A 127,889-nucleotide genomic window follows, 5' to 3' on the forward strand; every position below is an offset into this window, starting at 1 on the left:
TACGCGAAACGAATCTGAGGGACGATAAGACTTTTTTCCATCGACAATAGATGCTGAGTACAATTGTTTGCACTCGAGTATCTTAACTCCCTCAAGCATGGAGTTTTTAAAACGGCCAACTCCATTTTTAAGTAAATCATCTGCTGTCAGACTTGCTTCAGTCACAACACCGTCAATTTCTACCTCCTTCGATGGAATGTAAACTCGATATTCAATAGCAAATAATTTACAGGTTACAATATCGTTTGCCTGTTTCAAGTCGTTAACTACAACTCGAATTTTATCTCTATTAACCTTACAGATTTCTTTAACTTCAGAGAAATGTGATGTCAAATCCTTTGTAATTTGCATCAAGTTTAAAATCTTTTCTTTTTTTCGAAGATAGACTATCCATGGCCCAGTGGTACCCTGTGGATAATGTTTAGCCCTCGGAGTATTTAAACTTTTACTAGTATCCGGAATCGGATTCGGATGATCTTCCATGAGATCATCCATTACATTAAATTTTTTTTGTAAATTAATAATACCAAAATAAAAACTTATGTTTAGTAAAATTTCAGATATAAGAAATAAAAAATAAATTAAATTAAATCTACCTTGTAGCTGATGTCTCTGTTCCTTTATCGTGAAGAACGACGTGAAGCTCTTCCAACGATTTCCAATTGGCAGTCTTTTGCTGTTTCCAATTGGCAGTCTTCTGTCGTTTACTGCTATCTCAGTTGCTCTGCCGTCGTTGTGAACACCACTGCACTTGCTGTACCTGACCCCAGGTACAGTGCTTTTGCTCTTGGTGGCGATCAAATGCGATGCTTGCAGTGTAGCACCTCGCGATATATGCCGTCTCTTTTGATCCTACGCAGCGTACAAATTCTGGTACCTGGTAGATCAGCACTGGGCTGCTTTAGCACCTCTGTGCCTTTGCACCCCTTCGTCTTCGCACCTTTATGCGATGGCACCTCTGTGACTCGTCACTTCTATGCTCTCGCACCTCTGTGTCTCTACACCTCTGTGCGTATGAACGGGATGGCCTTCGTTGCTAGCTTTCCAGTCGGGAAACGCCCCGAATATTGCGTTTGCTATGGGCAGTTTAACTACCTGAAGCTTAGAATTGTCTCGGTAGCAGCCGTTAACTCACGAGCCAGTACAATCGAAACACAACCTCTTCGCTTGAATGGTTTTTACTGAATCTCGACAGGATGGTGCCACCTGTCAAACTGCTGCAGAAATAATGCTCTTATTATAAGAACATTTTAACGACAACATTATTTCGATAAATGAACCGGTGAATTGGACTTCCCAAACGTGTGATTTGACGCTACTCGATTTTTTTTGTGGGGATACGTGGACTCATTGGTTTATGTGGATAAACCCGAAGCTTTCGAAACTAATATTCAACGTGTCATTGCTGAAATAAGCCTTCAAATGCTTGTAAAAATGGTCGGAAATTAGACCTCCAGAATGACCTTTGTGAAAAATAGTCGTGGCGGTCATATGTCCGAAATCATATTCAAATATAAAATGACTAGAAATTATCTACCAAATAAAATTGGCCGTTTCATTATTTGGCATGTATTTCATTAAAATTCCAAATCAGAAAACTCTCAAAAAAAATACCCTTTGTACATAAAACACTGTGCATGTGTATGTAAATTTTTGTATTTCATCACTTAAAAATTTGTCAGAATCTATTAAATATGTGTCAGATGTACTGTAAGAAAGACTCATAACAAATCCCAATCAACTCGTGTGTGGTAGATGCACATAAAAGGAGCGTCACAAATCTCACAATCCATGAATATGATATGTGATATGTGAAACACAAAGATATACAGAAATATTGGTACTGAACACTGTTCTACTAATTCAAGAGCTACAAATTTCCCAGATAACACCGGAAGCTGATCTTGACTGTCGTACGACACCGAAGACGGAAAACAAACCAAAAGTAGCTTTACCCACCTCGAACAATTCTCTGAACATAATTTGAGACGACCACGTCCACAGAAGCTGTAATTGACGTTGATGGACATCGTCGAATGTTTACGGATATTTTAAGCTGAACTAGAAAGAAAAACCTCTCTCTCTCCATGTTCGTTCGTAAGCGCAATTTTTCTTCCCTGGTCCGGAGGAAATACTTACAACCAAACAACTATGTTTGACATCTCCGACACACTGTAAAACCATTCAAAACCCAACCGCGACACCCGACGACGAGGTGAGAACTGAAATGTGTCTTGCACCCACTATAAACCAACTGAACATCACAGGTGGTTGACAATTAGCGATTGTGGTTGGCAAAGTGATGTCATTATTTTATCATATTTAACCTGACGGTCGTCAAGACAACAAATTATGAACCCATCCATCATGGACCCGATGTGGTTTGAGCGAAACAGACGATACTGAGTCCGAATATTCAAACTGCACACACTAGACTTGTGTTATGTGCATACAAGCTTGACTTGCATATGCCGTAGGCGACGAAGATCGCTCTTTGGATTGTATTGTTATTCTATTTCTAGAAAATTGGGAACAAATGTTTATGCTATGTCATTTTGAAATGTTGAAATATAAATCATAGTAGGCATTGTTTCTCCCTAGATTATAAACTATCTCGGCATCAGCTATGAGTTTTTTTGTGCACTGCAAATCAACAGCTAATTATGACATTTGTTTTGTCAATACATCAACATCAAAGATGCCACGTAAGAGCGCCCAAAAATCTCATGTTTCTTTTAATAAAGACACATTTTCACGCACTCTCAAAATAAATTCATATTAACTGATCAGGATCCGCTGGCAGCTGCGAAGTTTTTTTTTCCGCATGCCAGTACGTCACCTTCGGATGGAAAAACATGGCACCATTCCAGATAATCCATTACTCATCGCTTTCCGCGTACCCTGCCGTACGCTTGTACGCTCAATCGCTATGGAAATAAAACAATTTAAATTGGCAAATCGCGAATTCCGACATAGATCGAATTAGTGCACCATATGCCATTTCATGAGCACGAGATCCAGAAGCTGTACTATCCATGATACACTCGTACTCGCTGTCCGAATGCACCCGTGGCAACAATCACCGCAAGAGACGTAAGCAACTGTGACAATTATAGGAATTTTCACGAGATTTTCATGTGTCGCGAATTTCCACATTGTCAACAGAGCGAAGAAACCACGCTGGGATAATGTTTGACATCAAACCCGCGTACGTTCAGAGATCACAGCTGGCGGTGAGATTCGGTGTGTGTGTGTCGACTTAAGCGCTTCTAACTGCTGTGAAGACATTGCTCCGGCCAAACTGATCTGAGACACGCGCGATCCAAACGCCTGCTTATGCGTGCAGGCGTAGAAAAAATACACCACCTGTTTTCGTATAATTTTTCGCCACATTGAAAATTACGCTCGTCCAACTCCCCCCTTAACCGTTCGCTCTGGCTAGAGTGACGTATGGATCATGATGATCGAGCGTGTTTGGTGAGATCCAAATGATCAGTAGTAAATAAACAACACAACACAGCAAGCTACCACATGACTTGCTCAGTTGATTAAAACATGTAGGACCAGCAGAACGGATGATGCAAGGATTCACGGGGTGTAGGTCAGCTCATCAACCAGTGAAATATACCAATTAATCAAATTAAACGGCCCCTGGTAGATGCTTGTGTGGGAGTGGCAGAACAGATTAGTGCATAGCAGGTGAGATAAAAATTTCGAACCACAGCTTAGTCGACTATTCCCGGCTGTATATCAAAACAATCGGTTAGGAACCGAGGTGCTATTTCCAGCAGAACAGCTACAAAACAGCCGTATCGAGTTGTCTGTCAGTGTGAAATTATATAATAATTTATATGTCAGCTAGGTTGACAGTCTTGAACAAATGATATTTCACTTTTTTTTTATCTCACACTGACCAATGGTAGACAACAGAAATGCTAGTTAAGTACATCTGAAAAACTGACATGTTATGACAACTTTTACAATAGCTCTGAAGTGTCGGATTTTGAGTTGTGTCATTGAATGAAGCACAACTGAGATTTGTGTTTCTGATTTTTCCCCGAAAAACGACAAATGAAATAAAAATTATATGAACATAAATTCTCTCATACCGAACAGTTCGGATCGGGTCACTCAGCAGGCGCAAACATTTTGGTTCAGTTGCTCAGCTCAAAGGCAACTGTTTCAGATGACTTGAAACACGAGTGAATCGATTCCCGTTGAATGTCGAATAGATCAACTAAAGTTCTTCTATTTTTTCGGATGTCCACTCAAGAAACGTGGAACAGCAGGCTGATGGGCCTGTGGAGCAGTAAATTACCGAACGCTCATTCATTCTCGAATCATAGTAAACATAGCGAACACTTTAGCAGGGCTACCACATTGATGCGTGTGCTGCAGGCTTAAAACCGTCGATTCAATCGAAATAGACCAAACTGTGAATGTGGCACCCCGGCACATAAGATAATTCTGTAACAAATGTGAAATTTATGGGTGTCAGAATGGCGCGGAGAATAGAAAGAATGGTTTATTTTAGTAGTTTTAAGTGGTGCACATCAAGGGTACATCAAACGAACGAGATCCAACGGGTTAAGGAAAGCATACCGCTAAAATTGACATTCGTTTCAAGAGTCGTTTAGTGTATAGTTATGTTGATTTTTAGTAATGAGATGTTCGATATCGATCCCGGGTTGGCGGTTCAATGCATAGGGCACTGGTCTAACAAACCAGTTGTCGTATGTTCGGGCCTCGACCTGGAAGGATTCGTAGCGACAGTAGGATCATAGCACCAGCCATGCAATGGTTCTGTACACTCTGAATCGGCTGGGAAGTCTGTTGAAACAGAAGGTTAAATTCCACTACAGGAATGTAATACCAAGGCTTTGCTTTATGTTCGATATCGATTACTGTTCTCATAGTTGTTTTTAGAAATTAAAAATATAGTTCAAATAAAATTATACCGTTCATATATCGAAATAACCTTATAATTTTACATTTTCAAGGAATAACCAAATTCAGAGGGAAAATTGACTTATGAATCAAAACCCAGCTAATATATCATATACCATTTGACTTTATTCGTCGAAATCGCAGGATGTCCGTATGTGTTTAAGAATAATTGGCAATGAATATTGTTGGAACGGATGTGAAGAGTAGGTGTAGGAAACTGATGTTTCAAAATCCAATATGACGACTTCTGGTTTATCGATATTTCTTGAAAAGCATTACAATATAATTGTTTTCGGATTTGATGAGTAGATAATATAAAACGGATTCGATAAGTAAATACTAGAAAATGACGTTTGAGATGCTTCTATAATCCAAGATGACGACTTTCGGTTTATTGATATGGCTTGCGATTTTTCGGAACAGATTTGAACAACATATGTCGAAAAACGATGTTTGAGGTTTTATGAGTAGATGCCGAAAAAAGATGTTTGAGGTGATCCGAAACCCCAGATGTCGACTTAGCCGCAAGTCGGTAATTTTACCCATTTTGATTTATTTTACGTTTCGTCTTTGACTCATCAGTGCGTAGCAGTTTATGTTGAACTGCTAGCGCGACCTGACGGCTGACTGTGTCCAAGATAAGGTTATTGTATAACATTTCTTTACATTTACTGTCATGTTAATTCGGCAGAATATGTCGAAGAACTTCTAAATATTTATATAGCACAGCAATCCACAAGACTTGTGATGATGCCATACATTCTGAAATTAGTTACATTCCTACTTTAAATGACGACAATTCACTGCACAGAGTAGCATCATGGACCCGATGTGGTTTGAGCGAAACAGACGATACTGAGTCCGAATATTCAAACTGCACACACTAGACTTGTGTTATGTGCATACAAGCTTGACTTGCATATGCCGTAGGCGACGAAGATCGCTCTTTGGATTGTATTGTTATTCTATTTCTAGAAAATTGGGAACAAATGTTTATGCTATGTCATTTTGAAATGTTGAAATATAAATCATAGTAGGCATTGTTTCTCCCTAGATTATAAACTATCTCGGCATCAGCTATGAGTTTTTTTGTGCACTGCAAATCAACAGCTAATTATGACATTTGTTTTGTCAATACATCAACATCAAAGATGCCACGTAAGAGCGCCCAAAAATCTCATGTTTCTTTTAATAAAGACACATTTTCACACACTCTCAAAATAAATTCATATTAACTGATCAGGATCCGCTGGCAGCTGCGAAGTTTTTTTTTCCGCATGCCAGTACGTCACCTTCGGATGGAAAAACATGGCACCATTCCAGATAATCCATTACTCATCGCTTTCCGCGTACCCTGCCGTACGCTTGTACGCTCAATCGCTATGGAAATAAAACAATTTAAATTGGCAAATCGCGAATTCCGACATAGATCGAATTAGTGCACCATATGCCATTTCATGAGCACGAGATCCAGAAGCTGTACTATCCATGATACACTCGTACTCGCTGTCCGAATGCACCCGTGGCAACAATCACCGCAAGAGACGTAAGCAACTGTGACAATTATAGGAATTTTCACGAGATTTTCATGTGTCGCGAATTTCCACATTGTCAACAGAGCGAAGAAACCACGCTGGGATAATGTTTGACATCAAACCCGCGTACGTTCAGAGATCACAGCTGGCGGTGAGATTCGGTGTGTGTGTGTCGACTTAAGCGCTTCTAACTGCTGTGAAGACATTGCTCCGGCCAAACTGATCTGAGACACGCGCGATCCAAACGCCTGCTTATGCGTGCAGGCGTAGAAAAAATACACCACCTGTTTTCGTATAATTTTTCGCCACATTGAAAATTACGCTCGTCCAACTCCCCCCTTAACCGTTCGCTCTGGCTAGAGTGACGTATGGATCATGATGATCGAGCGTGTTTGGTGAGATCCAAATGATCAGTAGTAAATAAACAACACAACACAGCAAGCTACCACATGACTTGCTCAGTTGATTAAAACATGTAGGACCAGCAGAACGGATGATGCAAGGATTCACGGGGTGTAGGTCAGCTCATCAACCAGTGAAATATACCAATTAATCAAATTAAACGGCCCCTGGTAGATGCTTGTGTGGGAGTGGCAGAACAGATTAGTGCATAGCAGGTGAGATAAAAATTTCGAACCACAGCTTAGTCGACTATTCCCGGCTGTATATCAAAACAATCGGTTAGGAACCGAGGTGCTATTTCCAGCAGAACAGCTACAAAACAGCCGTATCGAGTTGTCTGTCAGTGTGAAATTATATAATAATTTATATGTCAGCTAGGTTGACAGTCTTGAACAAATGATATTTCACTTTTTTTTTATCTCACACTGACCAATGGTAGACAACAGAAATGCTAGTTAAGTACATCTGAAAAACTGACATGTTATGACAACTTTTACAATAGCTCTGAAGTGTCGGATTTTGAGTTGTGTCATTGAATGAAGCACAACTGAGATTTGTGTTTCTGATTTTTCCCCGAAAAACGACAAATGAAATAAAAATTATATGAACATAAATTCTCTCATACCGAACAGTTCGGATCGGGTCACTCAGCAGGCGCAAACATTTTGGTTCAGTTGCTCAGCTCAAAGGCAACTGTTTCAGATGACTTGAAACACGAGTGAATCGATTCCCGTTGAATGTCGAATAGATCAACTAAAGTTCTTCTATTTTTTCGGATGTCCACTCAAGAAACGTGGAACAGCAGGCTGATGGGCCTGTGGAGCAGTAAATTACCGAACGCTCATTCATTCTCGAATCATAGTAAACATAGCGAACACTTTAGCAGGGCTACCACATTGATGCGTGTGCTGCAGGCTTAAAACCGTCGATTCAATCGAAATAGACCAAACTGTGAATGTGGCACCCCGGCGCATAAGATAATTCTGTAACAAATGTGAAATTTATGGGTGTCAGAATGGCGCGGAGAATAGAAAGAATGGTTTATTTTAGTAGTTTTAAGTGGTGCACATCAAGGGTACATCAAACGAACGAGATCCAACGGGTTAAGGAAAGCATACCGCTAAAATTGACATTCGTTTCAAGAGTCGTTTAGTGTATAGTTATGTTGATTTTTAGTAATGAGATGTTCGATATCGATCCCGGGTTGGCGGTTCAATGCATAGGGCACTGGTCTAACAAACCAGTTGTCGTATGTTCGGGCCTCGACCTGGAAGGATTCGTAGCGACAGTAGGATCATAGCACCAGCCATGCAATGGTTCTGTACACTCTGAATCGGCTGGGAAGTCTGTTGAAACAGAAGGTTAAATTCCACTACAGGAATGTAATACCAAGGCTTTGCTTTATGTTCGATATCGATTACTGTTCTCATAGTTGTTTTTAGAAATTAAAAATATAGTTCAAATAAAATTATACCGTTCATATATCGAAATAACCTTATAATTTTACATTTTCAAGGAATAACCAAATTCAGAGGGAAAATTGACTTATGAATCAAAACCCAGCTAATATATCATATACCATTTGACTTTATTCGTCGAAATCGCAGGATGTCCGTATGTGTTTAAGAATAATTGGCAATGAATATTGTTGGAACGGATGTGAAGAGTAGGTGTAGGAAACTGATGTTTCAAAATCCAATATGACGACTTCTGGTTTATCGATATTTCTTGAAAAGCATTACAATATAATTGTTTTCGGATTTGATGAGTAGATAATATAAAACGGATTCGATAAGTAAATACTAGAAAATGACGTTTGAGATGCTTCTATAATCCAAGATGACGACTTTCGGTTTATTGATATGGCTTGCGATTTTTCGGAACAGATTTGAACAACATATGTCGAAAAACGATGTTTGAGGTTTTATGAGTAGATGCCGAAAAAAGATGTTTGAGGTGATCCGAAACCCCAGATGTCGACTTAGCCGCAAGTCGGTAATTTTACCCATTTTGATTTATTTTACGTTTCGTCTTTGACTCATCAGTGCGTAGCAGTTTATGTTGAACTGCTAGCGCGACCTGACGGCTGACTGTGTCCAAGATAAGGTTATTGTATAACATTTCTTTACATTTACTGTCATGTTAATTCGGCAGAATATGTCGAAGAACTTCTAAATATTTATATAGCACAGCAATCCACAAGACTTGTGATGATGCCATACATTCTGAAATTAGTTACATTCCTACTTTAAATGACGACAATTCACTGCACAGAGTAGCACAGCCGATTCGTGGAGAACGGAAATCATCTTTTAAGTTTATAGGTCATATTAGTAGCTGCTCATACAAATTTATTTGGATATACTGGTTTCGGATTCAGGTTCCGGAAGTAGCGGTCTGAAATTCTGAAACGAAACTCACATAAATTCCTCAGAGATAAATTAAAGCTTGGGCACAGATAATAGTATGAGGAAGCAAAATCAGGTGAACGAGGGGGATTCAAAATTAATTGAAACCTAAACCGTTGATTTTATCTATGTAGCGATGCTCATATAGGTGAGTAAACGACTGGACAATGCGCAATTCAGGCCCCAATGTAATTTTTAGCTTCTTATCCAGTAACTCCTATCCCTACCTCCCCGCGGTACCGGCTGGAGTACGAGTAACCATAGGAAAGATCGGGTAACCAACCCCGGTGGGACCTTGGTCGTATGCTGACAGGGGAGGGGGGGCTTGCCTTCTCTTTACAGAGAGCGAGCCTACCCGAGCGTCTGTTCCCCATGTTGGGGCGGCTCGAAACAGCGTCTGTTCTCCATGTTAGGAGCGGCTGATTACCGTCCTCTAAACAGTGCTGACACGATGGCCCTCCGGCGAGACAGCAGGTTGGTGCAGGCCTAACAAGCCGCCCGGAAAACATATGTTACGTACGATCAAGAAGGAAATACGACTCGGAATAATCGGCAAAGACCTACGCAATGAACAAAGGACTACGATTGGGAGCTTGGCACATGGAACTGCAAATCGCTTGGCTTCCCAGGATACGACCGAATGCTGCATGATGAGCTTTAAATCCGCGGCTTCGATGTCGTAGCACAGAGAGAACTTTGTTGGACGGGACAGAAGGTGTGGAAAAGTGGGCATCGACCTTCTACCAGAGCTGCGGCACAACCAACGTTCTAGGAACGGGATTTGTAGTGTTGGGCAAGATGCGCCAGCGCGTGATTGGGTGGCAGCCAATCACTGATAGAATGTGCGTATTGAAGATCAAGGGCCGTTTCTTCAATTACAGCATCATCAACGCGCACTGCCCACAACGACAACGGTCAACTATGCGTAAACTTTGCAGCCTCCCAAGGAATGGTAGTTCGAAGCACCTTCTTCCCCCGCAAAGATATCCACAAAGCCACCTGGAGATCACCTGATCAACAAAAAAAAATCAAATCGACCACGTTCTCATCGACGGGCGATTCTTCTCCGACGTCATCAATGTCCGCACCTACCGCAGTGCCAATATTGATTCTGACCACTACCTTGTCGCGGTTTGTATGCGCTCAAAACTATCGACGGTGCACAATACTCGTCGCACAGGAACGCCGGGACTCAATCTCGAGCAGCTACGTAGCATTCGTACTGCAGAGGAATACGCGCAACAACTTGACGGAAGAGCAGCTTGGCGCGGCGACTCTTGAAGACGGCTGGAGCAATATAAGGTCCGCCGTGAGTAGCACTGCTGCAACCGTTCTAGGTACGAGGTTATCGAATCGAGAAAATGACTGGTTTGACGGCGAATGTCAGCAGTTGGTCGAAGAGAAGAATGCAGCAAGGGCGAGGATGCTGCAACACCGCACGAGGGCGAACGAAGAACGATACAGACAGGCACGGAACAGACAGAACACTGTTTTCCGGAGGAAAAAGCGCCACCAGGAAGACCAAGATCGCGAAGCGCTGTATCGCGCAAATAACACACGGAAGTTCTATGAAAAGGTGAACCGCTCACGTAAAGGCTACACGCCACAGGCCGAAATGTGCAGAGATACCAGTGGTAACCTTCTCACGAACGAACGTGAGGTGATCGACAGGTGGAAGCAGTACTATGACGAGCATCTGAATTGCGAAGCACAGGATACAGAGAACGGTACAGGAATCAATCTGGGTGCACGCTCAGCCGACGACAGATTCCCAGCCCCTGATCTGTCGGAGATAATAGAGGAGATCGGCAAGCTGAGGAACAACAAAGCCGCGGGCAATGACCAGTTGCCAGGCGAGCTGCTCAAACATGGAGGAGAGGCACTGGCTAGAGAGCTGCACTGGATGATTTCTAAGATTTGGGAGGAGGAGATTCTTCCGCAGGAATAGATGGATGGAGTGGTATGTCCCGTCTACAAAAAGGGCGATAAGCTAGACTGTTGCAATTACCGCGCAATCACATTGCAGAACGCCCCCTACAAGGTACTCTCCCAAATCCTTTGCCGTCGTCTATCACCAATAGCTAAGGAATTCGTAGGGCCGTACCAAGCGGGATTTACTGGAGCCCACGCCACTACAGATTACATATTCGCGATAAGACAAGTACTCCAGAAGTGTCGTGAATACAAAATACCCACGCATCACCTATTCATTGACTTCATAGCGGCATACGACAAAATCGATCGAGAACAGCTATGGAAGATAATGCACGAATACGATTTCCCGGATAAACTGACGCGATTGGTCAAAGCAACGATGGATAGAGTGATGTGCTACGTCCGAGTATCTGGGACGCTCTCGAGTCCCTTCGAATCTCGGAGATGGCTACGTCAAGGTGATGGACTTTCTTGTATCTTGTTCAATATTGCCCTGGAAGGTGTGATTCGAAGAGCGAGGATCGACACGAGTGGCACGATCTTCCGACAGTCCGTACAACTTTTTGGCTTCGCTGACGATATTGATATTGTGACACGTAACCTTGGGAAGATGACGGAAACCTACATCGGACTGAAAGCTGAAGCTAGGCGTATCGGACTGGCCATAAATGCGTTGAAAAAAAATTACATGAGAGGAAGAGGCTCTAGGGAAGAAACACTACGCCTCCCACCACGAATATTGATAGACGGTGACGATATCGAGGTGGTTGACGAGTTCGTGTATTTGGGCTCACTGGTGACCGCCGATAATGACACCAGCAGAGAAATTCATAGACGTATTTTGGCAGGGAACCCGAGTAAAGTGTGAGGTCAAAAAGAAAACTCAATTTGATGTTGTGCTGTTCGTATATATCGATTACCTAATTTGCTATCGTTTTGGTCATTTTAACGGTTAAAAGATCAAAATCGAAAGCAAAAAAAATGCTTTGTGACATCAAACTGAAAACTCTCAAAAAAAAGCTCTCAGTGAAAGCACAGTTAAAACTTAATATGATGTAGATTTTCTCGAAATGACACGTCACGAGCATAAGCTAAAAATAGAACAACCAAAACAGGTCCGGGATAGTATACATTTAGGCGATATTACTTGCAAGCAAGAAAAAATTGCATGCAATCTCCACATTAGTCGCAAGTGAGGAAAAAGATTTCATGCAATTTCCACACTACCGCGGAGAGAATCTGGTTTCGAACTTAGGTGATTGCGATTGCTATGGACTGTAAGTGCTTGCTATAAGGAGACGGAAAATGTTCGGTTATATGACAAGCAGTGTTGGTTCACAAAGTTGTATGCAGGTAGTTTCTATCAATGCACACTCGTTGCGTCGCTTCCATCCCGCATCCACCGTAAATAGCAGTGTGGCTATTTGAGCACAGTATAAAAATGTTCTCTTTGTCCTTCTCATATCCAAAGATGTAGCATTCAAACATTATAACATTAAATTGAGTTATATACTTGATCTCACACAACTCGCACATGTAATCACTTTGAAATGCGAATTTAAAGGCTCTGAAGACCGAATTAGTCGTGTGACTCAAAATTTTGAAGATTTAGTTAGACGATTTCTTTAGAAAAGTGTATCAAAGTTCCAAGATCTATTAGATGATTGATAAAATACTTCTTCGACACAGTTTGTGGACTACTTAGGAATATACAAATTAAACATATATTTTCTTGGTGGCTCCTCTAAGCCACTAAAGTATTATTAATAATTAGCTCTAGGCTCTGAATTCTGAGACATTCAATGTTCGATGTAAGAACCTCGTAAACAATGAATTTTTCCATACTGTTTGATATAAAGTTATGGGTATTTTCAGAACGGGTTTGGCGAGTAGATTATTTTCGCCATCCAGGTCCCCGATTTCTGGATGCACTGAAAATAATGGTTTAAAAACTTTGGAATGAACTTCGCGACGTCATATGATTACAAATATCGAAACATTTTTTCAAACTGAATGCAAAATTTGTTACAGGATCGGATACTTAACGTATCTAGAAGGAAATCGATGACGTCAAATATGTATATTTCTCATATAAAATTCTGAAATAAGCTCCTTCTACGGCAGATGATCAGCGAGATAGGAATGCCAAAGCCACTATTCAGATTGACCAGCTTCAAACAAACGTGGTACCGCTGATAGTCAATGTATCGAATGCCTCCCAGACGTGTGGTTCGACACTAATATTCTCGTGGTTAAAAAGAAGGAGCATTATTTGCGTAAAAGGTGAAAAATGGTTGAAAAAATCGTTTCTTCGCGGTTATGGTTGTTGTCAACTGCAGGATCTCGGCAGGATGTCAAAGCATTTCTGTAAAAGGCAACATAGGATTGAAGGAATAATTCTTCTATTGAAACTTAACTTTGTATTTTTGTGTTGCCATTTGAAATTTGCTCAATTTCAATTGATTCACTAAGTTGTTGATTTTAATATTTTCATTTTTTGAGTTTCCCAAAACTTTTGCCTTCAAACAGCAAAATGATAACATAATGTGATATAATTTGAAAATTTGATGAGTCGATATCATATTAGGATTTCAATCTGATGTTGCTATCATAATCAGATTTCAATTCGTTCTCATTTTGATGTTAAACTTTACTCGGAAATCGTGCGTACTTTGGAATCAAAACCCTTCGATCGAGAAAAGTACGCCAACGCACGAAATTGACCATCTACAAAACGCTCATTAGACCGGTTGTTCTTTCTGGCCACGAGACCAGGACTATGTTGGCAGAGGACCAACGCGCCCTCAGTGTTTTCGAAAGAAAGGTACTGAGGACCATCTATGGCGGAGTGCAGATGGAAGACGGAACGTGGAGACGGCGTATGAATCACGAATTGCAACAGCTGCTAGGAGAACCACCCATCGTACGGACAGCTAAAATCGGACGTCTACGATGGGCTGGGCATGTCATAAGGATGTCGGACGACAGCCCAGTGAAAATGGTTCTTGAATCTAATCCGACTGGTACAAGAGAAAGAGGAGCGCAGCAAGCAAGGTGGATCGATCAAGTGGAGGGTGATCTCAGTGCCTTGAGTGGCTGGCGACGAGCAGCCATGGACCGAGTTATGTGGAGACGTATGCTTGATACAGCGAAGGACACCCCAGGCCTATAGCTGTTAGGTAAGGTAAGATGCTCATATGCTTCATGTAAGGCCATTTCGCAGCGATTTCAGTCTTCAATCGTCTAATTAATTCATGCTAATACTGTTTTTTTCAGATTTGAGGTAGTCCTCCAAAAGTATCCAACCGATCCCAGAACACCGACACAGTGATCTTTCCATCCCATTGAGACGCCCTTCGGGGCACTCGTGCCGCTTCTAAACACTCGTGCTGAGTTCAGTCTATTGTCGGATAATCATTCTGTTCTCTGGCGTGTAATAATGGATTCAGTCAAACATGTACACGAAGTGCGCTTGCATTCGTCTTTCTAGCCTATGTATGTGCGGGATCCAGCGGCAGGATATTTTCTCATCTGCAGAATCTTGCTTAACTAGAGCATGCTCGCTCACTTTCTCTTTCCGGTCGTTCAGTTCCATGTTTTTGTATTATTATGATTGTCATTTGTTATACCCCGGTCTCGTCCACCATTTTATGTGGTTTTGATTCTGTTTTCCTTTTAGGACCTGCCGCTGCGTGCTTTATCCAGAAAAGAGCTAATAATTCCTTCATGGATAGAATAGAAAAAATTAAGAATCGTATGCAACGCTTTCTAGTTTCTTTCCCTTAACGTTACGCTTCCCGTCTCACGATAATATCGAGTGAAACGCTTCGTCAAATGGAACATTTTTCCATATTAGGGACGGATATAGCGTGATGGGTAAGTCGACGCCTTTCATGTAACCCGCCTGGGTTCGATTACCAATCCCGCACATAGGGTCAGAAAGTTTTTCTACCCCGAAGAGGCGAATAACCTCAAGGTTAAAACCTGAGGTTCGAAAAAATCCTGTGATTTTACATCTTATAAACATAAATGAAGCGTTGTATTTCACACGAATTTATATTCAAAAACATGTAAAATTGTGTGATGTGAAAATTATATGCAATGAAATCGAATGGAGTAAAAAATAAAAGATCGATAACGACAGCGCAACTTGAACCGAGGAAACATTAGATGACAAAGCACACTATTTAATCGACTAAGCCACAAAAGCACATATCTGCTTAATAAATAATTGATACATACACAGAAAGAAATAATGAAATTTACACGACATGTAAATCAACAGTAACATGTAATAGACATGGGTTGAATCGAGATTTTAATTGAAAACCTTCATTGATGCAAAACTAAATTGGATTGCATTGAATTTTCAATGAATATAACTGTATCTTTCAATTAACGCTTAGTTTGCAATTAAATTCTATTGAAACCTACAGAATTGAAAAGTAACTTTATGTTTAATTACCTGCTCTAAATATGTGCATGAAAATAGATGTAAATTCACAAAATATTTTTATCTGTGTATAAATCCAAACAGCGGCACTTGGTAGCCGAGTGCAGATTACACTCGGAGCCTGTAAAATTCTGTACGAATGGAATATTGCGTCATTTGACAAGTTAAGTAGTTATGAATTGTAGCGTTTATAGAATTATATCACCTGTAAAATTCATAATTTCTTTCTGTGTACCTTTACTCAAGCGTTGACTTAGATAGAAGTCAGTAAACTTCGTAACGTATATAGCTTCAAAATCTACACTACTATTTTATGTATTATTATTATTGTCATTTATTATATCCCGGCTTCATCCTTCAATTTATGTGGTTTTGACTTTGTTCTGCTTCGTAGGACCGGTCGCTGCGAGCTTTATCGCCAAAAGGAGTTTTGACCATCATGTAACTCCCAAAACCTCTATCTCACGGTGTAATTTACAGAATCAACAGCCCAATAATATTTCTCAACCTTTTTTGTCGTTTCTGTTTCTGATTCGGAACCGATTTCTTTTTGCATGACTTGCGACTTTGGGATAGATAAAATCCAATTAGTTATCCAATCAGGGAATCCATATCACCCTATTTTTTGCCGAATAGGATTCACCCCATCGATTTGTCGCCATTTTCAAGTTTGTCGATCAGTGTAGAAGCATAGATCATTAGGCTCGTGGTTGCTGGCCGCTTCCGGATCGCACCGTGCTGAGCAGTGGAGATAATATGTTCTATTGAAGAATAAAGAAGAATCAAAATCTTGTAATCGAATACTTTTGGTAAGCAACTTATAATTGCGATGCCTCTGTAATCATTGATGCCATGTACGTTACCGGTTTTATGAACTGGAACTATCAAACTATTTCTCATTGGAAAATAGTGCTCTGCAAGCGAATGGTTGAAAAGTTGAGATGCATCGTCTTGGCTTAGATTTTCATGCACCTAGCGTTCAGTGAAAGCACATACAATTCTGACAAAGGTGGTGAGTTATCACTTAACAGCTTCTGAAAGAATGACGAAAATAGGTTTACTGAATACGAAACTGTCGATGTTGAAGATTGGTCACGACAGTGGACACTAACAGGAACCAGAAACAGGGAATCGGGTTAGCCAAAGCTTTTAGTAAACAAAAATTGTAACTGTTTTTAGCACACTTTCAAAGAGTTCCTACGTTCTTTACAAGGCCACTTTAAATGTCGGTTGTTTGTGTTTTACAAATTACATTAACTCTCCGATTTAGGTTGAACGGTTAGGTGACATCACAGTTCCAGCATATACTGTTATGCACTGAAACGTACTGAGACGAAACGTGAAGAAAAAGAAAAATAGAAGACCCCCTAAATGACCATATAAATACGATTTATGTCAATTTGATCCATCTATTTGGAAAACGATTATATGTCTCTAAAATTAAAACTGTTGGAACTATTTTGCCCACTGTGCGATGCGACAACAAACACTATCGCCTGTCGTTAGGCAATTGAGTCGCACATCTCGCGTAATAAGCTACCATGGAAACCGTCAAAAAGTTTACGTGATAGACTGCTCAAGAGTAGATGAGATTATTACGCATTAAGAATGCTTTACAAAAAAAGTAGTAAATGTTGTCATAAATAGTAAATCGGATCGTGAAAATTATACTATGATTCAATCAATTTTATATAGAGTAAAGTGGGGAGAGATGCCGCACGTTTCTTCAAATTAAGACAAAATGAACAGGAAGTAACGAACCGTTACTGTGAATATTTAAAAAAAAATTATCATAATAAATTATTGGCACCAAAAAAAATTCTGTTTAGGAGAGATGCCGCTCTATCGGGAGAGATACCACTTGTGAATTAATTAGATATGGGTAAAACAAGAGGTAGGGCATGTTCTTTTGTTATTCGTTAACAATTTCCACGGATTGTAGGAAGAAGAAAAATTAGCCTTCCGTTTATATTTGGTAGGCATCCTGCATGATGTAAATAAGAAATGAAAAATTCATCGATCAAGAATTTTACGTCACGCGTTCCTACCGATTTGTAGGTATATAATATCTTTTTGATATATATTAGGCTTTGTAAAAACTAATAGTTTTTTAAACCCTTCCTCTGACAGATAAGTCCTACTTGGGGGGAGGGGTTTTTTTTAAAGTCTACGTAGTCTCAAATTTTTTTTTATTTTTAAAGCAATTTACTTAGTTTAATTAGCCAGCCGCGAGTTTCCTTCGATTGATCAAAAAGACAGTTGAAATTGACAGACTGACTAAAACCATCGTCGACTGTAATCTGTACTGTGAAAGTGATTATCAAATGAAATACTCTGTAGTTCTATGACCAACTGTTTTTGCTTTCGTTCTTCTATTCTCTATCGAAGTGAAAAAAATAGAAGAAAGTACTAACATAAACATAAATTGAAAAAGCTCATTATTTTTTGCAAAAAGTCATCGGACTTTAAGTGTATTGGAGTAAATGAATAAATTTCAATTTTTATGCCTTCCGATTATTATTTAGTTACATCGTAATCAAGTAGTGAAAGGAGAAATGAAGATAATGTCAATTGCTTCCGCAATCCATGAGCGTTCTGATGAGTGGAATGTCCAGAGAATTTTAGAAATCGGTAAAGGCCCGATGTTAGTAGTGTGATAAAATGATCAAAATCTATCACTCATCTATAGCTGATCACGAATAAGAAAAAGCAATTAATTATGAAAATACCAAATCGCGAAGAAGTCTAAAAAGTTATTCATATTTTTGTTCTGACGTGAAGTAGTTGTCAGTGTGGTTTCTTCCAACCAAAAACGGATTTGAAAAATCAAAATGATTGGAATTGCAATTGTTGATTTTAATTTGCAATAATTATGGTTTCGGCTTTACCGGTCTGTTAAATAAGAACTACTGTTTTATTTTTTTTTCGATTATAGAGGTTTTAACCTCAAGGTCATTCGCCTCTTCGGGCCAGAAAAATTTTCTGTCCCTATGTGGGGGGTGGGAATTGAACCCAGGCTGCCTGAAAGGGCATCGACTTACCCCAGTCCCCCTGTTATATAATTATATACGGTTTCGACCACTGGTTATGGTCTTTTTCAAGGGAAACTGTAATTGGTTATGAAAGAGCTGAGCTCAAGTAGATCGCCCGTAGTTGCACTTCGTGATTGACCGAATGAGGGGAAATGTACAATGAACCAAGAAAATGAGCTTGGGAGAAGCAAATCATTTTCACTGTACATACCCACTGACTCCTAACTTTTTATCAAATGATCAATAACGACGCTGGCTACGACCAAAGGCTTTGCTACTGAGGGAAAGGAAGGAATGTTAGTCCGATACTCGTTGTTTCTAGATACCGCGGGTACCACTGTATCTCCACGAGCATCACGGGATTGGAGATTTGTTAGTAGATAGGGAAAGAGATCCGGATATATTTTGGTAAACAATATGATCTCAACAAAACCTGATTTTCGATACTCAGGACAAATATAATAAGTAAGAAAAATATAAAATATCTCCCAGGATCGATCTCACCAGTATCCCTTTTCTCCTGCTCGCTCTGCTGTCAGCAACGCGAGATGAAACACGACCACTGAAAGAATAGAATAAAAACACTCGCGAATGGGTCCGCTGCAGACCAACCCCAGACCTTCAGTCTGAATGACACGATCGACACTTTCACACATTCCATAGAAAACCGACAACACCGGCAATGACATGCAGACGGCACTTCGATCCGTTAACAGGTTAACATCGTTTAATTTCGGGGCCGCAAATTCACAGTATCCGCCGCTTGAACATCTTTAGTTTCGCGAATCAATATTATTCAATAAATAGCACTCTCACTACTAAACACATACTTGTCACACCTGCACTATCACTCAAAATAACTATTTCAACCAAATTTTTGACTATACGTATCAAACAACACATTGAAATTATACTTTTTTGAGAGCAGCACCAGGATACCGCATCGCACTCCCAGTGATGCCAACTCTCCTCCTGTAAGTTTATTGGTTATGAAAGATATTACAAAAACATTAAAACTGTGTGATAGTTCCCTATCTTATCGTCTCTTGTCTAAAAATCGTATGCCCACGAACAGAGATGGCATTTCACCAGAGTGATACTCGCTAGAGTCAGATTTTTGCCACAACGAGGATGCAAAAAACGAAGCACAGCACAAAGAGGAAAGCGCACTTCTTCTCAGTGTCGAATAGACAGCATTTGAGTGTGTGCTTGTGGTTAAAGCAGCTGGCGCGAGTGAAACACATTCTCTTCGCATGAAACGCTCACACGCGCTCTCGTCTAAATACACCCAAGTGACCACTGGCGCGTGATGGTGAGCGAACACTTCTGTGAACTTCAATTAATAGAGAGTAGATCTGGCCTTGCCATGAAAAATTTGCAAGGAAAACCGAAAATTTTACGATAAATTGTTTTATTTTGCTGATTTTGCGTGTCCACGCTTCATCTACGAAAACCATACAGCAGAGTGCTCACCGGCGTGTACACCTCTGTGAAAGTATCTGCATCCACCTCAGAGAATTTATTAGCTAATGCTCTAGCACTTTGGTGCGATTCAGTGGAAGAGGTAAAAGGAAACAAACAAACGCACTCATGATGCGTGCACACTTTATACAACAGTGGTGCATAAATGTGAAAGAGAAGAGCTCTCGTTGCTTCTTGCCACTACTCGAAATCAACGGTGGAATGGTATACTACGAAAAATGTCACTTTCGTCCCAAAAGACATGAATCCACCGAATTGCCCACAACTTCGACCAATTGAGGAGTTTTGGGCATTAACGAAGGCACATCTTAGGAAACATGTCTCGGCAGCCGAAACCATCCAACAGTTCGAAAAAGATTGGAAAAAAGTATCAAAACTTTTCGCCAAGAAGTCTGTACGGAATTCAATGAGGAACGTTCGCAAGAAGGTGCACCAGTTAGTCTACAAAGGCTAAGTAGCAAATGTTGAGAATAATATTCTGTTGTTGTAGTCTAATATTATCAGTATATCAAATAAAATTTGAATATCTAACACTTGTGAATTATTTACGAAATCAAAGTGCGTCCATACTTTCTGGGACAGTCTTTATGTATATACTTGCATCAATGTTCATTTGTGTGGACCGTTTTCGAACAATTTTCAGAAATTTCAATAATAAAATTCACAAAGTGGCATATATTTCAGTAAAATGTTTTAGTCAAGTTTATGCTTTCGAAACCAAAATGTTTCAATAGCAGAAATTGAGCGAATTCTGGAAAATACGAATTTCATATATGTGATATTGACGAAAATTTCAGATAAATCAAGTGATGATCATTTTTTACACTTCCCAAGAGGATTCGTGTATTTTAAGGATATCATTAAAATTTAAGTAACACCCCCATCTCTGTTTTTTCACGAGGAATAAATGCCGTGACCATTTAAACCCTTAAAAAAATTCGTGTAGTTACGGAAAACAATTACGCGGTTTCTGAAAATAGTACAAGCTTTTCAACAGTTATATATACATACATATAAATAAATGAAAACAAATTTGAAGCGAAATTGGTTTCTGCACAATAGACGCAATACATTCACTTAGCCTTTGTTGTACTGAATGTCTAATACCGTTCTCGTTTTTGAACATAGACGCGGGCTGCTTTGACTCCGAGTAAAACGAACACGTGGTACGCGCCCTAAACAACAACTCATGAAAAAAAGCAAAAATAAACAAACTCGCATGGATGCGTGATGCGACCCGAGAAAATTTTCAGAGCGAAACTACGCGATTGGAGTCCGATCTAGAGCGACCTCGGGTTGCTAAAACAAGCATATCCAACGTTGTTTGGGCGACTCTGGGTCAGCTTTCGGGCTGCTCTGATCAATAAACGAAAACGGTATAAGTGTTGAGGATTTTTCAAATTTTTTGTCCGAAACGGCACATTTTAGAACCGTTGCTGATTTTTACTCCTTTTTCCTATGTTCATGATCAGTAGCACAAGACACTCGATTGCGTATTTTAAAATTTTCATTCATCAAACATTTTTTGCAACATTTGAATTGTAATGACATCATATTTTTATTTATTTATTTATGACATTTAGTAACATACCGGATACAAAGAAATATCTTCTAAATCTTTAGAAATAAACATATCTATAGACAGAAAGAGTTCGGTCGCAAAACGTATTTCAGGAATTTGATGGATTACAATAACCCTATTTTATTGTACTAATAGCCATCTTATTAGTAGAGTCATCACGTTATCTACAGATTACTCATCTTTCAATCAGACACTTGTGATAAAATCGGCTCTAAGAAGCAAAATCACCGGATTTTCATCTTACCCTTTGAGCCAATGCAACGAACTCTCGCTTGATCTAATGATTTTATAACATAAGATGGACGGTGAAGCTGCGATGAAAGAAAAGTACCGTTATCCTAAGTTGAATTTCGCTGCATCTACTCAATAGTGGACCTTGAGATGTTACCAATCGTTATCGATGACCACCCCGGCAGGAGATTCAAATCTCAAACTGTATGAGGTGCGCGCAAAAATAATATTTTTAATGTTCCTATTAAATGGAACAGTTCGTCGCTGTGCACAAACTTTGCATTTTAACGTAGTGCTGTGGAAGTTGGGTAAATATTCGGCAACCCATGCTGTATTTGTGATTGATTAACAGTTGTCTGTAGAAAATGGAAACGACTAATCTATGATACGATCGCTAAGAATAGCGCGTTAATTGGGTTTGCGTTTGTAAAAATAGAAAACATTCGCAGGATCGAATGCTTCATTGAAAATGCATTCGCATGTGTCTAGGGATGTCGCAATGTCTATCGATTAATCGATTAATAACCCAGATAATTGAGTGATTTTTAATCGATTAGTTTGAAACTAATATCTGATTATTAGGTTAGTCGAATAATCCGACAAATTTTATTACAATAATCGATTGATAACCATAATATTCGATTCAAATCTTACCGATTAGATTCCTGCATGTGTCTTTCGATGTCTCAAATAGTTGGTAAAGTTTTCATCATGAAAAATAACAGCCTTATAAGATACTGTATTTAAATATTGTAGCCTCTCTTATTAGTAAAGAAAAGCTGTGCAATTACATTGAAAACTGACTTCCGAACCGAGATTGGCCGAATATCATACACCATTCGAAACAGTACGTCGAGATCCAGAAATGTCTGCTTATGTGTGTATGTGACCTCTGAGATGGGTGGAGCGATGCTCCCAAACACGGATTCATGCGATCTAATATAAAATTCTCAAATTTCATCGGGAACTGATTTCTAGTTTCGGAATTGTAAAGCTGATCACATGTTATATTTTTGTACAGTCGTATATGGATGTTAATTGTTCTAAAATCAATAAGAACTAAATTTTAGCTCGATCGGTGAATCTACATTTCCGCGACCGAGGCCTAAGTTTTTGTGAGATTTAGTATGGGGAACTGACTTTTTACAAAAAAAATCGACTGGATATCACCCCAAAGACTTTAGAAATCTGTGCATGTGTTATTTTCGTAGGAAATTTAATGAGGAAGAAAACCTTAGAGAACCGTAAAACAATCCGATATTTGTACAAAAAGTTATTAAAGAAAAGCAATACAGGTTCCGAACAATGGCTCATTCCTTAATATATCTGACACCACTGCTATTATGCACGCAGAGAAATGGAGCATGTTTAAAATAACAAAACTGTAAATAATTTTTTTCATGATTTCTAGCTAGAATATGATTGTTTTGAACTAATTCTCCTTTCCAAATGAACATTGTTCTGTATTTGATTTGAATCAAAATTTTTGTCTATTCAAGTGAAAAAAAGTACAGGTGTGTAATGTCAGAGACATAACTGGATGTCGTGAATACGAATAAAACTGACACTCTTTCTTTATACTTTAGAATATAAATTAGTTGATCGATAGTGTGAATTGTGCAACTTTTGCCCTTTTACACTACTAGAATTTGAAACGATACACCCAAACTATAGTACAGATTAGTTACATTAAACATTCTGACTTACAAATATTACGAAATAACCAGTATATTTTTTTATAATAAAATAGTGGTGGTTCTGAAAAGAACCTTTTATGAAGGCGTTCGTTATGGAGAGTGACGAGTTTAGTTCAAATTCCGATGGATACCATTGACTTCCGTCTTCTATTTCCAGGATGACCTGTTGTCCGTGAATGCAAAACTGATATGTGTTCTGTTGGAGTCTCCTGCTTCTTCCGCTTGCGGTAACAAGCTTTGCATTTCGCTTGGAGATTCCTCGATCGCACCATAATCAACACGATGACAACGACAGCCAAATTCGAAATGAATGGCTTCTGAGCCGATGCTATGCATTTTATATAGCAAATCTGCAGAAAAACAAACTACAACTGGTTTAAAAATGGGCCGTATACTTAGAGCACCTTAGAGAATTTTGATGTCGATTATTTCATTTCGGATTTCAATATTTTAGTAAAAGATACTATCAAAATGCTGTACGGGATTAATTTCTGGCATCCCAGAAGAGCCAAATTGTATAGTTTTCTAAGATATTAAACACTGATTAGATATACACGATTTAAACACTGTTGCGAATTAAGAACTGTGAAAATTGCAAAAAACTGATCAAATTATCTTAGATTTGCACTACACTGATAATTTTAATTTTCGATTTACAAAGGAGCAATCTTCATAGTTCTTTAGGTAACATTTAGAGCCATTAGAAGGGCTGATTTTGCAGAATGTTCCACATTGTTGTCCATTTTCCGTTGTATTTTGCTCCAATGCAAACGACCACCAACAGGATGATGTAATCGATCTTCTTCGAAGCGAAACTGGTTCTGCGACCCGACGACTGCTCTACCTGACAACCGAAGTCTAAATGAAAGCATTGACGACTGCTGCTCCCGACGACCGAAGTCCAAATGAGATCATGACCTGAGCGTTTGGGGTTTGATACCACGCAAAAGGTTTGTTTTCATTACCAACTGTTCCACCTGACGACTGAAGTTCAAATGAGAGCATTGCCGACTGCTCCACCTGACGATTGAAGTCCAAATGAAAGCACAACCTAAGCGTTTGAGCCTTTATACCATGCAAAAGGTTTGCTTTCATTGCCAACTGCTCCAGAACTGAAGTCCAAATGGGAGCTGCGACCTGAGTGTTTGAGGTTTTTAACCACGCAGAAGCTGCTGGTTGAATAAATAAATCTCACGACGTCTGCTTCCATCCAACGCACAAGAAGAAATAATCGATTTTCGACCACGGTTCCCCTTTTATACGCAGTCAGTTGAAGATATGTGCCTGACTACCTCAAAATCGTCGTCTTTGCGCGAAAAACCCAAGCAAAAGTAAAGTGTTTTCCGCGTTGTTTCAAATTTAGAGAAAACTTAATTTTTGAGTTGTTTGTGGTTATCTCACACTGTTCAAAATAATATCCTAAATTCTTGATCATATTTTTTTATGAAATAGTGAAAGAATTATATTGCTGCCATTAATACAAGTCGAGATATTTACGATTAAGTTCTGCCCATTCTTCCATAAGGCTAATTTTGAAAAGGCACCCCATAGTAAAGTAAGTCGTATTCACGACAAAAATATTTGATGCAGGGATCTTGGCCGAACTGATGCAAAACCAAATCATTAGATTCTAACAAAGACATCATATTAACAAGATATCCAGCTCTCACATTTCCCGAAGCAATCATTGGCAATATCATTTTTTGGGAGCATATTGCCCTCAAGCGAGTCCGCATCGAATCTCGTACATAGAATAAGGGAAGAGAAATGTCAAATCGGTGTCCGCCAAAATAGCAGCACTGCGCACCCATGATATGTTGAACTGAAGATTGATTTCACTGCAAGCTGACAGAGTCTGATTCTAATCAACATCACAGGGCTTGATTGTGATACGTGAATAATTCGATCATCTCAACAAAAAGGCTAAATGAATTGGAAATTGACAATTGATCAAAAGCATGGTTTTAGGATATTGGAAACGAATAAAAATTTAAATAAAAGTATTATCAAAAATTACCTTGCAAATTAGTTTGAAAGAAATCATTTTATTCGTAAAAACAAACGAAAAAGTACGATTATAACAAACAAAAGCGTTAGTTGAAATAACTAAATTCATGTTCATTTATTCTAACTGAAATGTTCATAAATTTAAAGCGCCACTATTATTAACTTGATCTAAAGTTAGTTCATTTAAAACAAATTTTTCAAACTGAATTTCCTGTGAAATTGTTTGTCAAAAAATTGACAGAAACGGACATGTAACAATTTTATTATTTCTATCAAAATCTTGATTGACACAAACTAATCCACTGAAAAAAAAAACTATTATTATGCTTTGTAGTTTCTAACAGCAATATTTGCTATATCAAACCAGATTTCTTTTTGTCACTATTTCAATAAAAAAAATTCTTTGCATGAAGCCTAAATTTAGTTATTTTTACAATTTTTTTTCTCTGCGTGTGCTATAACGGTTGATCTGAGTTATTTGAGGTTGTCACGAAAGTTAGGCAGCTCAGTATGAAAATTCTTTTTAAGTGACAAGTTATGTTCTTAAACATACTATAAAAAGAATTTCTCTCGATTGCAGTACTAAAATTTTAGAAATATTTTGAAACGTATATTCTTACACACTGTTTTTCCAGTAATTGTAGTTGAAAACTGTTGACTGGGTTGATAGAGAAGGTAATAACATGGGGTCGCAACGTAATGGATAACCGAAAAAGAAAAGAGAAGCTGTCATTTACACTTAGGTTATATTGGAAATTCTGCACAAAAAAGTGAATTTTCCAATGACATTACTGAGACAAATTATGATGAAACAAGGAGAATCAATATCAAACTTAAAAACACGAAGGCTCCTAAAAATGTTCAATAATTTAATTTAAAATTTTCCCAATGTTAACATACCTTGAGACTTTGCCATCAAATTTGCAAGTGTGTTTAATACTTATTTTAAAACCTAATAAAAATCCAACAGAAGCATACAAATTATTCTTATTTTTTAAAATAAGCTTTCATTGTGCTGTTATTAATAACTCTGATGCTTCCTGATTGATTAAAAACTGCTGTTAAACCCTTAAACATCGTTAGACGAGACATGGGGTGATGACCTAATTTCCAATGGAATGTTCAATATAGAACCTGTATGAGACAAAAATTTGTTTCAACACTTTTACTGAACATCTCGCTCAAGCGTAAAATTAGGTATTGTCTCCTACTTTTCAATTGTTGAGAAAAAAACGTGATTAATCCACCTAGCAGTGAGATGATAGCTTTTTTTTATCAATCCGCATGTGTTTTTTTGCATGGATATTCTTAGGTGTTTTAGTTCTCATGACATTATTTTAATTATCGTCGTTTCAAACGGCAAATTGAGATTTTAATCACTCATTACCCTGTAATTTCGAATCTGCAAATCGTATCGAATTTCAATCTTAACGTGTGACATTCGATTGAACATTCCATGAGATGTCGAAGTAAGTTCCACTTTAGAGTTTTTCGTCATTATTTATGGTACTTCCAGAGCTGGTATTCAGGAACTAGCATAACCCAAAATGATTCGAATGGCCATAAATTAATACGCCAAACAATTTACATCTTCTATATCGGTATGAATTTTAAAAATTCATCATCTGTAATTCCAGAATCGGATAAAATCATCAATTTTGTATGGGACCTTAAGTCCTTTAATTTGAATTTTTGTTTTTGAAGTTCGATTTGGCCTTTTTGAAAAAATGATTAAACTTTGAGAAACGATTCGAAACTGGATCCGGAGTTCTAAGATCGATGTAGCCGAAATCAGATAAATTCACCTGAGGAGTGTGTAGACATCTTTGAGAAATTGTAGTGCGAATTAAAGTTTGGGAGTACATTCCGAATCCAAAAAAGAATACCGCTTAAACTGAAATAAATTTATTTGGTAATCGACTATCGAAATTTGCAAACCCGATAAACCTGATTAATTTATGTGAAATGGACATTTTTATACTAATCACCCTGTATCTCCTAAACCAGAAATCGGATCTGACTAATTTTTATAGGATTTTAAGACCTCTCATTTGAATCATAGATGATTCTTAGATTTCATTTGAATCTTAGATCGGTTCAGCCATCTACGAGAAAAATGAATTGCATTATTTTAATTTCGTTTCACATGTCATCCTGTGGTTCCGAAATCAGAAGTCGGATCCAAATTTGGAAGTATACTAGTTTTCATATGAATCTTAGTTTGTAGAAAACGGTTTAGTCATCTCCGAAAAAATTGAGTGAAATTATTTGCTGATCTCGACGAACTGAGTCGTATGGTATATGGAAGTTATGTTCTTCCAGCTTTTATTGCTGTAAGTAGTTTAAATCAATATAATTATGGAATTACTTTCAACTCGAAAATGCTGATATCATCTGGTTTATAAATGCCATATTCGAACGATTATGTTGCCAAAAACGAACCGTGCTAAAATCGGTCCAAGGCAAATTGTCATGAAAAAGGATGCTGTACACAGTCTTTTGGGCACTTAGAAACAATTGTATGTCACAGTATAAAAATCGTGTTTTCCGTTGATCCCAAGCATTTCTTTGTCATAGAGTGCTCAAAACTTTTACTGCTGGAATAAGGGGAAAAGTCGTTTACACAAAAATATTGATATCTCCGTTAAAAATGGACGGATTTTAACAAACTATGGCTTGTTGGATAGCTATTACCGTGCGGAATCTAAGTCTGAAAACATATTCTGTTTTCAAGGTCAATTGTGACAGATACTGTCAAAAAACTGAAAATTTTGACATAAAACTCCGTATAACTCAAAAAGTAAACATCCTATCTCAAAACCATTCAATAGCGTTTTGGATGACGGGGAGACCTTTCATTTGCGACTAGTTTGATCAAAATCGGTCCAGCCATCTCTGAGATCTCGACCTCTTAGTTGACAACACATACAGACACACACACAGACATTTGCTCAGTTCGTCGAGCTGAATCGATTGGTATATGACATTCGGCCCTCCGGGCCTCGGAAAATTTTTCGAAAGTTTGAGCGAATTGTATACCTATTTTATATATATATAAAAAAAGGTAAAAATCATTACGCTAACAACTGTTACGCATAGGTGAGTTAGTAATATTTTTCTCGGTTTTTCACTAAAATTCCCGACTTTTTCCCGGTGAAACAAAATGCTCGACTTTTTCCCGGTCACTTGCCATCCTGCCTATACCTTCTGTTTCTACAGACTTCGCAGCCGACTCGTAAGTGCAACGATCCTACAGGCACTACGAATTCCATTACAAGTCGAGACTCGAAGATGCGACATCTGGCTTGTTAGACCAGTGCCTAATATTCTAAACTGCTGGCCCGTGCATAAACCAGATTTGTTGGATATCTGAAACAAAACAAAGTCCCCCCCTGACAATTTAACCAAGTGTGATGCTCTTGAGGGTGATATTTATAAGCGTCCGATTGCTTTTAACGAATACTATAGCGCGTCTCACCAAAGGACACTTGCCAACTGACAAGCTTCAGTTCGCTTGCACATCTCATCCAAGTCAGTCGATAAAACAAAACCGCTTACGTTCGGGACGGAAGAAACCAATTACAGTATTATGTAGTGAACAATAGAACGATCTTGAAATGAGTGAACCAAACGAACAAAAGCTACCGCCGATACGGAAGAATACAATTATTGTTGACTTTAGGCAGTGCAAAATTCGACCTTCGATACGAGAGCTTGAAGGTTTGCTTAAGGAAATGCATCTTGACATTAAACGTGTACATTTACTTCAATGCAATAAGACAAATAATGTTGTTTACATCCAGTTTTATAAAGAGTTGAATGCAATTCAATTCGCAAAGGACAATCACCCCGATTCTGTATTTCGTTCGAATCGGATTGTTTCGAACGAATGCGAAACGAACGAGTTCGAGTTTTCCATACAAAAGTATCAAGTGTGTGTGCATGATCTTCCCTCAAGCGTCATCGATCCTTATATTCGCAAAACTATGTCCTAATACGGAGAGATTCTCTCTATCGAAAAAGAAAAGTGGAAGAACTTTTTCCACGGTATTCTAAATGGCGTACGTTTGTTACGGAAGCGTTTGAAGAGGCCTATACCTTTTTATGTACCTTTCGGTCAGGATACAAGAATCCCGTTCAAATCACTTGTTACCTATGACAATCAGAAGGCCACATGACAATATTGCCAAAAAGCTGTTCACTACTGTAAGCCATGTGATAAACTGGACAAGGAGACAACTACACCAAAGGACAACGGTGCTTCCTTCACACTAACCCCAAGCAACCCCTGTACACCTGTGACAGCCACCAACAACAATGAAGCGAAACGAAATGAAACCATCAGTATCCCCTATAGAACAAAGTACACCAGCTGCAGTTAACAACTTACCTTCCAACCAACCAGCAACTGCAACCAATGTACAGCAAAACGCATCTACAGCAACTCTCAACGAGCCCAAGACTACGATCAACAAGGGAAACGAAAGAAAACGGAAATCACACACAACATCGACGATGAAGCAATGGATGATGAGATAAGCCACGGACAAAGTGACTCTCGATCCTCGTTAGATGGAAATGGAAGCTCATCTTCCCCTAGGAAAAGGGTAACAACGAGATCCAATAGCAAAAAAACAAAATGTAAGCCAATCGGCCACGTAAAGTTTGTACGCGAAAAGGCCTGAATGAAAATTTTTATTAGAAAAAACAGGCAAGCTGCTTGGGATGAGTAAAATCTAGGTCGATGGTTTCACTCAATTATTCCTAAAACATCGACAAAGGCATGATTCAAGGGCTGAATGTGAGTGAGGATTTCATTCGTGTGATCTCCAGACTCATGTCCAATCACTACACGTTAGATGCACATCTCCTTCGAATTGGACTTTCCGAGGCTAATCATTGTGCTTGTAGCGAAGCTTATCGCAACATTGATCATGTCGTTTAGACATGCATAGAGTATCGTGAAGTCAGATCTCAACTAACATTCTTGTATGTCGTGACCTTCCGTACATGAAACTTCTTTATCATTTCATAAAGACAATTGGAATATCTGTTAAATCATTGGGCCTTTCAATTTTATGTCAGCCCTCCTCTTCCTTGAATTCAATCCATAACTGTTATCTATCTAACTTTGAATAAATGTGTAGTACTGATGCAAACCAACCTGGAATAGTTTAAGAGAACATCAATAGAACATGTACAAATGTTTTCATGTAATTTAAGGTAAATAATCGCTCCACAAACCAGGAAATAATCGCTTCACAAAACCAGGTCATAGGCAAGGCATAGTCTCCGACTGGAACCACGACTTCTCAAGCCACTTTGACCTAGGCTAATTCTGTCCATTAGTATAAGGTATCCTCACTCATCAGAGTCACCTCAACCTTCTGCCAAGTATCATTAACATAGTTGCTAGCATGAATCTGATTCGCTTCCTTTCCACAGGTAATCGGTTTAAATTAACCCCCGGAGATCTCTGAGATGCCTGGAGATGACTGCTATGGCTAGTGGCTATGCTGTTGTTCAAAAGCTTCACCGAGCTAAATTCTCCGAAACTGGCTCGCCTGCATAAAATTTGGAAGATACCATGGCACAAAGCAGAGCTCCCTAAAATCGGAACTTTCTTGACACAATCCCCAGCGGCCGGACCCCATCCAGTCTGACACCGGTACGGGGATTTTTAAGGAAAAGTCGTGAGTCACTTTGTCAGGCACTGACGAGCTACCAGAAGAGTGCTACCTCAAAAAACACAGAGAACAGCGAGCTATGTCCCGTCAACTATGAACGGAACACAGCCAGTTAACGTAATGTAATACAAAGGTTTTGCTTTTTATCTAAACGCTCAACTGATACATCTTTCATGAATCTTGAATGCGGTATGAACTCGTAGTACAGTATACATTTAGTTTTCAAAGGTTCTTTTTATAAATAAAAGTCAATCGATCTAATCATCTTGAATATATTACATCTACTCTTGCATGAGAAGAGTAGTTGCAAAAATTATTTTTTTAGTTTTGATTGCATCACTGGGTTATAGCCATTACTAGAGTGATGACGATGGTATCAAATTTGTGATTTAGTCAAACCAACTAGTGGATTAACTACACGCTGTTAGATGCTATTTTATCGATTCAAATCAGTGCGAATTACGATTGTTATAATTTTAGATGTTCTAAAATGGTACAGTTCGCGAGAACGCTCAACGCTCTCTCTTTCGAACGATCGGAGCTAATCGTGAATCGAACATGGCGACTGTAATTTAACCCGAACTAGAAATCAAATTGGACCAGATCAAGAGTTATTAGCTACTCATGTATTCCTTTCAGAATACATTGATTTTTGCAATACTCATGCGATTGTGAATTTAATTTCCCGCAGGGTATTCTTGTTCAAAATTTACAAAGGTACTTAATTTTTCATTGATTCTCAGTCCAATTTCTGAGTAATCAAATTTTCTTTAAGAGAAACGCATTGATAACAATCGAATCGGATTGTAATCAGATTCTACTACCTAACCCCTGAGAAGTCGAATAATGTTCGATAGACAAATCAATTTCGAGTGCACTACATTTCAACCAACATTTTAACTTTACAAAAATCACTAACCAAACATGCTAACCATATATGAAATTCCCAACTTAACCAACGACAGTTGATATTTGAATAAAATACCATTATATATTTCTTAAAATATTTTACAATCTACAATATTCTAACAATTTTTGTCCACTCCCCTACCAACAGAATACGAGTTGTGTTTCTCGGTGGGAGGGAATAAAAACAAGTCGCATACTAAAGCTTCGCTCTATCGACGGCTACTAAGATTACGATCGATCGTGTAGATCACCAAACGAACATGTCGATCATATGTAGGGGAGCACCGGCAAAAACTGATCGGACAGACGATTGACTCTGAAATCCAAAACGCTTGTTCCGAGATAGGAACAATTTTTTCCAACTACTCCGTGCATTTGGTGAATTCAGTTTCCCGCCGGAGTACTAATTCTAATTGGGAAGAGCATCAGATCATAAGTGATCGGGTGTCTGGTTTTTAGATTGGAACAACTATTAAGAATCGAAAGTCTCCATCGCTCACACGCAACACTACTGCACTACTGAAGGAAGAGGGTAACTGCTACTGCTTCTTTTACATGACTCATTAAACTGCTTGTCTATACTGTTTGTGAGACAGTTCTTTAGTCACAGACTAACAGACATGACAGTATGAGTAAATTCTTTAAAAAAAATACATTTTCGTGATGCACTAGTTCCACTTATATTGTACAGCGCGAACTATTTACTATCGGTACACCCCTTGTGTTATGTAAAAGTTTTTTTACTAGTTGGTTCCCCCTCATTTGTCAACACCAATTATTGGATTACGTTGTTAATATATTTAACTTTTTTAGCGATGTTGGAAGGTAACCATTTTTTTTTCTCAACGTTGTTCATCTAGACTATTCTTGATTGTGTTGGGAATTTTCACCCGAAATTAAATGGCGGCAGACCAGAAGCAAGTAAATATTATAACATTGACAGCTGTCTAGTAACCCCATGTACACTAAGACAACTGGCAGATGATGGCGTGGTTTAAGTTACTGGACCCAAAGCTATTGATCTGCAAAAACCATTGCAAGATACCTTAGTTAACTTGTCCGTTCGGGCAGTTCATCTGGATATCGAATTCTATGCGGAAAAAACAGAGCTGGTCGTTTTTTCAAGAAAGCATGATCCCGCGCAGTTTCAACTCCATATGATGGAAAGAATGATCGCGCAGGTTTCAACTTTTAAATACCTCGGGGTGTGGTTCGATTCCAAATGCACGTGGGGAGGACACATTAGGTATCTGATAACGAAATGGCAACAAAGAGTAAATTTTCTTCGAACAATAACAGGATCTTGGTGGAGTGCTCATCCGGAAGATCTAATAAAATTGTATCAGACAACGATACTTTCAGTGAGGGAATATGGATGCGTTTGCTTTCGTTCCCTGCAAACTCTCATATTATCAAACTTGAGCGAATTCAATATCGTTGTTTGCGAATTGCTTTAGGCTGCATGCACTCGACACATACAATGAGTCTTGAAATTCTGGCGGGAGTTCTTCCAATGAACGATCGTTTTTGGGAGCTTTCATTGCGACTGCTAATAAGATGTGAGGTACTGAACGCAAAGTGTCTTTATATTTTTGCAGGGTTTGTTATTTGCATGCGTTATTCTAATATAAGAAATAATCTGAGTGCACTAATATAACAAATACGCTAGTGCATGCTCGCGATAAATATTCCAGCATCGAAAATGATTTGGAACACAGGTGAAATTTGCCTAATGGGCCGTGGAAGCCGCTGATAGTTCCTGCCAAAATATATTTGATTAGTTTCCTTCATGAATTTGGTTACGATTGCCGGTACACTCGATTTTACTACGTGTTTCGATAAACTGATAGCCGGTGACGCTGTGAAAAATTAAAAGAGCAAATTGTTGCAAAACACAACCGCACTAATTAGCGTATCAAGTTGATTGTCGTATGTTTGAGAAGTACGCTTCCGACGATGGCCAGGAGGTGTGTACGATATGATTTTGCTTGCAGTTGAATATTGGTTCTGACAGATCAAGCGGGAGTTGTAACCGTCAAAAGTATCAAATTCGATAAGTTAAATGCAGGTATTATTTAAGTTGACATAAAAACTTCAGCCCAACTGTCTGAAAGCGGTTTACAGAAAAAAGATTGCTTCATGTATTTTTTACACAAACAAAAAAATCTACTCTTAAATTCGGAAAGGTGAACGAACTTATGAATGATATAGGGCACAGCCGAACATCATTCGGTTAGACGAAATAATACTAATGGTCATGATATTAATAATCATAGAAAAGTATTCCAAAATTATTTATGAATAAAATTATAAGATCGTATAGTAACATAGTGTACTGTTAAATTGAATCTAGATCAAAATGGTTTTTGATTCACAAGGTCAAATGTTTAATAAAATCACATTAGGACTCAATTTGCATGAATACTTTTGAATTGATTTCCACAAAAGTTGGATATAATGAAAAGTCTCATGGTTTAATATAGCCTGCTATTGTATCGCATCCGGATCTATGTTCCGTTCTGGAAGACAATGTAAAAATGCGTCGTTTTGATGTGTGTGTGTCCAAATCTCACTATTGTGACTTTGAGAAAATTGAGTGACAATATTTGTCACACACAGACATTTGCTCAGATCTTCGAGCTGAATCGAATGGTATATGGAATTTGGTTGAAAGGCCCATTTTCACATTGATTGTATAGCTATTCAATATGTGAGAAACGCAAAAATTATAAACCTGTAACCGCACCATTTTCACCAGTTAATAAGTTATTCCGTACGTTATTATGCCATATAAAGCAATTTTGTTCACAGTTTTCCTTCTCAAGCATGTGCATGTGATATAAAATAGAAGTGTGAATTTAACACACATTTTAGTTGATAGGTTCAAACAATTTTTTTTAATTTTATTCTATTTTTGAATATAAAAAGGTAATCAATTTTTATATTTCCGATATAGAACCCAAAATCTTTTTTCGAATCAAATCCTCATACGTTATAGCATAAATCTTTTTCTTCAAAATATCTTTTCGTACTAGACCTACTGATATCGACTTTGAAACTTCAAGATTTCTGAGTCGGTTTGCAAAGTGATTACATAGCCAAACTGTATGAGAAAGGCAAAAATATACCAAACTTGACTATCACAAATAGGCGAACAAGGATAGTCAGGTATAACTACAAAGCTTATCAATGAAATATAATGGCAATTCATAATACATTCTATTTTGTTGGGACATTGCAAACAAAACAAAATTGAATTGATAGCCGTTTTTTTATTTATAACAAAATGGGAATAGTTAATACTCCTCCTCTCAGAATATCCAGTCAAATATGTTATTTGACTTGATTTAGCCGATTTAGGCAAGCGATTCCGATCGAGCGCATATTTTGAGAATAGCTAAAAAGATTACCAATTTCGGTTTTCTGCCTAAAAAAGGCGGGTGGGTAATGTCAGAGACATGACTGGATGTCGTGAATACGAAAACAACTGACATGTTCCTTAACACTTCCGAATATCAATTAGTTGATCAATTGTATGAATTTTGCAAGCATTCCCCTTTTCCACATTTTTCGCAAAAACAAAGAAGGCTTCACTTGATCTAGATTACTGTGAATTTCATACAGCGAAAAGTGCAAAAATCAAACCAAACAGTTCTAGATTTTCACTAAACTGAGGATATTTCCCTTCGATTTGCGAGCAAGAAATACTAATAGTTCTTTAGAAATCTTGTAGAGCCGTTAGAACGGCTGATTTTGTGTAATGCTCTCCACCGTTGCTTTTTCACCAATGCAAATGACTGGCAGCTGTGACGTAATCGCTCTTGTCGGAGGCGAAACTAGCTTTGCAAACGACACAAAATACATCTGCTCGCAGTGGCGATAGAATCCAAACTGATCCAATTTTTGTTGAGAGACTTGTGTTTGATTTCGTTTGTAGCTTTTTCACTAATGGACGGTTCTAACGGCTATAAAAATAGCAGCATATAGAATTTTAATTTCGACATTTCATTTCGGATTTGCATTTCATTGAAAGAAACTGTCCGGATGCTGTACGGGATTCATTCCTGCCTTTCAGAAGGACCAAATTGTGGAACTCACTACGATATTAAACACTGTTCGGAACATTTTTCTCGAACGATTTGTTGTACAGCGGCAGATATTTTGTTCTCTTCCTCAGAACGCGTTCTGATTGGCTGGTGTTGACATGGGTCAAATGAGACAGGTTTTTCAATAGTGTACTATTGAAATACTTCAATGCTTTTTCTTTACACGCTTAAGTTGAAAAATTTCGATTCTATTGGTAGTTAGATTATATAAATCCTTCTACAGATCACTGAGCTATGAACTTTAAAAATACGAGAAAGGCAAACGCGCCTTATGAATTATCCTCTTTGATACTCGTTTATACCAAACATTTCAGAAAAGTTTAATTTTGAATTATTTGAGATTATGTCGCACAACTGAATATTTTATCATAAAATTGTAATCATATTTCCGATGGCATGTAGCAAAACTTATGTTGATTCGTTAGATACAACAAGAGATATTCACGATCAAAAACTTATCACTCTCTCAGAGGGTAAATTTTGAAAAGGCACCCCATAGTAAAGTAAGTCGTATTCACGACAAAAAAATCAATTAAATCCTTTTCCGTACATCATTCACCTTTTCATAGCAGAAATTTTGAAAATCTCGATTTTTCGTTTTATATTTCTGCTGTCACTTAACTCACAGGTATCGACTCTAAAACTCACCCCCGGTGACTTTTGTCACTCAGATTGGACTGCAGGAATACGGTGAGAGTTCATCCTGATGACTTTTGTCACTTCATTCGACTGTCAGAATCGCGTGACTCGACTTATCTCACCTCACTCGACTCGCAGAATAAGGGCCATTGATGATGGCACAGCGAATCTAACAGAATATCGTCATTGCCAGGGCTTCGGCCATGGTACAATAAATTGTTATATGGACATATACTGTTTAAATTATGTCGCTTATAGGCACATCTGTTCAATGAACGATACTCTCAGATGAATTATCATGCTGTGATTGTGATGAAAACCATGAAACCAATTATTTTACAAAGTCCTGTCAGACCAAAAATTTGACATTTTTATGTAATAGAATTGAATTTAAAATCATTAGATGTACCTAAGAATTCGGAAAACCGTTCGGCTGCCACGACTTGCTCTTTTAAAACACCAATTATTTCTAATGTATCTGTCAGTCAATAAACAATGTTTACGATTTCAATACGTTGATGGGCAAATAAATCAAATGATAACTGTTAAAATACACAATATATCGATCTGTTTTTGCCTTTCTCATACAGAAAGGTTATGCAATCACTTGAAAAACCGACTAATGAAAATTGGACAAGTTTCATATACCATTCGACTCAGTTCATCGAGCTGAGCAATGTGTGTGTGTGTATGTATGTATGTGTGTATGTATGTGTGTATGTATGTATGTGTGTATGTGTCAAAATCTCACTAGGTTTTCTCGGAGATGGCTGAACCGATTTTGACAAACTTAGATTCAAATGAAAGGTCTTGTGGTCCCATACGGAATTCCTGAATTTCATCCGGATCCGACTTCCGGTTCCGGAGTTATAGGGTAAAGTGTGTTACATATTGTACACCGTCACTTAAACCGGCGAAACAAAAAACGTAAAAAAATTTCTAAACTGGTCTCATAACTACACAAATCGATAGTTATTATCAGTAGGCAACTAAACAAACCGATTCCGGCTATCCTGGTCCCCGGTATCCGGTTCCGGAAGTACCGGAAATAGTGGTCATACATACCAAAATGAATCTCACTCACTTTTCTCAGCGATGGTTCGACCGATTTACATAAACTTAGATTCAAATGAAAGGTCTAGTGGTCCCATACGGAATTCCTGAATTTCATCCGGATCCGACTTTCGGTTCCGGAATTATAGGGTAAAGTGTGTTCAATATTGTACACCGTCACTTAAAATATTTTCGGATGCAACAAACATTTAAATCGTAATTTAGAGTGCGTACTAGTAGAGTTTGTACGTCATTTTAGTTGGTGGCCGTACGAACCGACTTTGATTATACCGGTTCTCGGATTCCGGTGCCGGAAGTGCATATAATAGTAAATCCATTTCGTTTACTTAAGGATGACTTACTCAATCAAAGCACTGTTTTATTCTGTATGTTATGCATAAACAATCTCTTGGTTTCTTTCAAAAATCGAAGAGAAAAATTTTGAATAGAATACCACAATATTATATACATGAGAAAGGCATCATTACACCAATAGGTGGATTAAAACAGGGTTTTTCTAATAGGATTCTAAATGCTCGTAGAGGAATCAGAAAGTTATTCATGATGAACTCTCCGCTGGTTTTAAACCAGTTTTATTTCCAATATCATATCTAATTTATCTTCTATGAGAAATCTTTCTACAATTGATCTGATTCTAGCAGATCAATCAATAACATTCAGGGTTTCAAATTAAGCAATGATTAGTTCAATTAGTTGTATATTCTACCAGCTTAGAACTAATCGACTAGAACACTATCGAATGTAAAACCTAAAATTGTTTTGGGAAATATAGATGTAGCCGTGCAATTTGAATCATTACTTTATTGAAGTTCCAAAAGCTAAAACTAAATTCAATTCACCTTCATCTAAATCAATATCAACGTTCGTGTGATCCTACTATGGAATAGTTGAGGACCTTTAAAAGAAAATTAAATATAGATTCACCGAACAAATCAATCCATTTTCTAAATCTTTCTAAGATTCTATACTGATCTTCAGAAACCAGTTTCAACTCTCAAAAAAGGAACTCAAATACTTTCTGTAAGCGATGAATAAGATCAAAGTCGACAACTCTTCTAATTTTGCGAGTCCTATTGATATCTAACAGAAATATAAGCATAACACAAGTATTGTCTCAAGATGACATTACTGAGACGAATTATGATGATACAAGGGCAATCATTAGCAAACTTCAAAACATGAAGGCTCTGTTGTTAAATAATTTTCCCTATGTTACCTTGAGATTTTACCATAAATTGTGCAGATGTGTTGAATACTTATTTAAAAATTTAACAAATCCAAATCCAAATTAGCCTTATTTTTCAAAATGAGCTTTCATTATGCTGTTATTGATAACAACTAAAAAAACTGATGCTTCCGGTTTGATTTAAAACTGCCTGCCATCCTCTAAAAATCGTTGGACGAGACATGGGGTGTTGGCATATTTCCAATGGACAATAAGTTTTTTCAACACTTGTACTGAACATTCCGGTCAAACGCAAAATTGGGTATTGTCTCCTACTTTTCAATAGTTGAAAAAAATCATTATTCTAACAACTGTTACGCATAGGTGAGTTAGTAATATTTTTCCCGGTTTTTCACTAAAATTCCCGACTTTTTCCCGATTTTTCCCGGTGAAATCAAATTCCCGACTTTTTCCCGGTCACTTGCCACCCTGCTACTGGGTTTGGTACATGGAACAATAATGTTTCGGCTTCAAAAACCTGCATCTGTTTATATAGCAGAGTTAGAAGCAGTTAATTATAGTTTGAGTGTAATCGTCACATTATCTCCAAACCATTATTTTCTCTTCACAGATAGCCTGAGTGCAATTGGAGCCATTCACTCAAACGCTTCTGGTAAAAATGAACCGTTTTTCTTGGGCAAAATAAAACAATACCTGAACGACATTTTGAACAATAATTATCAAATCACAATAGTTTGGGTCCCGACTCATTGCTCCATTCCAGGTAATGAAAGAGCCAATATTTTAGCCAAACGTGGTGCTATTGAGGGTAACATTTATGAGAGACCGATTGCTTTCAACGAATTCTATAGCGCGTCTCACCAAAGAACACTTGCCAGCTGGCAAGCTTCTTGGGATAAAGATGATCTGGGTCGGTGGATGCACTCAATTATTCCTAAAATATCGACAAAGGCATGGTTCAGGGGACTGGATGTGAGTAGGGATTTCATTCGTGTGATGTCCAGACTCATGTCCAATCACTACACGTTAGGTGCACATCTCCTTCGAATTGGACTTTCCGAGACTAATCATTGTGCTTGTGGCAAAGGTTATCGCGATATTGATCATGTCGTTTGAACATGCGTGGAGTATCGTGATGTCAGATCTCAACTAATAAATTCCTCTTGTACCCAAGATAGACTATCCAATGTCCCAGTTCGCGACATTCTTGCTTGTCGTGACCTTCCTTACATGAAACTTCTTTATCATTTCATTAAGTCCATTGGAGTTCCAAATTAAATTTTATTTTCTGTTAGACTCCTATCTCTTCCATGAGTTCAAAAAACTATCTTATATTGAATAAAAGTGATGAACTGATACAAACAAACCTGAAATAGTTATAATATTGAATGGTAATAAATAGTTATGCTTTTGATATTCTTTATTTGTAGTGTATGACATATTATTAAATCTTGCAACACTGTAACGATCGCAAACCAGAATAAAACCGAACCTTATATAAAACGGAAGTGATTCGTTTTCAGTATAAATTTACCGAGCCAACCATCCACTTTTCCTACCAATTACCAGTTTTGAGCTATCGTTGGACATTTTTTGGTCCTTCGAACCGGATCATGGTGGAATTTTGAATGGTTCCGGCGATTTGTGAAGTGTTTATTAGCAACGTTTGCTAATATCGGCGCAAGGCCAAAATACGCGTTGGTGGTGCTCCGCCACCAATATGTGCCCGTGGCACGAAAGACTGGACAGTCGCCATCTTGACGAGATATAATATCGACGCAGCTCGATAAGTGTGTGCCCGTGGCATGAACAACTATCGATCGCCATCTTTGCGTGCGCAAATGATGTGATGAATAAGTGCCAAAAGTGGTTGAATGGCAGCCATTTTGAAAAAGTGAACTCTGTAAACAAAACAAAAAAGATTAATGAGTGAAAGTGCAACACCACGTTTACCGTCGAGTGAAATTCAGCGACGAAACATTCTTGACGCGCTCACTGGATCACATATTAAACAAGACGACGTAGTGGATCGTATCCCGACTGTTGCCCAGCAGAAGGCTTCACAACAGGCATTAATCACCGAGCGCAGAATGGCACAAAGTTTAGAGGTTCTGTTAGATCGGCAAGCGTTGCTAACAGAGAAGTTACTGCGTATGCGTGATACACTTCAGGAGGAAACCATTAGCGTTCATCTTCTTAAACTTCATGTAGAGACACTACGTCGGACAGCGGACGAATTCGAAAAAGTGTACTCCGAAATAATTCCTTTGCTTGCGAAAGAACGACGTGCAGCAACTCGGATTGAGTACTCAAATTTCGAATTAATACATAACGATATATACGTTACGTTGCAGACGAGAATCGAACAACTAGATCAGCAATCTAAAGTGCAAGGATGTCGAAACATTCCATCGACTGTTTCTTCATTGGCTCCGGTAGCCCCTGTGTACGTGCAAGCACCTGCACCTCACTTGCAAGCTCCATTCCCGACGTTTAACGGTACTCTGGACAATTGGTACAGCTTCAAATGCTTGTTTCAAAGTATCATGGCGAGATACACAAACGAAACTGACGCCATGAAGATTCTTCATTTGCGAAACTCATTGACGGGGGAAGCAAAGGACAAAATAGACCAGGAAGTGGTTAACAACAGTGATTATGCAACAGCGTGGAAGATTCTGGAAGATGCCTATGAAGATAAACGCTTAATTATGGATACTCACATTGACGCTATCTTAGAATGCCAGAAAATCACGAAGGATAATCGTAGTAGATCGTTATCAAAGATGGTTGAGCTTTGCGTGAAACATACGGATGCCTTGAAGGGTCACGGATTTCCAGTCGTAGGTTTGGCAGAGCTAATACTTGTGAACGTACTCTATAAAAAGCTTGATAAGGAGACACAGGAGCAATGGGAGACCAGGTTGGGTAACGATGAGCTTCCAGATTTTCATGAATTCATCGATTTTTTGCGTGAACGAGGACGTATTCTACAGCGAACAAGTCGATCCCAACAAGTACTTGGACATCAAGCAGCAATATGTCCAAATAAGCGGCAACCAGTCAATCCAAAATCTCACTTGCCTTCTAACTCATTCGTACAAATAGCAAAGGAGATTTGTCCATGTTGTAAATCGGAGCATTCTATTTACAAATGTGAGAAATTTAAAGCGTTACCTCTGTCTGAGCGAAAAGCATTTGTATTCAAGGTAAAATTGTGCTTTAATTGTCTGAAATCCAAACATCAGGTCAACAAGTGTCCGTCGGAGCAAGGTTGTAAGATACAAGGGTGTGGTCGTAAACACCACAGCTTGCTTCATGGAAATGACTCTTCCAATACGGCAAACTCAGGAAAGGAAGAAAACGGTGAAATTCATGAAACGGAGTCTAACGACCAGTCTCAGAAGCAGCAGACGGCTCCGGATAATCGAAATTGTGCAACAAGTTTGTGTGCTAACAGCAGTGGTTTTAGGCACCAAGTTATATTGTCGACGGCGCAAGTATTGGTGCATGGACGAGGTGATTCACTCGTGAAATGCCGTGCTCTATTGGATTCTGGGTCCGATAGTAATATCATAAGCGAAAAGTTGGCAGCGAAACTAAACCTAAGGATGACATCCGTGGATTTTCCTATCAGCGGTTTGAACAATATCGAGACTCGAGTCAAGCATCAGCTAGCGACTAGTTTCCATTCCTGTAACAATCCATTTGAATCAAAAATCATGGATTTTCTTGTAGTTCCTCGTGTTACCTCAAACCTACCGATATTCAAAATTGACTCTCGATCGTGGTCAATTCCAGCTGGTATACGATTTGCTGATCCATTGTTTTACTCCCCAGGCGAGGTTGATATGATCATCGGGAATGAAGTATTTTTTGATCTTGTCAAAAGGGGCCGTCTGAAACTCGGAGACGACGGCATTACGCTGGCTGAAACGGAATTAGGATGGGTTGTAGCAGGCTTGGTACCAATCAAGACTACTGTTTCTCAACGGCACATGTATCAGCTGAACCGCAGTCAGGAATCACTGAATCAAACGATGTCTAAATTCTGGGAGTTGGAAAACGTTTATACGGAAAATTCATTAACTGCTGATGAAACCATCGTTGAACAGCATTTCGAAACTACTCACTACCGCGAAGTCTCCGGACGCTATGTTGTCCGATTACCATTTAATGGCATGGAGGGTCAACTTGGTGACTCTTATGATGCCGCTCGGAAACGTCTCGACAAGCTAATGGTCCAACTAGCGAAGAATCCAGTTAAGCAAAATGAGTATTACAATTTCTTGAGTGAATATTTATCATTAGGTCATATGACCGAAACTGTTGGGTGTACAGATGGTGGTGGTTATTATATTCCACACCATGCTGTTTATAAGGCTTCGAGTTCGACGACAAAAACAAGAGTGGTGTTTGATGCATCGGCCAAAACCACCACAGGTTTATCGCTTAACGACACACTTTTAGTGGGACCCACAGTACAAAACGACATCGTTTCGATCATACTCCGATTCTGCATTCATCAGGTTGTTCTAACCGCCGACATTTCAAAAATGTACCGGCAAGTAAAGTTGTATAAGGATGACTGCAAATATCAGCGAATCCTCTGGTGGAATAGTGACGGCCATTTGAAAACGTATGAGTTGCAAACCGTCACATACGGTGTTGCTAGTTCGCCGCATCATGCGACGAGAGTATTGCTTCAACTGGCAGTAGACGAAGGTGCTGATTTGCCACTCGCGGGGAGAATTATCGTAGAGGACAGTTACATTGATGATTTTTTGACCGGTGGTTCGTCAATTGAAGAAGTTATTCGCATCTATTCTGAGTTAACTGAGCTGCTACGTCGTGGTGGCTTTGAAGTGCATAAGTTTTGCTCAAACAGTGTCGATGTTTTGAACTCTATACCAACGGAGCTTCAAGAAAAACAAGTCAGCTTCGATGAATCTGGAATAAGCAACAGTATCAAAACTTTGGGATTAATCTGGAACCCCCAGGATGACTATTTCATGTTTCGGACCAATCCATTCGACTGGCAGAAGGTGCCGACTAAACGTAAAGTGTTATCGGAAATTGGTCAGCTTTTCGATCCACTCGGTTTCTTGGGTCCAATTATCGTGTATGCAAAACTTGTAATGCAGGACATTTGGCGTCTCGGTCTTGATTGGGATCAAGAGCTACCGGCTGAACTACTGGATAAATGGAAACAATTTCGACAGCAACTTACAGCCGTTAATCAGATTCAAAAGCCTCGATGTGTGGTTAACGATCGAGCCAGTACATTGGAACTCCATGGGTTCTCAGACGCCTCCAAACGAGCATATGGAGCGGTGGTATATATACGATGCATCACTAAGGAAGGTACGATCAACGTTAGTTTAGTGGCTAGCAAATCGCGTGTTGCCCCACTCAAACCAACGACGATTCCACGACTTGAGCTATGTGGCGCCAAGTTGTTGGCAGAGCTGGTTCTGAAGGTGATTTCTGCAATAAAAATTAGATTTGATGGTGTTCAATTGTGGTGCGATTCCCAAATAGTGTTATGTTGGTTGAGGAAGTCCCCTCATAGTTTCAATCAATTTGTTGCGAATCGCGTTGCTGCGATTGTCGAAATGACACATGGCTACCAGTGGAGTTATATACGATCGGAACACAATCCGGCAGATGTGATATCTCGAGGTCTGCTACCGAATGAACTTTTGCATAATAAACAGTGGTGGTGTGGTGCACCGCTATTAAGTGAAGAGAATCCTGTTTCGTATGAACTTGAACCGTTAGATGAATCTAATATTCCGGAGGTAAGGTCGGCCGTGGTGCTGACAGAAATACGGTCGAAGCCGGCTATCGTACTTGATCGATTGAGCAGTTACAAACGAATTCTTCGAGCATGGGTGTATGTCCATCGCTACATTGAACTGAAGGTGTTTAAACGGCAGAAGTTCGGTGAAATTACATCCGATGAAATCAGAGAAGCAGAGAGGTCAATTTTGTTACTTGTTCAACATGAAGTGTTTAGCGATGCTCGGAAGGTGTTAAATTCGAATTCCAATCAACGGATTCCATTCCCCAATTTGGCATTGTTCATTAGCGAAGACGGTCTGATTCGAGTTGGTGGCCGCTTGAAACATTCGGCGATCCCTTACGACAGCAAGCATCAAATTTTACTGCCACAGAAACACCACATCACAGAAATAATCACCCGCGAATTACACCATGAATATTTCCATGTCGGACAGAATGGACTTTTGGCTATCGTTCGGCAACATTACTGGCCAATTCACGCTAAGCAAGTCATAAAGAAGATAGTGTCATCGTGTCAAGTGTGCGCACGTCAGCGTCCTGTTCTTGGTGTACAGTACATGGGGAACCTTCCAGAAGTTCGAGTGAACCCATCGCCACCTTTTTCCAAGGTGGGAATCGACTACGCTGGTCCATTTATGCTGAAATTGGGAGGTCGTAGTACAAAACTCTACAAGGGATACGTTGTTGTATTCGTTTGTATGGTGGTAAAAGCCATTCATTTGGAATTGGTCTCAAATTTGTCGACTGACCAATTTATAGCAGCGCTACAACGTTTTTCTAGTCGCCGTGGATTACCAAGTGATATACATAGCGACAATGCAACTACGTTTGTCGGAGCACATCATGAGCTAGCAGCCCTGAGGCAAATGTTCGAAGACCAACAGCATCAAATAAAATTAGGCGAATATTGTAGTTCTAAGGGCATTCGCTGGCATTTCATCCCCCCAAGAAGTCCACACTTTGGTGGGATCTGGGAAGCGGGTGTAAAATCAATGAAATATCACTTGAAGAGAGTTGTTGGTGAGACACGACTTACCTTCGAGGAAATGAGCACTTTTCTTGCCCAAACGGAAGCCATTCTAAACTCGCGACCGTTGTGCCCGATGTCTGATGATCCCAGCGATTATTCAGTTTTAACACCATCTCATTTTTTGATTGGCCGATCAGGTGTGGCTTTACCGGTGCCGTCTTACAAGGACGAGAAAGTGGGACGCCTGAATAGATACCAACACCTTCAGCTGATGAATCAACACTTTTGGAGTAAGTGGTCACGCGAATACCTTCACCATTTACAAGGCCGTCAAAAATGGAACAAGAAAGTTAATCAAAATTACAAGGTTGGCTCTTTGGTCCTATTAGTAGAGAAAAATCTTCCATCTCAGCATTGGAAGAGAGGACGAATTGTTGCTCTGCATCCGGGCGATGACAACATTGTACGAGTAGTGGTAGTCAAAACAGCGAGTGGTGAATACAAACGAGCAATAACAGAGATTGCTTTGATGCCTTCTGTTGAAACTGAATTATCAACGGGGGGTGAATGAATGGTAATAAATAGTTATGCTTTTGATATTCTTTATTTGTAGTGTATGACATATTATTAAATCTTGCAACACTGTAACGATCGCAAACCAGAATAAAACCGAACCTTATATAAAACGGAAGTGATTCGTTTTCAGTATAAATTTACCGAGCCAACCATCCACTTTTCCTACCAATTACCAGTTTTGAGCTATCGTTGGACAAATATCATGTACAAAATAAATGTATTTCGTTTAATGTAATTTATAATAGCAACTCGCTTGATAAAAACAGTGTTTAGATTAACTAATGAATACCAACATACTTATATGATATTCGAAATGTATTAGGTTTAAAGTACTATATATTGTGGATGCCACGGCGAAGAAAAACTTATGTATATTGCCTATGAAATAAACGTATTTATGAAAAAAAGAGTTTTATTTGATTCAAATTTATATTTAAAAAATTGATTTAATTCAAACAATTTTTGAAGTTTTTTTTTTTTTCACCTTATGTAATTGTTTGGAGTTAACTTATATCGTTTTCCTTTTTGAACCTACACGTGGGCGACTCTGACTCCGAGTAAAACAAACACGTTGTACGCGCCCTAAACAACAACTCATAAAAAAGAAAAAATAAGCAAAGTCCCATGGATAATGTGGTGCAAAATTTTCAGTGCGAAACTACGCGATTGGAGTCCGCTTTTGAGCGACCCCAGGTTGCTAAAACAAACATCTCAAAAGTAGTTTGAGCGAGTCTGGGTCAGCTCTAGGGCTGCTATGATCAATACAACGAAAACGGCATTAAAGTATCAATATATTTGAATCTAATGTGTTCTATTTCTCTGCGTTTAACAAGTCCGTCTAGTTGCACCAGACAACCCGATAAATGTTTCCATCATCTCATGGAAACATACATACGGTACATACATACGGTAAATAAACTCCAGACAACCCTGTTTAGATTATACTATTTTGTTTTATTTATTTTAATCATACACTTTTTTGAATGGCTCTACCATCACTAATCTTCATACAATTGTGTTTTGCTTTCGTATATATTTACTTAGCATTTTAAGCTACCAGAACGTATATTCCTTTCCATTAGTTGGGTTTTCACACATTTAACGTTCACTTGCTTCTATGTTTATCATTTTGATTTGATTATTAGTTAGCCACTGTTATTTGTTTAACGTTTACCCGGGTTTAGCTTTATCTGTCTTTGAACCTGTTAGAATAGCTGGGATTACAATTATTCAATAGTGATGGGTTTTTTATTATTTTCACTGGACATTACTTTTACTATCATTAATGTTCTGGATATGAGTTGATCTAATCTTTAGGTAATATTCATCAAATAGTTGTACGATGTTTGTTGTTCAATATGTGTGTGTTTCTATTAGTTTTCTGCAATGCTTGGATTTTATACGATTTGTTGAGCGTGTGTGTGGCAACTGGAGAGATTGTGTGTTTATAAGTGAGGTCTTATGTGATTTTTTCAACCGTATACACTATAGCGTAGAATAGTTAGACTCTATTTGTATATGCTTGATTCATTTCCCAAAACTAAAAGTAATCAACAAAAATACAACAAATCGAGACCGTGTCTGCTCTGTGAGATTCGCTATTTTACTACATTCTGCTAGTTCTATTCTGCCGCTATCCTTATCAATCTCCACTCAAATAGCATTTGTCTACTTTTCATACCTTCTACGTAGGTTTTGTTCTACTTCTTCTAAATCAGTCACGATAGATTTGTTAGGAAGGAAACTGTTCACTCTTACAAAGCTACTTAGAACTGCATCGTAATTATAACTACTAGACCTTATAATATTTTTTGCAAAGCCAAGAAAAGGAAATAAACCTCGTGTTAACGTAAAGACTGTGTTTTTTCAGCAGTATTTTACAACATAATACAATATCTAGGAATAGATCTGCAACCAATCGCCTGGATAGTAGAAAAAACTTTTCTCAGTGATTTGCGAGAGTGACGAAAAGGAACCAAAACGTATCACAGAAAATTCATTCGATGACCGAGCACAAATAAAACTTTTGCTAACCAAATCTGCACAATTTGTCTGTTCAAATTGTCCGGAATTGAATTGATCAGTTGCAGTCCTTGTTAAGTGAAACAATAACTTATTATACAGTAATCAGTTGTGATAAATAATAGAGAATTACCGGTTCAGAGTGTGTATCAGATGAAGCAATGTACAACTATACAAAACGAGTTATACTAACTCAGCGACGAAAGCAGCAAAACAGCTTCTTCAAACTTCTTTCCGCTCGGATGCGGCGCAAAGTTTCCTCGTCCTCGCGCTCCTCTCGGGCAATAGCGGCCGCAATCAGATCTGGCCAACCATTGGAACCACCCAGCTCTAGCAGGGCAGTCCAATAGTTGGTCGCGTTCCGTCGAATTCCACACTCCGTCTGTTGATGCTGCCCAAGTTGCTGCCACTACCAGCCCGTACCGGTGTACGAATGAGGCACATCCGAGTACAGATGTTCGTCCAGTACCTTGAAGCGAACTCGCTGCCGGTAGTGATACTCCTTCAGGTAGGATTTCAGAGACTTTGGCAACGGCAGCTCATTGATGCCATCGTACGTCGTGTTGCTGACGATCGTCGCCCGACACAGCTGCTGAAGCGAGAAGCAAAAGTTCCTCTTCAACGGGTGTGTTAGCATCGGTTCGAAGAACATCACACAGGACGGATCCTTATAGTGTTCCAGCAGACCGGTCACGGTCGAGGACGTGTACACGCCTGGGTCACGTGAATCGAAACTGAAACGATATATGGAAAATAATACCAAGATTAGAAATGGAAGAATTGTGGAATGAAAATTCAAGGTAACACTTTCTAGTAGCCCAAGATCAGTTCGTTGTTTATCTCCCTCGAATAATAAAATAAACCTATTGACGAAACTTGTTGGTAGCACACACTTAGATTTTAAGGAACCTTTTTGACTTGTAGACGTAGTCACAAAAAGCCACTCTACATACTTTTTTTTTTCTAAATTCTGTATAAAATGTTCAAAATGACGAATGTAACAATGAGAGATTCTCTTTATTTACGCATAATGAGTGCGCGTGTTTATTTCCTTTTACCTCTAGCACTGAATCGCACCAAAGTGCTAGAGCAGAGCTATCAAATTCTCTGAAGTGTGTTACTCCAGGCTTGCTCAATCAAATCAAACAAAGTCGTTGTGTCATATCATGCATTTGTATTCCGTCACCATAACCTCACAAGACAGTGCTTTCTTCCTCTTTTCTCCACATTCCTACTTTCTTTCTTCATACTGGCCAGCTCCACTCATTCTTTCTCTACTCTTCCTATCTGTACAAATTTTTCTACTTCCTAGGCCCTTCACTTCTTCACTGATCTTATTTCGTGCACCACATTTCGACTCTTATTCCTCATCCTCCTGCGTGTCAAATCTCCAGCTCCTTACCCCGCTCAATACTACCTTACTTGACCGAGTCCGATGTACAAACTTCCGCAATGGTCGTAACTGAACTTAACGTCGCAATATTGATTGACGTTCAACCCGTCGGTCAGTGTTTGACAGTGCGGCCTAGTCCCGGTGCGATGAATCCGAGAGAGATCCGAAAAAGCGGTCCGAACAAGAGCCCTAAATTTGAACGATTATTCATCTGTCGCAGATGACAATGACCATGTGCTTGTCTTACCTCTATTGAGGGATTTTTCCGTTCGCGCTTCGACGAGTTGCTTCCGTTCTGAGAATGAAAGTCACGTTTGCTTTCTAGCCGGGGGTTTGTCGACGATGATCGATGTGAGATTGCAACTGATCTTCTATTGGCTTAGCGTTCCGTAACTCGTGTTGCAAGTGCAGAATCTTACGTGGATTTGTGAACCACTCATCGCTGCACTGATTACCTTCTTACCGTGTGGTGACGGCCGCTAAAATCAACTTCGTCAATCTAGTTTTTTTTTTGTAAACTGTTCGCACTTTGCCGCGACACCACTGGACTTCTCGATTGCTTCCCTTTACGGGTTTTTCCGGAAGATGCAATGACTGTTGTCACATTCAAGATAGTGTTGTTTTCTTGCTTATCGAGTGAGGGGTTTCCCGGTGCTGTTACACGCTAATTCATTTTATACTTATTTTCTATTAAAACCGTTTACTTATTTTACTGATTATAGCTTATATTATGGTCCACTATACACAAACGCAACACAACCTTACCACAGGCAGAGAGTTTTTTGTGAGCGCTGACAAGCAGCTCACAAAAAACTCTTAGACTCATTTCCACAAGAAATTTCATAGAGATAGAACAGATCCAAATGTTACCGACTTGGGTAGACCCCAAAATAGTGATAACTATATCATAACTAATATACGCAAGCCTTGTAGCTCGCCAGATCCAAGAGCTCAACTTTAAGCTAACTAACTAACAAACAAACATAACGGCAGCCAGTTCTGCCAAAGGTGATCTGAACGCCCACTAATGAGCAAAGGTCTCTACGCAAGTTCTTGTCCCATCTTCTGTGCTTCGCCGCGCCTGTGGTTCGACACTCATTAGATCTGTGCTAGTTCTAGAATGTAAATAGAACTAGAAATCTTACATTCAACAAAATTTTATACTAAATGTTGGCTAATCTTCGAACGATTAAATGGCTAAACTTAAATGCGCGTTGAGTAAAGGAGGCATTTCCGCGACCTAAATCACTATGAGCCCAGATAAGAGGATTTACCGCGCCTCCCGATCGCGTTGTTTTTGATTGATTTCATAGTGATCCCCATGCAAAAGAATACCACTTCGTTCAAGACCCATGCCTGCTATTCTTCCAACGTGACATATTTGGCTATTTTGCTTGAATAAAGACCTATCGCAATGATTGTTGGTAGATCAAATAATGTGTGGTTAGACCGTATTCGCCAGAGATTCTGAAGTGCTGGTCCTTTGAAGTGCAAGGATTAGCGAGGTTTCGCTTTTTGATTTAGGTCCTCGAGCCATTGCCGGAATACGTGTATGAATGGCACATTGCTCTTCGTCGTCAGCACCTTGCTCGCCGACTGCATAGCTGAATTATTTAATTCCTGGTCCAAATGATTACCGCCGAACGAGGATTTCCTCTGCAAAATAAAACTGTGGCGTGTCAGCCACCGTTTTGCGTGTTTTTATTTTCGTGGTTGGCAACTTCTGTTGCTTACATGGCTGATGTACAACTTTACTAGTCCGGTTTTATGTCTTTGGCATGATACTGTCCTTGTTTACCATCTCTGACATCTTCTAGCCTGTAAACATTGCAACCTAAAACTTTCACTACTGTAGCTGGGACGAATTTCGAGTCGAGCTTCCGATTAGTGTGATTGACTTTGGACGATTGCGTGAATGTTCGCCGCCAGACGAGGTCACCCGTCTTGAACGCGATTGTTCTTGTTCTCAGATTATATCGTTGTTTGGTTTTCTCATAATTGTTCTTTATGCGTCGCGTGATGAACTCGTGAATGCGACGGATCGAAGATAGCCGTACATCTTGCGCTACCTTAGGATCATCTGGTGTGTTTAAGTCTTGCTGCGTATACAGATCTGTGTGTAAGATGAGTTCTCGGCCAAAGTTTGCATAGTGTGGACTGACTCCAGTTGCTTCGTGCTTGGCACTATTGATGGCAGCCGCGATGGCCTGTAGATTCTCGTCCCAACCGCGATGGTCTTCTTCTAGCAGGGCTCGAATGCACGTGATCAATACTCTATTCACTCTCTCCGCATTATTTACCATGGGGCAGTAAAAGGCCGTCCTCGTGTGGATGATTTTGTGTTTGGAAATCCAGGACTTGAATGCAACTGATAGGAATTGCTTCCCATTGTCTGAGAGAATAATTCGTGGCCTCGAGTAACGTAGAAAGACATGTTGTTCTAGGAACTCCACCATTTTGGCAGAATCCGCTGATCTCATGGGGTGCACTACGACGTATTTTGTTACCCAGTCCACCACAACCAGCATCACTGTGTTTCCCGAGCGTGAGCGAGTGAATGGACCTACGAAATCAATTGAGACTAACTCCCAGGGGACGCGGGCTGGTTTAGGTCCTCCCATGTTCGGCATCATGGTTCTATTCGGTGCTTTGCTAGCCTTGCATATCTCGCATCCTCTAACGTATCGTGCTATGTCTTCCATCATCTTAGGCCAATAGAAGTTGGTTTGCAACTTCTGCCATGTCTTTTGAAAGCCCAGATGCGCTCCTGATGTTGAGTCATGGAATTTTGCGATTACTTCTATTCGTTGGTTCAGCGGTACAACCTTTTTCCATTTATGTGTTAGTGCACCTTCCCCATTTTTGCAGCTACAATTTTTATACAGTTCTTGGTTTACCATACGAAAATCTGGATATTTGTCGCTCTGCTCTTCGACCCGCTTAGTGAGTTTATGGTACCAATCATCGTCCGAATCATCCGCAGCAATTATAAATGTGTTCACGATTCTGGACAACGCATCCGGTACCACATTGATTTCTCCCTTCCTATATTTTATTTCAAAGTCGAATGCAGTCAGCCTTAGTATCCAGCGACTCATGAGTGCCGTTGGGTTTTTCATTGACCTTAGGTAGCTTAGTGCCGAATGGTCACAATGCACGATGAATTTGGTGCCTTCTACATAGCCTCGAAATTTCTCGATCGCTCTGATCACGGCTAGACACTCTCGCTCGGTTACTGAATATTTTCGTTCTGAAGCCGACAGTTTCTGCGAGAAGTAAGCTACAGGGTGCTCTTTTCCTTCATGCTCCTGGGTCAATACTGCACCAATGGCCACGTCACTTGCGTCACATGCAATCGAGAATTTCTTCGTATAGTCTGGCATGACTAGAACTGGCGCTGATACGAGTGCTGATTTGAGTTTCAGTAAAGCTTCTTCTGCTTCTCTGGTCCACTTGAACTTGGTTTTAGTCTTGGTCAGCTCCGTTAACGGTGCTGCGATCCGCGAGAAGTTCGCAATGAACCTTCGGTACCAATTGCACATTCCTAAAAATCTCTGTACCTCTTTCCTGCACTGTGGAACTGGAAAATGTACTATGCACTCGATTTTATCTTGGTCTACGTTCCATCCGTTTGGATTTAAAACATATCCGAGGTACTTGATCTCCTCGAGACAAAATCGGGATTTTTCAGTCGAAATCGTGAGCCCTGCTTCCGTCAGCCGCTTTGCAACTATGTCCAGCGTCTCGATGTGTTCGCTGAAGGTTCGGGAGCAGATGATGATGTCATCCAGATAGTGGAAAACATGTGGCTCTAGGTCCGCGAAAAGATGAGTCATTAGTCGCGCCAAAGCCTGACTTGCCGTGCAGAGGCCAAACGGTACCACTTTAAATTGAAAGTGCCCTCTTTGTGGAACCGTGAATGCTGTTAATGGACGAGAATTCGGTTCTAACGGTAATTGCCAGAAGGCATCTTTCAAGTCAATCGCTGAAATGAAAGTGCACCCGCTGAGATTGTTCATTATCGCTGAAATCTGTGGAATAGGGTACCCCTCGTTTACCATCACCGAGTTCAAATGACGGGCATCCAGACAAACGCGATACTGACCAGTCTTTTTCTTGACGGCTACTAAGGGATTATTCCATGGTGAGAACAGCGCCTCTTCTATTACGTCGAGCTCTAGCATCCGGTCGATTTCCTTATTGATCTCTTCCAGTACGTATTTGGACATGGGATAGTATCGTTGCTTTCGTGGTTTGGCGTCACCGATATCGATGCGGTGAGTGTAACGGTCAGTCCTTCCAAGTCTTCCCGGTTCAGGTTTTGGAAAACGGTCAATGACTCGTTTTAGGCTAATTATTTCTTCCTCCGATAGTTGCTTCCTTTTTTCTAATGGCTGGTTAGTCTCTGGTTCGAGTTCTAGGTTTGCCGAACAACAAACTGGTTTGATGTTAAATGCATTCCAGAAATTCATGCCAAATATCACACAAGTTGGCATCGTAGGAAGAATTAACATTGCTATAACTTCGTTCTTCTTGTTATACGCTATTGGTAAACGTACCACAGATTGAATTCCGTGCTCCGTACCATCCACTGTTTTAATGCTTCCCGCAAGTGCGACCTTCTGCAGTCCCAGCTCTTGCACTATTTTCACGTTGTCTCCACCAAGAATGGAACAGTTAGCTCCACTATCGAGCAATCCGGTTATGTGTTTGCCGAGCACCTGCACTAGTGCGTGAGGTCTATTGTCATTTTTGGGGTTTATGATCAAGGAACTAATTTGTATTAAATCTATTATCGTAGAGGGATCATGAAAATACTGCGAGGATTCTATACCCTCTCTTATTTGTTCCCCGCCAGTAAGTTTTCCGGCCGTTGAAGACAAGTCGGGCAGTTTCGAAGTGAATAACCTTTTTGTCCACAGCGGTAGCAGAACAGTATTGCTTGAGGTTTGTCGCAATCCATAAATCGGTGACCCTCTGCATCACAATTCCAGCAAATCAATCTTGTCGGTGGTGCTACAATCGATGGTTTCCGCGTGTTATGTTGGTTCTCAGATGTGGTTTGTTGTGACTGTAGATTTAATGACGGCTTTTCTGATGCTTCTCGACGGTCAAATCTCAGCCTCAGCGCGTTGACTTGCTGTAGTATTGTATCCATCCTCTGATTCAGTTTGTCTTCTTCAGGTATTGGTTGCTCTCCATATGCACCCTGGGATGATTGTGAAATGTATTCTATCTGGTTTTGCATATGTTCTGCCTCTAATGCATGCACTCTACCAAAACGCTGCAGTGGTTGCCGCTGTTTTGTGTAGCCTGGTGTACCTAGAGAAGGTTCTATCAATGCTTCTTGTGGAAAGGAGAAATGTCGTTGCTGCTGTTGCAGTTTTTTGAGTTCGTCGAGTTCTTTACATGCCTGAACCAGTGAGTATATGGAGTGTTGCGATGCAGCAATTGGCGCGTACGTTGTATTCATATTCTTCTTTATAATGAATAGTTTTTCTAAATTGCTCATTGGAGGGTCAACATATTGAGAAAGAATGGATATATCTTGATAGAACTTGTTGAAAGATTCATTTTCACCCTGCAACCGGTGGTATGCCTCTGCTCTCAGAATGTATGCGTAGTTGGTCGGTAGAAACTCGTGTCGGATCAGGCGCTTGAAATCTTCCCATGTTGCTAGTTGCCCAGTCGGGTAGAGGTTGCTGTACCAATTCAAGGCGTCATCCATTAATAAATGCTTGACGTTTCTTAACAGTATGTCATTGCCGATTTCCTCTGATGCAGCAAAAGTCTCGACTCGTTGCAAAAATGTGTTAAGCGACGATCCATCCTTCTCCCCTTTGTACCTGAATGGCCAGTTATGGATTGCCTTCAGCGTTCTTCTTTCCTCCAGTAAGGGCCCCTGTGTATTTTCATGCTGTTGATAATTCAAACGTCTAATTAACTCGTCACGTATTAGGTGATTTCGTTCTCTTGCATCGCCTTCCTGTACTCTTGGGTGTACGTAAGGTGGTGGTGGCATGCTGCTGAATGTGGGGTCCCGCATGCTCGATTCTCCATGTCCATTATACCCGTTGTTCTGTGACGGGTTAGGACCCAAAATGTTCGCTCCTCTTCCACGATACGAGCGCTGGGTTTGGAATGACTTTATTCCCGTCTCGTTTTCATATCGTGTTGAGTTACTCCGAGGTGTAACTGTAGCTGATGCATCTGCCAAGCTGCTCATGTCCCTGGATTGCTGCTGAGCTACTTGTGGCACTAGGTTCGCAGTTACCGATTGGTTTATAGGGTCTCCGTTGACATCGAATCCCCGAAGGTTGGCTTCTGCAGACGTGGACATTCGACGAGTGTCTTTTGGAATGGCACCCGTATTATCTTTTCTCGCACCATCACTGTTCACAGCTTGTTCACCATTTTTCTGGGAATTACCCAAAACATCGTCTATATCTTCTAACGAAAACTGCACTAATAACGATAGAGTTGCGTGTGTCTCTTTCAGATTTTCCGGTGGTTCCACGATGGCTAGTCTTTCACGGTAATGTGTCAAACGGGATAGTATTATCCGAACACTCGGAAGATCGCCGCGTTTTAACGCACTTTGCATTTCTGGCATCAATTCGCGAACCCGAATTTGACATTGACTGATATTATCTGCCGCGTCCATCACATGAGCGGAACTATTATAAATGGTTCCTTTAATTTCATCCTCTTGCATGAGCGCCCGTAAGCGAACGGATCTTGCTCTGCGAGGAAGTACGCCGAGATTATTCACGTGGCGCAACGCCAATTCATACCAAATCTCTTCTTCTGTCAGGCTTGATGGATCCATGATCCTTAAGGTCTATGATTAGCCAACTAAACAAAAGCAATTGAGTTGCAAAATCAGCAACTTAATGCAATACTCTTGGACCGTGACAAAACTCTATTTTCTTTGAAATCCAAAATAAACACTAACTATTAAATATGCATAAACCACAGATTAAAATGGTTCGTTTTGTTGGGCGCCATTGTTACTCCCGGCTTGCTCAATCAAATCAAACAAAGTCGTTGTGTCATATCATGCATTTGTATTCCGTCACCATAACCTCACAAGACAGTGCTTTCTTCCTCTTTTCTCCACATTCCTACTTTCTTTCTTCATACTGGCCAGCTCCACTCATTCTTTCTCTACTCTTCCTATCTGTACAAATTTTTCTACTTCCTAGGCCCTTCACTTCTTCACTGATCTTATTTCGTGCACCACATTTCGACTCTTATTCCTCATCCTCCTGCGTGTCAAATCTCCAGCTCCTTACCCCGCTCAATACTACCTTACTTGACCGAGTCCGATGTACAAACTTCCGCAATGGTCGTAACTGAACTTAACGTCGCAATATTGATTGACGTTCAACCCGTCGGTCAGTGTTTGACAGTGCGGCCTAGTCCCGGTGCGATGAATCCGAGAGAGATCCGAAAAAGCGGTCCGAACAAGAGCCCTAAATTTGAACGATTATTCATCTGTCGCAGATGACAATGACCATGTGCTTGTCTTACCTCTATTGAGGGATTTTTCCGTTCGCGCTTCGACGAGTTGCTTCCGTTCTGAGAATGAAAGTCACGTTTGCTTTCTAGCCGGGGGTTTGTCGACGATGATCGATGTGAGATTGCAACTGATCTTCTATTGGCTTAGCGTTCCGTAACTCGTGTTGCAAGTGCAGAATCTTACGTGGATTTGTGAACCACTCATCGCTGCACTGATTACCTTCTTACCGTGTGGTGACGGCCGCTAAAATCAACTTCGTCAATCTAGTTTTTTTTTTGTAAACTGTTCGCACTTTGCCGCGACACCACTGGACTTCTCGATTGCTTCCCTTTACGGGTTTTTCCGGAAGATGCAATGACTGTTGTCACATTCAAGATAGTGTTGTTTTCTTGCTTATCGAGTGAGGGGTTTCCCGGTGCTGTTACACGCTAATTCATTTTATACTTATTTTCTATTAAAACCGTTTACTTATTTTACTGATTATAGCTTATATTATGGTCCACTATACACAAACGCAACAAGTGGATGCAGATAGTTTCACAGAGGTGTACACGCCGGTGAGCACTCTGGTGTATGGTTTGCATAGAAGAAGCGTGGAGCAAAATAAAACAATTTATCGTTGAATTTTCGTTTTTTATAGCAAGGTTAGATCTACTCTCTATTAAATGAAGTTTACATAAGTGTTCGCTCAACATAACGCGTCAGTGATCACTTGGGTGTATTTAGGCGTGAGCACGTGAAAGCGATTCATGCGAAGAGAATGTGGTTTTCTCGCACAAGCTTCCTTAAACTCAAACTCACACTCAAAGTCTGTCTCTTGAACACTGAGAAGAAGTGCGCTTTCCTCTTTGTGTGGATCACACCAAATGTATCCGCAGTGTAAAAATGAAACTTACGCACTGGTGTATCACTGCTTGTAAGTCCAGCGCAATATGTATTGAAATTTGAAAATTTGGGTTGAAATTGATCTAGACTGCCTTTTGAAAAGGGCTAAATTGTTTTTAATAAATTTATTTTGAATGGTGTTAGCCGAGAAATGACCACCAATGGGAGTAATGGAAGTTATTTGAATATGAAGGAAACAGCCATCGAAAGTCATCGTATTTTGGTGGAAACCACCCCCCTGCTATGGAAGCTGGTTCCTGAAACCGACGCATTTTGTTCTGGTGGCGTTGTTGTCAATAATATGTTACCATACAATCAAAACCACACTGGTGTCAAATATTAATTTCTTCAAACCCAATATAAATAGAACTCTAGTCTAGTATTCTCTATAAAACAAGTACTTTGACCTTTTTTTGAATAAGAAAGAGAAATTGTGGTTTATTATAGTTTGATTATATTCCATCGAAATCGTTTCCTTATGTTGGTGCAACCGCATGTAGAAAAATGTGAACGTGTGAACACTGCTTAAACACAGCATTTGACAGAGAACTAGAACCAAAGAACCAAAATTTTCGGCTTCAAGCCAATTGTATGCAGATGACAATCGTGCCATCGTAGTGGTGGAAACATATGGTGAGCAAAATCAAACTGAACGATCTTGTCGGGCGAGGTTCGCACGGTTTAGGAAAGGCAATTTTTATTTGGTAAATTGTTCGATCAAGAACAGTTACAAACACAAGAAGAACTTGCAAAATCACTAAAAGTTACTAAGCCAGTCATTTGCCAACAATTAAAAGCAATGGGAATGATCTGAAAGGTATACAATTTAGTGCCGTATGAATTGAAACCAAGGGACATCGAGCTCCGTTAATTTACGTGCGTACAACAGCTTCGACGATTTAAAAGAATAAGAGTTTTTCCATCGAATTGAAGATTGACGATAAAGTCGGTGGAACCAGCTGGATATGGTGTATTATGAGTGGAAGGTTCACGGGAAACACACAAAAGGGGCTGCTATTACACAAATATGACATTTGTCGGAATGACGCTATCTACTTTCTATCAAAAGTTATGGTGGGGTGCCGACAACCAAACACTCTACCCTATAATACGCCATCTCGTAAGAACACCACGTGCTATTTCAACGGAAACTAAGATCGTAGAGTTATTGTCCATTAGTGTAACTGAGCCTAAATTTGTGAAATTAGCTTAAATTTAAATTAAACTTAAATTTAAATGAACTTTGTATACATTTCACAAAAGTATTCTATAGAATTTACGAAAAAAGTGACGTAGATATTACGTGATACAAATGTGGACTAAGAGTTCATGAGTTCATTCTGTGCTATCTATACTTCACATAAGTATTACAAGAAAAGTTCTATGGATAAAAATCACATACGTTTTCACGTAGCATTGAAGTGAGGATTTTTCTGAGTGTATGGCAGATAATGCACGAATACGGTTTCCCGGAGAAACTGACGCGATTGGTCAAAGCAACGATGGATAGAGTGATGTGCTACGTCCGAGTATCTGGGACGCTCTCGAGTCCCTTCGAATCTCGGAGAGGGCTATGCCAAGGTGATGGACTTTCTTGTATCTTGTTCAACATTGCCTTGGAAGGTGAGATTCGAAGAGCGAGGATCGACACGAGTGGCACGATCTTCCGAAAGTCCGTACAACTTTTTGGCTTCACTGACGATATTGATATTGTGACACGTAACCTTGAGAAGATGACGGAAACCTACATCGGACTGAAAGCTGAAGCTAGGCGTATCGGACTGGCCATAAATGCGTCAAAAATAAAATATATGAGAGGAAGAGGCTCTAGAGAAGAAACACCACGCCTCCCACCACGAATATTGATAGACGGTGACGATATCGAGGTGGTTGGCGAGTTCGTGTATTCGGGCTCACTGGTGACCGCCAATAATGACACCAGCAAAGAAATTCATAGACGTATTTTGGCAGGGAATCGTGCGTACTTTGGACTCAGAAAAACCTTCCGATCGAGAAAAGTACGCAACCGCACGAAACTGACCATCTACAAAACGCTCATTAGACCGGTTGTTCTCTATGGCCACGAGACCTGAACTATGCTGGCAGAGGACCAACGCGCCCTCAGTGTTTTCGAAAGAAAGGTACTGAGGACCATCTATGGCGGAGTGCAGATGGAAGACGGAACGTGGAGACGGCGTATGAATCACAAATTGCAACAGCTACTAGGAGAACCACCCATCGTACGGACAGCTAAAATCGAACGTTTACGATGGGCTGGGCATGTCATAAGGATGTCGGACGACAGCCCAGTGAAAATGGTTCCTGAATCTAATCCGACTGGTACAAGAAGAAGAGAAGCGCAGCGAGCAAGGTGGATCGATCAAGTGGAGGGTGATCTCAGAAGCATCCGTGCTTTGAGTGGCTGGCGACGAGCAGCCATGGACCGGGTTATGTGGAGAAGTATGCTTGATACAGGATTAACAATATTGAAGAATCCGGTACCCTGAGCATTTTGAATTTTTCAAATAATGCTTTTGATATTTCTATGCAAATAAACTCAAAAATAGCTCTGATTATAGTGTTCAAGTGGGTAACGTAGCCTAGTTCCTCTGGTATGGAAGAACGTTTCGCTTAAAAAGAACCAACCATTTCTATACATTTCGCGTTTAGTTCAAATTTACGTAAGTACCTTAATGACGCCTGTTAAAGGATCTCTAATGGAAAGAAAGCAATGAAATTGACATTGCGACAATTTCACATCGCTGGAGAACCATGATACTGACTTGGAAAACGTAAATTTATACATTGTTCGTTATTAATTGCTCTTAAACTCAGCATAAACACGGGTTCTTTGACTTCCATGACTACTACTAGGAGAAAGGTCATTTAAATATAAAATTTATTTGATTTAATCTGTAGAATCATATTATAACACATGGATCAATAAGTCCCGAGACTAACAATGGAAACAACATTTTTTTGTAAATTTTTTTTTTATTCATCAACATAATCACCTTTTAGGGTGATACAATGGTTCCAACGTTTTTCCAAATTTTCAATACCATGTTTATAAAAAAAATTATCTTTTGCTTCAAAATAAGCTTCAGTTTCAGCGATGACCTCCTCATTTGAGCCAAATCTTTTTCCCTGGAGCATTTTTTTAAGATCAGCAAAGAGCCAGTAGTCACTGGGGGCTAAATCTGGCGAGTATTGGGGGGTGGGGAAGCAGATTAAAGCCCAATTCGTTCAATTTCGCCATTGTTTTCATTGCTGTTTTTGTTCCATCGAAAGCAATCGCGGCACCCACTTGGAAAAAACCTTTTTCATGCTCAATTTTTCATGAAGGATAGTAAATACACTTCCATATGATATCTGTGTCATCTCAGCAATCTCACGGAGCTTCACTTTACGATCTTTCATTATAATTTTTGTCACTTCACTCACATTTTCCGGTGTAACGGCGTTCCGCATCATTTGTGTCGGTACGACCACGTTTAAACTCGGCGAACCACCGACAAATCGTTGCTTTTGATGGAGAAGAGTCCGGATAACATTTTTCAATCCATTGTTTCGCTTGCACGGTGTTTTTACCCATTAAAAAACAATGCTTTATCAAAACACGAAAATCGTTTTTTTTTTTTTCATTTTTTAAACAAACTACAAAACGACTTTACTCCAACATCGATAACTCAGCTGTTTCTGGTCGGATCGACTTAAAATTTTGACCCGTTTCAAGCAAAGGTTAGTACTCTAGAAAGACGTGGTTACTGGTTTACTACGAGCGCCATCTCTACTTTAGTCTCGGGACATATTGATCCATGTGTTAGTGCTTATATGATTATTTTTCATCAAAAACTGAAAGTTTTGCAAATGTGTGTAAAAAACGTTCTAGCTGTATTTTTCTACTTTTCATTTTTCAATTCACACTAAACCAATAAACATCGAATGGGGAGTTTAAGTTAAAGTTTAAAATATTTTTTTTTAATTAGACGCTTCTTTAATTTTAGTTTTTTGGTTATCTTTCTAAATCTTGATTCATGATTATTTAACTTTTTTCCAGAGTGCCCGATCGATTTCCAAACCCCTTCTTGGACACCATTTTTATACAATTTTCAGTTCCCGAGTTACCACGATTTCGAGATAGAGCATGCAAAAATACATCCACCATTTTTAAAAATCAGTCTTGATTGGGGTCTCCATCCATGCAAAACAAATGGTTTGTCATGACGAAAACTTTGGCAAAGGTGAAATGTGCATTTTAAATCAAAATGATACTGAAATTCCACACTAACGATATTATTAGTTAATCAAGCTAAACCATAGAATAAGCTTGACCTTATATTTCCTACTGACACCAAGAATTCTTCAAGCTTCGACACGGAACTCGAACATACAACAACTGGTTGCTAGACTCGCACCGTGTACTCAAAATCACCCACCACGACATGCTAAACCATACTACCGTGAAATTGTTCGTTTATTTCAACACTTAACTCACCTGAACTTATGGTTGAACTGCTCGATACGAGCGTGCAGTGATCGACAGTACTTCCGGAATGAAACCGAAAACAGGAAGTCCTCTTGGGCCGAATCACGCAGCAAGAACGTTCCCTCCGGTTTACCCTCGAGTAGTTTCTCTGCCTCGTACCGGTCCATTTTTCCCCAATAGAAGCAACAGCCGGTAATCTTCTGAAGATCTGGTACCAAGCAGTGGATAAAATCGACCTTAAAAAGAAACCCATAAAAAATCACCCGATCTCAGTTTGTTCAATGGCTACTAGTTCCTACCTGCGAGTGTACTCGTAGCATTTCCTCGGCCTGTAAATTGTTCGACAGCATCAGCCGCCGTTGCAGTAGATTTAGTGCCGATGCTGAATCCGGAGCACAAACAATAGCAATCTGATGATTGGCCCCGGCAGAACCATCACAGGCTACACCACCAGCCAACAGTGAAGATGCTGGTAGATGACCGGGCACATCCACACCCTCTCGTATTTCTAACTCCCGCTGAAGTCGGGCTCGTTCATCACAATCTTCCAGGGAAATATCATCGGCTCCGTTAAACCTGATCAAAAAAAAACATAACATGAGTTACTTGTACGATTCACTGATATTCGAATCTATTCCCGATTACTAACCGTGCGATATAAGAAACTCCAGGCGAAGAAACAACGAGAACCGAATTAGCTGCCAGGTGAGCGCCGGTCCCAAGTAAGGCCTGAGCCGTATTTCGGTCTATCCGGTGAATGATCGCAGTGGCCCTATGGTGATGGTGTGCGTGTATCCAATCGTGATGACCGGCCGGAGCGGTAGTCGCGGTTGACGGAGGAAAAAGGAATGCATGGTTTGGTTGATTAGCGGGAAGGCCCGAACCACCGCCTCCAGCACCGTTTGACGCTGTTGCAGCGATTTCTGCTTCTACATGATAATGATGGTGATGCATGGGGTGGGTGTGAGGAAGCATTAGTGAGTTCGAAGACATCGGGAAGTCGATGTTGGTAGGAACGAAGGCAGGCAAATCCTCTACTCGACGGTACGCAGTACAAACGCATGAATCCGCCTGTAAAAGAATTGGTTTGTTGACATATTAATTGATATTTGAACTGTAATTAGAGTACTTACTCGTTCCGATTCACCACTGAGTAGTCTGCTTGAGGAGGACCCTGCGACGATAGACGTAGGAGCAGAAACTAATGAGCCACTACTGCGGGAGTGAGTACCGGCAGCATCGGACATCGCCGTAGAATTGGTACCAGAGGAACCTGACTCGTTTACCGCGGTAATTGTTGCCTGATTGGACTTTGTTCCACGCAGTTTGGCACAGTTGAACTTAAGTCCCCAGTTGCCCTTCTTCGATTTAGCGTTAGTCGATTTTGTGCCGCTAAAACTGGAGTTTGACTTGTTGTTACTACACTTATTACTGCTGTTACTGCTGCTGTTTCCCTGGTTGGCACAATTGGAACTGCGACAGCATTTACAGGCGCGATTTTTCTTGCCGGACGACGTGAGTGAACTGAGCAACGTCGACGCAGTCATGCCCGCTGTTGACGACGACGATGGTGGTGTCTCTTTTGCCTTCATCTCAGGCGCATCTGTTTTTGTTGGTTCTGGAAAAAGAAGGAAAATTCCGTTAATAAACGAGCAGTACTTCCTAGAATAAACTGTTCCGAAAATTGGGATTTGTCCGCAATGCAGTGTCAATTTCGGCGAAGGACGTGGTAGTGTTTCTAAGACTAGGACGGTAACGTCCAACCGAATAATGACATCAAAGGTTCCTGGAATTTGGGAGACGCTTTCGTTGTTTTGCAATTCATGAAAAACATATGAAAATGTTCTTGTGGTAAAACTTTCCTGTGTAGACGCATACATTTTTTTGTTTTCCGGATGCTATTTAAATAACGGTTTTGATAGTTGAAAAACTATATAGACTTCTGTTAGGGTAAACTAATTTTTGTGTCATGTCGAATTTCAATAAGAAGCTCGAATAAGAATATTTACTGTCACAATTGAAATTTTTTTTTAGAAATGATTTTCCAATTCATAAAATTATATTTTCCAATTGATAAAATTAACCCCGCGAACGAGTCTCTCGTCGAACGCATTAGAAATCATTTGATTAAAAAAAGTTCTCCATAACGGGAAATTTTTTTTACAACCTTCCGAATCTATCACATCATGGAATAAAAGCTCGGTGAACAATAATTTTGGAATCGCACTATCGTACTCATCACTTCGCGTCCCTTGTCTGGAGAATTTTAATATTTGTAGCGGCCAACGATTTAGGCAAGATACGCACTGTTTTCTTTGAGTCTGATGATTTCGACTTTGAAAAATAAAATTTGTTCATAGGCTTAAGTTTTTCAAATTTTTAATGACTCCAAAGCTTCACTAAGTTTATGACTTATGTGTTTTTTTTAACCAACAGAACTCAAACCTCAACCAAATATGTCAATCCTGGAAGATGTCTCAATGCGCAAACAATTGAAGGGCAGCATATAACATAAACCAGGTCACAAACGAGAACCAGAAAGTAGTCTGAAACACCCGAGCATTACGGAATGATACGAAATTCATTGCCAAGAGTCATCTACTTACGAAGTCAATTCAACAACTTTTATCAAGCATCAAATAACGGCATACTAGCAGCGAATTTCAAATAACTGCAACCGAATCGCCAACCCTTTAGACCTGTTGCCTCAGGTACTCAAGTACTCAATCCTCAATTTATCTGGTGTCCTAACAAACGAAACGAGTTCACAAACGGTAAAACATTTCATAAACACTAAAATTACAATACAACAATCACAAAAACAAGGTTGAAAACACGAAGAGTGAACCAATCCATCCCCAACTGTCGATTCTAGCAAAACGTTTCAACATTATCAATTTCAAATGCACTTCGAAGTGGTATTTGAGAATAATTAGACACACAAAATTCCCAACATTCTGTTTTAAGCTCGGGGAAAAAAAGCATACTAAGATTTTCGAAGTAAATTTTTTGGTTGAGTTTTAACGACATTTATTGAATATTTTCTAGATTTATCTGCCAGAACCTTTGTCTTGACATATTTTCTAAACATTTATTTCACAGTCTTGTGAGACATTTGAGCATTGTCACCACTATAAGCCAAAAGTGTAAAGAAATCACAATAGAGCAACGAATTTCGCACCAACATGATCAAATTTTGGCAGCACCCTCTTTGCATATTTTTTTTTGCCTTTCTCAAATAGAAAGGTTATGCAATCACTGTGAAAACCGACTTTTGAACCGAGGACTCAGTTCGTCGAGTACGCAAAATGTCTGTGAATGTGAATGTGTATGTGTGTGTGTGTGTGTGTGTGACGTTTTTTTGCACTAACTTTTCTCGGAGATGGCTGAACCGATTTTCACAAACTTAGATTCAAATGAAAGGTCTTGTGGTTTCATACAAAATTCCTGAATATTATTTGGATCCGACTTTCGATTCCGGAATTATGGGATAAATGTGCAAAAAATTGTGAACTAACTTTTCTCAAAGATGGCTGAACCGATTTTTACAAACTTAGATTCAAATGAAAGGTCTTAAGGTCCTATAAAAAAATTCATGAATATTAATTGGATCCGACTTCCGGTTCGGGAGTTATGGGGTAAAATGTGCAAAAAAAATGTGTTAACTTTTCTCATAGAACGATTTTCCCAAACTTAGGAACGCGAACGATTTTCCCAAACTTAGGTTCAAATGAAAGGTCCTGTGGTCCCATACGTAATTCCTGAATCACTGAAACCATCACTGAAAAGAGCGAAAAACCGTAAAAAGTTTTCTGAATCGACCTCAATTCTTTTCCGATAGATAGTTTTTATCAGTAGACGGTCAAACAATTCGATTTCGGTTGTTCTTTTAAGAATCGAAGAAAATTATTTTGAAGAATACCACAGTATTATATGTGATAGCATGATTGATATGAGAAAGGTATCATTACACCACTACCTAGTGGATTAAAACAGGTTTTTTTCCACAATTGATCTAGACATTCTTTTTAAAAGGGTTAGACTTGATATGGTTTCGTTTCGTCTTTGACTCATCAATGCGTAGCAGTTCTAATTGAACTGCTTTATGCAAAAATTTGAACCGCTAAGCAGACGTAAATTTTTTCTTTGCATCGAAATGCACGTCAGTATTGTGCCGAACGAAAACGTGTTTTCGACTCTTTCTGGTCGATGCAGGTTTGGTCATTCAGGGGTTAGTCAATTTTTGTGCTAGGGCACATAACCGATTTTGATACTTTAGACTTTTTTACCGCTTTTGGGTTAGACTGTTTTTACCGCTATTTGAAAACGTGGGTTCGAATGAAGCGTGTCTGGTTGGGAAACAGTACCGATTTCGTTCAGGTCACTATCAAACATTCAATAAAAGTTTAAATTTGGGAATGTTTCTCAGAGCAGTGATTTCGCATACATGCGAAAGTGCTTAAAATGGACAATGATGCATTGCATCAAAGTCGCGTTGAAATGGCTCTCTATCGAAAATATCTGCGCCATCATAAAGAAAAGCCTGTTCATAAATTGAAGCTCCTATCCTCGGAAGATTTAGCGTTCCTTTCCAACAAACGAATCTGAAAACCGCTACACAGTTTACCATGAACGCTTATACTGCAGTATTTTCGGAATTGCATTGTAAACAACAAATGAAATGACTACGCAAATTCCATATGAATGCGAAGGTCATGTTTTTTTTGTAAATATTTTTGATTGATTTTAATTTTGCCTGTATGTGTATGTAACAAAAATATGCACTCAATTTTCTCGGAGATGGTTGGACCGATTGCCACAAATTTATATTCAAATGTCTGTTGATCACATAATTTTTTATATAATTTTACCCGAATTGAGCTTCAGGTTAGGGAGTAACGGGATAAAATGTGCAAAAAAGAAATGAAAGAAAGTGCATTTGATTTTTTCTGAGAGAGCTCAACCGATTTACTCAACTGAGTTTCGAATTAAAGGCCTTATAGTACAATAGGTTCCCCCTGGATCCGAGTTCCGATTCCGGTGTTACAGGATAAATTGTGCAAAATGAATTTAAAAAGTGCACTCGATTTTCTCAGAAACCGCTCAAAAGGTCTTAGAATCCCAATAACCCTACCGAATTTTATTATTCTTCAATTGGGCTAGTATGGTTAATTGATGACCAAACACGTTGATTTTTGGTATATCGGATCATCGTTCCTGTTTACGGAGGTAATGAGAAGGTGCATTTTCGCAAACTCAAATTTAAATGAAAAGTATTATGTTTTCATACGTTGATGTGAAATTTTATCCAGATCTGGTGGTAGACAAAGTAGTGTGTTTGAAATTGCAACCTATCCTATCGTCATTATCGCAACAACGTAAAAGTGCTTCTAAATTTGGTTCAACACTATTTTAATTAATATTTCAGCTATACCGCTTCCCGGTTCGGGAAGTAACGGAAGTAGTAGCTTAAACTCTAAAACGGAACTCTGGTAATTCCGATTCCGGAACAACAGGGTGAGATGCGTTTAAAATTTTAAACCGTCATTTAGAGCAAAAATGTAAAAATATGAAGAATTATTACCTTGGGTCGAAACTGTTAGAAATTGAAAAAATTATGTAAATAATAGAAAAAGCTTTTTGTTATTATTCAATACTCAAAGAAAAGTTTTTTGAAAAATTCCTTAGATATATTAATGAATAAATGAGTTATATGAGAAAGGCATCATAACACCACTTAACATTAATGTCAAGCTTCTGGTACTGAATATTGTTGAAAATAATTGCCACATCAAAACGTAACTGATAGAACAATGCATATTTTGGCCGAATATTCATCATCACTATAACTTAACTGACCCCTGTATAACCATGAAAAGCAACTGTTTTTTTTTTTTTTTGGTTATAGAGTTTCATATTTTCAATCGTTACTTCCTAGCAGCAAAAGACAAGGCGATCAAACTCCCAGGCAAATATCATCGAATGTTGTTGTACATCCGCGGCTGCTGATAACAATTTAAAAGCAAACCGAACATTCGCGATGCAAGCGAGGGAATGACATTCTCGAATCGGAAGTACGCCTCAACGAAAATATATAAACACTGCAGCATATGCGTATCAAAGTAAAAATAAACTGATTACTGTTTGAGCCAATAACATCCGTAGAAAGTCAGACACATCGTAACAAGTTGAGGCACGTCCCATCGTGCTTGATTCCGAATCTCCAATCATATCAGCATTTCAACAGGATCCGACAGGCTCGCCTAATCGCGCCAGTCGTAACAAGAGCAGCTGATTCTACAGAAACTCAACTCGGGGAGGGCGTTTGACAAGACGGGGCGAGGTGACTAGAGAACGAACGCAGCTGCAAATCACGGGGTCTGACTCACCGACCCTATCCCTAATGCAACGGGGCTGAACAATGAATTTTATTCATGCACTCCCGAAAATATCGCTCCCATGCATCAGGACCAGCTGCCCATGAGTATGAAAAGCCGCGTGGGTTGGCAAAATCCGCGAGGACAGCAGCTCACTATTGATCATTTTCAATTCCGGCAGTAGCAGTCGAAAACCACAAACTCCCATCCGATTTTAATCGAATTGCATCACTTCGAAGAAATCGTCCAGCGACTGTGGGATGTTGTTAGGGCACTGAGGGAGGTTCAATAATGTACCTATCTAGAGCACCACCGGTGTAGCGTTGCAGTGACTTTACTCGTTCAAATTTGGGTGTAATCAAAGCATCCTTTTCTACCTTACACCGGTGTAGTGTTACCATTAAAAACGAAGATGCCATTAGTTTACGTCAAATGATTGCAATAATTCTAGCAAGTCTTGGATATTTAGTAGTCTTGGATATCTTGAAGAAAAAAGACATTTCAGTTAACCTTACCATCTTGCATTAGAAATATTTTAGAAGACGTGGAGATTTAACTGATTTCTATGCAAAGCTTCCTAATTGATCGATTTTCCGCGTGACAACCCCAACACAACTGTGACTCATATGTTTGTCGTTTGGACTTCGTGTTATTCATTAAGACTTTTAATTGTCAGTTGAAGTATTTTAACAAATAAACAAATAAATATGAAGCGAATGTACTGGGAATACAATACAATACAATGAGACAGGCGTTAGGCAATCGTAGTGATAAGACCAAGAGCTATAACGAACGTCAGGAAGTTCAAATAGCCTTCGAACAGAGAAGGGACACCCACACTCTTAAATTCATCCGCTAGTAATTCCCCCCGTAGTAGTAGTCAACATCAGACTAACTATCGGAGAGCACATTGCTTAGCGTGGTAAACCATTTTTCCGTTTACTTTGCATAGTGCGTAGTAAATTGAAACCGTCGATTCAGAAGTTGCCTATTCGGCGTATTGGTTCTTCTTTTGAACGCAAAGTATACCATTTTGATCGTGGAAATGTATACGTAATCAACCACTTTTGGATGCGAAGTAGTAATTCGACTAATTTAACTCATTTATTTATTCTTCAGTATCACCTCCAGGGTTGTTACGAAATATTTCGAAATCGAAACGCGCGAAGTCGAAAACTAAAACGCGCGAAGTTGTAAACTAATCCGCGTGACTTTCGAGCGAAGCGTTTTGCACCACTATTTTGGCTCGTTTACACCACCGGATTTCGCGCGTTTTAGTTTTCGACTTCGCAGAACTTGAAAATCCACTTGAATATAATCTAAAAATCTGCTTAGGTTTGTTATATAGACACAATATACACAAATACAACACGTCACATTAAGAAACCCCATGAAAACGATTTTATTTTAATTCTTTCATTTTGTGGTTTTGAAAGAAGTTAAAAAGATTTCGGCAAGCTTTTCCTTCTCTGTAAGAAAAATTCTTAGGTAGACCACATCACGATGATCTGATTCAATCTTTATAATTTCAGTTTCAATTATTTATCGCCTCCTATTTAGCTTTTGTTTTCTGAGACAGTGCCTTCCCTTGTTGTCGGATTTTACTCTGAATGTCTTTCTTTTCTTCCTCATCTTTTTTTTATTTGGAGCAGGAAAAAGTCCACTGGAGTTAGTTTCTGTTAAACTTGTTCTCCAGCAAGCATAAAACCTCCTCACCTTTTGCATCAACAGATTACAATCCTACAAATAATACACTTGCTTAAATCTAGTGCCTCTATAGTAACTAAATCTAATGAGACAACAACATGAGGAACGATTTCTTGATAACATTACCTGATAAATGGAAGCCGAAAGAATTGAAACATTTGTTAAATATACGGCACATACTGGTAAAAGGACTCGTTATATCCATTATTAGTTCTAATTTAGTTGTAACAACTGCAATAGCTCGCAATCAATTCGCGTCTAGTCACAAAACTAGCCTCACAAATATCGCGAAGGACAGATAATAAATCGAGACCAATCAGTTTGCAGCGGTCATGGTAACTCGGTAAGTTTAAAGGATATCTTAATGGAAAACGTCGGAGAGCGAATCGGAAAAGTTTGCGTTGAATTGCTTCAATGCGTTGGATATCGTTTTGTTAATAAGGTGACCAGATAACAGCAGCATATTCGAGAGTTGAGCGAACTAAAGCGCAATACAGAGCCTTCAAGCAATGTACATCAACGGATTTTTTAGTAACTATAAAATAAAATCCTAATAGTTTTAAATAAATTAAATAACATAAATCCTACTTGCTTCGATTCTTTGGAGATAGTAAAATCTATGTGCTCCTTAAAATTTAACTTGGAATCCAGAAGAATACTCAGGTCCTTAACAGACGCTGCGCGTTCGAGAACAGTTCGTGAAATAGTATAGTCGAACTTGAATTCATACTGTGCATTTAGTGACATTTAAAACCATTATGTTGATGTTACACACATTAGTTAAATTATCCAACTGTTCTTGTAGGAACTCTGAATCAGCTAATTATATGAAATATTTTAAAGTAATCGGCGAACGATAGTTTCATACGCTTGATCGAAAAATTTAGATTGTTGAGATACAATAAAATTATGAACGATCCAAAGTGACTTCCTTGAGGAACTCCAGAGGTAACAGCAAATGGTCAGGTTATATAGTCTTCCATTTTCACTATCATTTCATGACCAGTTAGATATGATCGAAGCCAATTAAAAAAAATCCGTTAAATCAAAGTCTACTTAACTTGGAAATCGTTGTGTAATGATTGATTTTGTCAAACGTAGCAGAGAAATCGGTTCACACTTAGAAAATTCACGATCAAAAAAATTTTTCATGCATTTCTAAGACCTTTGGCATTAAAAAAATTTTTCCATTTTGCGCTTTTTATCTACGCGGATTTCCAAAGTCCCAAAGTTAACTTTTACAACAAAAAAAATATTTGAGATTGCACCAGATCTGGACGTTTCATGCATTTCTAAGACATTTGGCATCAAAAAAAAATCTTCCGATTTATAAGGTTTTTTACGCGGATTTTCGAAGTTACGCACCGCGTAAAAAGAGACCTCGGTGTTTCTAGAATCCATATTTCACAAAAAATTCCAGAACGCAAAGAGTTGTTGTGGATAGTGGAACTAACAAACTATTAGAACAATTTCTTATCACCATGGATGGAATCCCGTCGGGTCCAGCACTAGATAAACGTTTTAGCTCTTTCTTCTCGTTACTTTTCTTGCCTAACTCGAGATCACAGAGCATAAAATCTAAGTTTTGTCCACTGAAGAAACTATTTACTAGAGCCACCTCTTCGTAAATTTTGGTATTATCAAGGTGAAAATTCCTCAATTCGGCCAACTCGACCAATTGCTGAAACGTTCGCCCATCTACAATTTTTTGGGGTTTCATAAAACTAAACTTTTTTTTAACAAATGATTCACACATGTGAAACAATGTTTCTTGAAATTCGCACGAAATCGTATAAAAATCTGAGCAGAAACCGAACGAAATCCGCGAAAATCACGAAAACCGCGGAAACGACGAAATCCGCGCGACCGTAACAACCCTGCACCTCTAAGATATGTTTTCAACAGCAATTTGGTTCTAAAGCACGAATTTCGCACCAAATACTTTTCGCAGTTTGCAACACTCTCTCAGATTTCATTGAAACTTTCTTGACGTATACACTTTGTCACAAAAAGCCACTAGACTAGACTTTTTTTCCAAATTTTTGCAAAAAAGAATTTGGTCCCAAGTCCGGTAATTATGTTCCCAGTCAACCTTCCATCTGTTGCAAGATGGACATTTTTAAGTGGAAAAAGATTTTCTAACAAAAACTTTGTTTTATCCTTTAGCTAATATCGGGCGACTAGCAATAGGCTATTCGATGTAATTATCGCACAAATTGAGTTTCATTGGAATCTTGGATGATAATGACTTTCAGCTCCTTGCGTACTCAAGGTAGACTATCCAATGTCCCAGTTTGCGACATTCTTGCTTGTCGTGACCTCACATACATGAAACTTCTTTATCATTTCCATTGGAGTTCCAATTCAAATTTTATTTTATGTTAGACCCCTTTCTCTTCCATGAGTTCAACCAATAGCCAGCAATCTTATATTGAATAAAAGTAATGAACTGATACAAACAAACCTAAATAGTTATAAGATCATGTACAAAATAAATGTATTTTATTTAATGTAATTTATAATAGCAAATCCCCCTCGGCCAGAGTAGCCCATAAACGGAAAAAATGTAATTTATAATAACATCGTTTGATAAAAACAGTGTTTAGATTAACTAATGAATACCAACATACTAATATGATATTCGAAATGTATTTGGTTTAAAGTACTATGTACTGTGGATGCTACGGATAAGAAAAACTTATGTTATGTATATAGTCAATGAAATAAAGGTATTTATTTCAAAAAAAATACTTTCAGTTTACCTTAGTTTTGGATAAAAAGAAACTGGATAAAAAATTCAGATTGGACAAGAAATAGTTTTTGTTAGAAAAACTTGTTTTCCTCAGAAGTGCCCATCTTGCAATATATACTAAGGATTATAATCATAATCACCTATGTTCGGACAAAATGTTATGAAAATGTAAAATGTTCTGTTTTTGCAAATCGATTTTAAATTTTTAGTCAATTTTTTTCAGTGTAGCACTGGGTAAGGATTTTTTCCGGTATTTTCACTCGAAAAATTTACTGATTTTGTAAAAACTTTCTGTAGGATTTCCGAAAATAACTATTTGAAAAAAATTGGTTGAAAAACTTTGGCCCCTTTCAAAAGACAGTTTGGATAAATTTTAAAATAACAACATATGAAAAGACCCGGATCATCTACGCTCGACGGAAATCCCAAAAATATTTTCAAGTAAGTTCAGGCATATTGACTCTGAGAAAATGTTTTACATGGACGGATCGCGAATTGAAGAAGCGACAGGGTTTGGTATGTTCAACAATAATGTTTCGGCCTCATTTAGGCTTCAAGAACCTGCATCTGTTTATATAGCAAAGCTAGCAGCAGTTCATTATAGTTTGAGTGTAATCGTCACATTATCTCCAAACCATTATTTCCTCTTCACAGATAGTCTGAGTGCAATTGAAGCCATTCGCTCAAACATGACTGGCAAGACTGAACCGTTTTTCCTGGGCAAAATAAAACAGTGTCTGAATGACATATTGAACAATAATTATCTAATCACTATAGTCTGGGTCCCGGCTCATTGCTCTATTCCTGGCAATGAAAGAGCCGATATTTTAGCCAAACGTGGGGCTATTGAGGGTGAAATTTATGAGAGACCGATTGCTTTCAACGAATTCTATAGCTCGTCTCGCCAAAAAACACTTGCCAGCTGGCAAGCTTCTTGGGATAAAGATGATCTGGGTCGGTGGATGCACCTAATTATTCCGAAAATATCGACAAAGGCATGGTTCAGGGGACTGGATGTGAGTTTCTGTTGAATTTGTTTCCGTTGATACGGGACTGTAAGTGAATACCGTAGTGGCTAAGTAGAGCGAAGCATGCTTAGTTTCGTCCAATCAATTGGACTTTCTCTTCATGTGTTTTCATATGCAGGGTAGTTTAATTGGTAAAACAATTTCCCCGGTTAGGAGTTAGCTACGGGTTCGAGTCCCGTCTCTGCGGTAACATTTTCGCGGTTTTCATTACATCATTGTGTTCACATGTCGGTTTTCCAATCTGTTTCCCCGTTAGATACTGATCATATTAAAACTAGCTCAAGACGGCTTTACGTCTTAACAAAGCCTAAAACTAAATCGTTGAATTTATAGAAGTTAATCGTTTGGTTCAAATAATATTTCCGAGTAGATTTCATAATTAATGGCGAGTTACCTAAGATGATATTTTAGCTATAAGAGAATATGTTTTAATAAATTCAAAACGTTGTGACTATGTTAGAATTAAATTAGGATAAGAATATTATGTAAAAGTGATGCTACAGCGAAGAAAAACATATGAAAAGTGACTTTTTGTAACAAAGTCTATATTTCAAGAAAGTATCATTCAAATCTGAGAGGTTACGGCCAACATTTGTTAGAGTTAGCGCGAAATTTGTTTTAATTTTAGAGGTTTTAACTTTGAGGTCATTCGTCTCTTCGGACCAGCAAACTTTCTGACCCTATGTGCGGGGCTGAGAATCGAACCCAGGTGGGCGAAATTTATCTTCCGTAGAGAAAGTTTCATCTCTAAACGTGCAACACTAAAGTTGAGACAGATGGAAGAAACACTCACCCACACATGCAAATTGATCCTATAAGTTCCCATCAGTAACCCGTCGTGGCACATTTGGAATATTACGAAAAAGTAGAGAAATATTACCACCAAAAAGGTTAAAACCGGAATGAGATAAATCGAATTCAATAGTAATAGAAATATAGATAATTTCGTTGTGGAATTATTACGAAAGCCAATGTGCCGAATTCATCATTTTATCGAAAATTAACTTTTTTCATATGAAAGAGAACATAGTGTCTGTTCAAATACCCTGATTTTGTCTTGAGTAAAAACCGAATGATGCACAACTAATTCTTTCAGTTTCTGTTTGATTACCTTGAAAATTGTCTAATTTCAACTGAGTGTTTTTATGTTGGGAAATATCTGAGAAAACACACCAAATATTTGAGGCAATATTTCTTGATGCTAACCTCTTTTGCAACATTTATTATTAGGACTTTACAGCCATCTGAGAAAAATAATAATCGTAATAATCGAAAAAAAAAATTTAATTCTGTTGTTGAGTTACAATCGATATGAAGTTTTTTTTTGTTAAGGAGTAATGCAAAGTAGCTAGAAACTGAAAATTCTGTGTATAAAAGAATATTATCTTTGTAAAGAAAATCTCTAATATTTTCCATGATTCGAATGAAGATTTCGTGAAAATTACAGGTTTATCCAGACTAAATTAAATTTCCTGGACCTCTTTGATTTTTCCGGTTTTCTTTTCCAAAAATCGACATCCGGAGTAAATCGCCCATTTTTATGTAGGTTGAGACGTCACGAACGACAATATACTTCGCATAAAACATTCCAGTATTGCCTAAGCATGTTAAAACTTTACGTCTGCTTTGCGGTTTATGTTGAGCTGCTGTGATGCCGTAGTAGTTAAATTCGAACTACAATGCACTGACAATTGAAGACGAAACGTAGTGAAATTTAAGTTTTCAGTTATATAATTCAAACAGGTCAAGCAATACAACACATTTCTTCAGAATATGACATTCAAAATCGCTTCAAAAGGAATACTGATCTTTTAGGTTCATCTTCATGCTTTTTGATAACCAATAATGAGGCAACCCAGCAACATAAACAATAAGTCACAAAAAACAACTGGTTTTACGATAAAATCAACTCCAGAAACGGGTAACAAGTCATCAGACTTCAATTTCTCCGAATTGAATAAAACTTTCTATACGTCTTCAGTATAGCAAACAATTCGTGTGGACTCAAGATTTTCAAAAAAGGTGCGCATATTTTTCTATGCATTTTCTCCAGAATCGTTGTCACTCGGAAATTGTTAGTTTTGTAGAAATAGTGTCTAATAGAATTAGAAAGATAAAAACAACTTTCCTGTCATGTTTTTAATGATAGTTGCCATTGAAAACATGACAGAAAAGTTGTTTTTATTTTTCTAATTCTACACAACTAACAATTTCCGAGTGACAACGAAACAACTAAAAAAAAAAATTTACATGGTCACAATGCCATCCCAAACATCGGCTTTCCAATTTCAAATCTTCTCTATCGTTCGAGTTCCTGTCAGACCCAAACCATCCCAATAACACCCTCAACAAACCCATATTTCAATTATTTCTCAATTTACAATAATTACCTTTTCCAGAACCGAAGAAAATGAAACCACTTAACCACTTAAATCGCATCTTTCCTACCACTGAAAACCACTGCATAAGCGTCCTTCTCTTTATCTCTATCTCTCTCTCCCTCAAAAAACCATTCACACCCGCACCAAACAGTGGATTCAGTACACAATCACTTGATCCTAGGATCTACTAGTTGGTAACGTTCCTAACACAATTAAAATTGATTATTCAATAATCACTCATCAATTTATCACAGTATTGAATGACTAGAAACCGAAATGAGAGTAAGAAACGTCCAACGCAAAACTATGTCATCCTGCACTGGCAATGGTCTCACACCGGGGGCTGTGATGTGCTGCCCATTGAAGAACGAGAACAGACGGAAAATCGTTGCATCTGCTCTAGAACCGAATGCGAACTGACTGACAGTGGTTTGTGAGTAAAGCATTCGAATCGAGCTCCTGGCCTGCAATAGGCGGGACGAAGAGTGCGGTGCGGTGTGCTATCAGTCAGCTGGTGGTATCAGGTCAGCTCCGGCCTACTCTGATTCACTCACTTTCCTGCTTTCTCTTTCGTAGGTAGCACATCACATTTGATAGAGAGCCGTCTCGGAGAGGTCCCACCACCAACTATACGATCCGAGCTGCGGTGGCGTCTCGACTCTCTACCTACCTCATGACAGTTTCGCTCGTTTACTTTGCTGTCTGTATGTAAGCAGACTGGGCCAACTGACGAGACGGTGTCGTGTCGGTGGACGGTGGAAGGAGGAATAAAGCCATCCACATATATTTGACATGAAATACCGGGAATCGCAGCTTGATTGCTAACCGTAATAGGGTTGGGTACCGAACCGATTGATGATGACCTTGAACTTGTAGCGGAAATGTTTGCTACGAAAATGAATTTCTTCTAGCGGTTGATGCTCAAACTTTCTAATTTATTAGAATAATTTCAGGAACGACAGAATACGACATACACCAAATGAACGTTCGGCAGTCGTTTGCCAAAAAAGTAATTTCGCCGAAAGTGTCTTATCACCGAAAAATGAATTTCGCTGAAAAAATCAATTTTCAGTTTTTTCGCCGAAAGGGTCGTTTCGAAGAAAGAATAATTTCAACGAAAGAATTTTTCAATTGAAAATATCGTTCCGAGCATAAATATCGCCTTATTTTTAAATATGATAAAACGACTGTAAATGCAATACAATATTTCATTCGAGTGCAGCGTCTGTTTTACTGTCCCAAGTTTCAACTGCAGATTTTGTTTTTGGTAATTGGGGAAGCGTTGGAATATTTTTTTCTGGTAAATATCAAAACTAGTGCTCGAAACGTGCTAGCATAAGTAAATAAGTGATCGCTAGAGCCGCATACAATGCATTATTATTTTAATGTCTGTTTCAATCCATCTAGTGGTGCAATGATGCCTTTCTCATATCAATCTATAACACTTATAACCTACTGAAACAGTTCTCTGATCGGTTAGGTCATGTTTAAAAAAAACGAAGTGAGTTCCATTATTGCAGGTACATCCAGGACCGGAACCCGAGATCCGCTACAATCGAAATCGGTTCGTATTGACATCGCACTCTAAATGACGGTGTAAATTTTTGTTGAATCCGAAAATTTGATGCAGTTTTTGGTAGGACCATAAGAACTTTCAATTGAACCTAAGATTGGGAATAGCGGTTCTGCCATTTCTGACGAAAGTGATTTGATTTGATTGACCGATGCTGATAATGGCTACCAATAGGAGTAGAATTCAGAAAATTTTTGTTCCACCGATTGAGTGATGGTATGAAATTTTTTACACACTTTACCCTATAATTCCGGAAGTCGAATCCGAATGAAATTCAGGAATTCCGTATGGGAAACCTTTCATTTGAATTTTGGATTGTGAAAATCGATTCAGCCCTCTTCGAGAAAGCCTAGTGAGATTAACACAATAATGCACATACATATACACACAGATATTGCTCAGCTCGACGAATTGAGTCGAATGGCATTTGACCAATATTACTAGTCTATTTTTCAAGTGATTGCATATACTTTTTTTCTATATGAGAAAATCAAAAATCAAAATCATTTTATCGTTTTTATGTCTGCTAGATATAACCGAAGCCAAGACAATCTGCCTGGTCTACTCAAAGTTGGGTTTCTTTGTTTTAGTTATATCTGCACGAATAGTAGCAAGGTCGGATAAGTCTACAAGTTTTGCTGATTAATTCCATGCTGATTCCATTTTAAGGATCATAAATACATCTGAAAAATTCGATCAAGAAAGTATTCTTTCTGAATTAAACACGGGAAGATGAATTTATCAGTCATTTCAAATAGGTAGGGGAAGGTGTTCGGTTGCCGGCACCCCACCATAACTTTTGACAGAACGCAGATATCGTCATTCCGACAAATGTCATGTGTGTATGATAGCAGCACGTTCTTTTTGTGCCGAATACCGACGCAAACAGACGCTTGTACTTTTTGCTGCGCTCAAAAAAAAATTTTAATTACGTGAAAACCATCACAAAAAACTTTTTTAAATTGACGCGCTCTTTTTATTTTCGCTGGCTAAACTTATTGTACTAACTGGCATCTCTGGTGATATGCAACACGTGTACAAATTGACAGCTTCAAAAAATCCGTCATATAAGTAAAAACGTTGGTTCCCTGGTTCCGTTATCCATGGCGACTCCAAACAAATCGTGAAAGTCAAGGAAAATGAATTTTAACGCACTGATTAATGCCATTAAACGTTGATTAGTGGACAAGAAGCCAATAAATTCGGCTGCAGTAACGTATTCAATGTCGTGAAGCCGGTGGAAGGCCGGTCAGATCAACACCAAAGGCACCACCATCCAAATCATCGACCAAGAGAGCCAAGACGAAGTCACCATCAGGCAATGAACTACTTTTGTCCAAAACGCCCCCCAAAAGAATAAATTCCGTTTTTTTCTTTGAATAATTGCAGTCTTTACTTATATTTTTCCATTTCTAGCGAAATTTCTTGGGGTGCCGGTAACCGAACACCTTTTTTGAAATGACCAAAATTTATCACTTTACTAAATTGATAGTAAAGTTTTCCCAAACAAATAAATCAACTTAGTTGCTTAATCAGTTGTTAGCGAGGGACTTTAGCTTTCCATTGATGTATATATGTCCGCATAATGTGCACTTAGTCAGAAGTTATAAGTTTAAAATAAAAGGGTGCCGGTAGCCGAACACTAGGGGAGAGATAGAGAGAGACATTACTTCAGATGTATACTTATGGGTCAACAAAATGAGCTTGAACACTACCATTTTACATTTTCCTCTATTTTAAATCAATTACAACACGATTTTAAGACAATTGTATGATTCTGCGAAAAAGACATTCCCTTTCGGTGAAACGTCATTGGGCAAAATTATCCTTCCGCTGAAAACGACATACTCAAAGAACATTACGTACGTATTTTGGCGTAAAAAAAACACACACGGAAGACTGACTGAAAAGCGCAAGCAGTTTATGTTGAACCGCGAGGTTGAACTAGCGGTTCTACATAAACTGTTAATGCACTGATGAGTCGAAAATGAAACGTAAAACAAATGCAAATAGTCATGTGCGCTTAGCACAAACCGGTTCCCTTAAGATACAAAAAATAGTACTCCTAACAGGTACAAAATTTTCAATTTGACCATTTTCTTCGTTTTTTTTTCAATTTTTGGACCGTTTTCCAAAAGTAACAACAAAACAAATTTCAACACTTGAAAAATAGCACTGTCATAGATACTTGGATGTTATGTAAAAGTTCATGTTGCCATCAATATCAATCTTGAAGCTGTACTTAGTAATTCGTAACGAGGAGGACTGCGTGCATCTTCAAAAACTGCTAGATGAATTTGTCGCATGGTGTCGACGAAACCATCTTGTGATCAGCATTGCCAAATGTCAACCTTGGTGTTGTATTGGATGCAAAACTCACACCTGTCGCCTGCATCAGCATCGTTCATCGTTTTTTAATATCTGAAGCAACGAAACAACTCGGATTCGTTTGTTTTGCATTGTTTGAAGGCGTTATACTGTTCCTTAGTGCGGCCATTGCTGGAAAATGCTAGTTTCGTATGAAGTCCATATCAACTCGTTTGGAACTTGCGGATTGAGCGTGTTCAGAAAAGATTTATTCGGCTTGCGTTAAGAGATCTTCCCTGGCAAAATCCGTTGGATCTGCCACCGTACCCTGATCGATGTCGCCTGTTAGGTCTTGACACCATGGAACGACGAAGAAAGATTCAACAACCTGCGTTTATGGCGAAGATTATCAACGTCGAAATCGACTCTCCAAAGATCCTGTCTCTCATCGACCTCCGGGTTTCACAACGAACTCTACGATCAACAGGTTTGCTACAACGAAGATTCCATCGGACATCGTTTGGAGCCAACGAATCTATTGCAGTGTGTGTTCGAACTTTCTCCCTAGTTGAAAATTTATTCGATTCTGGTGAATCATCGCATAAGTTTGTTCAGAAAGTGTCGCAATCCTCGATTTTATAACTTGACCTTATATTCATTAAGACTTTTATTGTCAGATGGAACAAGCAAACAAATAAACAAATCATGAATAGCCAGTGGCGTATCGTCCTCATGTGCACCTCATGCCATACCACATAATCAGTGCACAACCCGTAAATTTTGTCACGGGATGCCACTGTGAATAACTATATATGAAAACATAACTTCAAGAATGAAATTTGTTCCAACGGTCTAAAAACTGGGCGGTTGTCTACCCTATTGCCGAAGCGTCTCGGAGAAACTGATATACTCGCTCTCATAATCGCGTCATTTTCGAGCGAAACATGACCTATAGCTTTATTGTTTGCTAATGGCACTATTCACAGCAAATATTCGCTAGGGTGACGCAATAATTCAGTTCTGAGGATTTCACCATTAATTACTTGTTACGAATTTCATTGCTCCTTGAAACTCCTAGGAAATATCTTAACCTTCGTCGATAAACAAAAATGTTTCCATTAAGTTCCACTATTTTTAAAAGCTTTTACTATTTCGCCATCGCTAATCACTCAAAAAAGTATTTTTTTTACCTCGTTGCCGTGAAGCTATTATTAATTCGACACAGACTGTGACAGAAACTAATCAATCAACGTACGAAAAAGGCCTTCTACAGAACTTTAACAAAATACGACAATTGCTATCAACTAATACCAGAGCTAATTGACAAACTGATTAATATTACGTAACAGTTAGTAACACCTTTACCGAAAGTCACGCCACAGCAAAAGACTAACGTCTCCATTTGGGGCACTCCCAGAAGTCAGCTCACGCTATCACGCGATTGACGGCGGGTTGAGGTGAAAAAGGGACTGACATAAAAATTTAATTTTTAGCTAACATGAATGACGTTTCAGTTTTTGCGCGGCGTATTTCCCACTGTGTTTCGCAGGGTAGATCTCGCATCTTTACAGGGAATTGATAACAATCTCGGTTCCAGCGATTGAAAATCGACATGTTATATGAAGTGGATGAGTCAATTTCGACGAAACTAAAAAATACTACGTAGTTCATTGGTACGCCTACCAGTTCCTACGGAGGCAAGTTTCTAATTCGGCGCGATCAAGGAACTGCAGCCGCTGTGAGTTGCAATCAAGTGTGGTAGTTTTCAATTCGAAGAAGGGGGGTGTGTCTACTGTGAGTTTGATCACCTCACGTATGTACGCATTGGAGGCATGGAAATTAACTAACTGAATGAGTCATGTTCAGAACTGTTCATATTTCACATACTGACTGACGACAGACGGAAATCAAATTGGCCACGAATGATTCATGTGAAACAAACAAACGCATTATGTCCGATTACTGGACAGAAATGAAGTGACTACTACGCCTAAGATTATTCGAAATCGTACGTTGTGGGGTTTGTGAAGAGCTTTTTTTCGATGATTCACTCGACCGAGTTAGAGAAAGCACTTTGAGATTGATACTAAATTGTAACTAAAGTTTCATAGCCGGATGACCTAATAGGTTTTTAATCTCATCAGTCACAGTTCGGAAGTTGAATAACCATTAAAATCAGTTGCTATCTAATTAGTACCCCTCGTAAAAAATCAATGATATATCGTTAGGCAAACAAAAATAACCAGATAAAAATAGAGTGATATTGCAGCTTGTCGCTAAAATCTTATTAATGTATGAAATATTGTATTCTCAAACATTCCATGTAGTAAAATTTATTTCGTTTCATCTGTTGATTGGCAAAACTAACATTTAAAATCGTTGAACAGTCGTTCGCACAGCACGCGAATAGCTCTTGGCTCCTGGAAATTTTTTCTGGCTACCTAGAGTTTCATTGATTTAAGGCTTCAGTCAGTGATTCAGAACCTAGATTTTTACTCACCTGAATTCAGAGCTTATTTTCAGGTTTATAATTTAGTTCCAGATAACAGGTGCAGAAATTAAAGCTATAACTCTAGAACTGTATCCTAATTCTGGATTCTTGAGCTCTTTTCTAGACTAGACTTTGGGGTTGAATTTAGTTTCTTAATTTATGTTCGGAATTCGAATCCATAATTCTGGTTTGGGTTTTCAACTTCAGAATTCAGGATAAGTTTTTGATCTGGATTCTTTCTGAACTAGAATTTAATTTCCGAACAAGAAATAGTGTCATAATCAAATTCCTGAATTTAGAAGAGTTTATTTCCAAAATTTAGAGTTCATCCCCAAAATTTGAACTGGCATGGTGGAACTAAACTAAACTAAACTTGGATTCTAGATTTTAGAATAAATTAATTTTTCTGATTCAGGCTCGAAATTCAAGTGCAAAAATCAGCTCTAGAACTTCTGAATTCTGAAAATGATACATGGCAGCAAACTATTTTGGATACAAAAGCTCCTGCAGTTGCTTTTGTTAACTTTCCTTGGTATATCGCAAATATCATAAAATCGTTGCGATGTAATACCCGATGCAGAAAACATATTTTGGTATTGATTACACTATATTATTCGTACTTTGTTAGGAGTGTATGTATTTAACTAGGATTTGAATTACCGCAAGGTTTACGATGCGAATGATATGCGCATGGTTTTGTCTAAGTTGGTCTATTCTGGTCATAGCAACAATATTGAAATTCTATGGGTAAGCTCGTTAGTGAAGCTCTCAAATTCAGGAATCTGATTTCTCAATAGATCGGAAATTTTTCATAATTTGCTACTTATTGTAACATTGATCGAATATATCAATCCATTGCACTTAATTTCAGTGATTACTCATAAATAATAACCTTAATTTTAACATGTAGGGAAAATTCACAATATCTTGACCAAAATTGAATTATGCTATGCAGACAATTTTTTTTTCAGATGGAATCGTCACTAAATGCTAAAAGTCGCTAAAACATATAAAGGGTTGTTACGGAAAATTTCAAAATCAAAACGCACGAAGTCCAAAACTAAACGCGCTAAGTCGGCGCGAAATTGAAAACTGAAACGCGCGATGTTCGAGTGAAGCGTTAGACAACTATTTTTATACAGGTGATAATTTCCGCAGAACTTGAAAATTCACTTAAATATAATTAAAAAATCTGCATAAGTTTGTCATATGAACGCAATAAATAAGTCCGCATACAACACGTCACTTCGAGAAACCCCATGAAAATGATTGCATTTTTATTCTACATCTTTTTCGATGTTCTCAGTTAAAATAAAAATGCTTATAATTGTGATATTGAAAGAAGTTAAACAGATTTCAGCGAAAACATTTTTTTTGCTTCAACATATTGCTTGGCAAGCATTTCCTTCTTGATAAGAAAAATTTTAAGGTAAACCACATCAGGATGATCTGATTTAATTTCAGTTTCAATTATAATAGAGCCTTCTTCTGTTGTCAGATTTTACTCTGAATGTCTTTCTTTTCCTCCACATCTTTTGCTCTTTTATTTGGATCAGGGGAAAGTCCACTGGAGGTTGTTTCTGTCAAACTTGTTCTCCAGCAGGCATAAAACCTCCTCACCTTTTGCATCAACAGATTACAATCCTACGAATAATACATTTCCCTTAAATCAAGTGCTTCTATAGCAACTAAATCAAATGAGACAATAACATGAGGAAAGATTTTCTGATAAGATTACGTGATAAATGAAAGTCGAAAGAATTGAAACATTTGGTAAATATTCGTTAAACATTTGTTAAATAATACCAATCGGCTCGTTATATCCATAATTAGTTCTAACATAGGGAATTCGAAGAAAAAAATAGAATCGAAGATTACGACGTCGAATGTCTAATTGTAACAATTGCAATTACTCTGAGCAATCGATCTGCGACTGAAGTAGGTCTGCCACAAAACTAGCCTTACAAATATCTCGATGGACAAATAATAAATCGAGACCAATCAGTTTGCAGCGGTCATGGTAACTCGGTAAGTTTAAAGGATATATTCATGAAAGACGTCGGAGAGCTAATCGGATAAATTTGCGTTGAATCGCTTCAATGCATTGGATATCGTTTTGGTAATAAGGTGACCAGATAACCGCAGCATATTCGAGTTGAGTGAACTAAAGCGCAATAAGGAGCTTACAAGCAATGTACATCAGAGATTTTTGTAGTAATGCGAATAATGAATCTAATAGCTTAGAGGTTTAGAACATAGTAAGCTCTATGTGCTCTTTAAAATTTAACTTGGATTCCAGAAGAACACCCAGGTCCTTAACAAACGATGCGCGTTCGAGAACAGTTTGTGAAATATTATTGTCGGATTTGAATACAGAATTTTTGCTACTAAAAGAGATGACGGAGCATCTAGTAGCATTTAAAACCATTTTGAAATATGAAATATGTAAGTCATCGGCAAACGATAGTTTCATACACTTGATCGAAAAATTAAGATGGTTGAGATACAATAAAATTAATAACGGTCCAAGGTGACTTCCTTGAGGAACTCCAGAGGTAACAGCAAATGGTGAGGTTGTACAGGCTCATATTTCCACTATCATTTCATTACCAGTTGGATATGCTCGAAGCGAATTCAAAAATGATCCGTAGATTGACTTGGAGATCGTTATGTGATGATTGATTTTGTCGAACGCAGCAGCGAAATCGATGTATATAGAATCTACTTGTAGTCGTGGTTGTAAAGAAGGTATGATGAAGGAAGTGTAGGTTACTGAAGTTGGGGAAGGAAGCATCAATACTACGGATTGGAATACTATACCCTTGTTCACATAGGATTTCTTTCATATTTCGGGAAAAATTGTATAACGCAAAGAACAATTGAAAATGTTGGATAGTGGAACCAACAAACTATTAGAACAATTTCTTATCACCACGGATGGAATCCCAGAACTTCTTCGTTTCATTTCTTGTCCAACTTCGCTTCGTAAGCCTGTCGTGCAAATTTTGCTTTAAGATGGCGATTTTTATCATACTCAAAATTTATGACCATATTATTGAAGAATAGCAATTCATTTAAGACGTTCTTTGCATTATTGAATGTGTTTTCACTGAGACGATATCTTCCATCAGACATCAATATCCTTGAGTGCGAAAATCTTTCGATTTCTGCATTGGAATGGGAAAACGCAATAGCATATATCGAAAAGTTTTTGTGATTCCTGGTAATAGCTCTGTTGAAATAGCAACTTGTATCACTAGAGATCGAAGAGCATAAAATCTAAATTTTGCCCACTGAACATTTTCTAGAACCGCCTTCTAGCAAATTTTGGTTATATCAAGGTGAAAATTCACCAATTCGGCCAGCTCGACCAATTGCTGAAAAGTTCGCCCATCTTTAATTTTTTAGGGTTTCATAAAACTCACAAGCTTCAAAAATTCGCAGAAAATTTTTTTTTATTCGAACAAATGATTCACAAATGTGGAATGATGTTTTTTTTTTTAATTCGCGCGAAATCCGCGCCATAGCATCAAAATCTTAGCAGAAACCGCACTAAATCCGCAAAAATCGCGAAATTCGCGAAAACCGCGAAATTCGCGCGACCGTAATTACCCTGCATACACGTTCTGTAAATCATCGTCTCTTTTTTAGAAGCAAGTTGTGGTAGTAAACTATAAACGCAGTGTGGTAGTCATATTTTCATTTGGGGCAAATCATCCACTTTTTCTATTTTATGTTCGGTAGATCTCTTGTGGTTTATGTTCTATAATTGTACCAGCTGTAAGAATTATCGCTTTAAAAACCATCCGCAACAACCTTTATTGTGAGCAGACTGAAACTGAGTCGACTGACCTTCCATAACAGCGAAAAACTTAGAGCGAATGAGTAAATGAACAATTTCAGAAATAAACTGCAGAAAACAGAATAAGAATCGATTTTTGCTCCGATTTGGACGAAATTTTTCACACGTTTTCAGTATTTGCGTATATTGTTTTTTTTTTTCAATAACCAAAATGATTTTAAACATTAGGTTTCAGGTCTTTTTGCAATAAACTTCGCAAATTTTCAAGGATACGCGGTTATCAGTTTACAAAATCGAAGATAAAAACTGTCCGAATTACACATGGGATTAAAAAAACCTAGCATCCGGTTCATTCATCATTTAGGCAAGCTGTCAACTAATGAGTTTGATACACTCGTTGGAGATAGACGAATCATTATCATGAGTCAGATTAAACATTTAGCAACCGACACACGCCATTATGAACTTTGCTTAAGTCCGCTATCAATCGGCCCGTCGTAGTACTGCTAAAAGAACATGGAGGTTCAAATGTTCGTCATTCGTTTCGGCGCAAATAGATATCGTTATCAAATTCTGGCTACAAATGATGGTTTCCGTCGCTATGAGCCATTCATTTTTAACCGGATATGAGGAAATATCAATTACACGGCTCGTACAAGCTCCATTCGATAAAAATAAAAGTGTGTAGACACGTTGATTGCTACGACCAAACTTATCAAGGTTATGTCCAATTTCATTCATAAATTTCCATCCGATAGTCCAATCTACTACGGAATGCATTACATGTAGCAACTTGAACTCGTTTGATTGTGACAAATTGGGTAAATTTCTGTCAATCAACTAGCTTCGGCAGGCAGCTGTCGGTTTGACAACATTAGAAGAAAAACAATAATTCAATCAACGCTCAAATTAAAATAATGGTAACTGTATACTGGACTCCAACAACGAAAAGCACAGCTCAAGCACTGCTTTGGAGGGCTTGAGAAAATGTCTCTGCTTGACCAGTACCATGTGGTTAGTGTTGTTGGTGATGTTATTGTTGTTATCTTTGGCCAAGGGGTTAGATTCGTCGTCTGTGGCATTATTTGATTAAGTAATTTCTTCCTACCGACTGACGACACACAGCACTGCGTTGGCTTATCAGTTTCTGGGAAGATCTACTGGGCTGTTAATTCAATTCAGTCCAATGAAATCTTCCCATCTAAGATGTATCAACCGGTTGGGTGAGGACTTGTTTGTGATATTTTACTTTCATCATTATGCACAATTAGATTAAGTATCAAAAACACAGATGGTTGACCTGAATCTGATCAGGAACGTATGCATTTGGCTTTCTCGACGATTGATTCTGCTTTAAGTTCGAAATTGAAGACATCACTCATCGGTCATTAGTTTACTTGATTTGTCACGATGAATTTTCATTCACAACCATTTCAACAATTAATGTTGTAGTTTTATTGTTTTTTGAGTGGACAATCGATTTTCTAAAATTCCTTAAACATCATTTCTAAACAATCGACAGTTTCCGAATATCAACGATTTTAAGAAAGTGCATGCAAAAAAAAAATTCAAATAAGTCTTGAGTCAAATTGATATCTTCAGCCGCATAAAATAAATGGTTTGTCATTATAAAGACGTATTCGAATTTTCATCTATATTGGAGTATGTAAAGTCTGATGACCCTTTTCCGGAATTTCTTGTGTTGCTTCATCTTTTTGCTGATAACAATTACAATCTACAATTTTATCAATTGTAAACTGTACTGTTATATGAAATAATCAATTTGGTAATTTAGAGGTTAAAATAATCCCCACACACAGCAAATACCCAATTTCGCTTGTTTTTACTTTTCGTCTCCGATACTGACTAAAGCAGATTTATCTTGTTGTTTATCGGTGTGTAGATGATTTCTTGCCTAATTTTGAGCAAGGCTTACCATAGCTAATTGTCGTAAGTGATCACCGATTTTACTGGGTACATTGAGTTCTAAGTGAGAATCAGATAAGAAGGTATAGGTTTCCTTAAGCCCGTGCGTAATAATCGCACTCTTTACAGGACACGACGCTTTTTGTTCGATGGAAGGAATCTATCATTACTTAGATATGTTTTTTTTTCGAATAACTTCATCGGATTCTTCCTTAGGAAGACCATGTACACGTACTTCTGTATAACCATCTTTCAAGTACACTCGAATGTTGTATTTGACGTTCTCGTACTCCAAATAGTTTACATTAAGGTGTCAATGTTTTGGGGTCCTTTGCACATTCGTTAAACGTTTAGAGTTCAAAAGTTTAGTCACCTCAAAAAAGTTCCTAGGCAAAATTAGAGCTAAATCGGATATGGGTAAGAGTCTGCGGTTTCACATTAAATCTGTTTGTACTTAGACATGCATGGCTCAACCTTTTAGACAAGCGTATATTACATTGCGCTATATGTGGTTCGCAAGGGACGTTTTGATAATGCGATACGATTATTCTGATCGATATTCTGCAAATACTTTGCTTTCGATGTAAATAACACGAACATTGTTAAACATCGAAGGAATATAATAATTCAGGCCTTTTCAGGGCTTATAATTCGATACCAAAGAACTTATTATGACATTTGCTTCCATGGAATTAAGCTAATCTACAGTAAAATCACAACTTAAATCTTCTAGTGGTGTAATAAAAAAACGTGCTTAATCCACCTAGCAGTGAGATGATACCTTTTTTTATCAATCCGCATGTGTTTTTTGCATGAATTTTCTTCGGTGTTACAATGATCCAAATGATACATACTACATAATATCTTAAAACTAAAACTTTGATGAGAGAAAACTAATACTAAATATTCTATTCTAGTTACTAGAACGAATCGTGACAGATAACTGAGAAACAGCTTTTTTAGAACATTACGAGAATGATGAAGGTCAAATACATTGGAACAATTAGTTAGTTCTAGATGAGGGTATTCTAAGAAATGGGTGGAAACGAAAAGTACGGCGATGAATATCTAAGTGTAAGCCATTTCGCCGAAAGGGTTTGCGACTTTGCGCGAAATGACTTATTCGGCGAAACGACTTTCGGCGAAATGGCTTTCGATTATATGACCCGCTCTCGCCAAAAACGAACCGTGCTAAAACCGATCAGAGGTAAAATGTCATGAAAAAGGATGCTGTACACAGTCTTTTTGGTACTTAGAAACAATTGTATGTAACAGTAATCGTGTTTCACGTTGCTCCCAAGCATTCAATTTTCATACAGCGCTCAAAACTCCTACTGCTGGAGGAATAGGGGGAAAAGTCGCGTAAACAAAAATATCGATATCTTCGTGAAAAATTAACGGATTTTAACACTCTATGGCTTGTTGGATAGCTATTACCGTGCGGAATCTAAGTCTCGAAACATATTCTCTTTTTAAGGTCAATTGTAACAGATATTATCAAAAAACTGAAAATTTTGACATAAAACTTCGTTGAACTCGAAAAGTAAACATCCAATCGCAAAACCATTCAATAGCGTTCAGGTCCAGTCATCTCTGAGATCTCGACCACTTTGTTGACAACACGCATACACACACGGACATTTGCTCAGTTCGTCGAGCTGAACTTTTAACCGAGAATTCATCACCAACGACGAACTCGAGACTGTATAAGCAATATTACTTGGAAAAATTATGCCAGCTTTTATTTAGCTTTTCAACGACACTTCTCAACACTTCACAAATCCAATCGAACAGCATTGAGCTATGATTAAGCGATAATTGACGAAAACAACTCAAGGCGCCACACGGATAGCTGGCTGTAAGAAATGGTTAGTTTAGTGGGCTTATCCGAATAAACTACCATTTTTACAGAGTACTATCACTTGTATTTTTGCTGAACCACATTTTCAAGAATTAGAGCTTAACCCAAGAAAAGTCTTCTTTTAGGTGTCCGGGATTTTAACCTGACAACACTTTCAGTTTCAAATATTTATTGAAGTTTTTATAATTGTTTCAAAGCGACTAACATATAACTAACTAAGCAAAAATCGTAGCCTAATGTGTAAATTCGTTTATAATGTTCAAACCTGTTGCTGCGGTTTCCTATTTTCGCTCCGAATCAACTTATCGAACTTATCCAGCGTAGGTCGATCGATATTTTTTTCAATCCCCAGTTTTCATACCGCATTCTTCCCAGTACTATATTAAATTTTAATTCAGCGCTATTAAAATCGAATGCAATTCCATTAAATAAAAAAAAACAAATTGTCAGAAGGAGGCTAATCAATCGCAGTAAATTGAACTCCGGAGAACATGATATGATCCTCCGTGGGTTCATTTTATTTCCTGATAAACAGTGGGCGTACCTTTCTGGAAGGTAAGTCGTGTGTGCTGCAATCACATAGTTGTCCCACGTAACGCTGAATTTCCTATCAACGTGGGATAAACTTGCGTGTAATTGCGCGAACGGTGCGTGTTTATTTTGAAGCTTCGCGCCATATATCCGCATATCACTGGAACGCTGTTCGCGTGTTTCCACTTGACCTTGATATTCTAAGAAGTGAGTTGTTTGCGACCAGATATGCAATGACTACACCAACACCGTTTTATGACTGCTAGCTCCGACTGCGTGTGGTTCGAGTTTCACTTTTGATGTCAAGAAACTAATGATTCTTGAAAGTAAATTTTTCGTACCGTGTTCTCGCTGGCGGAAAACCTTCACCAATGCTGCAGTGCCAGTCCCATTCAAATCGTTAAACGAAGGATGAAAATTCCGCTTTCGTTGCAACTACCGCTGAAAGGATATCGATTTTCTGCACCGCCCTCGCAGTACAATGGAAACCAGAAACCAGTTACAGAGTCTCCGCGCGCATGAATGTGATGCGAGTTATTTGGGCTTCTTCGAAGAAAACGACATCATACTGAAGCCTTTGACAAGGGTCATCATTTCTTTTTTCGATCGATGGAACCTATCAAAGACGACGGGTGGATCGCCTCGGAATGCTTCATTAAAAAATTGTTCCAATCTCTTTTGTGATTCCGTTCTTTCGTGGAATCTGCATTTCATCCGTAATTAAGCGATGAAGTTCGGATGGTTACTTCTTTCCTTCCATCACAGCACTTTTTTAATCGCATACCGAGTTGTCATCAACCGGAAAGCAGTGCGATATTCGCATATAAATAAAATTTATAATCTGCAATGTGTTTTTTTCATTGATGGCATCATCCCCCATTGAAATAAAATTACTCTTTTGTGTGCATTGCATTGCCGGGGATTCGAAGTAACTTTTCAATTAGGTTTCAAATTTCTTGCTGAGTGCTTTCTCGAGCATCATTATTTTGTTAGAGTAATCAAGGATTATTCAATCCTAACATCAAGATTAATCAAATTCTTATGATCTTATGACCACGTCAATCCATCGACTAATCGTGACTATCGCTCACACGTTTTCGCTGCGCTAGCCGCTAATTCGTGTGTGTGCGTGTGAGTGTGCATAAAAGCAAACAATTAAACAAGGTACAAATTGGAAAGTGATTACCAGGAATTCATACTTTGCAAAAATGGAATCGAACGACACAAAAAAAACCGTCCACACGCGGTTCAAGTTTCCGCAACCGAACAGAACGGTATAGTTAATATAACGGTTCCAAAACCGAGGAAGAAGTCAGCAAAGGTGACACCAATTAATTTGGTGACCGTCTTTCATTCTTGCTGACGGTAGGTTTCGTACCTACACCGTCGGTTTAGGTAATGGGACACGAAAAACGAATTCAACACCGACCCCTGCTCTGATTATTTCTTTAATCACATTTTGGCGAGTACAATTTATTGCTCTTCACAACAAAAACAATATGAGCGCGGTTGCTACTGGAAGAGGTACGGTTATTATGATACATGTTTTCTTTCTGATAACGGTTTCATTTGAAGTAACTGCAAGAGAAAAAATTTGCTACATTGTCGAAAAAATCAAGAGAAAAGGCGTTTGTGGTATGTGTGCTGGTTTTGCTTTTTTTTTTTGGTTGTTTGACATTGAGCTCTGGTCTTGTAGAACGAAGTTAACGATTGACTGGAGCAATTGTTATTATGTTCGTTGATGTATTCAACCTAAAAAGCTAAATACAAAATGAAAATCTCACACTTTATCGAAACATCCGTACTCAACCAAAACACAGAATCGGGATGTCTAAAGACTGTCCCGGAAAGTATGGCCGCACTTTATTTCGCTGTAAATAATTCACAAGCGTTAGATATTCAAATTTTATTCGACATGCTGATGATATTAGACTACAACAACAGAATATTATTCTCAACATTTGCTACTTAGTCATTGAAGACTAGCTGGCGCACCTTCTTGCGAACGTTCCTCATAAAATTCTGTACAGACTTCTTGGCGACAAGTTTTGACACTTTTTTCCAATCTTTTTCGAACTGTTGAATGGTTTCGGCTGCCGAGACATGTTTCCTAAGATGTGCCTTCGGTATACATTTTTGGTAGTATACCATTCAACCGTTGATTTCGAGTAGTGGCAAGAAGCAAGATCTGGCCAGAAGACAACAGGATCCTTGTGGCTTCGAATCATGGGTAGAACATTCCTCGATGTATATTTCGCTGTTCATTGAAGCAGTGGGTTTCGAAATCTTACCGCAGCTACAAATTGCTTGCCAGACCATAACTTTCTTACCACATTTTTCGACTTCAATCGATGTCTCGGACTGGTTTAACACTTGTCCTTCTCGCATCGTCTAATATTGTGGTCCCGGCAAGGATTTGTAATCGAGTTTCACGTAGGTTTCGTCTTCCATGATTATGCAGTTCAAATTTCCAGCAAGAATCGTATTGTACAGCTTTCGAACCCTCGACCTGATCGATGCTTCTTGTTTAGGACTACGTTTTGGTTGTTTCTGTTTCCTATAGGTTCGAAGATTCAAACGTTCTTTAGCACGAAGAACATTTGACTTCGAAGTTCCCACTTTTTTGCCCACATCCCGAACTGACAACTCCTTCTTTTGCTCGAACGCCTTCAGTATACGATTATCCAACTGAGGGTTAGCAGGACGTTGTTTTTGACTCGTTTTCGGTTTATCCTCAAAGGTGTTATCCTCACCGAACTTCCTGATTGCATTTCGCACGGCTTTTTCACTTACTCCTTCCAGTTTTGCTATCTTTCTCAGTGACAGTCCGCGTTCTGTGCACCATTTGTACACAATTTTTCAACGTTGTTCTGCTGAAAGTCCACGCATTTCGAAACAAACTAATGAAAACGAATAAACAACTGCACACGTGGTTAGAGAAAAGTGTGAACAACAGGACGCAGCCATAAAAGTTGTCAGATTCTGAACCATTGCGAAATGGCAGCGGTTTATGGTTGCGTCCATACTTTCTGGGAAAGTCTTTATATATAAGAGCGGTAAAAATCAACGTTTTTTTGTCGGTTACGTCACTTATACCACCATATCTCCGGAACCAGAAGTCGCAGACATTTGATCATCGAACTTGATCAATGGCTTAATAGTAGCTTTCAAACGAGCCTAAGCTTATTACAATCGGTTTAGCCATCTCCGAGAAACTTGCGCGGTAAACAAACAATGCGTTTTGTCAGTTACGTCACTTATACCATTATATCTCCGGAACCAAACGTCATAGCCATTTGATCTTCGAACTTGATCAACGACTTAACAATAGCTTTCAAACAAGCCTAGACTTGTTAAAATCGGTTCAACCATCTCCGAGAAACTTGCGCGGTAAAAATACACGTTTTATCGGTTACGTCATTTATACCATCATATCTCCGGAACCCAAAGTCACAGCCATTTGATCTTCGAACTTGATCAATGGCCCGACAGTAGCTTTCAAACGTGCCTAAGTTAGTTAAAATCGGTTCAACCATCTCTGAGAAAATTGAGCGGTAAAAATGTCTTCGAAAAGTGCACACACACACACACACACACACACACACACACACACACACACACACACACACACACACACACACACACACACACACACACACACACACACACACACACACACAGAGAGAGAGAGAGAGAGAGAGAGAGACATTTTCCGATCTTGTCGAACTGAGTCGAATGGTATATAACACTATGGGTCTCCGAGTCTCCGTTCGAAAGTCGTTTTTTTCAGCAATTCTAATACCTTTCTATAGAGAAAGGCAAAAAGGATCATTTTTTTCCTCAATGCCGTTTTTCTACGTCATATTTCAATAAAACTAATTATGGACTTAATCACAGAAAGCCACTTCGCATAGTTCGTTTTTATTTTTTCAAACATTGATCCATACTTGAAAAGGCATATATTAACAGTTTTACACAGAAGACAATTATTTTACAGTTCCACACTGAAAAAAAACCTACACCTAATAAAATACATATACAAAAACCAATTTTAATCCACCTAGTGGTGTAATGATGCCTTTCTCATATTACTTATATTTTCAAAAACAACACTAGAAGATTCAGTCAAGTTTAATTTTTTGAAGCTTGAATAAAATCAAAAACTTTCTACCATCACTAAACAGTTATGTCAACTTAATATAGATTTAAATGTGGCAACCCTGCACGCTACACAAAATTGAACAAAGCATGCTGTGTGCTATGCGAGTGCGTTTTCTTCTTCTTTCGTACCAGCATCTACCGGTACGTACCGATTTTGCATCAATTTGTATGACAGTTTGAAAGATTTGATACTCATTGCCCTATAATTTCGGAACCGGAAGTCGGATCTGGATGAAATTGCACAGTATCTTTTACGACAATGAAACCAATTTGTGAAAATCGATTTAACCGTTGCTGAAGAATCGAAGTGAGGTCCGTTTTTGGAGCTTTTTTCACTATTACCGGTGCGTTCAGTTGCGGAAACCGGGCACTAGTACTCTCAAAGTAGATTTATGCATCCAACAACTAACAAGGTCTGCCAACAAGATGAATTTACAAGTAAATTTTATACATATGTGCTTGTGAAAAAATCCTCATGAAATTGAACATTTTTACTAATCTCACTATAACACCGGAATCGGAAGTCGGATTTGGATCAATTTTTCGAAGACTTTTTGAAGAATCTTAAGACCTTTCATTGCATCTTTGTTTGTAAAAATCGGTTGAGAAATTTCCGAGAAAATTGAGAGCGCATTTTCTCATAGATTTGCACATATTGCGTTGTAATACCGGAACCGGATGTCGGATAAAAATAAAATTTAGTAGCGATCTATGCGACTATAAAACCTTTCATTTGAATCTAGGCTTGTGAGAATCGGTCGCGCCATCTCTTAGAAAAGTGGGTGACATTTTTTCCAATTTTTTGGTGCATATCACCCTATAATTCCGGAACCGGCAGTCGGATCGGGATAAAATTCAATAGCGATCTATGGGGCCATAAGACTAATCAAGAATTTCAGAATCACAGTTTGTGAAAATCGGTTCAGCCTTCTCTGAGAAAATCGAGTGACATTTGTCACATTCACACATACATAAATACATACATACACACACAGACATTTGCTCAGTTCGTCGAGCTGAGTCGAATGGTATATAACATTCGGCCCTCCGGTCCTTGGTTAAAAAGTCGGGTTTCACAGTGATTGTATTTTTTTTGTTTGGAATAAATTCCTAATATAATAATATTTTTAACCATCTATTTTTCTAAAACTCAATAAATTAACACGGTACAGACGATCTGAAAATTTTAATAACAACAAAGATTATTAAGAAAAGCATTGCTTTCGAATTACTACTTATTTCAAAGAACTTACTGGATAAGATATGGATTAAATAGATTTAATTTGCAATCAATTTTGAAAGTATTGCAACTGCATCGAAATGATGACAAATGCTAGAAACGGAGTAAGCATCATGATCCTTTGGCGAAACAGGGAGCTTGCATAGACCCAAAAAGCCACCCGTAAAACATCGACCCGTTAGACTAGTGCATAGCAGTTCGCGTTAATCTGCTAGTTTCGTGATTTAGACTTCGGGTTCTAATAGTTTCAGGTTTGATTGCTACCTGATTTTTTTTCTATCTCTTAGGCTGAACTACTAAAGACTAATTTCGCACCAAATCGTATTCGGAATTGGCTTTCTGGACATGTAAACTTTGTCACAAAAAGCCACATAATTCTCGTTTTTTTTCAAAATTGATCTAGACTGCCTTTTTTACCAATTTGTTGCAAATGGTTCTACGATCAATCGATTTTCTAGTCCATTCATTCTCTGACTATTCTTTAATATCTACCTTACAGTAGTCAATATTGCCACCAACAATGAAAGCATTGAGTGACCTTTTCCGTAAATTTCAACAAGATACATGTTTGATGTTCGAAGCGTTTCAAAAACGAAAACCAATAGTGAACGTAACATCATCAATGCGAAGCAGAAAACTCAAGATTGCAGCCTCTCGATTCGTTTGCAATCAATGACTACATCCATTAATTCAATTACAGCTCGAAACCGCATCGGGTAAATACGGTTTCATCAATGACAACCAACATCGCCAGTAGCTATTGAATCACATATTGTGAAAAATCTTTTTTTTTTGCGGTGGGGATCGATCATGAATGAGCGGAACAGATGTCAATGGTGAATTATATTCCTACAAAAAATAACACGAAACACACGTTGTAAAGCTAGCGAAACCACGATTTGCCCCGGCACGTTTCGAAGCTATCGTTTTACCACGCGTCGTGCTGTTTGCCAACGGCGAGGGCGACCTGTTCCCAACATGACGGAAAAGTACGAAACAAAAATAAAACGCCCACTCACCTTTCTCACTACCCGGCGTGGTGTTCAGAATCTTTTCCTCCGTCTCTCCGATAGAGCTTTGCTTCGCTGATGCAACCGCACATCGAGGACATTCTCCGACGCTGAAAGGATGCTCCTCATTACTACCACAACCGGGACCATTATTGCTGGTGCTGTTGTTGTTATTGTTGTTGGTCAGATTCAAATCACTCAATTTATCACTCATTTCACAAACGGTACTGGCCGTTAGCATCAAACTGGGACTTACTGGGCCTGGACTGGTGGAAGGAACTGCGGTTGATATAGGTTTGAGTAGTAATTGCTGTTGTCGCAAATGCTGTTGATGCTGCTGCATAGTACGAGTCAATACGTTGGCATTGTTACTCGCGATGTCAGTGACCATACTGACAGGATAAGACGTAGTAGCAACCGAAGGTGCTGTCGTGACCGTCGCCAACAGGGAAGACGTTGGACACGTCCACGATGGCATATGGTGATGATGGTGGTGGTGATGATGATGAAGATGATGATGATGCAGCAGATTATGATGATTGTTCAGAATATCACTTATCAAAGCAACATCATTGTTGTTTGCACAATCACTCGCTGCAGCAGATGAAGCGGTTGCTCTCGTTTCTGCGGTCGTGCTTGTTATCACTGAATGAATGTTGTTAATAATCGGTTCATTGTTGTTGACACTATCGTTATTGCAATGGCAGCCACATCTTGATGCGGTGGTTTGGGTCTGACTGTTATTACCCCCACCGTACACGTTTTCTGAAGACAATAAGGAACTTCCGCTACTGGTACTGTTGGTAGTCAAAGTAACATTTGATGTAGAACTGCTGTTTAGAAAGCAACCACATTTTGGTGGTTCCATCGGTTCCGATCGCTCTGAATCAGCATCTAACTGAGCTGCCACCGTTGTAGCCGTTTGTGACTCTTCACCACTATCCGCCGATGTAGCCTCTTTGCTGGGTTCCATCATCAGCATACAGATCTTTATGACCAAACTACTACTGCTTCTTCTACTGCTAGCAGACTCCTGCTCATCTGAATCGTTTTCGACACACTCACCGCCGTCCGGCCAACTGCCAACTGCCAACGACGATGCAACCGTCGACGATTGATGCTGGCGTTGCGTTTGACACGGTTCCGTCTGCACTTGGTTCTCTTGCTGTTGCTGCAGTTGTCGGCGACTATGCCTAGTCCCCATGAGAGGTTGTATCACACTTCACTTCGGAAGTTTACTCTCGCAATCTTCCCGGTATTTCAGCTTCGCGCCAACCTTCCTCGACGAGTGATTTTTTTTCAAGAAGAAAAAAATACCTGCTCTCCTTCTCCTTCGTTGCTTTTCTTCGTCGGTCGTCGTCTTTATTGTCTATTTTTGTTTTTACTTCGTATTCGCATTCGATTTCTTCGACTGAACTACGGGGAACTCGTTCTTGTCCTTCAGATCCTCATTTACTGATTCCGTTCGATGGACTCGTCGGTCGTGTTTATGTCGGATTGTCGTTTCGTCCAACGGCCAGGGTGGCAATTTTTTTCCTAGAACGAAATTAAGTTTTATTAGATTTCTGGTGAATTCCGTTATTTTCGATGTTGTTGTTGCTTGACAAGGGTATTATTTGTGTTTGTTTACTGCACTCATTTCGACAGTGTGAAGAAATGAGGCAGGGAAAGAAACAGCAAATAGAAGCAATCACGACGGAAGGATGAAAGGAGTTCGAAAAGCTGGTTCATAATCAACTCCTTATGCTACTTGGTAAGTGATGAATAATAGTAAAGCAAGATTTTCGGAAGTTACAAAATCTTAATAATCAACCAATCAGATTTTTTTTATGCAACCAAAAGACGGTAAACTTGATAAATGTTTCCCATGCCGGCAAAGGCTGCGATAACCCAAATTTGCGTTAACTGGCTGTTGGCAATAAAATGTCTAAGTACTTCTCGTGAACGTGCTGCTAGCGTGATTCCGAGCATGCAAGCGCAAATTGACCTCTTTTGTCACTTTTCCACACAATACGAAGGCCGGCCGACATCTTCACGCATCCGAACTGCATTGGAAGTAGCTTTCCGAATGACGAATCATGCCAAGTAGAAATGAAAACGAAGAAGACACACTCGAATGAGGTCAACAAGAGCTGAGCGCAATAAGTGGATTGAAGTCGAAGGACGCGTTTTTGGATGAGAACTGTAGGAAGTATCCAACTGCTTTCAATGGAAGTACGCAATTACAGAACCGGTGAACTGTTCTTCATAAACGATTATAGAACCCCGGAAAATTCGGAAGAATTCTACTCATCGTTTCACAATTCAACAGCTGCTGAATGCAGAGGACGGACTGTCAACCGCAAAAACTGGGTAGACTAATTTGTCTTTCCATTTAATTCTCATTAGGTGCAGGTACACGGAACTACAATTTCACCATAATGATATACGGCTTATCATTCGTTGTCATGAATGGGCTTCTTTCCAGTGAACTGCGACACTGCGAAACCACAAACCATTCGAATTATTTCGTTGGAATTTGTTTGGTTTGCCTACTCTTCTGATTCCGGTTTTCATTACCGGAGACACTACGGGGAAAAGGTGATTACCTCACGCGCAATGACTGTGAGCCATTACATTTCACCCAACGCAACCGTCTTTTGTTCGGAGTTGCAGGGAAGCAACAATTCCATTAATATTCAATTCGGTCGGGTACTCACCGGGTGGTGAGTACCGAAAGATACAAACGCAATTCAGTAATTAAAACTTCACGCACTCGCACGTTCAACGCATACGTGATTAAACAGGGTCTACACGACCGAATAATAAACCAACAATAAAAGGATATCGAAAGACAAACTGCAGAATTTCTCGCGTTGTCATGAAAAATTGATTTTGCGTAACTACATGCAGGGTGACAAGTGAATTGCCGATTTCAATTTCCCGGTTTTTTATGGTTTTCCCGGTGCGCGAGACAAAAATTTCCCGGTTTTTAGAACAGACTCAAATCGCCTATGTTCAGTATTTTTTTTGAATATTTATAGAAATCCCATATCTAAACGAACATCGAGAGTTGAGAAATAAAGTATTTTTTGGGTATCTCGATTTAGAAATAGGAAATATTCATTATAACAAGTGTACATAACAATGGGAAGAAGTCGTTCTTGGCTTTCTCATATAGATAAGTTATGCAATCACTGCGAAAACCGATTTTGGAACCAAGGCTCGGAGGGCTAAGTGTCATATACCATTCGAATCAGTTCGTAAAGATCAGAAATTGTGTATGTATGTATGTATGTAACGTTTTTGAGCGACCAATTTTCTCAGAGATGGTTGAACCGATTTTCTTGTGGTCCCATACGAATTTCATCCGGATCCGACTTCCGGTTGGGAAAAGGGTGAACAGGTGGAGATCTGCAGAGTGAAAATACAGGCTCTAATCTTGATTAGAAACTGTTTCTTCGGTTCGACAGCCTCCTTGTATCGATTATATGATTTTGAGTGCTATTTTATTAATTACGCTCCCAGCGAAACGCTGAGCCACAGGACTTTCAAAACGTTTTTGTTTAAGTATGGGGATTTGCTTAATAGAAGATTCAAGATTTATATAATCCTTGGAACGACGTTCAAAAATCTCATATACAATTTGTCTAAATATTCATCTTTAGAACCAACAGTACCACCCAGCTCAATGTACTCTATTTGTGTTTTGTCAGAAGTACCATCAGTCATTTGAAAGCCAAATAATTAAGAATTAAATTTAAAGGCTTATAATTAAAATTGAAATTGTTATTATCCGAACTATTCAGTCTTTTGTAAGACTACCACCAAATAAGTCTTGTTAAGGCTTTTTGCAAACTTAGTAGTTCTTAAGACTCTTAGGATTTAAACTAGGAGTGTATTCTAGAGAAAAGCCGGGGTAAAATAAATGATATTATTAATAATAATAATGTATTCTAAAAAATTGGCAAAACCGTTCATTACAAATAATCGCTCAAAACTTAATAGTTCTACCGAAAGAATTAATTCTATTGAACCGTTATTTCGTTCTTCTATTTTATATATCATTTATTTTATACCGGTGTTAACCTTTTTGGTTTCTTTCTTCTGCAACTTTGTATGTTTCATCGAAAATAATATGAGAGCTACAGATTACAGATTCAATAATAGTGAATACTATTTGCATGTATTTCTACCAACAATCATTCTTTTTTTATACGTTATCAAAGGTCACGAATGTGTGTAACTTCTACCAGATTCCTGAAACCAGGAAACATTCTGAAAAACGCTACTAACTTGTATATATCCTCTAAGAACTCGATTTTTTTTTCATTTCTATATAGAGAACTATCACTCTTAAATAAAGAACTCAAGTTCACTCACTCTTGGAGGAGAAATAACTTGTTGAACTGTTCGTGAACGGATTACCCATCTCTAGTGTGTTCCAATACTATATTAGCCTAGTATAGTCTAAAAAAAGTATACCTAAGGTTAAAAATGAAGAAGAAACAATTCTACTCCCGATTCCATCTAACAACATATACGATATTCTTTCAAATGTGAATTTTGGCGAAACAGAACAAAATCCTTCTAAAAATCTTAAAATGGTCTTGTCGCTCTGGTAAAACAACAACAATCTATGCCTCTAGTGACTGAGATGATCTAAGTTTTATTCTTCGTCGACATCAACACTCGCATTTTTGTAAATCCTACTATGAAATCCATAGGTAATGATGTTTAATATAAACTGAACAAATCAACCATCTTCTAAACATTTCTAGGGTTTTTTTACAAACTCTCAGAAACCAATTTCAGCTCTCAAAGAAGGAAATCAAATACTTACTGCAAACGGTGGACAAGGTCAAAGTCGAAAGCTTTTTAAATTTTGTGAATCCTATTGAAATCAATACCAAGATTACAACACAAGTATTGTCTCAAGATGACATTACTGAGACGAATTATGATGAAATTAGGACAATCATAAACCCACTCAAAAACATGAAGTCTCCTAATAATTTTTCATAATTTTATTTATACATGTTACCTGATATTTCTTTTGCAATCATATTATGCTAACTTAAACTGAAAATTAATAGAAATCCAGCAAAAGCATCCGTTCGATGTGCTGTTGTTGATAACAACTAAGAAATGCTTTCTGATCTATTAAAAATTGCTGCCAAACCCTTACAATTGTTGAACGAAACAAAGGATCAATCTCCAATGGATTGTGTACCATAAAACCTGTGTGGGACAATATGATGTTTTAAAATTTTTACTGAGCTTCTCACTTAAACACAAAATGGAGTATTGCCTCTAACTTTTCATTTGTTAAAACAGGAAAATCATGATATACTACGATAAGGGATTTCCGGATTTGCGCTAAAATTTCCAAATTTTTGGCACCCTGTTACATGGTAGGGTACCTGTTCCAATTATCAATTTAGTTCACTATTCTAAAGATTACTCAACTCACAATAAAGGTGACCAGCGAGACAATCAAATTCGAGATCTTCGACTCGACTTTAATGCACAACTTTTCATCCTATCCACTGACTCAACGCATTAAACAGAGATAGCAGATTCTACTCTGACTAATGGTTTTAATAGATGTTCTTCATGATGATTACCATCAGATTGTATAGGCAAACTTTGAAAAAAGAAGGCGGATGTGCTATGTTACAGACATAACTGGAGTACGTGAATAAAAATAAAACTGAACTGCGGGAAATATTTTAATGTTTCTAAAAAGAACCGATTATCGGAATTTATTCAATGTTTATAACTGTTGAGTCTTTTCGGGCATCATTAAGTTATCTACCCCAGGATTAAAATTCTGAGCCAGGAATGAATTATAAAACTGTCTTCAAGAACTAAACTCGAAATCTGGGATAAGCTCGGAATTCAGTTGCAACATTCTGGTTCGGAATCCAGATCAAGAAATCAAGTCATGTATTTAGTTCGATGGTTATGGAACTAAACATATTGTCAAAATCAAGGTTCCGAATTTAGTTTCATGTACTGAATTTTTTTTATAGATTCTTAAGTTGAAATCCCACACATAAATTAAGGAACTAATTTCAGTTTCAAAATCAAGTCAGGAAACCAGAAAAATTTCTGGTTTCTGAAACCGAAGTCAGAAACTAAATTCTACACCTGAAATTAAGTTCCGAATTCAGGTGGACAGAATCCAGGTTCTGAATTCAGTTCTAGAATTCAATTCAAAATTCAGTTCCCTGTTGCTGACGATTGCATGCACAGCGATGCCAACCCTGCGGATTTTTCCGTATATCTACGGATTTTCGTCTTTTCTACTGAAACACGGTTGAACTTTTAGAAACCCAGTGGCGTCTCGTCCTCATGTGCACCTCGTGCACTGCACAGCCGGTCAAATTGAAAAGAAGGAATTACTCAGCAAAGTACTGAGATTTGTTGTTCTCTCTGTCACGTTCAGAAGAGGCTTCAGTAGCTTGTGCTTATGGTAGTTGAAAACAAATTGCTGTCTTAGATGCAACGTCGAAGCGGTTTTATTGATGAAGTTATTGACAGAAGTTTAATAAAAATCCTATCCAAAAGTATATCGTTATTTTATTGTATAGAAAAGCACAAGCGAACATCCATTCCTCAATCTTGAGTTTTCTCTTACAAGGAACTGTTACATCTGATATCATACCACATAATCAGTGCACAACCCGTATGTTTTATCACGAGACGCCACTGTAGAAATCTAAGAATTTTGTAATTATTTCCTCAAAGATTGCATTTTTTCTAAATATTTACAGAAAATGATTGAATATTGTCACATCATTTTCACAGATTTTTTTTCTTGCGTGCCCAATTATAAAAGTTATCAACCGTCACTAACAAGGATGGCGTATCAAAGAACGCTTTCTACCAACTCTTCACACAATTCAATCAGTGCCTTCAAAGAGAGACGGATGTCATCGCAGCAACAAAAAACCGGCATGGTTCATTTAACATAGAATGGACACTAGTACGAGAGTGAATTTCTCTCGATGACCTGTCTGAGCATCACGAGTTAGCACGCTGCTGTGGGGATTCTCTCTGAAGCAACAAACGGTCGCTTATTCTCGTTTCGTGTTTCGATTCTATATGGGCAGTTGATAATTGCGATAGAATCATTTTACTATTGCCGCTTATTCTAACTATGTGCATATAACCGCTATGAATCAGCTGCGAAGTCTATCGGAACAGAATGTCAAATTCCACAAAAGTGATTTAATACCAATGCTTTGCTTGTTCTAGCAATTCTTCCACAGGGCGCAATCCTAGACGCAATTTTTTGTACAATTAATATGTTAAGTCTGATGACCATTCTTTAGTTCCTTCAAAGTGACAGATTGTTCAGTGCACGAAGTGCACATGAAGATGAGACGCCACTGCATTATCATATAAATCAAAAGAGGGCGTCAAAGCATTTGTACAGGTTATCGTTCGAAAAATAGGTAGAATTCACCGGTCACATCAAAGTTTAAAGTTGTCATCTTTAAGAGAAAAAGCAAACCGGACATTTTAGATAGCTAGTTTTTAACCGTGTCAAAAAAAAATTGCAGCTTCTGGATCAAACCCAATTAGCCGGTTATTAATACTGGACTGTGTTCCATTCACGGGATTCAAAGTGTTTTCTTTCGCAACCATCACCACCGGATTCACGTTGCAGTGTGCTGCACCGCAGGGGTTTCGCTGCACAGTTAGTTTTTTTTTATGGTTTCAATTTCCGCTTAGAGACCCCCTTGCAAGATGAGCTAGTCCAGAGGTGTCATCCTGCTTTTCTGTGCTGCCATGTGGTGGTAAAGGAGATAGAAAGGTTAAAAATAACACGAGAAAAAGAGATAAACTAATTTACATGAATTATTACTGTTGATGATTTTTTAATGGGACATAGGAGTGCACTGCCGGGGAAGCCTCTCTGCGCCATGCCATAGATGATCGCGTCAATTCGGGTGCTTCTGGACAAGCACCGGTACGGCAAAGAAATAATGAAATCTGGAACCGGAGCGAGAGGAACGGGGATAGAAGGCAGATCGCACCGGTCGCCGTCTTCGTTTTGTTTCCCAGGGTATCAATCATATGGACAAGCCAACCCCCGTCGGTTGCATCGAACTGCACACGACGCGCTCGGGCAGGAGGTTGTTACAACTCCCGATCGTTATGGTGTAACATAATCAAACGATTGTGTAGATGTCTATGTCAAGTTGAAATGCCTAGTTACACTAGCTGAGTAATTTGAACTGCTAGGCCACGGATGAGTCAAAGACGAAACGTGTGCCCCAAAATGTTGCGATTTTTTTTTCAATTATAAATTTACTACACTCGCTATATCGGGTATATTTCGTATCGCGATGGCATTCGGCCGAACCTGTTCCCAACCTGAGCAAGTCAAAATTGTGTTGGTACGATTTAACATCTATTCATTCTTTTTTGTCTGTTCTTCGACTCAAGTCGTCAGGGGACCATCGCCATCAGGTCTCGTGCTTTGACTGGACGTAGTTCAATGTGTTGAAGTTGATTGAGTAAACACACGCACATACACAAAGACAGAGACACGGTTCCACGAATGACAGCGCAGCACAGTGTATTTATTAACGTTGTATTTATAGTGTGGTTGAGTTGTTTAAATGCAGCTGCCAAGTGCTATGAACTGTCAAATCAGTCTGCGAGAGGTTCGTGTGTGAAGTCTGTGTAGCCGCTCTTAGGGGGTTCTCGTTTTTTTTTTCTCGATACTTGTCTGACCGTCGTTAACCTCGCGATGTTACTGCCTATGTGCCGACATCGTTCCCGTTCAAGAGGAAGTCTGTTGAAGACCTTCGGGCATACGCAATGAACTCATGAATATGAACTATACATGAGATATGTTTTCGAAACTGTTAGAAATGACACAATCAATTCAAGACATACTGATCGACGTTTTGCTTCCTTTTTATTCATTACTGACGAAGGCATCTGTTTGCTGGTTAACTACTTTGAATATAAACAATTTTAGAATCGTGAAACCGCTGAAATTCCACAAACTGACACACAGAATAGCGTGACTGGGTCCCATTTATTGTGTACAATCAATTCACCTGAAAACGTCGGTGTCAGAGGCACCGGCTGGGAATTCAGATGCTATTAAAAACTTCACACGCAATTTCTGGTGACCGATTTCCTGAGAATTGTGCGCCGCACAATAAGGAATGTAAAACGTTTTCGCGGGAACTGTTCGAATGGTCAAATATTAACCGAGCAAATAGATCCGTCAGTTCCGTAGAATTTAATTAGGAATCTACGATGTTGATTGGTTTCATGCTTCAAGGAGCAATCTCAAACCATTCAGCGGCAAAGTCGGATGAATTTGGTTCGCATATTTTCCTCTCACGGAATGGTTTTTCTTTTTCACTTTCATATCAAAATACAAAATGCGTCAGCGCTAGTTGAAAGTAGGACAACGTATGTTTGATGAGCGAATCCAGTTAGGGACGCAAATCAGTTGGATAGGATCATCATCGATGATTTAAAAAAAAATTCAAGTATTTATTGGAAGTTTGCCAGTTTAGTCTGAGTTATGAATATTTGCTTAAGTCCAATCCCGGAGAAGCAACTTATGCAGAACCAGGATTATTTTACTTCTTAGAAAAATTTTGTGTAGAACTCAAGTTGAAGAGCCCAGTAAAGAGATTATTGTTTATGTTAATTTCCTCTTGCTTGACATCTAAACGTCCAACTTACAGAAAGAACACAGAATCCCAGCCCTTATACCCATAGAAATCTCTAGCTCCAAGATTTATATGAATGAGTCATCCTCCTTTCGTTAAATATGTGAAGCACCTATATTAGACCTACCGGAGAATTACATTTTACATAACAACGAGTCTGATGCAGGTAACGAATCACGTGCATTAGAATTATAGCATCCTTCGAACTATTTCCATCTACCAAAAATTTTCTGGCATCGCTTAAGTATACATCCAACTATCTGCGAAAATAAATCATGCACACAATTCTCAACCAACGAAACTGTTTCCTCGCATTAGTGGTGTCCAATAGTCTAATGATGGCATATGTTACATCAGTCGCTGCGCATCTGCATGATCATGTCGCGCTTGATGACGGCTTTACCTGGTCACGGGAACAAAGGAAAACTTTTAGATTGCTTTTGCGTCAACCGACAGACAGCCTGTTCGACGACGAACCATTCATAGGCAAACAGAGCCAATGAACACTCGGCGGCAGCTTACATAGGAGCGTACGTAGGAGTTGTTTTCTGTACTTAAGCACGCAAGCAGGCGCGGAAGTTTGCTCATTCAGAGTCGCACAAGCTGACGTATTTTGGTTTTCTTATGCTTCCAAAACCACTTCAATTAACGCCAACAAGCAGGCTTACATTTTCACATGAAATTCCTGGCCATAGCATGCGGGTGGTATGATATGACCAGCCCCGTTATCAACCCGTCTGAAATCTTTCCAATTCAGCCTGCCTTATCGTATCTCTTCATCGGAACGCGATTCATCATTTTCACTTGCGGGTAGTTACGACGCCAACAATAAAAATGCATAAACGTCACAAACGTAATCGCGCAGTAGGCGATGACCTTCACTCTCTCGATTAGCCGGCACCAGATCGATGCTATGGATTTGTCTGGACGCTAATTGGATTCATGGAAATCGTTTGCTAATGGCTATAATAGTCGATATGATAGACAACACATTTTGTGTCATAATTAATATTTGCATCTGAGCGCAGATGTTCATTATTATCTTTCTAAATGCGAGATTGCATGATCCAATGAACTAACGACAGACTTCCAAGAAAAGGTCGATAAATAAATGTACAAATATTTGATCACTTCGTTGATGGCTTCCTGGAACTCGGCAAAGGTCAACGATTTGTACTGTTGGTTTGATGTCTTCCAGTCATTCTCATGGAAACGTAGCATGTCGAATTGATGGAAATTTACTGAAACTGCGCTTGAGCTGATTATTCAATTTAGGACATTTTAAAAAAAACCTGCTTTAATCCACCTAGTGATGCAATGATGCCTTTCTCATATCAATCATACTCTCTGTCGTATTCATCAAAATAATTTTGTTCGATTCTTGGAAAAATAGCCCGAATCGGTTTGTTTGGCCGTCTACTAATAAAGGCTATCGATTGAAATAATTTTCAAACCAGTTTAGAAAAACGTTTACGTTTTTTGTTTCGCCGCTTTAACCCGATCAACAGAGCATAACAGGATTCTATCAAAATTATATATGATCCTAATATTTATATCTCATTATGTTATAAATATGATTCCAAATCAGAAGCAAACATTCAGATTTTATTGAAAGTATAGCAAAACTATTCTGGAGAATTGAGAAAAAAAGAGTTCAAACACTTTTATCGATCAGGTTTTTGACTTTCAACCCGAAAAATGCTATGCTTCAATAAAGTGCAGTAACAAAAATTTTTTTTCCAATTTCACATAACTGTAGATACTCTTGAAAACATTAATTTCAGTTTTGCAATGACTGAGCGGAAACATATATTGGAGAAGCCAATAGAATGAAATACTAACAGAAAAGATGATTTTTTGGAAAAAGATACGCTCAGAGACAGGACTCGAACCTGCGTTCTTATGCATTCCGTGTATACGCGCTGCCATTTCGCCACTCTGAATCTTGTTTTAGTCACTCTAAAACGCCAGTCAGACACAGTAGAACGTACATCGAACATGGTCTACATCCTGGCCGTCACCCAACCGATACCTTACATCCAAACATCTTCTCTGTCCATCAAACACTAGTCTTCTTGCTTTATACCTATTTATCCGATCAAGCATTGAGTAGGAGAGTGTATTTATAATCGCTTGTCACCTTCTTTAACATTAAGTTGATATTTGATTTTGAAATGACGGCCAAAATTTTTAATTTGAGAACGTTCCTAAGTAATTCCTATTTAAATTGTGTAAAGTTTTTATTCAAATATTAATTATAAATTGAAAATAATTATTTTTCAAGATAATTGTACGCTTTTTCTCTTACGAATAAAGAAAGATAAGGGAAAAGCTTTAAAACTCGAATAATAAATATTTAAAAAAGTGAATCTGTTGATTGAATTCTGCAATGTTTCCTCAGATATGATTTTCACAAGCTTGGAATCAAATGAATGATTGAATTCTTCAATTTTATCGATGACCGATATTTGTTTCCGAAAACACAGAGTGATAAGTGTTGAGAATTTCTAAACGTCTTCAAAAGTGACGCTGCAATAAACGAAAAACAAAATCTAAACTCAGCTCAATACTTTTTCGATTTATAGGTCTTTTAGTTGCAGATTGAAAATAGCGACTTTAGTTTTACCGGACCCCGGATGTACTGGAAATAGAGAAAAAAATTCGTAGCGATTTATCTTTAGTTCTTTTTGTACTTTACACTATGTTGATATGAAGATTTTTTACGTAGTGCTAAATAAAAATTTTTGCTAATATTACATTGAAAATTGTTCACTGGTGGTGCTGATGATATCATCATGGCCTGGAGCATACTAAAGTAATATCGAATCATTTTCACAATTTTTGGATCCAATATCAGTAAAATCGAAATGAGTTGGTTAGGTCATCAATTAATAAGATCTACAAATTGCAGATATCGCATTTTGCCCTTTGTCATCTATATTATTTCATGAACATTTTTACATATCATATCGAACAATCAAACCGGAATAAAGGTTCAGTTTTGATGGTTTTTGAACATTACTTGCGAGGCTTCTGGCTGCGGACATCGCAAACTAATGTAACTAATAGGCAATTGGTTGATCATCAATCATAAAAACTTACTACTCGAATCATTGTCTATACACTTCTTCTGATTTTCACTGTCTTTCAAACGAATTTTTATTCTAATCTAAATTTACGAAAATCGATTCAGCCATCTCCAAAAAAACATAAGTGCACAGTTTAATCAAATATACCCGCCAATCGTCACACATACACGAACAGACAATTATTCACTACATCAACTGAACGAGCAAACTGTTTCGAATGTTATTTGAAAGTCGGCCCTCTTGGTACAATGAAGAAAAAACTGAAAAACTATTATTCATTAGTTAACTGTCTCAGATTCTATAAGATAGGTAGAGAAGAGAGCGATAGATTATTTTTGTAGCAATTTAAACTTACACTAAATATTATATGATGCCAATATATCCTTTCAGCCTCAGTTGGTTCTCATGCCCGATGCAATCGTAGCGTATGTTGGAAACTCAAAACTTCCCGGTTCGGAACCAGCCGCTTAACTATAACTGTTCATGACATTTTTTATGACAAATCAAATCGCCTAAAGGTATGCAATTTCATCTTACTTCGGAAAATCTATTTTTAGAATTGCACTTTTCCCCTCAAAAAATGGGTTATAAAAGCTGAAAAGTCGTACTAAATTTGTAACAAATTTAGATATAATATTGATATTCACATTTCAAGGTTTGTAACAATTTTGTTATCTCCTAGGTTAAATTGAGTTATAATTTTTGTTATTTTAACTATTAACGAGGCCAAGATTATGACTAAATTAGATAGAAAAAACGAAACAACCCCAGATACAATTTTGTTCTCCCTTGTTGATCGGGAAGTGACGATATAACATTTTTAACCAGTGTTGCTAAGCTCGCTTATATTGTGCAGATAATTCTCACTCATGTGCCATCAGTACATCTGAAACCCGTGTGAGTGTGCTCCCCGTGTTTATTTTCGTCCTTTGTTTGGCTATCGCAATGCTCATCTGTGAGTGGCGATGAAACACCGAGCACTCCTATCGAGTATATTCCACCACTCACTCTTTCGTTGGTCTACTAGTCGGTGTGCACACTCTTACTGAAGTTGTTTCTCATAGATATTCGCACTCGCTCTTACTCACAACTTGGCGCCCACTCGTACTCTTATAGCGTATTTGGTTTTGGTCCAATGCGCGGTAGCTAATATGTAATCTGATCAAGCTCGTTCATGCTGATTAAAAGCAGTAATGACAATAATAAAAATCAATATCAAAACATGATTTGTGTAACAGTTTCAAAAATATTAACACTATTAACTTGAATTTCATACACAGAAGTAACAGGACCGCAGCACTTGGTTAGAGCGAATACAAACAAGCGTTCAAACCAACCCGGGGGCAAGAAGAGCGTTCTACAAAATGCTATTGTAGCCAACGGCCGTTCTGCGAGCGATCAGAGTGCTCAAAATATGGTGAACAAAATATCGAATAGTCCCTTGCTCGCGTTAAAGATATTCTGATCGATAATTTGCAGGGAAGTATGGTAACAGGTACCGAATGAATATGAAGTTGCTAATGACATTGTTTTTGATAACCATTCTTCTTAATTGCTTTGATTTTTTCAGAAGGATGCTTGCCACAGATATATGGTTCCTCAGCAGAGGGCTGGTTCAAACGCTGCGCAAAACCCTTCACTCCTGTTACTTCTACAAATCAAATTTAATTAATTAATACTGTACATTCTTTTAAAAAGGATCAGGCTACATACTAATAGCATAAGCTGAGGTCAAGTTGTAGCATACTCGTGCGGCTATCGTTGCGCTCACATACATTTCGATTTACTAAGTTAAAATCGACCTGTGCACCATACTGCTAGCGCACTGGAGGAGTTCTCCCACTCCGTGCGTATTGATTGTCACTCGCTCTTGGAGTACGAACATAATCTGAAATAGTGCGAGCAAACTCGCAGTAAGTGTTTACTTCTGCTGCCTCTCACTCATCGTACCCATAAAAAACACCACACGTGTTTAAAATGTACCTTTTTGTGAGTTACTCATAAGCGTGCGCGGAGGAGTGAGTGTAAGTTAGAATACGCCTCGCACTCGTTCGAAAATCTGCTGCGTGCACTGAGTTCTCGCTCTATTAGCAATTTTGTTTTTAACATAACTTACTCACAAAATTGACTCACAAAATTGATCGTACACACGAACAAATATCACATTTTCACTTTTTGCTGTTCAATTAGTAAGTTTGCAGTAACAAAATATATGTAAATTCAAGGTTATATATTTCATGAATTGGAATAATATACATTTTATTTAAATATCAAGCTTCTTCCATTTGGTGGTTCGATTGCAGCAAAAAAGCCTTAGTTCTGTCTCTCAAAATTGATCGATTGATATCAAATTTAGTATTTAGTGTGGCCTCCCTTAGTGTTGATTACGGCTTGCAAACGACGGGGCATTGAGTCCACTAGTTTCTTTGTGCAAGATGCTGGGATGCTTTCCTATATCTCCTTTATTTTCTGTTTCAGCGTGTTTTTGTTTGATATGTTAATATCGTTCAATCGCCGCTTGATTTCATCCCATAGGTTTTCGATAGGATTCATGTCTGGTGACTGTGGTGGTATTTTTAATTGCTTAGGAACATGAGCGGTGTGTTTTGGTTTATTCTCTTGGAAACAATATCCTGATGACAGTCCTAATTTTTGTGCATTTGGTTTTAGGTTACGTTTTAGGATATCCATATATAGCATTTTGTCCATATTCCGGTCGATAAACTCCAGTGTTTCTGTGCCTGAAGCTGTCATACAACCCCACAACATAACACAGCCACCACCATGTTTCACTGTTGGTCTCAAATTTTTATATTTTAGGTCTGTATTCGGCTCTCTCCAAGCAATTTGCCTGCCATCAGCTCCAAAACAAATTATTTTTGTCTCATCAGTGTGAACAAAATATCGTGATTCCAAAACTCCAGCGGTTTGTTTACGTGGGTTTTGGCGAACTCAAGCCGCTTCTTCTGATGTACTGTTGATATGAATGGATTATTACAGGGAACACAACCTATCAGATTAGATTTTCGGAGAATGCCGCGAAGAGTTTCAGTTGAAACAGGTCGGTGGTTGATATCTTGAAACACTTGCGTCGTCAATTTCGGTATACCTATTTTCTGGTTATGTCTTACTTTACGAACTATAAGCCGTTCGTCAACTTCCGTTAGGATCTGTTTTCTTTCCCTTTGCAAGGTTATGTGAACTTTGTTAGGTTATAATACAAATAAAACGTTGACACTAGAACACAATTTTAATATACAAAGAAATTAGAAGTGTAAACTATCAAATAGTGCTGTTAGGTATTAAACTTCTAAAATAAACATGCATTAAAATATAGGAAGTTTTGCGTATGATATATCACACGCTAGAACATAATGGGTTAAATACGTTGGTCATCGAGCTACCTGTTATGTTTTATATTTTCTCACACTTCAGAGTTGTAGACTGAAATTATATGCTTTGAAAAGTATTTATAAAACTCCGAGAACACACACTACAGTTTAATTTCTCGACGAAAAATATCTTCACATTTATAATTTAAAGAAACCTTTCGTCTAAACGATATATTTAAACATGGTAACTGTAAAAGATCTTGACTGCAAAATATAATGAATTTAGAAGAATATTCTGTAGTCAAGTTTCGAAATAACTCTAATTTTTATATAAAGTGCGACATGAACGCATTAGTTGTGTTCTGTAGTAAAGAATGCTTGTGATAGTTTCTCTTGGTGAAAACTGCTGGTTTCAACACTTCGAAAGTAAAACCAGAAACCAAAACCCCTGAATGACTAAACAATAATTACTTCGAGCCAAGCGTTATGCTGCTTAGTAAAATGAAAATGGTGTTGGAGTACAATAACTTTGCTAAATGAATGCTTCAAGAGACCGATTTCTCGAAATTTTCAAGATTTAGAGTTAATTAACTTTCGGGGAATTGATATGAAGTTTTTACGTCAACGGTTTTTCCAAGTTACGTTTCGGTTCGTGGAATTACTTTCTTGAAACACAAAACCTAACCGCTTAATCAGCTCCAGTAACTGCACTGGACCAACAATAGCGACAAAGTTCGTTTAATAGGATGGGAAATCCAATAAATTCGATTCCATGTACGCAAACCAATTATAGGTTTGTTAGGAATTTTGTTTTTATTTCAAGTATGATAAGATATCAGACAAAGATAAGAAGTTAAATAACAAAATGACGTCAAATCAACATATTTTCGGATTTGAAATCAGATAGCGTTTTAGAAAGCATCTGTTTTCGTCCACTTATAGCAGACATTCTCAGTTGAATGATCCTCATTTCGATTATCCTCATGCCAGTCTTAAACCTACACGTTTTTGTTAGATCGTGGAATGTGCGACAGCATGCTCGACCGATGCTTATCTTTGTGTCGCATTCGAAAAAGTTTTTTGCAGTTGTTTGGTTCGATTCCGGAACTGGTTGATACAACCGGATGAGATCGCAACTCGCAACTGTGTATGAACGGAAATTCGCACATCATTTGCTTTTGCAAATATTCTTCAACACATGCGACACAACCGCATCGTTGCTGTCGGGGCCACGCGAAAGGTTTCTGGTTTGCAATATTGACTCAATCCCCGTATTGTCCTACAGCTGCCCGCCAACGTCATTTGGCTGTGCGCGTCTGTGAATGTTGTTTTTCTCTATCGCAATCAAACGTGGCGAAAGAAGATTGCTTTCAATTGATTTTCCGGTTAAACTGCGTCTCTATTAGGCTCGTTGGGAAGTTTTAGCGAGTGGGCGATCTTTCTTATTTTTGTATTCACAGAGGCAACAAATTTCTTCTACAACCAAGTACTAGTGCCTGGAAAATATTCCTCGACGTAATGTTCACCACAATACTAGATTAAACTTTAGATGATTCAAGAAAAATTCACGCGTTTTTTTTTTTTTTTTGATAACGGCCAATAAGTCACCTGTCAACTTCCACTTTCGAAAGAAATTGCAGGCGAGCTATGGAAAATAGAGTATAAAACTTAACACCAGACGAAAGAGAAAACTTTTCTCTGCCGTTTACTATTATGACTTACTCTCAGCGAGTACCGAGTCATTCGAACTTACTCTTCAAAGTGAATGTTGATTGATGGCTTATTGGCCGTTATCAAAAAAAAAACGCGAGAAGTCGTTTCCTGTCGTAGAAAAAAAACGTTGTTCAGATGGGCGCAAATCGATGAAAATGATTACGTCGCCATGGTGAACTAAAAACATCTTACGTCATCTTTTAGCGTTCGTGACCAGCAAAAAAAATGCTCAGTGCCAACCTATCGATAGTAAAGCGATGCGGAATAAGCTGGTAGTTACTGCTCTTCGTTGTTATTTCGTTGAAATTAACACATTTTCCCAGTACTCTTTCCTTTTCGTGAGCGTACCCTGGATTTCATACAATCGAACTTCTGGTACGGTAAAACAATGAACGGAAGAACACCAAAATAGGCATGTTGCTACCGATAACAATGGTCTACTGCTCCAAGCAACAACGGTGTGAAATGTTTTACTGTGGCAAAAGGAAGCAGAATATCACCAGTAAAATGAAAAGCGCATCCATGCACTTTGCTTTTGCTGTTTTGATTTTTTTTCCGTATATAAAACACGCCACTCACCGAATTGCAGTAAATAATAAACTTTTCCGCAACAGCCTTTCAACTGTGCCGCGATAAACATAAACCGATTGATGGTTAGCAACAACATACAGCGGCCACAGGCTTGTTGTTGTTAGCCTTATCAAATGCGCAGATAAGACGTAAACAAAAATATAAATATTTTAATTTCACTTCCTTTGCTGACAGTGTTTTAACTTCATCCTATCTCATTTTCTCTTACGACGGATTCATACTGCTGAATGCTATTTAGCGGTATTTTATAATGGTTTACAACAGCTGAACGCAAATGGGTCGAATAAAAATTCATTCATGAAAATTTGATGACCATAATCCAGCTACTCTGGCATTCATTTTTGCTCTTTTTCTCCCGTATACCTGGAGGCAAAGCTTACTTATGAAATCGCTCGTTCCGTTCTGTTCAGCTGCAGTCGTTGTGTGATAGTCAACTCCCGTATGTTATTGAAGATCTACTGCAGCTTCTCGTGCAGATCCGTCTTTTTTCCGTCGCACCAATACGATCGAATCAGCATCTAGCAAAATATACTGTTCATTTTGTTAGGTACATCTTGCCCTTTCTTGAATATCTGACTAAGTCTTCTTCTTGATGTTTTTTTCTTATTTTGTTTTGTTTCTTTTCACTACCAATGCTTCACACGGTCCAGCTCACAAAACACGCACACAACGAAGCGGAAAGTATTTACACACATAAAATGCCACGGCCTCAATTACGCACACAATCGTAGAAATTCAATGGAATTACTTCATCAGCAAGAAACTGTTCCTAGCATACCACACAAAAACTAGGCGTTCAAAGATCTGTATTTTGGGCACTAGAGAAAGTATGTCCAATTTCCACAACAATTCAAAAATGAGCACAAACAACTTGCTTACCATTTCCAGTAAGCTTTAACACCGAATTCACACTACAAATCGGAAGAATCTGACAAAATATTCTGCTTTATTTTTACCATCAAGGCAAAGCACTGTCCGAAACGGGTTAACCACACGGTGAAACAAGCGAGGAGACAGTACCGTTCGATTGCCTTTTTACTTGTACACACGTCGCGTGACAGCACTCGAATGATGCTCAAATGCAAGCAGAGATGAAACACTGAAACCGCGAGTTGGCTGTGCTCTTCATCGACATCAGAGTGGCCAGATTATATTTCAAAACTTAATAAACGCTCCGTTTTTCGATAGCAGGAGTTCTACCTCCATAAGAGAGCGAAGTGTTGGGTTTACGTGACTGAGTGTAATAAACATCAAATAACACATCAAAATTTGATCTTGTACCATGTAAACTTTTACCAAAGCAATTTATAACCGTGTGATTCAGAATCACATAGTTTGTGGCAAATGAATACACTAGAAAAGGTCCTCTTTGTTTACTTTCTTTTCCGATTATTACGGTTCTATTGTCAATCCTTCTTTCTAACTCCACATAGAATAATGATTGAAATCATCAACTTTCGATCTGCAGCTAGGAAGTTGTTGGAAAATACAGAAATATGCCGTAATAATTGAACAAGAACGTAAGCAAAGAGCACTTATAACCTTTTTTAATGTTTATCGAGCAATAAGAAAATTTCGGTTCAATGTAAGTGTTCACAAGTGCTACTTCATTCATGAATAAATCAGCAAAACGAAAATCACGTTCCATCGACCAATCCGTAGGTCTGGCCACCCTGATCGATATTGCTTAAAAGCACAGTTGCCAATGTTCCAGATCTGGTATTAGCAAAATTTTTCTTATTTCGACAGACTTGGATTTCACCAGATTATCTGCTTATGAAATGCCAGGTTTCAAATTCTTTTTAATTTTTAATAAACTTGGAACAAATGGTTCAAAATCGTCAAGTAAAAAAAAAACAACAAAAATAAATGCCTATGAAGACCTGGCGCAATTAATTACAAAGTTTCGCTCAAGTAGAGTCAAACTTTACGTTTGTGTGATGCTTCCAGTTACTATGCACAAGTTCTTAATTTATTAACGAGTCGAAGACGAAATAGATTAACTTATTTTTGTTAACATAGATGATGCCAGACTTTGAAATACTTTTCCTACTGAAAAAAACAGATTTAATTATTTGGCACTTGGCAACCCTGCTTAAATGAATAGCGGCCCTTACACGATCATTAAAAGTGTCATTACTAAGTAATGACACTTCTGCTCAAACGCTCGTCATTACTGCATTAATGTACATCATTACTTTTTAGCATTACACGTTCATTATTAATGATGAGTATTTTTAACTACTCCAGCAATAGCAATAGCAATATTTTTATTTTCGTTCAACTGAAAATAAATTTGATTTGCCATTGAAACGTCAAGGTTAATGAAATATTAACAATTTAAATCTACACTTTGTCATTTTTTCGCGTATAGTTCTACAGATATTCAGCACTTCCACAAAAAAATATGAAGAAGAAATAATGTTGGTAATGATGGAAAATCTGGAATTCCATCATTACTCGTGTCATTACTGAACTCGTAGACCTTACACGATCATTAAAAGTGCCATTACTTTTCAGTAATGACACTTTTAATGATCGTGTAAGGGCCGCTAATGTGCTAAGCGGATATGCCATTTATACAGATTTATCTGCATTATACAAATTTTTACATACGCATACAGAATAAAGATTTTCCAAGATGCAAAAAAAAGCTTTCTCGCATGAGCAATCTATTACTATTTGAATGCAGTGACGAAAAGCAAAGTCTTGGCGTTACATTCCTTTTATGGAATTCGACCTTTCTGTTCCAACAGACAGATGGAAATAATTATTGATCATTGAAATTTAATTTTATTACATACAGATAAATACAGATTTTTTATACAAAGTAATACAGACTTCCTATGAAAAAATCTGGCATCTCTGGTGCTAATCATACAAATGAGAAAACGAGAGCGCACATCGAATCGTATTGCGTTAGTAGAAATGCGTGCGAAAGAGCTAGCAAGAAGGAATTGTGCAAGCAATAGAATGGAACAGAGTTGCCAGGTGAAAATTACAAATATCTTCAGACAGGGTTGCAAAAGTACACGCTGCCAAAAAAGGCGGGTGGGTAATGTCAGAGACATAACTGGATGTCGTGAATACGAAAACAACTGACATGTTCCTTAACACTTGCGAATATCAATTGTATGAATTATGCACGCATTCCCCTTTTTCACATTTTTCGCAAAAACAAAGAAAGCTTCACTTGATCTCGATTACTGTGAATTTCACACAGCGAAAAGTGCACAAATCTAAGCAAACTGTTCTTGATTTGCAGTAAACTGAGGATATTTTCCTACGATTTGCGAACAACAAATCCTAATAGTTCTTTAGAAAACTTTTAGAGCCATTAGAACGGCTGATATTGTGCAATGCTCTCCACCGTTGTTTTTTCCCACTGCTAATGACTGGCAGCTGTGACGTAATCGCTCTTGTCGAAAGCGTGCAGACGACACAAAACACATCTGCTCGCAGTGGCGATTGAATCCAAACTGATTGAATTTTTGTTAAGAGATTTCCTTTTATGTGATTTCGTTTGTAGCTTTTTCACTAATGGGCGGTCCTAACGGCTATAAAAATAGCCGCATACAGAATTTTATTGAGGAACTCAATTTGGTCCGTCGCTGCTGGTTGATGATTCCACTCCCACGACGTCTGCTTCCATCGAACGCACGAAAAGAAATGATCGATTTTCGACCACGGTTCCCCTTTTATACGCATTCAGTTGAAGATATGTGCCTGACTACCTCAAAATCGTCGTCCTTGCGCGAAAAACCCAAGCGAAAGTAAGGTGTTTTCCGCGTTGCTTTCAAATTTTAAGAAAACTTAATTTTTGAGTTGTTTGTGGTTATCGCACACTGTTCAAAATATTATCCTGAATTCCTGATCATATTTTTGATGAAATGGTGAAAGAATTATGTTGCTACCATTAATACACGTCGAGATATTCACGATTAAGTTCTGCCCATTCTTCCATATGGCTACTTTTGAAAAGGCGCCCCATAATAAAGTAAGTCGTATTCACGACAAAAAAACCCAACGGTTGACTTAAATTTACCTAACATGAAGTAATCAAGCATGTTTTTTATTGTTGGGTGAAAAGTACTGTATTGATTGAGTAGTTTTCACTCAACAGTTTAGTTTACTTCAATAAGTTGCTGTTGGGTGAAAATAATTTTGTGTGTTGCATGGCAGAAACTATCGGTCAGATTTGGAGCATTACTCTCACGGTCGAATCTCTAAATATACGTGCTTTTTGTTTATAGGTAGCTTTAGTTATTATTATCGCTAAATAATTGGAGTGAAGGATTTCTCAGAGTACCGTAATAATCCAAAGACAAAGTAAACAAAGAGAATCTCTCATTGTTACATTCGTCGTTTTAAACATTTCATACAGATATATCCGAAAAAAAATGCAATTTACAAGTATGTCTTGCTGGCAGCAATTTCTCTATAAAGTATGATACGCTAAACTCGGTCGCGATAATTTCAAAAGTATGTGAATATTGACGAAAGTCTACGTAAAACTCGATTTTCAAAAGTCTGCACAACAAAAAATGTCTGCACCACTATAGCGGCCCAAGTTACCAAGTCAATTGGTTTGACGGTATTGACAATACTTTGGTTTGACAATAATATTGTCTCGTGTAAGGGCTGCTTATGTACGAAATCTACACGCTGCCAAAAAATTACCTAATTTTAAGTACTTTTCACTCAATAGAGGGGTTGTGTGCAGGAAGCCAATTTTGGGTAAAATGGGTTTTACTTATTTTTGAGTAAAAGCATCAATAGTGCTGATTAGGTAGAAACTACGCAAGCGATATAAAAATCAACTTGGGTAATTTGATTTCAGTTTTCGTTCGATTGTTTGAAAAATAAAACGCAAACAATAAAGTCAACTATGATTACTTTATTTATTGAATATTTATCTTTTTACATATTTCAACAATGTAATTATGTTCAGATGGTTTGTTACCGTTACATTTACAAAATTCAGAATGAGTAATAAAATTAAATCTGTTCGCACACTTATGGCAATTCATATTCATTGTACTTTGCAATTGGAGCTGCAACAGTAATAAATCTACAGACTATATCATTGAACTGCCAAGGCTGCTCTATTGAGCTGCTGGAACTGCACCGTTGAGCAATCGAACGCATCTCAATATCTTCCATCGCCTGAAATGATATTGCGGTGTAATTATTGTTTTAAAAAGAAATTATACAAAGCTACTCACACTGCGATTGATGACAATCATTGAATTATTCTCCCAAAACCGGCAATTTTACAAAATATTTTCACTCACTTCAAATCTGACCGATAGTTTCTGCGATGCAACACACAAAATTTTTTCACCCAACAGCAACTTATTGAAGTAAACTACACTGTTGAGTGAAAACTACTCAATCGATACAGTACTTTTCACCCAACAATTAAAAACATGCTTGATTACTTCATGTTAGGTGAATTTAAGTCAACCGTTGGTTATTTTTTTGGCAGCGTGTACAGATTTACAGACAAATCTGCAGATCTGGCTTCTCTGGAATGGAAATCGAAAAAACAGAACGAGGGGTACAGGTTGTACGTTGTACGCAAGGTGTTTGTCAGAGTCCACACGCTTAGAAAAAGTTACTCAGAGTTTGAGTACTAGTTACTCATTTTCAAATGATACATGGAAACGTCAAAAGTTGAGTAGTTACCATCAATGACGATGAGTAACTCTTACTCTAAATTTGGGTTTAGCGCAAGAACTCGTTTTTATGTTACTATTCGCAAGATCAGTCAAAAAGGTGTAATAACCATTTGTAGCAACAGGTTCTATTTTTTGTTAGTGAAATAGCGTATCCCAAGGGTGAGTCACTTAACACAAACGGTGTTGTGTCCGCAAATACCGGAATGATAAACTGTGCTCTTGGTTGTGCAATCGACGCAGATATTGTGTTCAGGAATGCTCCGTATTGTGCTTCAGAATGGAAACGAATATGCTCAAATGTCATTCATGAGGAATAAGTATCTGATTGGTGCCTGAGCATTACTAACATGTATGTTAATGTGCAATTGACACACTACTCCAAGCGACCGCCACTTGTTATTAAGTCTCGAAGTTAGAAATCAATTGTAAACTGGATAATAAATAATCACAATGGAGCAGTGAAAATGAAAAACGGACACGTGGTTTTCGCACGGACTTTATTTTTTACGTGTGTACGCGATCGTGATTAACTCGATAGTTCCACGACAAAAGGGCCTAACTGCAGGTGAGAGCCTCTCTTTGTTTACTTTCTCTTTTGATTATTACAGAGCCATTATTGCAAATTCTCTAAAGTTTCCAATATAAATCAAAGCTTGTAGTTTTACCTTGAAAGTTTTGCGAAGAGTAAAGTATCAAATATAAAATTAGTTCGGTAAATCGTGAACGAAAAAGTAAACAAAGCGAATCTGTCATTTTGTAACATGTAAAATGTAAATTTAGTAAACATGACCACACCGCTTTCCGGAGGCAAGTATCACTCTCTTATGTCAGTACATCCGTTATCAGTCCAAGACTTTATCCTGGCAGCCTCTACAATCCTATCGTAAGAAAGTTGAGATATCTGATAATTTTCTATGTCCCTAATCACATAGCGATCATTGGGGAGTGTCTTATGAATGCGATACGGACCATGATATTTGGAAACAAATTTCTTATTCGTACCAACAGTAGTATCTACGTTTCGAATAACAACGTAATCCCCTACAGAGAAAGTGTTAAAGGTCCTATCGACGACACGACCAGGCACTCTGAAGAAAAATCGTCATGAAAAATGTCCGTTGATGATTTACCATCAGTTACCAAAAATTGAGTGATCCCTCGTATTTGATAGAAAGAATCTTCTCGAGCAACACTGTTTAGTTGCTACGAACTAGTTGCCAAGGAGGTCCAACACAAATAAACAAACAGTTTGCTACAGGTAAATAACAAAATGACATCATACTGGAGACAAATCGGTCCTATCACTCTTTCTCTCAGGGCAAAGTCGGTGTCTAATCTCTGAAAATTCATTGAAAATCAATTCGAAGATGATTTTCCTCCCCCCGATGGCTAACTTAGCATAGCTAACACATTTCGGCTTTACTGGCATCGGTGATAATCTGTTCGGAAGCTATGGTATTGTCTATTACTGTCTACGTCACATACAAAAAACGCGGAAAAAGGAAGATTTGCCACCTGATGGCTTCAGTGTGTAATTCTAACATTTTCTCGTTGGCCGATTCGGTAGAGTAGAGAGTCGGATTCAGGTTTCTCGTTGCTATTGCTCCGAAAATTTGCCAAATAAATTTAAATGGTCTGGAAGAGATTAGATAAGGTATTGCCGTGGTGAAAAAGTCACCTTTTTTTCCTAACCAACGAAGAAGCATCCTGGTCCAGGGAACATAAATCTGTTCATGAGACACGAAAACATACTCCGTTTCATTGTTGATATCAAGGGAACCGGAACGTGGACGTAAAGATTGCTGATAAGTTGATAACCGACCTTGAACCTGATAACCGACTTTACTTTGAAAAGCTGCTAGTTAACCCACATATGCTAAAGACTATATGGGGTAAAACATTTTCGTTCACAAAAATCAACACGTTTGATTCGACAACGGTGAAGATCAGTAAAACATGTAAAAAAGTCCAAAAATATTTAAGTAATTTAAGTACAAGAATAACGAAGCAATTTCATCAATATTTATGTTCAAATTATGTGTATACATTAAACTAATTAAACACTTCCAATACTGCATAGATTATTTGCAGTTGTGATCTAGAGAACTGCGACTGCTATTCAGACTGTGACAACTGCTTGGATGATCATTAGATGTCCGGTAGATGTCCACTAGTCTACTTCATAACGATATTTGAATGTTCTTCTCCGTCGGACTCAAGTGGTTCGAGTTTGACCGACATGAAAATGAATGAACGTCCAGTTTCATTACAACGCGGTTTCCCTGAAAAACAGTCGTTACTGATGAAACTGTCGAAAAACTCAATTTCATCTACTATTCGGCACTAATTACTTACTTTACATACCTGGAAGATCAATGTAAATGAGCAATTACGCCCAATCATAGGTTCAAATCGATTGAACATTTTAGATTTTTTTTTATTTTCCATCAAAACAAAATTGGTAACTAAGGTTATGGTAGTTGTTAGTCGAAATCAACAATTTTTTGGCTTTGTTGCCAGTTTTAATAAATTATCAAGCGATTTCGTTTTGACATTACCAGTTACTGAGGGGTAGTTAAATTTGCGATACAGTTTTGATAGCCGAGTGGCAGGTCGTGTCGTCGGTCCTATGCTTTTTATCAAATAATAATGAGTATCACGTATCACAGTTAAATCACAGACATGACAGTCACGATCTTTTTTTGGCGCACATCTACGGTCCTCCGTGAAACTGGCACCAATGGTGATAAATTGGTTGCACTGCTGAGTTCCCATCATCACATTCATAATGCAAATGTCAAACCGTGATAACCCTTTCGATTCGTTAGCTCATTTGTATATATTCAGATTTTATGGTACACTGTGGTCGAAATGATAACAATGCAATTAATCTCGCGCCCCACCAAGCGGTGAGTGCGATCATTTCAGAAGGTACCGGGAACGAACCACATTTTTTAAAAATATTTATAAGCACGTACATGTCTTTATTATTTATCTTTGGTTAAATCCGTTGACTGGATCTTCCTTTCCGGAACCCAAATTGTTCTTCTAGTAATACATCCTGTTCATCTGTGAAAGCAAGAATTCGCCTCTGTATTGACTTTTCAAACAGCATGGATAGGGCAGAGAGTAAGCTGATGGGCCGATAGCTCTTGGAAAAGGAAGGATCTTTCCCCGGTTTCAAAATTGAGATAACTTTAGCTAACTTCCACTTTGAAGGGAAGTAACCAAGCTCCCAGAACCTGTTAAAAATATTAGCTAAGAAAACAATTGAGCGAATACTCAAATACTTCAGCTCAATGTTGAATGTGTTGTTGAAACCAGGGGCCTTCATATTGTTGGATTTTTTCACAATAGCCATCAGCTCATTCGCAGTGACTCTACTTTCCTTAGGAACCAAGCTGTCTGACTGGTCAACCTCAGCTATGCTATCAGCAACGGCTCTTTCATGTGGACTAACAATGTTGAGTCCTAAATTGTGAGAACACACAAACTGCTGGGCTAGTGCATTTTCCTTCTCTACTGGTATGATTGAAGGTATTCCTTCAAATGCGTCCTGAGGTGACATCAGAGGAGGAATAAGCTAAGATCAATTTTTCATCGTGATATAAAGGTATAACAGGATTGAATCAACACAGACATTGTCGATAACATCAACTCAACTTTGGTTGACATGTAATACAAAGTTAGTTTATTTCAACAATAGAATCAGCCAAATAAATATTATTTCAATTTGACTAGACAAAAAATTCGATTCATATCAAACAGAGAACATTTTTGATGTTAAAGGGAAAAATTTTGTTTTGCTCACCAAATTGATTCCGATCAGCTATTACGGTACGGCAAACGTGCACAGATTTTCTCAGACAGGTTGTTGGCTTGATCACAAAGTTTTCAAAAAATAAAATGATCTGGCACCCCTGATAGAGAATCACCATAATGAGCTGCCCTGAATGGGCGCTCTGACAGCAGAGATGCCAGAGCTGTAGGTTTGTCTGTAAATCTGCAGATTTCGTGTATAGTGTTGCAGACATTTTTTGTTGTGCAGACTTTTGCAGACTTTTCAAAATCGAGTTTTTCGGAAACTTTCGTCAAAATTTACAGACTTTTGAAATTGCCGCGATCTTTTTTTTTTTACGGATGAGATGTCGTCACTCTGGTTATAGGCTCTTTAAGCACTATATTTGTTGGTTGTGACCGTTTCCTGTGTTTCTCGCATCGCTGAAAATTCAATTTACGACGTAATTCGTTAGTGTCTATCCTATATAGGAACGATTTCAAAACAACCATATTTCTTGCAGCATTCGGAAACACTTTTGCATTATGAATAAGGAATAGTCCAATCCATGTGCGAATGTGTTGGTGTGGCTATTCTCAGCAGTTGAAAAGTTAATGCTAGTGTGAGTATGTCGAAATGAATTTTGAATGTGAATTTTGAGTGAATTTTGTCGAGCCGCATCGTGCCAATTATTGAAGACATATATGCAATAAAAAACAGTGCAATGCCAAGAGAACAGTTGAGAAAGACACAAAATCGTTCATGAAACTCTATATCACGTAATGGAACTGTCTTCTACTTGGCTCATTAGTTCATAGCTTACGAAATTGTATATGCATTTTTCGCAGTGTATGATTATGAGTCAAAAATATTTTTACATCAGTGTAAAATTGAACCCCCAACAAACTTTGACTTCGGCTCACACACATTCTAATTTCGTATATGAATAGATCTGTGCACTCTGCATCGGTGTGAGTAACAGAGACGTCAAATTACTCAATGGACAAAACGTAAACAGCACAGTCATAAAACGTAACATGCAAAGTGTTTGAGAAGGTGGGTGACGTCAGACCCTGTCAGCTTGGAGCGAAATCAATCTTCAGTTCAACAACGCCATCGCACGGCATCACATTCAATATATCATGCCAATTGTATGGGTGCGCAGTGCTGCTATTTTGGCGCGCACGAATTTGACATTTCTCTCCCCTGCTTCTATGTACGAGATTTGATGCGGACTCGCCTGAGGGCACCATGTTCGCAAAAAAGGATGTTGCCAATGATTTGTTCAGGAAATGTGAGAGCTGGATATCTTGTTAATATGATGTCTTTGGTGACGTATACACGCAGAGAAATGGAGTAAGCTTAAAATAACAAAACGGTTAGTAGATTTTTGAACTTGATTTATGTTTATTTCAGGCTAGAATATGATTGTTTTGACCCATTTCACCCTTCAACATCAAAAACGATCTCTGTTGGATTTGAGTCAAAATTTTGGTCTAACAAAATGAAAAATATATTTCTTCATGCTGAGTTTTTTGTTGAAATAAACAAACTATTTATTATGTATCAACCAAAGTTTGATATTATCGAAATGTTCAAGTTGACTTGATTCTTGTATATCTTTATGTCAAGAAAAAAAAAGATACAATTTATCTAAGATCTAAGAGTATAACGATACAACTGAGTATTGTATGCGTATGTATTGATATTCAAGAATATTTTTATAATAACATAAAATAACATTTTTTTATAAACAATACTTGATGCAGGATCTCCATTTCTACCGAATTTATTGAAAATTGATGGAGCATCGAAGCGTTGAATGCTATAAACATAAAAAACTGGATTTGATTGTGGCATGGGAGTGAATTGTTCGTCTTAGATGTTTAAAA

At 38.4% G+C, this 127,889-nt stretch overlaps 3 protein-coding genes across 6 annotated transcripts; 1 reads left to right on the forward strand and 2 right to left on the reverse strand.

Annotated features, from left to right (window-relative positions):
- Positions 1 to 41,237: 41,237 nt before the first annotated feature.
- Positions 41,238 to 46,658, forward strand: LOC131438898 (uncharacterized). The gene has a single exon (XM_058609288.1). It carries the CDS (start codon positions 41,238 to 41,240, stop codon positions 46,656 to 46,658), a length of 5,421 nt encoding a protein of 1,806 aa, XP_058465271.1.
- Positions 46,659 to 47,596: 938 nt separating this feature from the next.
- On the reverse strand, positions 47,597 to 117,621 carry LOC131439146 (putative uncharacterized protein DDB_G0277255). Of its 4 annotated transcripts, XR_009231065.1 has the most exons (8): positions 116,919 to 117,621; positions 98,131 to 99,657; positions 64,108 to 64,592; positions 63,624 to 64,045; positions 63,274 to 63,550; positions 62,984 to 63,210; positions 48,819 to 49,419; positions 47,597 to 48,755 (listed from the first exon to the last, which is right to left on the reverse strand). XR_009231065.1 is itself a non-coding variant. In XM_058609822.1 (7 exons), exons 2-7 carry the CDS (start codon positions 99,323 to 99,325, stop codon positions 49,095 to 49,097), a joined length of 2,931 nt encoding a protein of 976 aa, XP_058465805.1. In that variant the 5' UTR covers positions 99,326 to 99,657; positions 117,418 to 117,621; the 3' UTR covers positions 47,597 to 49,094. The 4 variants fall into 4 exon arrangements, 3 of the variants coding, with proteins under 3 accessions (XP_058465805.1, XP_058465803.1, XP_058465804.1); XM_058609822.1 differs by having other exon boundaries at positions 47,597 to 49,419; positions 117,418 to 117,621; XM_058609820.1 differs by having other exon boundaries at positions 47,597 to 49,419.
- Positions 54,611 to 62,977, reverse strand: LOC131439148 (uncharacterized). Its single transcript, XM_058609823.1, has 2 exons — positions 57,612 to 62,977; positions 54,611 to 57,553 (listed from the first exon to the last, which is right to left on the reverse strand). Exon 2 carries the CDS (start codon positions 56,905 to 56,907, stop codon positions 54,919 to 54,921), a length of 1,989 nt encoding a protein of 662 aa, XP_058465806.1. The 5' UTR covers positions 56,908 to 57,553; positions 57,612 to 62,977; the 3' UTR covers positions 54,611 to 54,918.
- Positions 117,622 to 127,889: the final 10,268 nt, after the last annotated feature.

The sequence above is a fragment of the Malaya genurostris genome, chromosome 3 (genome assembly GCF_030247185.1).
Source record: "Malaya genurostris strain Urasoe2022 chromosome 3, Malgen_1.1, whole genome shotgun sequence".
Classification (NCBI taxonomy): domain Eukaryota; kingdom Metazoa; phylum Arthropoda; class Insecta; order Diptera; family Culicidae; genus Malaya; species Malaya genurostris.

Bases quoted from the DNA above. Each gene is read 5' to 3' on its own strand.
- LOC131439148 (XM_058609823.1), bottom strand. From the start codon at position 56,907: ATGGATCCATCAAGCCTGACAGAAGAAGAGATTTGGTATGAATTGGCG.
- LOC131439146 (XM_058609822.1), bottom strand. From the start codon at position 99,325: ATGGGGACTAGGCATAGTCGCCGACAACTGCAGCAACAGCAAGAGAAC. The intron at 63,551-63,623 runs GTTAGTAATCGG...TTTTTTGATCAG, and splicing joins GGAGTTTCTTATATCGCACG to GTTTAACGGAGCCGATGATA. The intron at 63,211-63,273 runs GTAGGAACTAGT...TTTCTTTTTAAG, and splicing joins TGCTACGAGTACACTCGCAG to GTCGATTTTATCCACTGCTT.
- LOC131438898 (XM_058609288.1), top strand. From the start codon at position 41,238: ATGAGTGAAAGTGCAACACCACGTTTACCGTCGAGTGAAATTCAGCGA.